At 52.9% G+C, this 112,712-nt stretch overlaps 20 protein-coding genes across 20 annotated transcripts; 6 read left to right on the top strand and 14 right to left on the bottom strand.

Annotated features, from left to right (window-relative positions):
- Positions 1-12,166: 12,166 nt before the first annotated feature.
- Positions 12,167-12,573, bottom strand: CDEST_02097 (uncharacterized protein; the record flags this gene model as incomplete). The annotated part of the gene is made up of 2 exons (XM_062918256.1): positions 12,167-12,372; positions 12,432-12,573. The coding sequence occupies 2 exons, from the start codon at positions 12,571-12,573 to the stop codon at positions 12,167-12,169; spliced, it is 348 nt and encodes a 115-aa protein (XP_062774307.1).
- Positions 12,574-12,667: 94 nt separating this feature from the next.
- Positions 12,668-14,914, bottom strand: CDEST_02096 (Putative CID domain-containing protein; the record flags this gene model as incomplete). Its single annotated transcript, XM_062918255.1, has 4 exons — positions 12,668-14,004; positions 14,096-14,204; positions 14,460-14,705; positions 14,789-14,914. 4 exons carry the CDS (start codon positions 14,912-14,914, stop codon positions 12,668-12,670), a joined length of 1,818 nt encoding a protein of 605 aa, XP_062774306.1.
- Positions 14,915-15,661: 747 nt separating this feature from the next.
- CDEST_02095 (Putative zn(2)Cys(6) fungal-type DNA-binding domain-containing protein) lies at positions 15,662-17,675 on the bottom strand. Its single transcript, XM_062918254.1, has 4 exons — positions 17,422-17,675; positions 16,899-17,317; positions 16,448-16,877; positions 15,662-16,374 (listed from the first exon to the last, which is right to left on the bottom strand). The coding sequence occupies exons 1-4, from the start codon at positions 17,563-17,565 to the stop codon at positions 16,066-16,068; spliced, it is 1,302 nt and encodes a 433-aa protein (XP_062774305.1). The 5' UTR covers positions 17,566-17,675; the 3' UTR covers positions 15,662-16,065.
- A 1,157-nt stretch (positions 17,676-18,832) lies between these two features.
- CDEST_02094 (Putative NACHT nucleoside triphosphatase, P-loop containing nucleoside triphosphate hydrolase) lies at positions 18,833-23,537 on the bottom strand (the record flags this gene model as incomplete). Its single annotated transcript, XM_062918253.1, has 8 exons — positions 23,142-23,537; positions 22,778-23,081; positions 22,515-22,728; positions 22,356-22,469; positions 22,204-22,308; positions 21,957-22,155; positions 21,286-21,903; positions 18,833-21,236 (listed from the first exon to the last, which is right to left on the bottom strand). The coding sequence occupies exons 1-8, from the start codon at positions 23,171-23,173 to the stop codon at positions 18,833-18,835; spliced, it is 3,990 nt and encodes a 1,329-aa protein (XP_062774304.1). The 5' UTR covers positions 23,174-23,537.
- A 4,228-nt stretch (positions 23,538-27,765) lies between these two features.
- On the bottom strand, positions 27,766-31,674 carry CDEST_02093 (Putative NACHT nucleoside triphosphatase, WD40/YVTN repeat-like-containing domain superfamily). The gene is made up of 2 exons (XM_062918252.1): positions 29,828-31,674; positions 27,766-29,775 (listed from the first exon to the last, which is right to left on the bottom strand). Exons 1-2 carry the CDS (start codon positions 31,418-31,420, stop codon positions 27,787-27,789), a joined length of 3,582 nt encoding a protein of 1,193 aa, XP_062774303.1. The 5' UTR covers positions 31,421-31,674; the 3' UTR covers positions 27,766-27,786.
- A 231-nt stretch (positions 31,675-31,905) lies between these two features.
- On the bottom strand, positions 31,906-32,847 carry CDEST_02092 (Putative het-s prion-forming domain, prion-inhibition and propagation, HeLo). Its single transcript, XM_062918251.1, has one exon. It carries the CDS (start codon positions 32,808-32,810, stop codon positions 31,956-31,958), a length of 855 nt encoding a protein of 284 aa, XP_062774302.1. The 5' UTR covers positions 32,811-32,847; the 3' UTR covers positions 31,906-31,955.
- A 1,819-nt stretch (positions 32,848-34,666) lies between these two features.
- On the top strand, positions 34,667-38,237 carry CDEST_02091 (Putative NACHT nucleoside triphosphatase, WD40/YVTN repeat-like-containing domain superfamily). Its single transcript, XM_062918250.1, has 2 exons — positions 34,667-36,384; positions 36,442-38,237. Exons 1-2 carry the CDS (start codon positions 34,723-34,725, stop codon positions 38,044-38,046), a joined length of 3,267 nt encoding a protein of 1,088 aa, XP_062774301.1. The 5' UTR covers positions 34,667-34,722; the 3' UTR covers positions 38,047-38,237.
- Positions 38,238-44,444: 6,207 nt separating this feature from the next.
- CDEST_02090 (Putative NACHT nucleoside triphosphatase, P-loop containing nucleoside triphosphate hydrolase) lies at positions 44,445-47,412 on the bottom strand. The gene is made up of 4 exons (XM_062918249.1): positions 47,343-47,412; positions 47,225-47,296; positions 46,090-47,177; positions 44,445-46,024 (listed from the first exon to the last, which is right to left on the bottom strand). The coding sequence occupies exons 1-4, from the start codon at positions 47,401-47,403 to the stop codon at positions 44,603-44,605; spliced, it is 2,643 nt and encodes an 880-aa protein (XP_062774300.1). The 5' UTR covers positions 47,404-47,412; the 3' UTR covers positions 44,445-44,602.
- A 1-nt stretch (position 47,413) lies between these two features.
- Positions 47,414-48,087, bottom strand: CDEST_02089 (Putative prion-inhibition and propagation, HeLo domain, HeLo domain superfamily). Its single transcript, XM_062918248.1, has one exon. The coding sequence runs from the start codon at positions 48,002-48,004 to the stop codon at positions 47,423-47,425; it is 582 nt and encodes a 193-aa protein (XP_062774299.1). The 5' UTR covers positions 48,005-48,087; the 3' UTR covers positions 47,414-47,422.
- Positions 48,088-48,824: 737 nt separating this feature from the next.
- On the top strand, positions 48,825-49,479 carry CDEST_02088 (uncharacterized protein; the record flags this gene model as incomplete). Its single annotated transcript, XM_062918247.1, has 3 exons — positions 48,825-49,001; positions 49,023-49,108; positions 49,155-49,479. 3 exons carry the CDS (start codon positions 48,825-48,827, stop codon positions 49,294-49,296), a joined length of 405 nt encoding a protein of 134 aa, XP_062774298.1. The 3' UTR covers positions 49,297-49,479.
- A 2,180-nt stretch (positions 49,480-51,659) lies between these two features.
- CDEST_02087 (Putative WD40/YVTN repeat-like-containing domain superfamily) lies at positions 51,660-53,002 on the bottom strand (the record flags this gene model as incomplete). Its single annotated transcript, XM_062918246.1, has 2 exons — positions 51,660-52,908; positions 52,965-53,002. 2 exons carry the CDS (start codon positions 53,000-53,002, stop codon positions 51,663-51,665), a joined length of 1,284 nt encoding a protein of 427 aa, XP_062774297.1. The 3' UTR covers positions 51,660-51,662.
- A 1,426-nt stretch (positions 53,003-54,428) lies between these two features.
- Positions 54,429-57,088, bottom strand: CDEST_02086 (Putative NACHT nucleoside triphosphatase; the record flags this gene model as incomplete). Its single annotated transcript, XM_062918245.1, has 4 exons — positions 56,742-57,088; positions 55,928-56,687; positions 54,539-55,876; positions 54,429-54,441 (listed from the first exon to the last, which is right to left on the bottom strand). Exons 1-4 carry the CDS (start codon positions 57,013-57,015, stop codon positions 54,429-54,431), a joined length of 2,385 nt encoding a protein of 794 aa, XP_062774296.1. The 5' UTR covers positions 57,016-57,088.
- A 231-nt stretch (positions 57,089-57,319) lies between these two features.
- On the top strand, positions 57,320-60,435 carry CDEST_02085 (Putative peptidase S8/S53 domain, peptidase S8, subtilisin, Ser-active; the record flags this gene model as incomplete). The annotated part of the gene is made up of 4 exons (XM_062918244.1): positions 57,320-58,287; positions 58,338-59,297; positions 59,350-59,689; positions 59,753-60,435. 4 exons carry the CDS (start codon positions 57,320-57,322, stop codon positions 60,332-60,334), a joined length of 2,850 nt encoding a protein of 949 aa, XP_062774295.1. The 3' UTR covers positions 60,335-60,435.
- Position 60,436: 1 nt separating this feature from the next.
- Positions 60,437-61,318, bottom strand: CDEST_02084 (uncharacterized protein). The gene has a single exon (XM_062918243.1). It carries the CDS (start codon positions 61,266-61,268, stop codon positions 60,438-60,440), a length of 831 nt encoding a protein of 276 aa, XP_062774294.1. The 5' UTR covers positions 61,269-61,318; the 3' UTR covers position 60,437.
- An 11,388-nt stretch (positions 61,319-72,706) lies between these two features.
- CDEST_02083 (uncharacterized protein) lies at positions 72,707-73,768 on the top strand. The gene is made up of 4 exons (XM_062918242.1): positions 72,707-73,111; positions 73,164-73,214; positions 73,285-73,344; positions 73,407-73,768. Exons 1-4 carry the CDS (start codon positions 72,882-72,884, stop codon positions 73,537-73,539), a joined length of 474 nt encoding a protein of 157 aa, XP_062774293.1. The 5' UTR covers positions 72,707-72,881; the 3' UTR covers positions 73,540-73,768.
- Positions 73,769-82,574: 8,806 nt separating this feature from the next.
- CDEST_02082 (Putative ankyrin repeat-containing domain superfamily) lies at positions 82,575-84,080 on the top strand (the record flags this gene model as incomplete). The annotated part of the gene is made up of 1 exon (XM_062918241.1): positions 82,575-84,080. The coding sequence occupies one exon, from the start codon at positions 82,575-82,577 to the stop codon at positions 84,078-84,080; it is 1,506 nt and encodes a 501-aa protein (XP_062774292.1).
- Positions 84,081-84,177: 97 nt separating this feature from the next.
- On the top strand, positions 84,178-84,782 carry CDEST_02081 (uncharacterized protein; the record flags this gene model as incomplete). Its single annotated transcript, XM_062918240.1, has 2 exons — positions 84,178-84,424; positions 84,475-84,782. 2 exons carry the CDS (start codon positions 84,178-84,180, stop codon positions 84,780-84,782), a joined length of 555 nt encoding a protein of 184 aa, XP_062774291.1.
- A 10,320-nt stretch (positions 84,783-95,102) lies between these two features.
- CDEST_02080 (Putative aminoglycoside phosphotransferase, protein kinase-like domain superfamily) lies at positions 95,103-96,518 on the bottom strand. The gene is made up of 2 exons (XM_062918239.1): positions 95,938-96,518; positions 95,103-95,818 (listed from the first exon to the last, which is right to left on the bottom strand). The coding sequence occupies exons 1-2, from the start codon at positions 96,445-96,447 to the stop codon at positions 95,135-95,137; spliced, it is 1,194 nt and encodes a 397-aa protein (XP_062774290.1). The 5' UTR covers positions 96,448-96,518; the 3' UTR covers positions 95,103-95,134.
- A 477-nt stretch (positions 96,519-96,995) lies between these two features.
- CDEST_02079 (uncharacterized protein) lies at positions 96,996-97,616 on the bottom strand. The gene is made up of 2 exons (XM_062918238.1): positions 97,463-97,616; positions 96,996-97,360 (listed from the first exon to the last, which is right to left on the bottom strand). Exons 1-2 carry the CDS (start codon positions 97,502-97,504, stop codon positions 97,157-97,159), a joined length of 246 nt encoding a protein of 81 aa, XP_062774289.1. The 5' UTR covers positions 97,505-97,616; the 3' UTR covers positions 96,996-97,156.
- Positions 97,617-102,679: 5,063 nt separating this feature from the next.
- CDEST_02078 (Putative HAT dimerization domain, ribonuclease H-like superfamily) lies at positions 102,680-105,628 on the bottom strand (the record flags this gene model as incomplete). The annotated part of the gene is made up of 4 exons (XM_062918237.1): positions 102,680-103,727; positions 103,790-104,839; positions 105,182-105,538; positions 105,594-105,628. 4 exons carry the CDS (start codon positions 105,626-105,628, stop codon positions 102,680-102,682), a joined length of 2,490 nt encoding a protein of 829 aa, XP_062774288.1.
- Positions 105,629-112,712: the final 7,084 nt, after the last annotated feature.

Raw genomic sequence — 112,712 nt, 5'->3', positions numbered from 1 at the left:
GGATGGATCGATTGCCTATAGAGAGGCAGAGTTGTTGCTTCCGTTGAAGCTGAAGATCCTGGCCTGTGTGGCTGCAGGATTGGCGCTGGCCAAAGGAGACTGAATAGTCTCAAGAGTTGCAATGCACTTGATCGATTGATGCTGTCTGAGTGACAGGTCCTTGCCTCTTGGCTGAAGGAATCAATCAAGACGACAGTTGCTAGAGTCGACTGGGCTCATAACTGACGGTTAGTCAGGGTGGCCAGCGGAATATGCATATATGAGTGAGCAGAAAAGAGTGTCTTATTCGTACTAAAGAGTGGATGGGATCACCACAGGCTTGTGGGCCTAATGCTATCCTAATAACTGTTCCAGAGCTAGGGCCAGGTGGAAATGACAGGCTGGCCTGTTTAAGTACAGTCAGACCATCCTGGATGGGTTATGTCCATGACTCGCATAGAAGCATGCATGGATTCTGTCACTGTACTTCACAGCGGCCCCATTTGCAGGCCACAGATATTGTCTTAGCTTTCTTGAAGCGGCCAAAGTGCAGGAAATGGATGAGGACCAAGTTGGTGGATTATCCACAGCACGAAGCATTAGTTAAATAAGGTTGCGCAATCGACGCATACGTGTATTCATTAGGTTCATCGTCTTTCTCAGATGCTCCTTATTTTAGGGGTGCACATTCTAAATTTCAAACAAAACCAGCAATCTTCCCAGTAATAACTTCCCCAACAGAGACCAAGATCCTCGTCTCATCCCATGGTAAGTGTGCCACTATGAATGTTTCCGGTCCGTCTGATTGCTAATTCGACGCAGAGATTGCAGAGAGTGACCGTCTGAAGAGTCTGTACCCAACGGTCATCCTCGCATCTGCCGTTTCTGGCAGCGCTACCATGATCATGTTGCTTGGTAGATCGGCAACGACCGCCTCGGTCTTGAACGATGTCTCAACGTGCCTCCTCGTCAGCTCAGTCATCACGGCAGTCTTTACAGCAATGATAACAATCATGCTTTCGTTCGAGTTCCAGAGCAGCCATGAGCCCACCCGGATGCGTCGAGCAACGGCATGGGTGCCGATCTTCTTTTTCGATTTTATGTTATTCGAGTTGGTCCTTGGTCTAGTTTTTTGGTTTACAGCTGGACATGCCTGGCAGTTTGCTGCTCTTCTCGGCCTAGTATCCGGGTCACTTTTCATGGTAACGGCAGCTGTAGCTGTGTGGATGACAGTAAAGGCCAGCCCGTTGGGTTGCCTGGGGAAACGATTGTAGACAGAGTCTGAAGTTTGACTCTGTCAATTTTTCGATCAGGGACCTCAACTACCTATGGAACCACCTGATAAAGAACAGCATGCAGCATTGGCCAGAATTGTATTATGCAGTACTACAGACCCCACTAAGAAGCAGATAAGACCTTCTCGTTGAAACTTTTCCGCCAATGCATTTCGATGCCTAACGGCAGTGGATATAGTAGACCGAAGACGCGAAGTTTGTCGTCGTTGGTGGGCGGCCATGCTGAGGCATCAGCGCGCCCTGTGAACTCATCAGAAACTTATAGCACCTGCTCTTTCCACTTGCTTACTACTCCTTCTCTGCAAGCCCTGCTTTGGTCTGGTTCCTCACAGCATTTTGATTATAGACAATGTCAACAAAGTATTCTCCCCGAGACAGTGTCGGTGGCATGGCGGCCAATGGCTTGCAACTTATCAACTGCCGTATCGGTGGCGAGGAAAACTACGAAGATCTTCCATCGCAAGATCAAGCAATGCAGTTTTCACGACTTTAGCCTATATGCGGCTTTTCAAACCTCTCAGCAGGACGCTTTCAGAATTGAAAGTCCTCACCGAGTTGGCGCACCTGAAGAGAAGGAAGCTTTAAGCCAGACGAAGGCCAATTCTTTAAACGCCGATACTAGGGCTATAGTGGAACAAGCGGGAGCGGGTGAAGACATTCAGCACATAAGCAGTAGATATTCTTTTATTAAGATTATGTCAGAGAACAAGAATACTCTTTGCAGCTAATTGCAGAAAATAAATTAAGGTTGGAAGCAACTATCAATATATGAATTAGGATACACGTATCGTCATAGGAGACTTGTGGCAAACGTCCTGTTTTCAAGCGTGCCTTTGCAGAAAGATTCCTGTGCAATAGCAAGTCGCCGCTCCAGATCGCGTAATGTTGCCATGGTCTGAGCTTTCCACTCCTTCAATTCCTCCTCTTTGTCATCCAATATCTTCTGGATATGCCTATTCCGTGCCTCTCTTCGTTTCTCTATCAGTCTCCGATTATGATAACGTCGTGCACCCACTTTTGGGCCACCCCCACATATGGGCCACCCAAAAATGCCTCATCACCAACCTCCTCCTCCATATTCTTCCAACTTCAAACTATCGCAGCTTTTTCCAGCCTCCTCCAAATGGGCTCATTTTTTCAGGATACCTTATTCTGGGCATTATGAGCCAGTATACTGAAATTGAAGTCAACCAAGCACTTGAGGCTATTGCAAACGGTCTAAGTGTAAGGAAGGCAGCCCTGGAGTATGGTGTCCCAAGGTCTACCCTTCAGCATCGACTTCAAGGCACACAGACAAGGTCAACAGCATTTTCTGACCTCCAGAGGCTCTCAGCAGGCCAGGAGGCTAAGCTGGCTGAATGGGTGCGAATCCAGCATGCCCTTGGGCTCCCTCCAACCCATCAGCAAGTGAAGCAATTCGCAGAGCGAATCCTCCATGCCATGGGTGACACCCAACCTATAGGAAGGGGCTGGATCCAGGCCTTTATAAGGAGAAATCCATCAGTCAAGGTCCAGAGAAGTCGCCCTATTGATTCTAGACGTGTTAATGGGGCATCTACTGAGGTCATCAGGGACTGGTTCAAGCATCTCGCTATACCAGAGATCATCAGCATCAAACCAACCAACAGATACAACATGGATGAGACTGGTATCCTTGAGGGCCAAGGATCTAATGGGCTGGTGCTGGGGATGTCTGAGACCAAGTCTGTCCGCAAGAAACAGCCTGGATCAAGGGCATGGGTGTCTATCATCGAGTGTATCTCAGCCTTGGGCCACAGACTTCATCCCCTTATTATATATAAGGGTAAAGCAGTCCAGCAGCAGTGGTTTCCTCTGGATCTTGGCCCTTATGAAGGCTGGCAGTTCACAGCAACAGAAAATGGATGGACTACAGATGCTACTGCAGTTGAATGGCTGCAGAAGGTCTTCATCCCCCAGACTATGCCCCAGGGCAAGGAGGACAAGAAGGAGGCCAGACTATTGATCCTGGATGGGCATGGGAGTCATACAACGACTGAATTTATGTGGTTATGTTATATAAACAACATCCATCTATTATTCTTACCGCCACACACCTCCCATGTCCTCCAGCCACTTGATCAGTCAGTCTTTGGCCCTTTGAAGGCAGCCTATAGGAAAGAGCTTGGATACCTTAGTCATTGGAATGACTCTACTATTGTATGTTGTTGTTGTTGTTGTTGTTGTTGTATTTAACGCCATGGCGGCAAGGTTGGAACCCTTGTCGCAGACCTCCCGAAGGGTATGTGGCGTGGAGAGCCGTGGGCTAGGACTATGTACTTCATACATCGCCCTTCCTTTCGTCCTCCAAATCCTGCCTGATGGCTACTATGCCTTCTATCTGTCCCTGGTTCCCGCTGGTTCCCCAGTTTCATTGCTTCCCGTCTATTTCCCTTTAGGGGTTGAGTTGGCTGTCTAGATCCCGTGCCGAAGCCCGTTCCCTAGTAGCGTGGACAGATCTTCCGGAAGAAGTTTGTCACGTGCAGGAAGGCCTCAAAGCCTTTTGGGTCAGTCATTAGTCCCTTGAAGTATCGTTCAAGAGACCCCATAGGTCCTATGGGGTCGAGCGGACCAGTTGGGTAGAGGGTGGGCCACTGCTGCCTCCTCGCCAGGGTCGCTGGGCAGTAGACCAGATGATCTACTTCCTTTGCCTCCCCGCAGGAGCAGGTTAGCAAAGCTTCGGTGTGGTTAAAGCGTCGGTGATAGTGTTCAAAGTCCCCGTGGCCCGACCGGGCCGCTAAGAGGTGGTGAAGGGTGCTCCGTGGTAGGGCGAGTTCGGGAGGGCAGGAGAAGTGTAAGCTCAGTCCAAGCTGGGTGTAGCGTTCTGTCGCCTCTTTACCCCACCACTGTCTGTACTGGTTTCGCAATCGTTCTCTACCAAGCCTCTTGATCCCGGAGAGTGTAGCTAGTTGGCCTAGCGGGACTGGCAGCGCTGTGCCCTCCTTGGCTAGCCGGTCCGCCTCTTCGTTGCCCTTAATCCCCTCGTGCCCTGGCGCCCAGTGGGTGTGGATGTTGTATATCCTAGCAGCAGCTTGGATCTCGAGAACCGCTGCTTGCGAGGTGTCTGGGGCCTCGCCCCGTATTCCTTGGATGACACTGGTGTTGTCGATGCAGATGTGTATGGGTTGGCCTTGGGAGGTTAAGAGGGCCCGCCGGAGTCCTATCCTCGCCCCTTCAGCCTCAGCGTCGAACACCTCTGCTAGACCGAGTCGGCCGCAGCCCTGGGCCACGCGCCTGTTGCTGCGGTAGATGACAAACCCATATCCTGTGGCTCCGTTCGTCGCTTTGGAGCCATCGGAAAAGACAACCATGTGGCTGTCTGGTACGGTCTTTAGCCAGGCCTGGAAAGCTTTGGCTGCTTCTTTCTTAGTCTGCAGGACTATGAGGTCTTGTGAGCCTGGGAGGTGCTGCGGTTGGATGAGTGCTGGTCTCGGGCATTTTGGTGCAAGGTCTGCAGTCCGTTGGAGCTTCGTCTGCTGCCGCCCTCGTTGGGAGAGCCTCGGGACAAGAGGGTGTTGTAGATCGACCTTCTTTAGACGTGCTGCAAAGCGTAGGCGGACTCCTTCTAGAGCCACCTTGCTTGGTGGTAGTCCAGCATCCCTAAGGAGGCTGCGCGTTGGGGTTGTTTTCCAGGCCGGCAGGATAGCCCTTGCTGCCGTCGTGATGACCCTTTCGAGCTTGATTGCAAGACCCTTCTGGCCTGTAGTGACTTCATCTATCGGGAGAGAAACATTGCGGCCGCTATCGATGGCTCTGCCAGGGGCTGGCTTGGTCATGCCTCCATACCAGGTCTCAGCCCCGTAGAGGGCGATTGGCAGGACGCAGGAGATCACAGCCTTGCGTACAGCAGCGGCTGGGAGCCCGCCTTTTGTGTTTGTCAGGTGTCTAAGATGTTGGGCCGCCTTCGTCGCCGCAGCCAGCTTTGTTTCAACATGGTGTCGGAAAGAAAGCCTCTTGTCGAACCAGACCCCTAGCCAACGTATGGGCTTCGTTGATGCTACGATTCTAAGGTGTCTCGCCTTGATCTCTGGCAGATCTCTTTGCTGATTATGTTTCCTTGTGAAGTGGATAGCCTCGGACTTCTTTGGGTCAAAAGCGACCTTGTTCTCCGTTCCCCAGTCGAGGATACGTGTGATCTCTTGGCCGAGGCTCGCAGCATTACTCTCAAGGGAAGGGCCCATAGCCAGAAGGCCGATGTCGTCTGCGTACCCGAACCGAAGCTTCGGGTCTTCTGCTAAGATGTCTGCGATGTAAAGCAGGAAGAGAATAGGAGACAGCGGGGAGCCCTGGGGCAGCCCGCAAGCCAGGGGGAAGTCCTCTGTTGTTGCGTCCTCCAGCCTGACTCTGGCTGTTCGGTTTGAAGCAAAGTGGAATATCAGTTTGGCCAGGCTGTGAGGCCAGCCTTGTTGGCGTAGCCGGACAATCAGCCGGTTCCGAAGGACAGAGTCAAAAGCCCCTTGGACGTCCATCGTCACCAATGTAGCTGTGAGCCCTTTGTCAAGGGCCATTTCGATGTCGTGGGCGAGGCAGGTGGTTAGGTCAACCGCTGACCTGCCAAGTAGAGCCCCTATTTGTTGTGGGCTGGTCACCCCTTCTAGGATGGTAAGGTAGGACATTCTTCTGGCTATCAGCCTCTCGAGACCTTTCCCAAGACAAGATAGCAGGGCTATTGGCCGCCAAGATCCGGCTTTTGAGAAGTCTGCTTTCCCTACTTTCTGGATCATAGCGACCTCTGCTCTGCGGAAAGGCTGGGGGAAGTAACCCGTCTGTATGCAGGCCTGGAACAGTTGTCTGACAGGCTCGGATACAAGGTTCCAGCAAGCCTGAAGCAGCCGTGTTGTGATCCCGTCGATGCCAGGGGTCGTGGTCTTTGTCAGGGTAGCCTCCCTCAGCTCTTCTTTACTGATGGCATCATGCCAGGGTATCCGTCGTCGAGAGACCGTAGGGACGTCGAACGGGTCTCCGGGCAGGTCATCCTGTGCACTGAACCTCTGTAGGAGGGCTCTTCGGAGTGCCTGGGCCTTAGCCTGAGTGTCGTTGATCGTCTGGCCCTCCACTACCAGAGGGGGGGCTTTGAGCCCTAGGCTAGCCTTTCGCCAGCCCATAATCTTGTAGAGTTCTTGGTCCGAGGTAACTCCTTCGATCTTAGCAGCCCAGTAGGCCCGCTTAGCTTTCCTGACTGTACTCAAGAAGACCTTCTGCTCTTCGAGGGTAGCGAGACGTGGGGTCTGCTCTAGTTCTTGGGCTTGTCGGCAGCAGGCCTCGCGGTACGTTCGGTGGGCTTCTGCGCACTCTTGTGTCCACCAAGGGGCCCCCTTCCCATGCTTTCCTCGATTCTTTCCTACAGCCTGGACAGCCGTGGAGAGAAGGTCGACTAGTCGTTCCGCTTGGGTGTCCAACTCGGCAGGGGTAGGTGCGTTCTGGAGGGTAGGTAAGACTAAGACTCCTGCTCTGATCAGGTCTCTAAACCGGGGTAGGGCCGAGTCTGGGACTGATAGTGACCGTGGTTGATCTGTCTGTTGTTGTCGGTGCCTATGAAGCGGGATTGTTGAGACAATTGCTTGATGATCGGCCCCTGGGTGAAGGTGTGGGCTGACCACTGCGTGTGCGAGCGGAATGTTCGAGAAGGTAAGGTCAAGTACATGGCCTTGGGCATGGGTCGCAGTCCCTGTCTCGCCGATGAAAGACAGGCCGTGGCCATCTGCCCAGTCTGCTATGTCGTCCCCCCTATTCCTGTTCCTCGATCCGGGCTCCCAGGAGTAGTGATGAGCGTTCACGTCCCCTGCCACAAGGACTCTTTCTGGCGGCCTGTATCCTAGGAGGGTTGTGGTCGTGTGACTGTGGGGATCTCCTGGTTGCCTGTATACGTTAACCACAGTAATTTCGTTGTTAACTGTGATCCATAAGATGTCCCTTGTCTGTGCGGGCCTCTGCTGCTGGGCCTTCCACTTCCTCCCTTTCCGTATGTAGGTCATTACCCTAGGTCTGGTCTCCCTGTCCTTCCAGGAATCCACTGGGACGTAGGAATCGAACCCTGGGTGTGTGTTGATTTGCATTTTGTCAACATAGCCTATCCAGGGTTCCTGGACCAGTATAATGTCGATCAGCTCAGCCCAGCAGAGCTCCAGGAAAGCTGTATGTGCTGGCGACTGCTTCCCTACGTTGCACTGAGCTATGCGTAGCACCTGTGGAGAGGCCTGCTTCGGCCTACGTCTCCGAGTCGAGTTCCAGGTGGGTGTAGGCATTAGCAACGTTGTAATCCGGTTTCTGGGCTACCCTCTGACTCCTGCTCAAGAGAGGTAGGATAGCGCGGTTAGTCTGGTTAGTCTGGGGAGGACCCTCGGCATCCTCGGGCTCATCCTCACTCATGCTGCTACTATCGGTGTCCCTGTCCCCGAGGCACACAATTGAGCTCTCGGAAGGTGTCCTTTTGCGTGGCCGCTTGGAGCCGGGCGGTTGATCCTGGTCGGTGGGAGGGAGATCCCCAGGCTGTTGGGTGCTGTTCCGAGAGGCGCTTAGGCCGGCCTCATAGAGGGCGTCATAGGCCTTCTGTCCAACCTTGCGGATCCGAGCCCGCTCCTTCCGGTCTGGGAGGGCAGGGATGCCGTTCATCGTCATAGGCCTAGCTGGGCAATTCTTGTGGCTAGCCTGGAACGGGCCGCAACAGTTCGCACACTTCGGTTTAGCTGTACAGGGCCCAGTCTCGTGCGAGTCTGAAGGTCTGCTGCAGTTGTTGCAGAGCGGCTGTCGGTTGCAGTAGCTGTTTGAGTGGTAGCCCTGGCAGCCGGGGTCGTGTCTGATGAGCGTCTTCCTCTTCTGAATGAGTTGGGACCTGCTGCTTTGGTTGAACAGTCTGAAGGGCTGTACCTCTGTTAGGAATGAGATGACCCAAGAGACTTCGTTCGTAATGGGGTTCGGCCCAAGGCGGGATTGCCGGGCCCGGGTGGGCTTCAGTCTTGTCTGGGCAAAGACCTCGTCTTCGATCAAGGTGGCTGGGTCCAGGGCGTCCCCATCAACGCTCCACAGTTTGGCTGGGCAGCGCGGGACGACGTAGGTAAACCACTTTATCGGGGTCTCTATCTTGTAAGCCCCTAAGCAGCCCGCTAGTTTTTGCTTGTCCGCGAGGAGGCCTTGCTGGATCTGCTTGTTTGACGGCCTCAGTGAGTATCCGGTCGCAATGTGGTAGATATGAGGGATATCTGCCAGTTGGAGGTCGAAGGTTCGGCAAACTGTCTGGCGGAGGGCAAAGGGAGCGTTCTTTCGGGCAGCCGACAGGCCCTCCTCCGGGATGCGGGCGAAGACCCGGAGGTCCTCTTTCGGTTGAGGTTGGGGCTGGGGTGGGGCCTGGGATCTTGTCTGGGGTCTGGCCTGCGGGCGGGTCGGAGCCCGGTGGGGGTCTGGAGCTGTACCTGGTGCCGAGGCCGTGACGGCGGCCCAGCTCCGGCTCAGTGGCGGAGCATGTTCCTTGTTGATGAGCTTCTTTAGGGCTTGGATCACATAGGCCGTAGCCTCTTTCGCGATCTGCTTCCTGGGGCCCTCAAAGCTGGAGACGACATTATCAACAGACTGCGCGATGGTTAAGAAGACGTCCTTGCGGGCCTCATAGTGCCTGGCCTCCTCGTCCAGGGCGGACAAGACAGAGCCAGTGGCGGTCCTACCAGTGGCTGGAGTTGAGATCGGAGTCCCCTTTGCCGTTGGGGGGGCTGGATTGAAGGTGTTAGGCTGGCTTCCCGCGAGACTGGGCCGGAGTGGCTGAGTCTCGGTATTGCGGCGGCGTTTAGCCCTTGGTGGAGAGGTTGGCTCTGGAGGTGGCCCAGAGCCCCGATCGGGGCCGGCCGGTGAGGCCGGCAGCGGTCCGATGCCCGCCGGAGGCTGTGAGGCCATCGCGGAAGGGCTCCGGAGCAGAGAAGTGAAGAGTTTTCGGCTGTTAAGGATTCTAGTGGTTCATCACCTGATTCACTAACAGCGGATGCCAAGAAAAATTAGGCGAGAGAGAAGTTGACTCTACTATTGTAGGCAAGAGGAACTTCTTAGGTTGTTATTATAAGGCTGCCCTGGCAGGGATGACGATCCATAACATCAGAAGTGGCTGGAAAAACACTGGATTATGGCCTGTCTCTATGGCTAAGCCCCTTATGAGCCCTTTGCTGCTCCCATCAACACCAATACCATCAGCATCATCTCATCAGGTCAGCAAAGGGCAGTCTAGAGGCAAGGAAGCTGAGGGATGGGCTTCTGCGTCGTCTGCAGTAGTATGGTCGACGCCAAGGAAGGCAAATGATCTGGCTGGCCAGCTGAAGCTATTCACAGAGCTGGATAAGGATGCCAGTACTCAACGCCTCCTGTTTATGAAGGTGAAAAAAGGCTTCAGCGAGCAGGCCTATGAGCTGGCAACTACTCAGCAGAAGCTGGAGCTTCTGCAGGCCCAAGTTACCAATACTGCAGTGAGAAAAAGGAAGGCAGTTCAGCTGGATCCAAACACTAAGTTCGCCAACATCAAGGACATCCAGGAGGCGCAAATGAAGGCTGGTGAAAAAGAGGATAATGCAGCTGAATCCAGCGACTCTGATTTACCTAGTGAAGCTGGCAGCTGTATTGTAGTGGCATCTAGATAGGGGCAGTAATCAATTGAACACACTGGTGTTGGTGGGAATACCCTCATTTTTGGGTGGCCCATATGTGGGGGTGGCCCAAAAGTGGGTGCACGACGTTACTCGCTTGTTAAGAACGTTCTTCTTTTTATACTACCGTTATGATTCTCCAACCGACTGGTAGGAGCCACAAGGCAACTTTTTCCTTTACCACATCTGTAAGGACACATCTTTGCGAGTTCTGGCCCAAGGGGTTGAAGACATTCGGTGTGAAATACGTGACCTTGGAATCAAATAAGCCTGCAGAACCTTGGTATCAAGTTACGGGATTAGACTTACCGCACGAAATGGCTTGTAGAGGCTTGTGTAGGCTATCTTCTTGGCAGATGGCGCAGGCCAACTGGTAGATCTTTCGAACCTGCTGACCTCCATGGCGCGAGTGGTTTTGTTTAGAACAGTACACTTCGACGGTCCCGTTGTATTCTCGGTAGTTGTTGCAGCATGTCGGACAAATGACCTGAGCATGTGTTTAGTCAAGCCTTGAGTCCGGGCGTGGGGAACAAACGCATGAACAACCAGAAAGCAAGATATTCTCTTGGAGGGTTGCATAACACCAAGAGCAAAAGTACGAAAGCTTCTCGCCCTCGACCTCGACCTCGACCTCGGCCCCGGCCTCGTCCTCGCTGTCGTTGGTAAGGTCAATGATAGTCATCTTCAAGTTCGGTTTAATGCTGTCAATGATAGAGAAAGAAGAGAAACGCATGAAGTTGTGTGGCGGGGTTTGGCTTTCTTATAGATCGGAGCTTCGCCGCCGCTTTGCTTATCATTTATGCCCTTTCATCCCTACCGCTTACCTCGGCGATTACGTCTATTGGGGACCAACACGTCTTGGCATGTATCCTATTAGTCTTGAGAGGCGATCGGACGCATGCTCCCGGCCCTATCGCCATTGGTGCACCATGATGAGCAAGCAGGGGAGCGTGTTGCTGGACATCGTATCAAGCGCCACTCCAAGGCTCTGCCCTGATACAAGGTCTTTCATAGGCTGATAGATGCAAGCATGGTTGCTTACGGTAACATGGTACTGCGTGGACAATTAGTAGCCGTGCTGGGTTGTCATGAAGGCGGCCTCCCCTCAGATGGGCGCTTATGTTGAGACACTGCTAGAATGACACTGGTGAAAGCTGGTTCTGGATGATAACGGAATGACTGCATTACCAACTTGGCACTCATCTACACCAACATCATGAGCCACGCAGCACGTTTGCGATACATTATCGGCACCGAATCATTCTCCAATCCATCGGGCTCTGCTACGATGGCTTCGATACAGATGACTCCCTATATGACAGTAGAAACCACCATATTCAGAATCGTGTCCCCGGTCGTTCCGGTGCCTCATCCTTCGCAGCCACTCCGTATCCCCTAATTAGAAGAACAGGCCTGAGATGATTGGCCCGCTGTGTGGATTTCCTCTTGCTTGCAGCTTTATCATTTTGAAACCCCCAGTCCTTGTCAGACTGATGTTTTGCTGGAGCATCTCCGTTAGAAAACGAACGAATGCCCGTGGCAACTCTCGAAGAAACAAGGAAGCAGTAGAATCACTGCTTTTGAGCGACGCGTGGAAGCAGTGAGCATGCAAAGCTTGGAATACGGTTAGAAGCTTAGGCTCTCATGTCAGCACAGTGACCAACCCTCGATAATCGGTGGCCTCGGCCAGGCGTAGTGTCGTGGCTACGACTCTCCACGAAACTGTCACTTCCAGCTGTGCACCGTGTCGTAACAACACTGACGCCATGCGAGGATCTCCGTTTATCAGCAAGAGGATCCACAAACATCCGCAGATCTTGAACCCTCAAGTAAAACTCCGAAAACAATCTCGAAGCCGTCTGTACATAAGGGCTCACAAATCGGCATATCGACACCCGTGATTCTGACACCAGACCCCCTCCAAGCGTAGGCTTGCTTGCCATGACGCAGTAACTAGGGAAAGAAGGGGGAGAGTGCAACAAACAAGCATGGGTACTGAGAGTGTTTGCGAGAGTGTTGGCCCACCGTTATGGGACATGATCACGGACTGCTTGTCAATGAGCGCTACTTAAGGCTATGGATATTTGGGTCTCTAGCAATGGGAACGGACGCCCCTGTACGTCCCAGTGTCAGCCTGGGTGCACCATAGCAATTCTCCTCCTCTGTTCTCGATATTTCGAACGTTGGACGAGCCTGCCTGGTCAGAAAGAGTCTGGCAGCCACAACCGACTTGGCTATGTGCTATCTTGAGCATCAGGCCGGCAAGCTACTGTACCACATTACCGTCTCCGTTGCAATTCTGGAGGACGAATTTTCAGTACGAATAGGTCGACTTGGCTCATACGAGATAGTCGACGAGGAATGGTCCGTTTGGGTAATGGACCACGAATACTGCCCACAACCAATGTCCCAAGTCCCGTTTTTAGCCATCGCGTTGCTCTCACCGACCGCATGACCACCTGTTGATAAATTTCAATCATAGTATGAGGGGAAAAGATCATATCTTCCGTGGGCTTACAGTGACTCTGAGCTATTTCCTGGTACGCCCTCGAGCAGCTCTTGGGACATGAACCAGAGACAAAACCCTTGTGTGGCGTCCATTTGAGGTCCACTTCGTGGTTTGGTATTATGCATGCTTGTCTGTGACGCACGCTTGTCATTGACATTAAGCTTTAAGGCATAATAAGGAGATGACACCCTCACTCGTCTTGAACACTAGCTCATCATAAACTATATCTATCTCATATACAATGTTTAAGGAAGTGAGAGAATCGAACGACTAATAGTTGCCCTTGGTGGCCGGGAACGTGAAGCCCAAGTATGGGTAGTCATGTCGTTGTGCAGGGTGCCGATACCTAAGGGAAATGGCTGCGGGGGTGGCTGACCGTTGGTGACAGAGTCCTTTTCACCGTCGGGAGGATTACCACGGCGGTTCCCACGGTTGCGGCTCCGGCGGCCAGGGTCATCATGACATGCATCAAGTCCGCCAGGGACAGAGCGAGGACCATCGTTACCGCTCTTGCCCCTCTGCATGCGGCGGCTGATGGCCTTTGGGGACACACTGACGCCATGTTCGATGTCGGGCGCCTCGACGACCAATCCAGGCACAATGGGTCTAGAGTTATTGCCGTTGTCGCTAGCATCACGCGGACCAAAGCCTACACTCCATCTAGTCTGCATGCTTCTGCTCAGAAGGCTTCGGCTGAGACTCTTGATGTGGCCGGCGGAAAGAGATCGGTCGAGTTCGACCCGCTTGTCGTTTGAACCGTGGCGAGAGCCGTTGTTGCGGCTACCATCGCGGCTCAGCGGCAGATTACGCTGACGATGCTTGCTGCCTCGACGCTTGACTCTACTATCACGGCGGCTGGGCCATCCGAATCGAGCGCGGTTGTCGTACCGATGCTGGTCGAGGTTATCGTTGGGCTGAGCAGAGCCGCCATGTCCCTGTCCCGAGATGTAGTGATTCTGCACAGCGGTGATGGCTGGAGCAGGCGGGGTCGAAAGGCTGGAGGCCGCTGGGGCAGTAGATACCACGGGAGCAACACCGTTATGGCTGCCGCTGACGGACGTGAACACGACAGCAAACCTGTCGGTAGCAGTGCCTTGACTGGGGGTCATCCGAAACATCGCCATCTGCTGAGCGGTGTTGGGGTAGACACCGGCGACCTGGCGAGGCAGCTTGGGTATCCGAGGCTGGTCTGAAAACTGTATCCTAGTAGGCGGGCCCTGGGACTGAGCCGATGGCAGAAGAAACCGGGCTGGATTTGGCGCGGTGAGATTGCTGTTCGTAAAGGGAGGCATTGAGTATGGGAACTGTTGGGAGTTCATGGGAGGCGCAGTCGGCTGCGGCTGCTGCTGCTGCAGTTGCTGTTGCTGTTGCTCCTGAGGCATGATACTATGGGGTCTGGGGAGCAGGTTCGGCAGGTAGATTGGCACCTGCGTGATACTCTGTGCCTGGGCGGGGATCTGGGGTTGGCTATAGGTCTGGTTGCCATTCTGCTGTTGGCCGTTGTTGTGATCAGGACCGCCATGCTGAGATTGTTTGTGGATCTGGCTCTGGCCGCTGCATTGAGGCTCTCCCTGGTTCTGTCCTTGGAAATCTAAATCAGTTAGAGTGAGACGGGATATGAAGTTGGCGAGCAAAGAGATGGAAACCAACACTCGACTAAAGAAACAACATACTTGGAACGGGGACAGGCGTAGCCTCCAGCTTGCTCTGGAATGACTCTATCATTTCATCGGGGAACGTCGAGGCCTTGCGCCAAATTCCAATCAACTTATGCAACTTGTCCTACGGAAGGCAGAGCAGCATCAGTGAGTGTTTCACTGGGTTTAGTTGTACGTCAAGAACAGACAAGCGCCGACGTGTGGGAGTGTGCCACAATATCTTACTCCCATTGTTGCTTTCCAAGTATGAGAGAATGGTGAGAGGGGTGAAAGGCTGCCAGGTAGCATGCAATCGATCCAACGTCAATACTGCTGTAAACAGCGCGGGGTAGGAAATGGCGATGGGGGACACCCTCATATTGTAGAACTTGAAACACACCTTGTGGCCGTCGGGCAAAGCTCGAAGCAGGTCATCGATGAGGTTAGGCATCAGCACCGTCAGTCGATGCGCGCCAGCACCGCAAGTGCCATCTGCGGCATTCTCATCGTAGACTTGCTGACGGCTTCTAGCCTGCGCAAGCCACTTACGGATCACTGAGTCTATAACATATAGAACGCCGAGCTTGTAAGGAGGAGTTGCTATCGTGAAGTAGGTGAACAGCTTCTGGACGAGGGCCGACTCATACTGCAGAATGGGGAAAAAACACAGGTTAGTCAAATTTACCAGGCGATTCAAGATGGGACGGCGTGTCGAATATCGTATCGTACCTGAACGTTGTCAACACAAATGCTGGTCATGGCAGCAATGCGAGTGGCATTAATGCCAGGAGCCTTGTGGTCTGGGATGGCTTTGAGGGCGACTTCTAGGGCCAAGACAGGGGGAGCGGAAGCCATCCTGCCGGTTGAGGCGCAGGAATAGCGATGGCGATCGTGGTGTGGTTTTCTTCAGAGGTTGTCTCGTTGCGAAGGGAGGAGAAGGTAAGGCGGGGTGCAGGTGAGCAGCAGCCAGAACAGAAGCAGTACTTCGAGCGTTGCGAACTGCTGGGGGCGGGAGTGTGATTAACCGGTGGCATAGGAAGAAGGTACGTGAAGTCCAGAAGGTGGTAGGGGATAATATAGGGAAGTTGCCGCGCTCTTTCTCAAAGGGGAAAAAGGGCAGCTATGGGCCCGGTCGCTCCTCCCCTCGATGAACAGCTTTTGCGATGGAGGTTTTTCTTTCTTTGGTTCTACGGACTGCAGGCACAAATCCCAATTCTCGCAAAACGGCACCCTAGGGGTACGTATAGAGGTCTAGACTGGGTCTGTGGGCTTGAATGTCACCCTACTTGTTCTGACCGGGTGCGTGGCGCCTTTTAACGAGTCGTCCAGGGTCACAAATGCGATTGCAAATGGCAGGGCCTGTCGTTGGGATTACTCTTGTGGCCTCACCCGCGGTGGGACTTGTGCGTTCCTTCTAGGAGAAACGGGATCCTCTTCAACGCACGATGGCAGTCTCGCTGGGAGTCATTTATCCTACATTCGAGGCGGGTGGTGACGCATGCTCGTGCAGGACGTTTGTCAGACTGACAACCACTAGCTGTTCCAAAACACCTGCCCAGTTCGAATCTTCTGGGGTGGATTGGTACACGACTAACAGTGACTGCCCTTTAGGGTCTGGCCAGCCGTTCGTACCGGCTCTCTGACTGAGAAACAACATCAGTGGCTCTGCCACTCTAGCAGTATTCCACTTCTGCTTAGGGAAATAGTTGTGACACCGTTTCGATTGATAATGGACGCTGCACCCAACATCGTAACATCCAGTCCATTGGACCGCTCCACATCCATTGCCGTCTCGCCCCAGCTCATCCAGTCCTCTCAGGTTCACCGCCCCGCGGGTTTGAAGACAACCAAGTTCGACGATCTCCTCCTTTCCGACTAACCTGTAGGCCTCCATAGCCTCCATCGTCACACAGTTACGGCTTGTGTTCCTCTGTGTTCAGCCTGCCACAAAGCAGTTCCGTTGAACATACGCATATGTCCAGAAACACTAGCCTCTCTGGTCGTGGTCACTCCTCTTGTAGCCTGCCTGGACTGCTCGTCACTGTTTCTCGAGACATGCGTTCAAGGTTTTTCTTAGCTTGGGGTGCCTCTACGCCGAACAGGGACAAGCGTGTGCCCATTCGAAGAGCGACAGCGAGGTATTCGAGTACGTGATGATCTTTGCCGTGGCCCAGATAAGACAAACTTAACAGTTGCGCACTTGCAGCGTTAAGGATGCTGGTGTTATCCTTCTCAAGGAGCCAAAGCCTCTCCGTTTCTTTGCAGAATGGCTCGATATAATGGACTGTCTTTTCCTCGATGGCAGTATACATTTGCTATATCGTCAGTCACCGCTGTCAAATAACCATTTCTAGCATGCCCGAAGGAGCTAGGGTACTTCGAACTTACACAGCCCCAGTACATTAAGGCGTTAACGAGGAGTCGAGAACAATACTTTTGCCGTTGGCCGACAAGATCGGTAATGAAGAGATGTGGATCGAATATGCCTAGAAGCGGATGATCGGTCGTCAGATAGAGCGATATAACCCTCGCGGCGAAGTCGTCGGTGACCGGAACGTCGGTCCAAAAATCGATCTTGAGCTTTCTGAGGCGCTCGTCGCACAGGACGGGGATTGATTTCCTACTCCTCTCGGGAGTTTCACTAGGAGGAGCTTCCAAGTGAAATGTGTTGTCGTTGTCACAAGGAGGCGCGCTATTAGTCGGCTTCGTCGTAGTGCCATCCTCGAATGGATAGTTCAGATGTTGACCATAATTTTCGGCCGATCGCAGTCCGCTTCGGAGGTCAGCATGATCAAAGGGTGACAGACGGGAGCAGTAGCTTAGCACAGGCTACACATACTAATGCCCGAGAGATTTCGATCGACGGAGCCTGCTTGGTTCGAGAAGCATGCGACATTCTGACGCCCTTAGAGGGGCATGACGCGGAGCGGGATACGCGACAGGGTTTTTGACCATCAGTTCAAATTCTAAAGGTAACTGGGTCGGGAGAGTTGCACGGCCTATACCATGATCGAACGGCCACGTCATTCCATCCATGCCACCGTTGATGGTATTCAGAACGGAGTTTGAGTCGTCATTTGCTCGTAGCATCCGCAGCATCCCGAAGGCCTGAGGCTCTGACGCAGATCTCAAAAGCTCGAGTACTTCTTGAGAAACCTCAAGTGGTTGTTCAAGCCTCGGCGATTCCTTCTTCTCGACGTATATGCACTCGGTTGATCGTTTGCGGCAAGCTGCACAAGCCGGGCATGTTCCGTCACACTACATTGAGGGCAAATTCGGGACAATCAGCAAACACAGCAGCTTGGCGAGGAAAACAACACAATTCAAGGGGTATTGGCATTGTTCGGGATTGATGGACTCACGCGTGTTTTTCTGCGCCGACATGCATTGCAAGCAGTATCTGTGCTGACTCGTTTTCTTTTCGAGTGTTCTTCGCGGGAAGAGTCAACAGAAGACCGACCACCGCCGTTTCCTGCCGGTAGTAGCAGAGCCAACCTCTTCGACATCGTCGTGATATGCACCGTTTCTAAGTAATGAAGAGGAAAAAGGAGTGAAATCACCACCCACTGGCTAGAAATTTCAAGCTGGCGGATCAACTGACTTGGCGAGAGAGGAGTCTTCCATCGAGTGAGAATGACGTCAGGGGAAGCAGCCGCTCCACTCCGAGAACATGCCAAGATCTTTGAGCTAACCAAAAGGCAACAACAGCATTGAAGTTCGGAGAAAATGTAGGGTAATATTCTAACAAAATAACTATGTTAGAAATACTACTGTTATGGCCATGGCCAAATGCACCGAAATAGACCTTCAAGGGCACTTGACAATATTCCCGGTGGTACTGCTATACGGAAGGCCTCCCGCGCATGGTACATACCAGAGTCCACCCTTCGGGCCAGAATGCAAGGGGGCCGCACTCGATGAGAAGGCCAGGGTACCTCTCAGAAGCTCACACTAGAGCAGGAGTCTCACATTGCCAGCTGAGCACTCGTCTGAGGGGCCCTCGGCATCGCCCCGAACCATCAGCAGTTGAAGGATCTGGTCCAACGCGTGCTTGCAGCCGCTAGTGACTTCCAACTGCCTCGGAATAACTGGATTGACGGTTGCATCAAACGGAATCCTTCTCTAAAGTTTGGCGGGCCGTGGAGCCCGATTAATGGGTCTTCCCTGTTCGATTCGTGTGAGTTTGGCTTGTTGACGCTAGTCCCCACGCATAAGAAAATCACCGTCTCATTTTCTCCGTTAGCCTGCACGCATGTCATAGCGGGACACCGGCCAATCAGAAATCGTCACCCCGCGCTGACACAGAAGCTGGTGCACAAGTGGCCTGCAATCAACGCTTCTCGTGTCGTGCTTTCAGGGCCCTTCTTCACGGGTGGTGGTACTGGTACTCGACTAGCCATAGAAGCATTCACTCCGCGCGACGCGTCTAGGGGCTGTTTGCAAGTGACCGCGTCGTGCGCGTTGTGCTCTGGTGCGTCACGACATCCAACTGAGACACGCACGGATGCACGCAAGTTAGCTTGCTGGGCGCAACAGACTGTACTTAGTGGTCAACCGTGCTTTCAGCTACTTTGCCTGTGTTGACAAGCAGCGTGACTGCCCCATGCCCTGCCGAGCAGCCCATGGAAGTAGCCTCAAGATTCATTGGTAGTGACGCAGTTGCGGCCGGCTGTGGCTCCTTATTGGAATACATCTCTGTCATCATGCGAGTAAGTAGAAATGGGCAGAATCGCAATCGCACTTGCTGCTTTTCTATGATCAGTGATGATAGCTCTAGAGTATTGCACATCCAACAGTACCGACAAGACACAGGAGGGCGACGATCAAAAGTCGAGAAACCCAGCTCCTCCATGCCTTCACCCAGATCCAGGCAGCCTTTGGTTGTTTTGCCGCTTCTGAGCTAAGAAGAAGGCGCACGATATTCCCATGCCCATTCTGTCTCGCCATGGACACAGCGGTTTGCCCCTCTGCATCTATGAAGTCGGTCTTCGCTCCCGCAGAGAGAAGGACGGTAACAATGCGCTCGTTGCCGCAAGCAGAAGGCCAAAAGATTGGTGATCGTCCCGAAGACGACAAGGAATCGACATCGACCTCACTTTGTTGACATAAAAGTTCAACAACCTTCGCTCGCCCATTGCCTGCGGCAATCCAAAGGGGTGTTCGGCCGAAACTGTCTCTGGTGTTCAGTGGAACTGCTGTCTCCAGCAGCTTTTCGATTTCGTCCGCGTTGCCTGTCTCAGCCGCACGATAGAGGCGGCCGATGTCGTCCCACAAAGGCTCCACCTTCTCAAGCGGGATGTACTGGCAAAGATAGTGCAAAGATACTAACTGGCCGCAAGCGGAGGCTGTGAAGCACGCCTGGGATGTTATAGAGGCTCTAGTTTCAGCGCTCCGTTGTGTAAGAAGGTAACCAACAAGCTGCTTACAAGCCGCGGTTTGGGCTGCAGCCTTGACGACGACTTCTGTGATCTGGATCTCGTCTCCGCGCTTGTCGAGAAGCAGTGCCATGATCTGCTGGCCATGATTTAAATTTGCAGCTGCAGCCTTGACGACATCTTGTGTGATCTGGACCTCGTCTCCGCGCTTGTCGAGAAGCAGCTCCATGATTTCCTTGCCACTATTCTCGTTTCCAGCGGCAGCCTTGATGACGTCTTCTGTGATCTGGACCTCGTCTCCACGCTTGTCAAGAAGTAGCGCCATAGTCTCGTAGCTACCGTACTCAGCTGCAGTCTTGACGACGTCTTCTGTGATCTGGACCTCGTCTCCGCGCTTGTCGAGAAGCAGTGCTATGATCTGCCGACCACTCCTCCAGTTTGCAGCTGCGGCCTTGACGACGACTTCTGTGATCTGGATCTCGTCTCCGCGCTTGTCGAGAAGCAGGCCGACGACTGCATGGTTAAACGTTCTCACAATAGTTGAAATCATGCCTTCTGTGATCTGGATCTCGTCCCCACGCTTGTCGAGAAGCAGCGCCATGATCTGCTGACCACTCCTCCGGTTTTCAGCTGCGGCCTTGACGACGTTTTCTGTGATGCGGACCTCGTCCCCACGCTTGTCGAGAAGCAGCGCCATGATTTCCTTGCCACTTTCATCGTTTTCAGCTGCGGCTTCAACGACGTCTTCTGTGATCCGGATCTCGTCCCCACGCTTGTCGAGAAGCAGCGCCATGATTTCCTTGCCACTTTCCTTGTTCTCAGCTGCGGCTTCGACGACGTCTTCTGTGATCCGGATCTCGTCCCCACGCTTGTCGAGAAGCAGCGCCATGATCTTGTGGCCACTACCCCTGTTCTCGGCGACAGCTGTCAGGGTGATTTCGCCCGTCTCGAAAGGGATATTCCTGTCCAAATGCCAAGCCACAATTTTCCCTTCCCCATGCTTCGCGGCGACTTCCTGATGTGTGTTGCGAAACGCGCCAGGATCTCTTGTGCTCAGGTGTGTCCATTCATCTAGACTCAAGACACCTGCTAAGTCGAATGCACATACAACCAACAAAACTGAAGGTATTGTTCTGATGGAACTCTGGAGCTTAGTTCCGATCCCCAATGACTTACGCGCAGTCGAACGCTGGATTCTTTTTTGCCAGTCTCCAACCTGTGTTGTCCCTCGTTCTTTAGAAAGAAAGAAATGCAAAGTTCGTGTCAGTGTTTCTTGTTCACCATGTAACCCTTTCTGAGCGTGTTCTGCCCAGAATCTGTCGCAATACTCTAGGAGAGGGTTTGACACGGGGTATTTGTGCATCTCGTCGACAATGTAAAGGCATGATTCCGCCACCAGCGCGTTGACAGCCACTAGCTGATAGACCGTTTGAGACTCGAGGAATTCTCGGACCGACAAATGCGAGAACTGGAACGCATCCTGTGTAGAATCGTAGAGAACCAAATTGCAACACAATTCTAGTAGTTGAGTTTTTGAAATTCTGTAGGCTGCATCGTGCTTTGTTAGACACACAGCGGCTAGAAAGCAGTCTGACTTAAGCTGCTCCTGGCCACAGAGTAGCCAACTAAGAGCGCTACGTGTCAATAGTCGGTCAGTCTCTGCTTCAAAGCCTTCGATCCTGGATAATATTTCTCGATATAGATCTTCCAGAGTCTTTGGTAGTCGTCCCAGTCTTTCGACAATTGCTTCATCGGTCCGCTGGCGGCAAAGCTCCTGCAATTGGAGGCTGGCCCAACGAAACCTAACATTGTAAGACATCTGTGTTCACTAGAGGAAGTTACAGGACTTACATGCCATGTGCGTTGTCTGTGAGCTCGTTGACGATTTTGTCGCGTAGTTCTCTCTTTCTCGTGCTTGATCGTAGCAGCTCTCCCCTGCCAATGAGATGTGTCGTTTCCGTCCGCACGAAAAGATCGATGTCTTCCGAGTTGCGGTCGGAAGAAAGGTGTAAATTCGGATAAGTATCCAACCTGTAGACAATGTCTTGATCGTCTCGACTAGAGACGAATATCTTGAGTAGACAAGGAGATGTCATTAGAAGGTCCTCCAGCAATTCCAAGAGACGACCTCGACTTGCTTCGGCGCATTCGTCGAGGGCGTCAATCACAATGGTCATCGTCGCATACTTGTATTGATCAAGCAGTTTGATGATAAGGTCCTTGCTTTCTTCCAGGTGAAGCGGTCCAGACGCGAAGGCGTCCTCTTCTCGTTTTTGGTAAACCCTAACGGCGTCTTCGAGAAGCGGCCCTCGTGCCACGGGGGTTGAGAGCTGCCTTGCAAAGCTTGCCACTATCCTGGAAGGGTCGGAGCGTCCAGGCTCGGCTGGGTTGCGAGAACAATAGAAATAAACCGGGGCTGGAGTTTGGTTGTTCGAGAATGCATCCTGTGCGTCCTTGACAACGATTGAACTTTTTACCTGTCAGTTGGCTGTACCATGTTTGGTCAGGGCTTCAGGGCATACGTAAGCTTGCTCTTGCCGGAGCCTGGGATACCATGAAGCCACAGGATCGACGATGCGCTTTCGTTCTTCCACTGGAGAAAGGTCGGGTCTTGAAGGAGCCATTTACCTGTTCCTTCCATGACCTCACCGTATGTCTGTTGGTGGTGCTGTTGGTGTGGTTCGTCGGAGAGCCAACGGAGAATCTCTACTCTCCGTTTCACTTAAGGAAGTTAACAACCAAGAAACAAAACCTAGGAGCAGAACTAACAGTCAAGTTGATCCGTCAGGGCGCTGAGTGCCTCGTTCCAGCGTTTGACGGGGTCGTTGAACCCCTTCAGCATCTGCTTAAGCTCCCCATGCATCTCAAATTGAGCTTCGCTGCGTGAGCGCACTGATCTGTAATGAGGGGCGGGGACCAACCTTCCAAGCCGAAGACGGCAGAACACTGAGTTACGTCCTGTTGGGCTTCGGTGATGGCGGTAAACGCAGAATCCAAGTCGGCCGAGGCGAGAACCCCGTGCTTAATGACACGTGCTGGCTGGATCAGCTACCGATGGCGAAAAACGCGAGCCAACTCACCGGCGGTGTTTTTGCGGTAGTACGACCTCGCCTTGGCGAGATAAGTCAAGATGGTGGCATATAGCTTGACCAGGGCGCGACGCAGTTCCTCCGCGGCGGCAGTTGAAACACTCTTCAGCAGACTCTCAATGAGGGCGTTGCGGCAGATGAGCTCGGCAATGTCGACGGTTCTCTCGAGTATGCTGCTGTAGGTATCCAGATCCCCCACCGCGACCTGCTTGGATGTCAACAAGAGTCACCGGCGACCTTCAACCAGTACCGACATTCAGTAGGAAGCGGACGCCCGCCCACGGCAGAGCAGCGTGACCCGGGTCGTATTGCACGGCGATATCGCCCACCTCCTTGAAGTGATGGACCCATTTGGCCACCTTGGTCAAGAGGTCGCGCACAATGACCTTCTTGCCATTGCGCGTGAAGGACCATGACTTCGCGTCCAAGCCATCCCTCGCTTCCTTAGTTGCGGCCAGAAGCTCGTCGATCGGAGTCTGCTTCGACCCTCCGGTGAAATCAATCTCGGACGTCAAATCGTCCCCAAGCGTGCTGATAGCGGCGGCCCAGAAGTCGTCGCTGCGTGGTGGACCCCTCAGTACGAGAGGCGGTCATGGTGTTCCAGTCAAGTTCACTTACCCACTCGGTCTGAGAGCCTGGGCAACAGCCATTGTGAGGGCACTCGCACGCTGAGGTGGCCTTTTCTGCCGCACACCAAAGGAGCCGGACGTCGAGCGTTCTCGCAGAGCAGCGATAGATGTTGACAGAGGGTGGACGTGATGGGCGCAAGCGGGGTAAGTCGGATGGAGTGCCTAGGCGGGTGAGGGATGGTTTCTGTGCAACGCGAGTGCGCCTCACTGCACATCAGGCGCACCACCCTTGGGTCAGGCTCTGTGACTGCTTCACACGGCGTCGCTTCCGCACCCCACTACCATGTGGACGAGAAGCCGAGGCGACGTTTTGTTTGCACCAGTGATGGCAAGGCATTTGAGTGGCCAAGAGCGGTATGCCGAGGTGAGGTGGCACACTATGAAGCAGGATATATGCAAAGTAAGCACTACCTTTTTTTCTCTCCCCAGAAAAGCTGGGTCCGGGACCAACCACCTTTGGCGAGCGCTGACAGGTGTGTGGCTTGGAAGCACACTGTGCAGTCCAGTCGTCTGATCTGAACTCACCTTCCAGTGCGTCTCCTTAAGCCCTCTAAGCAAACCATCTTCTACGTCGTATCTCTCAGTGGACCATTATTGCCAGGTGCATCAAGTCCTCATTGCCTTCGCAGAAGGCATCAGCCACCATCACAGCCCAAGGCCTCTGGAGCCGAGGTCCTGAGTGCCTGTGCCCGAAAAGTAGGGCCGGCAGGCTGCCCGTTGGTGGTTGGCGCCGCGTCCAGGGTCGAAGCGGAAACCTTCCGGATCAAACCATGTCAGCAGCTCTTCAGTGTACGCGGCAGCGTCCTGTTTCTTGTCTTTAAACACTTAAACACTGTCGCTCGAGGCAATACGTCCGTAGCGGATTTTGAAGCCTATCCGGAGTCACCACCCGCCTCCTGGGGTTGGAAGGGACATGTCAGTGTTCATGCTTGGGAGCTTAAAGACGGGCTGTTGATGAACAGTCTATTGGCCGCTGTGGGGACCGCACCTGGCGATAAAGAGGTCTGTGGGTGAGCACACAGAGACCACGTACTCAGGTCCAATCGATGCCTGCTTTCGACGACTTTCTGCGTACGGTACTCTCTCTTCAGTACCGACAGAGTCTTGTCATCAGGCTTGGAGATGCATTTGCATCATGACAACGCCTGGACTACAAAACAGGCTAGTATCGGTTGCAGCTCGTTCAGTCCGGCGCAACCCATCGTTCCAATTTCCAATGTCGCGATGGCATTACATCCAAACCAAGTGAGCTCTGTCCCGCTTTCATATGGGAATCCGCGCACACTGACCAAGCGTCTTCCTCTTCTGAATGAGTTGAGACCTGCTACTTGGTTAAATAGTCTGAAGGGCTGTACCTCTACCCAAGAGACTGCGTTTGTGATGGGTTCCAGCCCAAGGCGGGATTGCCGGGCCCGGGTGGGCTTCTGTCTTGTCTGGGCAAAGACCTCATCTCCAATCAAGATGGCTGGGTCCAGGGCGTCCCCATCAACGCTCCACAGTTTGGCTGGGCAGCGCGGGACGACGTAGGTAAACCACTTTACAGGGGTCTCTATCTTGTAAGCCCCTGAGCAGTCCGCTAGTTTTCGCTTGTCTGTCAGGAGGCCTTGCTAGACTTGCTTGTTTGATGGCCTTAGTGAGTATCCCGTCGCAATGTAGTAGATGTGAGGGATATCTGCTATTCAGAGGTCAAAGGCCGCCAGACTGTCTGGCGTAGGGCAAAAGGCGCGTTCTTCCAGGCGACCGACAGGCCCTCCTCAGGGCGGAGGTCCTCTTTTGGCTGGGGTTGGGCCTGGGCTTTCGTCTGGGGTATGATCTGCGGGCGGGACGGAGCCCGATGGGGGTCCGGGGTTGTGGTTGGTGCTGAGGCCGTGACGGTGGCCCAGCTCCAGGTCAGTGTCGGATCGTATTCTTCGATATTACTTGCCATGAGTTCGGGGTTCCAAGCTGTATACACTGAAGCTCCTTGAGCAAGACTAAGTAAGGTTAGTGGGATAAGAAGAGAGAAACCAGTGTATAGAAATGGTGTCCAAGAACGACGGTGTTGCTCGGAAGACAACGCCGAATCAGCAGAGGTGTCTGTGCAACCGGGGATCAGCGCCGTGCAACCACGTGCGCCGCTCTTGCCGCGGCGCCTCGCCCATGTGTGCATACTGACATGTAGGGCGGACAACAGGGTGGGCATCACGGTAAAGTGTTACGAGGGTCAGTACTCTGTCGCCGTGTGCTGTGACGGCAGCAAGGAAGAGCGCCGAAGATGTGGCTGAGCACGATAGCAAACCGCGGAGTGGGATATCGTTGCATTCGTGGCGCAGTTGCGCAAAATAGCTTTGCTCTTTGTGGGTGGTTGGCGAGCACGAGCTGATGCCCCATGGGTTTTGTGTGGTTCGCCAAAACATGCCATATGCACGCGGACACCGACGATCTCCCACAGCCAAGCAAAGGCCGTTGAGTGTGGCCGATAAGCTCGATCTGTCTGGAGGCACTCATCTATTCCAACCATATCCAATGGCTCATCCGCAGGAAGCAGATTGATCCTGGCTCGCACCGAGACTAGCCTCATTGAGGTGAGACATTCACTGGTCGCCTCACAGTCTAGAAGCCTTGCAGTAGCGGACGGGGCTCAGAGGGCATGACATTCCGGTCTTCTCAAAAGCAAGGGGAGCCTGCTAGTACGAATGACCTGCGAACTGTACCAGTACATGCTTCCTTAGGGGGCCTACGTATCTCGTCTCGACGTAGGAGTGAAGAAGGAGCAGCAGGCAGACCACGTACTGACATGAGCAGCTGCAGGCTATGGACTTTACTGGCCGGGTGACGGCCGTTTTCATTTGCAAGCCTTCTCTCAGGGGACCTACGAGTGAGTGGCGGCTCTTGACACGATTGTGCCAATGCGTAAGCCCGGCAGCGTTATCCGTAGGTGTGATAAGCGAATGTGATTCGAGGCTGACGAGCTCCAGCTATTAGCTGAACGTCGCATGGGCGCCAGTCAATGTAACGCCAACTGAGACGAATACGAGCACACAGAACGCCGCTCAAATGTGCCAAGCAAGCCAAGATGGGCTTGCAGCGCAGTTGGGCAACCACGTGTTCATTGGAATGAACGAATGCAGTGCTCACAACCACCAGTGAAGATGGTTGACTCCAGTCTTGTTGTCTCAGTTGTGGGACAAACCCCGACTGTTCGAGCCAGGCCCGTGTTCGATCTGACCCAGCGAAACCCCAAGATTCGGCGAATCCTCTTGAGGGTGAGGATCCCTGAGAGCCCAATGTGACAGAACCAGTGCGATAGAACCAGTGTGACGGAACCAGTGTGGCAGAACCAGCCAGTCAGTCCTTTTTGCCCGTCTGACGGCAGCCTATTTGAGCTGAACATGTTCCAGGGTTTAATGATTTGTGTCGACGGGCTTCGAAAGCGGCGTCCTTCCCGCGTCCCAGAATGTGTTCCAGCAATTGGACACAAGTCACCTGCGTCGGTGGCTGTGCGGTAGTTAACGGGACCGGGAAGAAAGAATAGCCATCCACAAAACATAGCCCTCGGCGAGCCGTAGCAAGGCTGTGATGAACTGGTTGCCACGCACGAAGGGCGTCAGCGCTAGCAAAACGAGGACGGCGGAGGCCCCGTCTGCCCTTCCAGTTGCATAGCCTGGGGCGTCGTCGTAGCATCGTAGCCTGTCAGATTTTGTTCTTCAATCTTGTCTTGCCGCGTCCATCAGTCGCACGTCTGTTACTGTAAAATGTGCATCTCGGTGGGCCTGTTTCCAAGGATTTGTATGAGCAATATCAAGACAGTCCGGCCGCAGTTGTTCCCTCGGACCCTTGGCCTTATGAAAGCTGGCGATTAACAGCAACAGAGAATGCCTGGACTACAGTTGACACCGCAGTCGGCTGCAGAAGGTCTTTATTCCTCAGACTGTCCCTCGGACTGCATCCCAGGTCCAGGAGGGCATGAATGAGGCCAGACTATTGATTGTCGATGGCCATGGAAATCACACAACGACAGAGTTTATGTGGCTCTGCTATAAACAACATCCATCTGTTATCATTATCGCCACACACCTCCAATGTCCTCCAGCCACTTGACCTGTCAGTCTTCAGCCCTCTTAAGGTGGTCTGGATGCCTCAGTCAATGGAATGACTCTACTATTGTAGGCAGGTAAGAGGAACTCATTGGGCTTTCATTCTAAGGCTGCCCTGGCAGGCGTAACGATCCAGAACATAAGAAATGGCTGGAAATACACTGAATTGTGGCCTGTCTCTATGGCCAAGCCCCTTATGAACTCTCTGCTGTTTCCATCAACACCAAAGCCAACAGATCAGGACAGCAAAGGGCAGGCTGGAAGCAAGGAAGCTGAAGGCTGGGCATCTGCGTCATCTATAGGGGCTCTTTACTACATTTGCCTATTTTGTCAGCTGAGAACTTGTTCGAGCCTTCTAGAGACTACGCTGGTGCGATGTCGGCGCAAAAGTGGTCCCACAACTGCTAGCAGTGCAATCGTAGCTTTCTGTGCCCATTAGTCAGTTATAAATTGGAAGTTTCTCCCCCACCCTTCCTGTGTCACGCATTAGCCATACGATATATAGACAACGCTGAGAGTACCATTAATGGCTTGGCAAAGGACGGATAGCTTTGTAAATTACAGCTGTTGACTTTCTAACGCAAACTGCACCAGCAATACGCGGCCTGATTGACAACCAAGAGCTATTCTCGATCCTTTCACCGCGTCACACTCCGCTCGGTACTCCGGAGGTACCCAAAGGATATTATGAGAGTTATTTGTAATCCATACGCCGTGCTGTGAGAGCACATGATGCCGATCATCAGGACCTTGGCTTGGTTTCTGGATCGTCACCTCGAACACGTTTTCCAAGCTGCTGTGGCCCTCCAGCGTCTGCTGGCACTGGCCTGTGGCCGCGTCCCAGAGCTTGACGGTCTTGTCGTCAGAGGCCGATGCAAGCTGCCGCCCATCCAGCGAGAAGGCCACCGACCTGACCCAGTCGCCGTGGCCCTCCAGCGTCCGCTGGCACTGGCCCGTGGCCGCGTCCCAGAGCTTGACGGTCTTGTCGTCAGAGGCCGATGCAAGCTGGCGCCCATCCAGCGAGAAGGCCACCGACCTGACCCAGTCGCCGTGGCCCTCCAGCGTCCGCTGGCACTGGCCCGTGGCCGCGTCCCAGAGCTTGACGGTCTTGTCGCCGGAGCCCGATGCAAGCTGGCGCCCATCCGGCGAGAAGGCCACCGAGCTGACCCAGCCGCTATGGCCCTCCAGCGTCTGCTGGCACTGGCCTGTGGCCGCGTCCCAGAGCTTGACGGTCTTGTCGTCAGAGGCCGATGCAAGCTGCCGCCCATCCGGCGAGAAGGCCACCGAGCTGACCGAGCCGCTGTGGCCCTCCAGCGTCCGCTGGCACTGGCCTGTGGCCGCGTCCCAGAGCTTGACGGTCTTGTCGTAGGAGGCCGAGGCCAGCTGGCGCCCATCCGGCGAGAAGGCCACCAAGGTGACCCAGTTGCTGTGGCCCTCCAGCGTCTGCTGGCACTGGCCCGTGGCCGCGTCCCAGAGCTTGACGGTCTTGTCGTCAGAGGCCGATGCAAGCTGCCGCCCATCCAGCGAGAAGGCCACCGACATGACCGAGCCGCTATGGCCCTCCAGCGTCTGCTGGCACTGGCCTGTGGCCGCGTCCCAGAGCTTGACGGTCTTGTCGCCGGAGCCCGATGCAAGCTGGCGCCCATCCGGCGAGAAGGCCACCGAGCTGACCCAGCCGCTATGGCCCTCCAGCGTCTGCTGGCACTGGCCTGTGGCCGCGTCCCAGAGCTTGACGGTCTTGTCGTCAGAGGCCGATGCAAGCTGCCGCCCATCCGGCGAGAAGGCCACCGAGCTGACCGAGCCGCTGTGGCCCTCCAGCGTCCGCTGGCACTGGCCTGTGGCCGCGTCCCAGAGCTTGACGGTCTTGTCGTCAGAGGCCGATGCAAGCTGCCGCCCATCCGGCGAGAAGGCCACCGACCTGACCCAGTTGCTGTGGCCCTCCAGCGTCTGCTGGCACTGGCCCGTGGCCGCGTCCCAGAGCTTGACGGTCTTGTCGTCAGAGGCCGATGCAAGCTGCCGCCCATCCAGCGAGAAGGCCACCGACCTGACCCAGCCGCTGTGGCCCTCCAGCGTCCGCTGGCACTGGCCTGTGGCCGCGTCCCAGAGCTTGACGGTCTTGTCGTAGGAGGCCGAGGCCAGCTGGCGCCCATCCGGCGAGAAGGCCACCGAGCTGACCGTGCCGCTGTGGCCCTCCAGCGTCTGCTGGCACTGGCCCGTGGCCGCGTCCCAGAGCTTGACGGTGCTGTCGCGGGACGCCGAGGCCAGCTGGCGCCCATCCGGCGAGAAGGCCACCGACCTGACCCAGTCGCTGTGGCCCTCCAGCGTCTGCAGACATGCGTTCCAGTCTGTGTCTATCTCTGAAAGTACAGCAATCCAGGCTGGTGCTTCTGCTTGGAAAAGTCGTCTCACTACGCTGCGGGTAGGGCTAAACAGAAGAGCAGCTGTGTAAAGTTGCAGCGGAAAGCTTTCGACACACTGTTTGTAAGACAAGACAAACCGAAGGGCATCTCGGACGATTTCTGTAAGTTGTGGTCCTCCTGTGCCTGCCTGTAGAAATGTCAGATGGTTTCCTAATACAAAGAAGGTTTGCTAGACTTACAACTAACGTTTCCAGTTTTTGCATTGCTACCACTGCTTGTGGCATGCCTTGTAAAAGACTCTGAGCCTCTAGCCAGTGGAGATAGTGCCTTTTGAGGAAAGAGTGGACCCTGGCGTTGTCTTGCACATCACCGTGCGCTGGGCTTTCTACCGGATTTGAGTGCTCAAGGTGGTCAACCCAGTGTGTACAGGAGTACTTCAGAGGGGATAAAGGATTAGGGTCAGGTGGTAATGCATCCTCTAGAGGGACTCCAGGGGAGCACAGCTCATAGATGTCGCGTCTGAGCGTGCTGGATAACACGTCTAGAGACCTTGAGAAGATGACATGGTGCTGGTGCGCGATGCCAGAAGGCAAGATCTGGTCGAACGCCGTGTATTCCTTGTTCAGCAGGAAATCCTTGGCTGACTGGTGCACAAAGTAGACTGTGTCCTCGCGAATGGTGAGAAAGGAGCCGCAGAGGCTGATAATCTCCTGAAGGGACTCGTGATCGTCCGCCAGATCACGACACTCTTCGATAAGTGTGGTGCACTCGGCGAGCGAAGGTGGGCGATAGGTCGTCGCCACGAGAGCAAGGATCTGCCTACAAAATTCGGCGTCCTCTTCTCCACGAATTCGTTGCATCATCCGCTCATAAAAAGCATCAAGTCCAGGTGGGAAGGACTTTATCTTCTGCACGGCCTTCCAGCGCTGTGTCTTCTCGAGTTCTTGGCAAACTAATGCGACCCAGAGAAATGTGCCGTCCGCATTAGATGCCAGATACTGACGTACTTCGCTGGCGGTGTCGTCTCGGTAGCCCTTCAGTTGGCCAAGTTGTAATATCTTGAATGTGATATAGCTGTCCACAGCTGTTGAGACCGACTTCGCATTGACCTCTAGTGATAGCCTCTGCGCTACAGTGCGTAGCCGTTCTTCGATTTGCAACCAGTTGCGGCTTGAGACGAGCCATTTCGCACTGGTCGATTGCGATGTTTCTGCAATCAGGACGAGTAGCTTTTCAAGGTCCGTTGAGCACTCGTCTAACGCATCGACAAGGAGCCAGACGCCTTGCAGCTTCGAGTCGTGGAGCATGTTCGTGAAGATCTCCGACATCGCCTGCCATGCATTTACGTCCTCGAAAAGCGCCTTCCCGGCTACATCGTACTTCTTCTTCATATGCGAAACAAGAGACGGGTCTTGGTCGAGAAGCATGAAGATTAAGCCGCGCAGTACAGCCGTCGCAGTGTTAAGTCGCTCGTCGGTGGCTTGGCAGAAGAAGTAGGACAAGAGCCTCCCCTGAGCGCGTGTTGCCTCCAGCTCGTCAATGATGCCGCAGAGGAGCATGGTCTTTCCCTTGCCCGGGTCGCCCTTGACCCAAAGCAGTCGCTGGTGCTGGTCGTCGCGCCATTGGCAGAAGTCGGGGTTGTCGAGCACCCAGACGTAGGAGTCCTTGAGCAAGCCGCCCTTGGTGTCCTGGATGCGCTTCTTGTCGTGGCGCGGGTTGGTAACACGTAGGTCGGCCAGGACGGGGTTTTCGGTCGATTGGAGATAGGTCCTGTTTCCGACATGGACTTCCGCGTTGCCGCTGGCGTTTATGGTTTGGGCTGCATTTGACATTACAAGTGCAGCGCATGGACTCTGGTGCTGTTAGTTTACTTATCGATCTAGTGTTAGTATCTCCTAGTAGCTGACACGAACCTTGGTTACTACTCGTAGCGACGGACGACCAGAGAAAGTTCATCGGAGATGAAACTAGAGACGGTGAAACTGCTGTGGGAGAGTGCTACTACCTGACGCTGCCCGGGAGGAGGAAGACGGATCGAAGAAGGCGGGGAGACCCCTCGAACGCGGCCTGATGGGTCAGCTGCAGACTGACGTGCCGTGTTAAGACATAACATACAGGCATGTACAGCGGCAAACGCGCCAATAGGACCGAGATATACTATTTTTGGACTTCCGCTGGAAACCGCCTGTTTGGAGGCAGTTGTGACAAGGGCTGATCGGTCATGGATATTGAGTCGACGAGATCCTCAATAATATTCGAGCACAGCTGACCCCGTCCTACGGTTGCGTAATTGCTCACATTCTAGTTGAACCTTCGCGGCAAAATCGTCTCAATTGAACGTCCCTTAGGTCTGGGCAAGGTGATTTGCTAGAACCGCACACCGAACCGACCTCCAATCTGTACTTTGGATGTGTCTTTCGCGTCCACTACTTCTGCTGAATTTGAGGTCCGCTCCGCAATGGCAACACCACGAAACATCTCCTCGCTGTATTGGTTACCAACCTGGACGTCCGCATTGCCGGCTCCCCTGACTTCCTTGGCGAAATTTCGACTGGAGATCGTCTGTACCTTCTGCGCAGTAGCATCGAACAATGCCTTGTCGGTATCCTGAGCCGCTTCCTTCAACACTGCCAAAGTTGGCTCGTCCTCGACATCTTCAATTTCGATCCCTGCCAGCCGGCGGCAGGTGGCTTCCACAGGAAACAGCTTCTCCAAATCATCGACAAAGCCTGTAATTCGGTCGATGGTCCTTTCGAATTCTCGTCCGTCATACAGCGCCCAAGCCGTCTTCTTGGCCAGGCCTATGTCGTTCTGCCTCCGATGCGCAACACCCTTTAGCCGATCGTGGAGCCTGCCGAAGACCAGCGTCAGGTCCTTCTCCGTATAGAGGTCCAGCTCCTCTGGCTTTGCGGTCTTCTCGTATCGACGGGACGTTTTGTTTGCTGCCTGGAAGAGGTCCATGATCTCTTCTAGGATCGACTGTGCGAGCTGGACTGGCTGCTCGACGGGCGTATTCGTGCTAAAAGTGGCATCCTTGCTGACATCGACCGCTTCGCCCCATCTGCTGAGGCGCGTCCGGGCCACGTCCAGCTTGAGTTGGCATCTCTGGTAGTCACGCCCGAAACGGCGGCCCAGCTGGATGTATTCGAAACAATCCACGCAGTTGTTGAAAAGAGCAGCAACGCTCAAGGCACCAGTGACAACACCGAAAACTTCAGCCATGATAAACGTCGATTGTGCAACAGCACCCGGAGTTCCACATGCTTCGGCCAGTAGTAGGGAGAACCTGTGCGCTCTTTAAAGGCCTCAAAACCGTGCCGGCAGACGTAGAAACTGCGCACAGCCCTGCCAGCCCGCATAATCGGGCGACGGCTGCGCCCGGAGGGCTTACAACCAACTGGGTCGCAGTCAAGCTGGCGTTCTTGAGCGCTCCAGCCCGCTTGGTGTCCTCTAAGGGAATTCCAGACGACATCTCGCGCTACAAAGATTGGGGCTGCAGTCATGCAGGTCATCAGCGCATGTGCCTTGGTTAGTGCAACGGCGCCGTTCATTACAGGTATCTAGCAACACTGACACTCCACACATGTACCACGTCACGTAAGGCTTGGTAAGCTACTTGCATGCACCCAGGCGTGTCCAGAATAAGAGACGTGTCAAAGGCCGAGCAAGCAATTCCATCTGGGATTGATGCCTGTGCTATCCACTACGCCAGTCGTAATCACCCTTATGGGGATTCAGCCCCGATTGAGAGGTGCTTCCGAACAAGCGTGTAGTACATCAAGCAATACATCAGCAAGCTCAGTTAGCTTGCCACTCACGCTGGCTGCAGCGCTCTTGCGGTTATCGCCAGCCTCTTTGGTGTTCGGACTGTACATCTTGCGTTGGTTAACTATGGGCGATCGTAGCTTCAGTTTGGGTTAAGGCGGGTAAATAAGCAGCGGACAGGAACAATTAAGGTTGGCTCCGCTGGGCTTGAGATTCTAGCAGAGCCCTCATAGGGGTGCTGGGTCAGTCTGACGGTACGCCGTTAATCACCGCTGACTGTGTGCAATCGGGTCCGACCCCTCAGTATTTCTGATTTGACCGATCATGTGTTGATGCCTAATGTACATTTTTCAAGACCAAATACGCGGAGAGTACTGATCGTTAATCGATTCTGCCTTGTGCGAGCTGAGAATCCATGAAGCCACCAGAATCTGCCTGGGCGTCAACACTGAGGCTTGTCACGAAGGCTGGTGACACAGCATCAATAGTCCTGCCACCTCCACCCCTTGTGGATACTTTGGATAAGCTGCTCCCTGCAGAGCAGGGGCCTGCCACAGGCTAGTCGATTTGGCTATCGAGGAAGAGCGTGTCGATTCTACGAGACGCAGCCCAGGTAGCCGATGGTCTTTTCTTGGACGCACTTGAACGGAAAAGTGTTATCACAGGGCGGAACTATGCAGCGGCCATGAGTGCAGAGGAGCAAGCAAAGATCCATTTGGGGAACGAATAGAGCGAAACTGCGTGAAAAGCACAGGCACTGCGGACCACACCGAGAGTAGGGCTGACTCTGGCGGCAAAAGGCACGTACGCAGTCCGCATTGGGAATCAGTACGGCGGGCGGGGTATTTTCGACTGATGCATCTTTTCACGTTGCACTAGCCAGGTGGCATTTCGACGTCAGTGAGATGGCTGTCCTCGTCTATTTTGAATGATGCCATCTCAAGTTTGCCTGCCCTCCTGTGATAGGTATGTGATGGAGACGTGTGTAGGCAAAGTCCCGCCGTCCCATGCGATAACTAGCCGCTGTACCATTGCTTTACCGAACTGCTAGATTGAGAATCTGGGTATCTGTGACCTGTGGGTACTTGTTGGCTCAGAGAAGAAGCAACCTGGAGGCTGTGTGCCTCTCCTTCGCCTTCCAATTACAGAACATTATTGACCTCGTGATCGGCCTTTTGCAGCAAAACCTCAGCGATTGGCTACAATACGATGCTTACCAATTCGCAGTCACTGCCCCTTTGAGACGAGTGTGCATATGCAAGCGCGCTAATCATACGTGCCCCTCTTCTAACAACCCGATCAGACTCGGTCATCAGTTAACAGTGCTCCTTTCTTTACGTGCAAGCAAGGAACAAAATCATCATCAACCATGAGCGAAAGCTATGGAACAGAAGTAACAAACACCGTCGGGAGCGTGACAGCCTCTGGCTACGCCCGAGTTCACGTGGGCAACTATACCGGCGACACCGTTATCCACAACTACAACGAACCTCAGCGCAACCGATGCCTCGCCGATCTGCGATTGACCGACCCTCGCGATGAAAAAACACGAATCGAAGATACTAAAGGCGGCCTCCTCAAGGGAGCATACCAATGGATCCTGGACCACGAGGACTTCCGACGATGGCGAGATGACAAGCAAAGCCGGCTGCTCTGGATCAAGGGGGATGCCGGCAAGGGCAAGACGATGCTGCTATGTGGCATTATCGATGACCTATCCAAGTCGCAGGGGCAGTCGAAGCCAAAGTTCAAGAACCTCTGGCGCCCTATCCGTCCACAACTACTGTCCTTTTTTTTCTGCCAAGAGACCAGTTTGAATCTCAATAACGCTACAGCTGTCCTACGAGGGCTGATGTACCGTTTGATTGACCAGCAGCCTCCCCTAATCCAGCACATTGAGAAAGCGTACGAACATATAGGAAAACAGCTTTTCGAGGGCGACGATGCATTTTACAAACTCTCGAGGATCCTTGCCAGCATGCTCTGCGACCCGTTGGCAAAGAGATGCTACCTGGTGGTCGATGCTTTGGACGAGTGTAGGCGAGATCAGCAACAACTCCTCGACTTCATCATGAAGAGTGTGTCTCATTACCCTGCGAAATGGATTGTGTCGAGCCGAAACCGACTAGACATTGAACCGGCCATGTGGCTTGACGACTCCCGGACACGAGTTAGCCTTGAGTTGAACGAGAAACATGTCACTCAAGCACTCAACACATTTATCAACCACAGAATCTCAAAGCTCCCATTATTAAGAAGCGATACGTCAACACATAAAGATGTCCGCCGCGAAATTCTATCCAGAGCCGAGGGAAACTTCCTCTGGGTCGATATGGTTACTCGAGAACTCCAAGCAGTTGAGCCATCAAGGATGCTAGGCATCCTGAAGGAAATACCGTCGGGTTTGATGCCTTTTTACGACACGATGATGGCAAAGGTTCGCAATCAATCACGGGAGCACATTCAGCGTTGTATCCAGTTACTCTCGATGGCAACCGTTGCTTACCGACCACTTACCTTGCAAGAGCTCAGAGTTCTATCAAAAGCACATCAAAACGCATCTCGCGAAGGTGATGTTAGGTGGCTAGTTGACAGGTGCGCCGCTTTTCTCACAATTGACCAACATGGATGCGTATATCTTCTCCATCAGTCGGTCAAAGACTACTTTACATCCTCGCCTAATTCGATTCTGGAAGCCTCTCTCGCTGCCATTCATCACAAGATGGCGTTGCAGTCAATAGAGGAGATGCAATGTACCTTACGACGGAACGTCTACAACTTGGATTATCCCGGGTCACAACCCCCATTAGGTGGCCCAAACCCAGATCCCCTCGCATCAATTCGGTACTCCTGCCTCAATTGGGTCAACCACCTTGTCGACGGGACTAAGAACCCTCAGGACTTCACTGACGGTGGGGTTGTTGATCGATTCCTGAGAAGCCATTTGCTTCACTGGCTAGAGGCTTTGAGTCTATTGAGAAGCCTGCCAAACGGGATCCTTATCTTATCAAAGCTTTCGGCTCTACTTCAAGTATGTCGTAACGACGACGACCTTGATCTATTATAAGCCCGCGCTAACTATTCAAAGTTTAATCAAGAGTTCTTTCAACTAATGAAAGTTACCCGGGATGCATTACGCTTCCTAAGATCCCACATCGTCGGTATTCAAGACAGTCCCCTTCAAGTCTACAGCTCAGCCCTTGTATTCAGCCCAAGAAAGAGTGTAGTCAGAGAACTCTTCTACGAAGAGGAACCAAGGTGGCTATCCATGAAGCCAGCAGTGGAAGATGAATGGAATGCATGTGAGCAGACGCTGGAGGGCCACGGCAGCTGGGTCAGCTCGGTGGCCTTTTCGCCGGATGGGCGCCAGCTGGCCTCGGCCTCTTGGGACAAAACCGTCAAGCTCTGGGACGCGGCCACGGGCCAGTGCCAGCAGACGCTGGAGGGCCACGGCAGCTCGGTCAGCTCGGTGGCCTTTTCGCCGGATGGGCGCCAGCTGGCCTCGGCCTCCGGCGACAAGACCGTCAAGCTCTGGGACGCGGCCACGGGCCAGTGCCAGCGGACGCTGGAGGGCCACAGCAGCTGGGTCGAGTCGGTGGTCTTCTCGCCGGATGGGCGCCAGCTGGCCTCGGCCTCCGTCGACAAGACCGTCAAGCTCTGGGACGCGGCCACGGGCCAGTGCCAGCGGACGCTGGAGGGCTACCGCAGCTCGGTCAGCTCGGTGGCCTTTTCGCCGGATGGGCGCCAGCTGGCCTCGGCCTCCGGCGACGACACCGTCAAGCTCTGGGACGCGGCCACGGGCCAGTGCCAGCGGACGCTGGAGGGCCACGGCAGCTCGGTCAGCTCGGTGGCCTTTTCGCCGGATGGGCGCCAGCTGGCCTCGGCCTCCGGCGACGACACCGTCAAGCTCTGGGACGCGGCCACGGGCCAGTGCCAGCGGACGCTGGAGGGCCACAGCAGCTGGGTCGAGTCGGTGGTCTTCTCGCCGGATGGGCGCCAGCTGGCCTCGGCCTCCGTCGACAAGACCGTCAAGCTCTGGGACGCGGCCACGGGCCAGTGCCAGCGGACGCTGGAGGGCCACGGCAGCTCGGTCAGCTCGGTGGCCTTTTCGCCGGATGGGCGCCAGCTGGCCTCGGCCTCCGGCGACGACACCGTCAAGCTCTGGGACGCGGCCACGGGCCAGTGCCAGCGGACGCGGGAGGGCTACGGCAGCTCGGTCAGCTCGGTGGCCTTTTCGCCGGATGGGCGCCAGCTAGCCTCGGCCTCCGGCGACGACACCGTCAAGCTCTGGGACGCGGCCACGGGCCAGTGCCAGCGGACGCTGGAGGGCCACAGCAGCTGGGTCGAGTCGGTGGTCTTCTCGCCGGATGGGCGCCAGCTGGCCTCGGCCTCCGTCGACAAGACCGTCAAGCTCTGGGACGCGGCCACGGGCCAGTGCCAGCAGACGCTGGAGGGCCATAGCAGCTTGAGAAACGTGTTCGAGGCAAGAATCCGGCAACCAAGTCAAGGGCCTTATGATCGGCATCATGTGCTCTCACAGCACGGCGCGTGGATTAAAAATCGCTCTCACAACATACTTTGGTTACCTCCAGAATACCGAGCGGCTTGTCACGCGGTAGAAGGATCCAGAATAGCTATTGGATGTCAGTCGGGCCGTGTGTTGCTTTTGAACTTTGCGTTAGAGAGTTATTAACTGTAATCACACGGCTGTCTGTCCTTCCAGTAACTACTAAGTCATTAATGCTACTCTTAGTGTTATCTGTATATCTAATTCCTAACGCGTGACACAGGAAGGGTAGGGGAGAGAGTTGTTTCTTATAATGAGCTAGCACAGTTACAGCATGTTCTAGAATCTTCCAACTTGTCCTTTTGCTCTTAGTCAAAAGAAGCGATTATTACAGGCTACAGTTGTAATATGGCTTTGGCGATGCCCTCGCCACGCATATGATGATTCCACCATATTCTAGAATGTTAGCTGGGCTTGTAAGAGCAGTCGAACTGCGTTAAATGTTCTTTTTGTCCTCACTCTTATAGGATATCTATGGAGAAATCTTTGCCCCTTTCTGGAATCCCGTCTATTGTTCATGACACCATATCTTTGTACATAGTGGTGGACCTTAGGGTCCCTGTGGCCAACTAGGGCTTCCCACTGATTTTTGGATCAAGGTTTTCCTCACCACTAAGAAAAGTATACCAACATAAGGCTACTCATGGCCAGTTACAACCTAACCCTTCTTTAGGAGGCTAGATGGAACTTCTGCTCTATTCTAGCCTGCGGAAGGTGATATGGAGTCGCTGGCGGCTCGTTCGGTCGAATGATCGGCGACTCGGGACAAATATGCGATACTCAAGGTTATTGATTAGCGTACAACAGCTAGTTCACCCATCACGCGGCGGTAGATCGCGGGAACCAGGGAAGCACCGCGCTCAGAGTATCCGCTGGGTTCGTGATGGCAACCTTGTGAGGGTGCGGTCAACAAGGGCCAGCGGTCGGGCGCCGAGTTCGCCCGGGGCGACGACCTGTCAGATACGGCGCGGGCTATGTCAATTTGTGGACCTACCTCTCGTTCCTCGTATCTTCTGGGTCCCCTGCTTCGCGCTCGACTGGTTCAATAAAGTGGGTCCAGTCGCCCAAGAGTGGCTTAAGTGTCACTATGGCTGACATGTGGCTGATCGAGAAGGCGGGCTATGTAACTGGGCTTCCAGCACCAGGCGGGTTGTCATGGATGGATGCATGGATGGATGCATGGATGCATGCATGGATGGAAGGTTGGATGGTTGGACGGATGGAGGACTCTGTACGAAGTACGAACACTCGGTACTGATCCACCACTGCCCGTCCCCACTTTCGTCTGCCTATCCCTCTCGTTGCAGAATTTCCGTTGCTGTCTCGGAACCAAACGAGGTATGCGGTCGCATATTTTGGCTCGCCATCTTGGCTAGGGATATCCACTGAACCCAAAATATGCATGATTATGTATAGCGAAGTTTCAATGCCTGTCGTTCTGACTTTCTTTGCCAGTACTAATGCCTTGGGATGAAGTTTGTCCACTACAGCTAGTGGAAAAAAGAGACCACCCACACCATTTATCTAGTCCTCTTAGTCTTTCTCTTCTGTTTCACTGGTGGTCTGTGTCTAGATACCAGTTCTGGACTCATGTACTTCTCCGCAACCCATGAATCCTCCCGGTCCGGTCTGCCTGTCCAGTGCAGCATGTACTCCATCTTGCCGTTCCGTGTCCGAGTCTTCAAGACATCCACCCCTTCCCTGAACCCTTTATACTTGTCTTCAAAATTTTCAACAAGCTGGTCATCAAGGACATTCTCCCGCGGTTCCCAACTGTGACTTCCGTCATCCCACTTCAGGAAGAACAGAGTGCTCCCCCATCTACCCAATATACAATCAACAGTGAACGTGTCGTCCTCCTTCGGACAGGGCTCTGTGACCCTATCTATGCCGTAATGCAAAGAATTCTGATGATGGTGAGTTCGGGGCGATCTCGTCGGCATACCAGTCAGATCAATCGGTGTTCTGCTGGATAGAAACTTGGAGTCTGAGCCTGAAACTAACCCAAAGGCTTCGGATGAGAACTCCGAACCAGTCACAGGGTCATCGCACAGAGTCATATCGGAGAGACTCTCTTCATTGTTGAAATCGTCCGGAAACATTTCTCCGTAGCCTGTTGTTTCATCAGCATTGTTGCCGTTAGCTGCTTCCTTTGAGCGAAGGACGATTCTGATCTTTCGTGGCCGGGCATCTATGGACTGCGCGTCTACGTCCAGGCCGCCATCGGAAAGCCCAAATGAATGGACTGGGGCTGCTGTTCCAAAAACTGGACCGTCCTCATCGACCGTGTACTCAGAACTGAAGTTAGATGGTGGCTGAGGCGACAGAGGGAACTCAATACAGGAGCCCATGAACTCGTCCAAGGTCGGATTTACTGCTGGGTCAGACGGAAGTAAACCAATATCCGCATCGCCTGTATGACCCCAGATATCGCTCTGTTCATCTGAAAGCGTATAACATGGCGATGCCTTGTTCTTTTCTCCACGAACTTCGTATTCGTGGACAAACAAACTTGTTCCAGATTCCAGAGGCCCTTGTCGAGGATGCAAATGACCAAGGTCCGGAGCAAGATTGCCCTCATCAGCTCTCTTCCTCTTTCTCGTTTTGGAGGGGATCTTCAGGAGATGGGCATCGTGTAAGTGACAGTCGACTGCGTCTTCATCAAGAAGGATTTCGGAGCAGAGTGGACATGATGCTGGATAGGTGTTTCGTAGCTCGTCGGCCTTGATATGCCGGATAACGTCAGCGTCTCGCTTCCAGTGCCGCATCCGCTTCGCTGGATCATTGTTTTGGCCAGCGAGACACCACGGACAGTGTGCGGGATGAACAAGTGTCCGTCGTAGCTCGATAGACCCGCAGATTTTTGGCAGAGGATCAAGATGTGACTTGCAGTGGTCGCTCCATTGCTCCCCTTTCACGAACCACTCGGCGCACATGTAACAGAAATGGAGATCAGTCTGTAACACTTGTCGTTCGTTGGCTAAGTGTACCCGGCAGCATCGATGAGCGTGGGAGCTTCGAGATCTCTCGTGGCTGTATCACGATGTTAGCCTTGTGCGATAATAGGGGAAGTTGAAACATACATGCTAGACATGTCAATGCCGCAAAAGCGGCACTCTCCTGCGACGGGCTCCTCTCCAGGATAATAGAGAATGGTAAAGCCCTTCGATGCGAGAACGTAGAGATCCTGCATAGCTTGCCGCATGCTTTCCGGGCTCAAGGGACTCATCGACAACATCAGTTTCTCGACCCTCTCCAGTTCAGGCACAAAGTTGACAAGCTGATTGCCTTCGGCGGTCGATAGTTCGGGAGCGATTTTGCCCCTCGTCAATACCTTCCAGTCCCGTCGCTCCCGTACCCACTGCTGACGGTATGATTCGAGAGCTTTGGCTTTCAACTTACGTCGCAGATTGCGGAGTGCGCCGACAAGTTTGGATCTGATTATAGAATCCTCTGACAGGTCGATGCGCTGTTGCAGTTCCACAACTTCTTCCTTCTGCCACAAGGCTCTCTCTATAGCAGCGGGGAGCACTATTGGGGCACCTTGTTCGCGGAACTTTTCGAGTCCTTGGAAAAAGTTGACAGCCGTATGGTCCGATTTCTCGCCTAAGAAAGCGCCTAGGCCGTCCACGGAAGAGCAATTTGCAACATAGCTCGCTCCAAAGATGTTTCGGTCTGACTGCGTAAGATGCTGGGATCTCTCGACCTCAGTATATCGTTCTAGGAATAGGTTAACTACACATTACTGCAAGAAATAATGGGCTGTTCTACCGTCGACTTGCTTCCCAAGATAGCGTCGGATTTGATGAATCGATGGGGAAACCCCTACGTAGCCCGCTAATTTCAGTGCCTTATTGAAAGACTGGCGAAACGAGCTCTCGGTGAGCTGTTTACTTGTGACAGTTCCGTCTCGGGCAATGCCCCGCACAATTGGAAGATCGAGAACATCCTCGTTCCAGCGAAGAATAATCTCATTGTCGCCCTCTGGAATCTCTAATTCGTAGAGACTTTCCAGACTGTCAAAGCCAAACATGGCGTCGTCTGCAAAGGCCAAAGACAGCAGCAGGGCGGTCGCGCAGTACAGCAGGACATCGTGGTCTCGGGCTGAGCTCCCAAACCTGTTCATTGAATGAGTACAACAAAAACAAACAGAGAAGCCGCCTAACTTACGTATCATTCTCAGTGTTGCGATTGTTCTTTACAAATCTTTGGTCAAACCTCCAGAAAAAGCGGTAGCCGCTGCCCTCCCGTCGTGTTTGAACGATTTCGATATCCTTGTTCTGTCAGTACCGGCCAGATGATGTCAACCGAATGATAAGTACCTTGTACGTAACGTTGCCGGCGAATAGTGCGCCGATTCTTGCTCCTGTCGTCACGTACAGCATGAAAAGGAGGTGCAGTTGTACTCTGACTCGCTCGTGGGGGACCATGAGGTCACTCCAAATGGCGTGGAGAAGGCGGTCGAGCGCGATGCGATTGAGGTTATGTTTCTCCTTCTTTTTATCCTCCAAGACGCCTTCTGCCGTAAGGACTCGTCTCATCCACTGCTTAAACGTCAGTAAAAAGCAAGAAACATTAATAGGAAAGGACATACCCGATAAATTTCAGTGTGCTGTTGTGGATCAGTCTCCGTACCAGTCTCGTGCTTAAATGCACGATAGAACGCCTCTGCCCGGCTGACCATAGATTCAGCTGTTGGTCTACCGTTTTCTGTGATCCTCCCGCAACTTGAAGCGATATAAAAGCGGAAAAAGTCCTTGACTTCGGTCATACTGGGAGCAGGCGCGTTCTTTCGCAAGACGAAGGCTCGAGTAGTAGTAAAATCAGGAGGTGCCGCATTCAACTTCTCTGCAGTCCCAACAGCCCTATGCCAATGCCAGCTGAGAGCAAGTAAGCGAATGAATAGTGGTCATATTAAGGTTCAACTTACGTTGCATAGCGATTGAGAACTGTGGCATGCATGGCTGTGGTGTTGTTGACGTACTTCTCTTGGTTCGCTTGGCTGTCTCGTTCTTCGTAGGCACCGTGTTTATACCCCCCAGCCGCCGCCCGAGCAATCAGCTCTTCAGGGAGTACCCCCATGATATCGGGTCGGATTTGGCGTTATCGTGTGGAAATCGACACTTCAATCAGACTGAGAGGGACCAAGAGGGGCTAAATCTGGAGAAAGAGCAGGAAAGTCAAATGAGGGGAAACAGTGCGCTTTTGTAGAAGGTTTGGCGCTCCTTCAATCAGACGTTCAGTTTTCTGTTTCCTGATTATCGTAGACTGTCGGCGCTTACCTGCATTGACATCCAACCAACACTTGTAAGCTTGGCTGCACCCGCTCACCCGCTGCTCACCCACCACTCACCTTCGGCATCACTCAAAGGGTTAAAAGCAGCAACAACCGGGTGAGCAGTTGGGTGAAGAGATTCCGCTTGAGCAGCATAGTTCCTCGCCACCTCAACCACAGGAACCTGTGCCCAGCCTGTACGCTGAGCCTCCTGCGAGAAAGGTACTGTGATATCGAAGAAACAGATCTCATATGAATGGGTTTACAGGGGATTAGGATAAAAGCAGAAGTGGAGACAAGTAGAGGAGCCCTAAATGGCTCAACTGGGGCGTACTAAATGTGTGTGTGTGTGTAACTTAGAAGATGGTCTATCTGCACTATTCCCGGGCCTCGTCACGCTGGCTCCGTTTCCAGCCCCACGCCTAGCTATTCGGAAGAGCCATCCGCCACCGATCTTGTTCTTCCGATCGTCTTGCTATCCTCTCCCTAATGCAGCAAAGGCTCACAGAGCGGATCAGGCGCCGCAGCACTGAGAACGGACTCGAGATCCGGCTCGGGGTCCGCCCCTGGCCAGCGGTGTCAAACATGGCACGCGCGGTGGAATTCGGGGATATCTATGTCTGTATACACATATAGATCATATCTTTTCCACCACGAGTGCCGTGGAGATGCCGGATCTTTTGCCCATCAGTGTGGGTCCATGACATAATTGGCCAAACCACACGGTTCGAAAAACCACATTGTCAAGTCATATTCTGACCTAGCATTGTGGGTCTTTCACCTGTGCAAGATGATGATAGAACGTCCGTCTTTCACCCCGTGTTTCACCAAATTCCACATTGAAACTTTTAAAGAGTTAGTTTGAGTTGAATGACAAGTCCAATAGAACCAGTGACTGACTGCATTAAAGACCTGCCATGACAGACCCCAGCCCGCCTGGGCACCCTCGGTCACACCCGGCCGTTATTGGCCTCGTCTGGTACACACCATTATTGGAAATTCATGTCGTGTTAGGGAAGGAACTTGCCCTTAACATGCTCTTGGGGACTGTGGCAGCTGAGTGTCCTTCGTTGAACCGTTTCGTAACTGTTCACACCACCACTGGTGTGACCTGGATGTCGGCGCCGCGTTCCTCCAGAAACAGCTTAGCTTCATCACATGCTCTCTGCTCTCATCATTTGCTGCTTCTGCTTTCACTGCCTCTGGTGTGACTTGAACGTCGGCTCAGCGTTTCTCAGGCAGCAGCTTCATCATACTGCTGTCGCGTACTCTCAAGACTTGTATCACCACAATTCTCGGCAAATCAAACTCGAGACCCGTCTCATGTCAAATTCCGCTCTCTTCTTGGGTGGGTTATTGATAGAAGGCATTGGAAGTGGCATGTGCTTGATCAAGATATGTTAAACGTTACATGGTAATCGGCTCCTGAAACAGTCCCCTTAGACCCAAAAGGTCTTCGTCCCTGACATAGCCAATACTCGTCATAAACTCGTCAAAGTCAACCGTCAACATGAAGTTGAAGGCTTGGAAGACCAATCCGTCTTTGCAAGTGTCTTGCGGCCCACAACCAGCTTGAATGAGTAGTTTCACCACCTTGATATGGGATCTCCACGTGGCCCTCATGAGTGGTGTGAAGCCATGCTTGTCTTCAAAGTAGAGGTCCATCTTTCCATTTGCAAGCAACAACAATACTGCCTTTTCTTTGCCTTTGCTAGCTGCCCACGAAAGTGCTGTGCGACCGCTGGTATCACACGAGTTGATGTCAAGATTGTCGATTACTAGGATCGTTTTGAGAATGGTTTCATGGCCGTTGCCAGCCGCCAACGACAGCAGGGATCGACCATTCTTGTCTCGCCAGTCAATATTAATCCTCTCCGTTTGGAGGAACATCTGGAACACATCGATGTGATCATTTTGTAATGCCGCATGTATCGGCGTCCGTCCATTGTTGTCAGTGGCAGTGGCATCGGCCCCTTTCTCGACAAGCAGCTTAACCACGTCGACATGGCCACTCAGTGATGCTGCATGCATTGGCGTCCACCCGTCGTTGTTCGTGACAACGGCATCGGCCCTTTTCTTGAGAAGTAGCTTAACTACTTCGATATGGCCGTTCTGTGATGCAAAATGCATTGGCGTCCACCCATCTTCGTCAGTGACAGTGGTATCGACCCCTTTCTCGAGAAGTAGCCTGACCACGTTGATATGGCCGTTCTGCGATGCCGCATGCATTGGCGTCCGTCGATCTTCAACGGCGATGGTGGCATCGGCCCCATTGGCAATAAGTATTGCTGCAATTTTCACATCGCCGTTGAAACACGCACAAACCAAAGCCGACCTTCCCAAACTGCTGTTTTCATTCACGTTGTACCCCTTCTCTTTGACAAGGAACCTGACCTCGCTAGTCAATTGAAACCTCACAGCGTAATACAACGGCCCCGGCGGATTGATCTCAACCAGTCTGTTGTCTTGTTTTGCATCTTCCAACTCTATCATTGTCCTCCATGCTATCCATGTTGGATTTCTTTCGTCGAAAAATTCTCTGATGACCTTTGATAATTCTATGACCATAGGTAAACCTAAGTCAATATGTTGGTGCCAGGATATGGCCGCGTAGTTGCGGAGAGAGATGCCAACGGGTGATGTTGTATTGAGAGGACTGCCATCCCAAGTTCTTCTTGAGCTGATATAATGAAGACACGCCTTTGCAATAGATGTGTTCTGTAATTGTTCATGGGATGCGTGCAGGTGTTGGTTTTGCCTCAACCAGGTTGGTAGAGGAAGGTTGGGAAGAAGATATTCCCGGACAGTAAAGTGTACTAAACACACTGTCTGGTGGCTAATGGCTGAGCCCGGCGACTCGCTCCGAATCATCAAGAGGGGCTGCAAAGGCCGACGATCTCGGTTTCGGTGTAATCAGCGTCTAGGGCGTCGGGGAGATCCTCCAATGGTAAGTCTTCGGAATCATCGATGAGGGCAGCTTCGGTGATCTCGCAGACAGTAAGCGGCCGGAGTGCGAATGCTGCCCAGCGCAAGAGAGCAAAGGCACGGGCCTTGTCCGGCTCTCTGTATTGAGTGATTTTGGTCCAGGCGTGATCGTAGAGATGTTCAAGTCCGGTTGGGCTATTATTGATGGCTTGTTGCAGCTGTTTCGTGTTCATGCCTTTTCTTAGAGCGGGCTCTTGCATCGTAAGCCAGAGGAACTGGCCGTCACATCGATTGGCCAATGCTTCGGATAGGGTTGACCGCACATCGTCGCCTTTGTTAGGTAGCTTTCTGTCGATGATCTCTCTCGAAACAACGGTCGTGTCTGGCCGCACGTCGTCAGGCGATATCTTGTGCTCAATAAGGCTGTCGAGGGCGTTGTCTGTGACCGCGTATCGGATCCTCTGTTCATCGCGGCTCACAAGAAGGACTCTAGCGCTTGTTCCCGACATGGCGTCTGTAACAGATCGAAAGAAAGCCATGAGAGAGGAGTTTCCTGTGTCTGATGAAGTACATTCATCCAGTCCATCAACCACGCAGATGCAGTCAGGAACAATGTGGAGGAGCCGCTTGAAGATCGTCAGGGTAGTTGCACGCGTCACGACAGGATCGGCGTCCGCCTCCCACCTTTGACGGACGTATTCGAACGCATCTTCGTGATGATACACGATCTGAGAGACCCATGCTCGTATGATCGAGAAAGGGTCGTCACGGGTCTCGAGATCGGAAGAGAAGAAGTAGTGGGCGACGGGCGTTTGAAGTGTAGAAGACAGGTGCTCGACGATGCGGGCGCAGAGGATCGTTTTCCCGAACCCTGGCGGCCCGTTGATCCACAGCAGCTTCGCGTTCGTAATTGGCTCTGAGGAGAGCCATTGCGTGAATGCTGGTCGGTAAAGAATCCAGTCGCAGGTGCCCACCAGTCGCCGTTGAAGTGAGTCGTGGTAGCGGTCGTTCGGCAGGCGTTGGCCAAGCCACGAGTGGATTTCTCGTCGCGTCTCAGCTTGGTAGCGTTAGCCCCAGGCCTAGAAAGCACAAGCGCGGCCTTACCTCGAATCTCTCCTTCGATCCGTGCCAGGATCTGCCGCAGCTCGGCCGACAAACCGCTGTTTGAGGAAGTCCCTTGTCTCGATTAGCCAAGAGCCTCAGTCATGCTTGGAGATCCTACCTGACACATCCGTGTGCGTGTCTGCCGGCCCACTGTGTTTTTTACCGTGTTTTTCACCCATATTGTGTACCTGTGCGACCTTAAGAGGGACCGCCTTGGCTACGTACCTTAGCGTCTGCCGGCCCAATGTCTGGGTTGTGTATCCGCCGTGTACCCTGTGCGGTTCGTGGCGGCACAAGGTTATGCAATTCCTGGACTAGCCTCTCGAACAGATTGACCTGTTCTGTGCGGTCTCCCTTGCCCCAGAAAGTCCATGCCAGTTTGCGTCGCCTCGGCTCGGACGACGGGCCGTGACGGGGCCGCGACTGGTGCGGCCCCAACAAGTCGTCGCCCAACACGGCGACTTGGGTCGAGCGTCGAGAAGACGCATGGCTGTCGTCGCAGATGAACTTGATGATGACGCGTAAGAGGTTGCGCACAGATGTTGATATGCCTTTGTCGTCCAGCGCGGGGTGATGATCGTCCAGCAGTCTCCCTTGATCGATCCCAACGCTTCGTCCCCGCTGCTCGAAGCGGGCTTTGGCGGCATTGAACAAGGTGTCTTGCACGTCTGCGTCAGCCCGGGCTGAGCGATACGATTGCACCTTGTCGATGGCCTCTAGACAGGAGCTGAAGAGACCAGCGAGCCCGACGACGCCAACGGCGAAACCAGCAGGCTCCATTGTTGTGTGCTACTGTAACGAGTTGACTCGGCGAAAGGTCGCTTATCGTGTTGCCTTCGACGGGCTTCCTTCCTTTATTAGGCGGTCGGAAGCGCTGTTCGTGGGCAGCGCCGTGGCGCCTCGCAGGGCGGTTCGAGGTGGCGGGGTTTGCAGCCACATTCGCCTTGGACGTCGTTATCGAACTCCTGCATATGCATGCTGACGGTCATCACTTGCGAGGCGGTGCCAAACAGGGCTTGTGGGGCGGTGTCGAGAGACAACCAATTGCTCTGTTGCATCGTGTTGGGTCCCGCGCCAGTTCGACCGAGACAGGGAGCAATGTATTTTGGAGAACCCTGCATGTTGCGGGAGGCCGTCGCAACGTCCTTGACGGAGTGGGTAAGTGGCCATTCGTCCAGCCAAGGCGCTAGGAAATTTGGCGAGTTTCAACCCAATGAGCAGACTGTGTACTACTTTACGGCTGTCGATAGTGCTTTTGCACCGGCCAGACCCGTTTACGCCAATCACGCCCAGCCCAATATCAACCTCCGCCGGTGCGTTGTGCGACGGGAAGACTCGTTCGTTGGCCAATAGCGGACAGTTCTGCCTCCCGAGAGCTTCCCGTTGTGCAGCAAAAGGGCAATGTTTGCTTGGTCCGGGCGCTTGCTCTCGGCCGCATCGCTGAATCTCGGCACAAGCATGACGAGGGCAACTGCTGGCTCTGCTACAGTATAAACAGACGGTTGGTCTTTCGTCGTCGGTCTGTCCACTCCCCGCCTCTTCGTCCCATAACAACGTAGCTTTTCCAGCGGTTGGTTGTTTTCATCACACAGACCATATCATGGGCTCAGACGTTGCGGAAGTCGATCTCCGCTGCATTGTCCGTGAGCACCTCAATAAAGCTAAGAGTAGTCTGCCGCCAGACCAGGAACTTGGTTTCACGCTAAATGCAATCAACGTCCTTCTCTATTTACTGGACGTAGTTGTCGCTGTCGCGGACTGGTGCATGACAGATGACGTCAGATAAGCTGCAGGGAAGGGGGATGTGGAGAGACTCTGGAAAGAGAACCGCTTCTCTGATGTTTCTGACGTGCTTCGCCTAACGCAATACCAGGCGCTTCTAAGGTAAGAATACAATTTCTCTATGCTGCCTTTTCTGACGCCATGACAGAGAGATTCATGACCACCTCAAGAAATCCTCGGAAGAACTACGGACGCTAGTGCACAAGGCCGGCCTGAGGGAGGTCCGCCTTTATGGTGAAGCAGTTGCCACTGCGTGTCCTGGGGTATCTTCTGTCGCTGATAAACATTGATGGCTGATTGTGGGTAGAATCCAACTGTTAGTTCGCCGATGGTGCAAATGGCGATTCTGTTGAACACTTCCTGGGGATGGTGCAGCTACGAGTCTGGTCAACTGATGAGGGCAAGAACTAGCACCGTTGGCTCTGCGCAACGTTTGGAATCACGAGCAAGAGAAATTGACTCCTCCAATGAACCAAAACATCGGCAGAGCCTGTCCTGATTGTTGTATTTGCCAACGTTCCTGGAGCAGAATTTGGGTTCAATGACCGTTTCCAAGCGCTTCTGGTTCGAAATCAACACTACGGCATCGTCAACAAGATCGCACGACATGCAGCCGTCCTGTGCGCTGCGGGTAAGCGTGTTGGCTTCCGCGTCTGCACAACCGAGGCTTGTTCATGGCAAGAATCCTGCGCAAACAGGCTACTTTGAGTGTAAGCCCAAAAAGAACAAGAATACGGTATGGAAGCTGCATCTTCCTCGAATAACAATCTGCTCGACTCTTCTGTCTCGCCTGCAGTCCTTGGTGGTTCGCCAAATGGGCAACTTCTGGCCGGATTTAGCGTGAGACAGCTGACACTGAGTATTCCGCAGGGCAATCTATCTGCTATTGGCCGATGTAGACCGTGGCGTGGAACAGGGGTGTGAACACCAACAGCCTTAGTGGTTCGGACGGTACAACGCACGACCGGTACGAACGCCTTATCGCCGTCTTGCCAAGTGATAATCAGCACGTAACGAAGCGGTGCCGCCAAGCTTGTGGTAACTCCTCCTTTCACCTTTTCCAAGTCGCTGCTTGTCACAGTTAGCTACGCGGCTCTTTGCGCACCTCCCTGCATAGATGTCAAGAGCAAGCTTACTGAGCTGTGGGTAGACCTCCCTATAGGTCAACCACCAGCGAGGTGAATATAGGGTCTTCTCTGTAGGCTGGCTAAGATATCGGCCATTCTCATCAGTGTCCAGGACAACTGGCTGGCGTCATCTATTGTGAAGCCATTGTGTCAAGTGACTATTCTCACTGTTGGAGAGGTCAATGGGAAGAGCACTAGGCTCCTCCTCCGCTGTGAGCTGTAGCTGAGAGCTATACCACTTGTTGAAGTCGGCTTGCAGGCCCCTCCTGGCAACCCTAACTCAGTCTTGTTGATGCTTTGCTGACCACACATCTTTAAGGTATAAGATTCCAAGTGATGGGTGCAGGATGACAAAGGCAGAAAAAAGAGGAGAATCTCCTAGCTTGTCGTAACAGCCGAAGAGCTCCTGCCACGCCAGCTCAACAGAGCTTCGAAGATGAGGCTCGTACGCTTCATCAAGAGCAAAGACTTGGGGATTTCCTGGCTGACAATGGCGACATCTAGGGCAACAATGAGAAGCCTGGGAAGCTTCCTGAGATGCTGGATCGGTCACTAGACTAATCTCACTCTGATGGTAAGCCTTCCAGTTAACCTGATAGTCAAGGAGATACTCCATGCCAACCTGGGTCTCCTACAAGCGGCCATAAACATCAGCCTTCCCCATCCTTCTGTCTTTTTGGCTCTGTCGAGGAGCACCGAGCTCTGTTAGGATTCGCGCTTGGGTTTAGTGTTGCAATAATGGCTTTTGCCGGGGCTTTTATTTTCCTGCTGGTGTCTCTGCTTGTCTATAAAGTAGCCAAAGAATGGAGGTTTGCGATTCGGGACCGCAGGCGGCTTTTGAGAGAGAAAAGCAAAGGAACCTGTCTTTCTCCTTGATTGGGTTACAGATTGACAGCAGTTTCTTTACTACATCTGCTTATCATGTTAGCTGAGAACTTTTAAAAGCCTTCTTGAGACCATGCTGGTGTGATGACGGCGCAAAAGTGACTTACAACTGCTAGCAGTGCAATCAGGATTCTCAAAGGCATCGTAACGCACCTCCAGTTGGGCGATATCTCAATCGACAATCAGCTCTTTTTGAGAACCTGGTATACACTTGTTCAATTGAAATTGACCCGACACAGTCATTACTCGCCAAAAAGCACAGTCAAGCCAGGATTGCCCTACAAGGGATTGATGCCACTCGTGTACGTACATCTACTGAAGGTCCACCAGATTAGTCTAGGCAACAAAACCACATTTATTATCCCACTAGCTAAAGCTGGTGTGATAATGAGGGGGCGCAACAACAAAGCTGTTGCGGCATACGTGACTACTAGCAGCAGCTTTCTTGTTTACAGTTTTGCAGCCTCTTACAAGGACAGGAATGCTACAATAATCTAGACCATGCTGTGACTCTTCTCGTGAGCGATAAATGAAAGCTTCTCCCCGCCCTTCCTGTGTTACGCATTAGCAATAAGACACATAGATAATGCTGAGAGTAGCATTAATGACTTAGTAGCTAGTAGAAAGACAGGTAGCCATAAGATTTACAGCGAATAACTCTCTAACGCAAACTTCAAAAAGAATACACGGCCCGACTGACATCCAACAGCTATTCTCGATCCTTCCACCGCGTGACATGCCGCTCGGTATTCCGGAGGTAACCAAAGTATGTTGTGAGAGTTATTCGCAATCCATACGCCGTGCTGTGAGAGCACATGATGCCGCTCACCAGGCTCTTGACTTTGTTTCTGGATCGTCACCTCGAACACGTTTTCCAGGCTGCGGTGGCCCTGCAGCGTCTGCTGGCACTGGCCGGTGGCCGCGTCCCAGACCTTGACGGTGTTGTCGTCCGAGGCTGATGCAATCTGGTGCCCATCCGGCGAGAAGGCCACCGACGTGACCCCATCGCTGTGGCCCTCCATCGTCTGCTGGCACTGGCCGGTGGCCGCGTCCCAGACCTTGACGGTGTTGTCGATGGAGGCTGATGCAATCTGGTGCCCATCCGGCGAGAAGGCCACCGACGTGACCCCATCGCTGTGGCCCTCCATCGTCTGCTGGCACTGGCCGGCGGCCGCGTCCCAGACCTTGACGGTGTTGTCGATGGAGGCTGATGCAATCTGGCGCCCATCCGGCGAGAAGGCCACCGAGTTGACCTTGCCGCTGTGGCCCTCCGTCGTTCGCAGGCACTGGCCGGTGGCCGCGTCCCAGACCTTGACGGTGTTGTCGATGGAGGCTGATGCAATCTGGCGCCCATCCGGCGAGAAGGCCACCGAGTTGACCGGGCCGCTGTGGCCCTTCAGCGTCTGCTGGCACTGGCCTGTGGCCGTGTCCCAGAGCTTGACGGTGCTGTCGTAGGAGACCGAGGCCAGCTGACGCCCATCCGGCGAGAAGGCCACGGACCTGACCGGGCCGCTGTGGCCCTCCAGCGTCTGCTGACACTGGCCGGTGGCCGCGTCCCAGACCTTGACGGTGTTGTCGATGGAGGCTGATGCAATCTGGCGCCCATCCGGCGAGAAGGCCACCGAGTTGACCGGGCCGCTGTGGCCCTTCAGCGTCTGCTGGCACTGGCCTGTGGCCGTGTCCCAGAGCTTGACGGTGCTGTCGTAGGAGACCGAGGCCAGCTGACGCCCATCCGGCGAGAAGGCCACGGACCTGACCGGGCCGCTGTGGCCCTCCAGCGTCTGCTGACACTGGCCGGTGGCCGCGTCCCAGACCTTGACGGTGTTGTCGATGGAGGCTGATGCAATCTGGCGCCCATCCGGCGAGAAGGCCACCGAGTTGACCGGGCCGCTGTGGCCCTTCAGCGTCTGCTGGCACTGGCCTGTGGCCGTGTCCCAGAGCTTGACGGTGCTGTCGTAGGAGGCCGAGGCCAGCTGGCGCCCATCCGGCGAGAAGGCCACCGACGTGACCCTGCTGCTGTGGCCCTCCAGCGTCTGCTGACACTGGCCTGTGGCCGCGTCCCAGAGCTTGATGGTGGTGTCTTCCGAGGCCGATGCAAGCTGGCGCCCATCCGGCGAGAAGGCCACCGACTCGACCGAGTTGCCATGGCCCTCCAGCGTCTGCAGACATGCGTTCCAGTTTGCGTCTATCCCTGTCATTACAGTAATCCAGGCTGGTGCTTCTGCTTGGAAAAGTCGTCTCACTACGCTGTGGGTAGGACTAAACAACAGAGCAGCTATGTAAAGTTGCAGCGGGAACCTTTCTACACATTGTTTGTGAGATAGGATAAACCGAAGGGCATCTCGGACGAGTTCTTCAAGTTGTGTTCCTCCTGTGCCTGCCTGTAAAAATGTCAGATGGTATTCTAAAACACAGAAGTGTTGTCAGACTTACAACTAACGTTTCCAGTTTCTGAATTGCTACCACTGCTTGTGGCATGCCTTGCAAAAGACTCTGAGCCTCTAACCAGTGGAGATAGTGCCTTTTAAGGAAAGTGTGAACCCTGGCGTTGTCCTGCACATCGCCGCACGCCGGGCTTTCTGCAGTATTCGAGTGCTCGAGGTGGTCGACCCAGTGTGTACAGGAATACCTCAGAGAGGCCAAAGGATCGGGGTCAGGTGGTGACACATCCTGTATGCGGACGCCAGGGGAGCGCAGCGTATAGATGTTGCGTCTGAGCGTGCTGAATAACGCGTCCAGAGACCTCGAGAAGATGATGCGGTGCTGGTGCGCGATGCCGGACGGGAGAATCTGACTGAATGCCGTGTATTTCTTGTTCAGCAGGAAGTCCTTGGCTGACTGGTGCACAAAGTAGACCGTGTCCTCGCGAACGGTGAGAAACGAGCCGCAGAGGCTGATAATCTCCTGGAGGGACTCGTGATCGTCCGCCAGATCACGGCACTCTTCGATGAGTGTGGCGGACTCGGCGAGTGAAGGTGGGCGATAGGCCGTCGCCACGAGAGCAAGGATCTGCCTACAGAGCTCTATGTCCTCTTCTCCATCAATTTGTTGCATCATCCGTTCATAGAAAGCATCAAGTCCTCGTGGGAAGGACTTTATCTTCTGGGAAGCCTTCCGCCGGTGTGTCTTCTCGAGTTCTTGGCAGACTAATGCAACCCAGAGAAATGTGCCGTCCGCATTGGATACTAAATACTGACGTACTTCGCTGGCGGTATCGTCTCGGTAGCCCTTCAGTTGGCTAAGCCGTGCTATCTTGAACGCGATATAGCTGTCTACGGCTGTTGAGACTGACTTCGCGTTGACCTCCAGTGATAACCTCTGCGCTACGGTGCGTAGCCGTTCTTCGATCTGCAGCCAGTTGCGGCTTGAGACGAGCCATTTCGCACCGGTTGACTGCGACGTTTCTGCAATCAGGTCGAGTAGCTGTTCAAGGCCCGTTGAGCACTCGTCTAATGCATCGACAAGGAGACAGACGCCTTGCAGCTTCGAGTCGCGGAGCATGTCCATAAAGATCTTCGACATCGCCTGCCATGCATTCACGTCTTCGAAAAGTGCCTTCCCGGCCACATCGTACTTCTTCTTCATGTGCGAAACAAGTGACGGGTCTTGGTCGAGAAGCATGAAGATCAAGCCGCGCAGTACAGCCGTCGCAGTGTTGAGTCGCTCGTCGGTAGCTTGGCAGAAGAAGTAGGACAAGAGCGTCCCCTGAGGGCCCTGAGGGCGTGTTGCTTCCAGCTCGTCGATGATGCCGCAGAGGAGCATGGTCTTGCCCTTGCCGGGGTCGCCCTTGACCCAAAGCAGCCGCTGGTGCTGGTCGTTGCGCCATTGGCAGAAGTCGGGATTGTCGAGCACCCAGACGTAGGCGTCCTTGAGTAAGCCGCCCTTAGTGTCCTGAATGCGCTTCTTGTCGTGGCGCGGGTCGGTGACGCGCAGGTGGGCGAGGCATTGATCGGCGGTTTGCTGGAAGTTAACGATATTTGCTAGGTTTTGACAGGCTAAAAAGTGTTCTAAAATTACATCAGAGGGAGCTGGTGGCTGTTGCTGATCGAGGCCTTTTTGACTTCCGAATTGCATTCTTTGTTTGAAGGTATACTGCTCATCGTCCCAGTTTGGTAATATCGAGAGGTCATCAAGCTCAATATCGAGAGACTGCAAGAAATCGTATTCGGCCTTAGACCAGTCTTTGTCAAACGTCGGGATTGAATTGCTACTTTCATGCCTAGGGAAGTTATCGGACAAGTCCGTGGACAATTGGGATAGAATTTCAAGACCGCTAGGTAGGCGCTGCTGTGATCCCGGGCTGCTTTGTTGCTTCCCGTTTGAGGTAAGTACGCTCCCTAGTGAGACATCGTCCTGTGATTCTACATCAAGATTATTTGCGCTGTCGAATGCCAGGCGCCAGAGATGATTGGCGATGTGCTTCGCTAGCTTGTCCAGTTCTTCAAAATCGCCAGGCCTTTTTGTAGCTGGAGGCATATCTGCCGGGGAAGAATTATTGAGCTGGTCAGAGTCAAGCGCAGAGACATCGTAACTGCACAGAAGACAGGTTTTCGGCGGTCTCCGTCTCTGAACTCTGCTGATTCGGAAAATGGAATTCTGTACTGCAGCACTGTAGTTGCCGTGGTAGGCTTTCAAATGCTCTTTGAATGCATTTTCGTCATCGAACTCAAAAGCCGGCATATCTTTCGGATGGTCGACGTCACACCTCCAAGACACCGGCTTGTGAACAAGTTGCGGCCACTTGTTTGAGTGTGAATCTCGCATGTGTTTGGCCCATAGATCAAATGTCTCAAATGGTGGCTCGTTGCACTTGGCGGAAAGGCAGATAAATGCCTTGATATCTTGGTTAACGTGTCGTCTGGGATTGATTTAGCTTGCGCAATGAAAAGAATCGCGCTGGTGACCTTACTTCCAGTGTCTGGTCTTTAAATCCGAGGCTTTGAGAGGTTGAAAACAGAAAGGACAGGGTCTTCGCGCCTGTCCGTCGTGTGTCTTAGGAGGCTCCGGATAGTCGTCCAAGCCCTCTGCCATGAACGTCGTGCTTTCTTTTGAAGAGGATACAATGGATCCGGTACTGGCTTTCCGGATACGAGCCATTACAGACTGAGTTGGCTTGAAGCTCGTTGCGTTTGTCTCAGACGCAGCAGGTATAGTCGCCGTCCGTAAACCGACGTTCTTTGACCAAACCTGTCTGGCAGGAGTTGAGGTAGGTGTTGCACCGGCAATTCCTTCATTGAGCCTCAAGGCCGGAGAAGACGTCTTGTTCGTGTCCGTCAAAGTCCCGGGCTCCTTTTCCTCCTTCATTGCCTGACTTTCCATCTTCATTTGGTGTCGACGGAGGTATCTTAGGCGCTGACGACGTGCTGCCATGGACGAAGCTAAATGTTCTTTCAAGGAGGGCGATATGGTTTTGTATCTGAACTGGACGATCTGTCGGGCGAATTCCGTGTAATCATTATCCCCATGCTTTTCGGTGAACGCTTGCACCCGATTTTCGATGCCCGTAGCAGACTGCCTTCGAATAGCAGAACCAAGCTTGTTAAGCCTGGTGATAGTAGCCTCCACAGCGTTAAGAGCCTCTGAAAGAGTTCCCTGCAGCTCTTGATTGTCCTTGAGAGCTGACGAAATTGATATGTTTTGCATCGAATGAGCAGCGAAACGAGAAGTAACTGCAAATGACTCGTTAATGAGACAATCTCAGGAGGTTCAGTATGCAGACATACCAAACTCGAGATTTTTTCGCATTAACTCGAGCAACTGTATCACAAGATTGTGTATGTCGTCGCAGTACTCGAGTCTTTTGTCAAGAGACGCTTTGTAGCTTGCGAAGACACCCAGGTAGGAGCTCCAGATGCGAAATCTCTCGTGTTGAATTTCTGCCGTCTCGCCTGCCACGGAGGGCAGAAAATGCGGTGTGGCATAGCATTTTAAGAAGAGGTCTTCGCACGCAAGAGCGAGGGCGTAAATCTCCCGTTTCTCACTCTTGGCAGAAGCCATAGCTGTAACAAGAATGAGCCTGTGTAATACGGAGATCTGCTCACTGCTCAATCCCAACACACTGTTCTTGAAGGGTTCGGGGTGGTGGCGACACGGCTGATGGACGGGGAATTTCTGCACCAAGTAAGATATGGTGCGGACGGCAGTGGCACGCCACTGTGTGCTTCCACGATTCAACACCGTGCCAAAAGTACCCTCTGCACAGAAAATCACTCAAGTGGCGGCAGAAATAGAGCCTGACCTGGGTCAGCACGTAACCAAATGAGCCCAATAAGAAGCGAGGCTCTCTACCTCTAGCGGCGGCATGACTCGACCATCATGTCGGATAATTTGCCCCTCTCGCAGTCTCAATGTCCTCAATTTCGCACGGCAGCAACACTCTGCACACGCCAACCTACCAGTAGAACTAGCTGGAGGCAGTATGAGTCGACTCGAATTTGACGACTTGAGGCTTCTAGCCGATATCAGACCAAGAATCGCACATTTAATCGCAAAGCAGCTGGTCGACGACAAGCAGTCCGGGAAAATCTCGAGTTTTGATGTGCACAATGCCCTCTGCCTCTTCAGGTATGGGGTCGATGCCATACCTGTATACCTACCATCAGAAAGCGACTTCACACCCGAAAGCTTCAGATACTTTGCAAAGAGGCTCAATCGTCTGCTTGGTCTATTCGAGAACTTGGTCCGCGAAGAGATTCTCGCGGAAAGACCGCTCCGTATTTCTGATGACGGGGCTGATCAAAGTCTGTCACAAGAGGTCAAGAGCGGGACGGAGGAAACACAATGTCACTCATCGGTAGGGTCAATTCCCAAGTCATCTAGATTTCCAAAACTAGAGGCTCTGTCAAGACGAATATCGCCGAAACCGGAGGACATGCCCCATCAATCAGCATTCCTCCGTCTTCCGAGCACAGCCAAAGAGGCTGAAGAGGCAAATCGAATTGTCAGCGAGTTCAACGACAGCAATGACTTGCAGACAACACGGGCTGATCCGAAACCCAACCGCGCCCCTTCAGTAACCCGCAAAAAACTGTTCAACACGGAATCACAGACGACGAGTAGCTCCCAGAATTGTTTCACGAGCCTGTGGGAGTCATTGACAAGAAACATGAACACATCGGGGTGCACATCTACGCATGTCGCAAAGATCCAAGTTCGCCATCCTGGAAGGGCTGCCTTGAAGAGCGACGAAATCGAGCACAAAGTTTTCATTTCATGTTGTCCCAACCTAGACAAGTGGCAGGAAACAACATGTGAGGTGATTTCCGAACTGTAAGCATCCCCTTTCCCGGGTGAGGCCAATTTTAACTGTTGCATCAAAGTCCCCGAAATTCGAATTTGAAGCAAGTCAGGAACATTTGCAAGGTGATCCATGGCTCTCTCCAGGATGGAATGACTCTCAAAATCGTGATACATGACGACGGGATCGTCCGAGATCCCTCTGCTGCCAGACGCATCAGATTGCCGCAAGTGCTTCCAACATTATCGCTGGACACCATACTCCGCGACGACAATCAAAATTTACACACTTATCACAAGATTACGTTGGCGCTGAACCTTTCTTGTAGCCTCTCTCGGATGTACCATGGCGGAATTCGTACTGAGTGGACTTCTCAAGACATTCTTTTTCTCTTCAACCAAGACAAGGGCGCAGTCAGCCAGGCATACAACCCCTACGTGCCTTACTCATTGTCTCAACAGACACATTACACAGACTCTGAGTCGACAGGCATCAGAAAGTTCTCACTTCTCATTGCCTTTGGGAAACTACTTATCGAGATTGCTTTAGGGAGGATTCTTGAAGAATCCGAACTCAGTGATTATCCCCGAGCAGACGTGGCACTCTGGGCAATCATAGATGATCCAAAGGAAGAGATAAGGGCAATCGTGCCGTTTGGGTATGTTGAGGCGATAGAAGAGTGTCTTCAAGCCAATCGAGATGACGATTATGACGAAGAATCGGACGACGGTGAAGGGCTTGATGAAGAACTTCAGATCCTGGGAGTCCTTACATCCGTCATAGAAAACCTTGAGAACAGCAGAACAAGGTTCCTCGGCAACGAGCGCAAGCAGAATCCCGAGTTTGACCCGAATTTCCCGAAAGAATGGAAGGTCTCTCGCAGTCTCCTGAGGCAGACTACGTTCCCGAGAAGCAGCAACTCTCAGAGGCTACTTCATGAAAATTCTGTATTGGTAACTGACATCGCCAATGATGCTTCCGCCCAGTCTCTTAGCCAGCTGTTCGACGGCGGAAACGACTGCATTAAGAGCACAGATGAAAAGTAAGCTTCATGAACTTGTGTAATTCAAAGCTGCAAGACTAACTCGGATAAGGGCTACGTCAGCCGATAAATTCATGTGCCTAGTAAAGGACTTTTACGAAGCTCATATCAAGAACCTGCCTAGGAAAAGAAGGATCCGTATTGCGATCCTAGACACCGGCGTCGACGAGTCAAACCTTTTCATCCGCGGCGTATGCAAGACTATGAAAAGACGAAATGGAGACTCTCCCTTCAGAAAGATCAAATCATTCATTGGCAGATCTGGTTTGGACGAATTCGGCCACGGCACCAACGTGGCGGCTCTGGTGTTGAGAGTAGCTCCTGAGGCGGATCTCTACATAGCACAGATCTCACAAACCAAAGAGGAGGCAAACAAAATTCAGATTGCTGAGGTATGCATTCTTGTTGCCACTGATGCCGTCGTCTTCGAGTTGTGAAACTAATCTGTTATATAGGCCATTGAGTGGGCACGAACGTCCGAGGTTGACATCATCAGTATGTCTTTTGGCATGTCTGAAGATTGCTACGAGATTGAGAAAGCAATTGGACAAGCAGAAAACGACAACATTATTATATTTGCTGCGGCATCCAACTACGGAGGAAACCAACGGAGAGCCTTCCCTGCAAGAATGGACAAAGTCCTTTGTGTACATTCGTCTGATGGAGACGGTATTGCTAGCGGCTTCAATCCTTCCCCTAAGGCCGATCGCGAGAACTTCACTACACTTGGAGAGGGGATTGAATCGGTCTGGGAGGACGGTGTGTACTTGCATGGTACATCATATGCCACACCAATAGTCGCTGGCTTCGCTGCCAACGTGTTGCAGTACATTTGGAACTGTCCACTATTGCAAGAAAGGCATCGAAAAAAGGCATCTACTCGCGTGGGTATGATGAGCCTTCTGGTAGCCATGTCGGAAAAGAGGGGAGACTTTTACTATGTCAGCCCGTGGAGAAGGATATGGACTCTAGAAGAGGGCGAAAGAGAGGATGTCATTGCCTTTAGAATTTCTGAAGCTTTGAAATACGACAGATAGCTCATCGTTGCCGAGAAATAGATTGAATGTAGTCGCAAAGAAACTTCAACATTAGGGCAGACTTGGGTTTCAAGGAGCGGATGATATTGGAAGCAACCTGACTCTAGGCAGGAATAGGAAGAATCCAACTCGCCCCTTCCTCGCCATCATCATTTTGGCCCGTCATCAGCTCCACTTCCTGTGATATTTCTTCCCCCTGAACGTTCTCACTAGTCTGAAGATTCATGTCCGGAACCGTCTCAGACTGTGCCCCACCCTGCATTATCACGTTCTTGTTGTGAGCTTTGTTCCTGATGTCCCACTTCTGATACCAAATCTTCCTGACGCGAAAGGCTACGACGAAGTCAGTAGATCCTTCCCAAGCTTCGCTCTCTGTCTCTTCTCTGACAAATCCAACGTTGCCCTCGATATTGATGGGGCTTCCGGGCGGATTGAGGCCACCAATCAGCTTCAGATTTCTGTTCTGACTGTTGCTACTCTGCAAACTGCCACCCCGACCTATCTTGAACCCGGTTATCATATACAGAGGCTCTCGAAACTGACAGCCCTTCATGTATCTGGCAACTTCAGGCAGCTCCATGCTTTCCGCGATGTATTCTGCCGTGGGATCGAATGTCATGGTTTCCAGTGTCTTGCAAGAGAGTATGTCGTTGCTGTCCTTTTTGTAGTAAATGCCAGCCCCTGCGCCGACACCAACAAGCCCAATCACCTTGGCAAACAAGCCAAGCTCGCCCGACACGAGTCTGCTGCGGGTTGATTGGAATCCTTCTTTGATGTCAACCTTGTTGAGAAGCTCTGTGGGTATGTCGACAATCCCGCGGCGATTGACAGGTACAAATTCTGTCAGATCATCCAGGAGATGGCCAAGTTTGATGGGCCCATCCGGCGGCGGGGCCGTAGTCCAGTTAGGAGCGAGTATATAAGTCTTCACCATTTTCGGCTAAAGTGAAGAAACAAAAGAAGGCAGCGAAAAGTACCATGCAATTTGGCGACAGAGAGGCATACATTGCGGGACGTACCTGGGTTGAGTATTTATCTCCGGAAAACCGTTATCAAAGCTGGAAGCTGACTGCATCTGGGACATTCTTGGCTCATGCAGAAAGGTGCCGCAGTGCAAAATACATCAAACACAGTGCGCACTAGATTGAGCATCATTGGAACAAATATGTATTGTCTCACTAGTACTGCTCAGTGACGTGGCAACACGTCCGGCCGTTCTACTCTGAGGTTGGGTCGCAGTAGTGGAACCTTACCAAACAAATGGAAGACCACCCTCACACCAGTGAGCGGACTTCACCCACTGGGGAGGGGAAGGGCGACATGGAAGGGCGAAGAAAATGTAGACAAGACCAAGACCAGGCCGGATGTCGGCTGTTGCCAAGCTGTTGGTACATGTCTATCCGTAGACAGGGAAGATTGCCAGTCAGCATCTTCCCAAAGGGTTGCCCTTGTGATTGGCTGTGGGATGGCTCCGGCGCGCTGACCACACTCCCCTCCTCCCCTTTCCCCATGAACCTGCTGTTTTTCTTTTCTTCTTCTTGCTCCGATCCTTCATTTCATCCCTCCATCTTCTAGATTATTGTCGATACAGATACGGATATAGCCTGGCTAACCTGCAGCCCCGTGAAGAGGTGCTAACAGATACGCAGTGCTAGGACTCATTGGGAATGAATGTCCTTCTCCTTGAAAGTCTGACTTCCGCCTCTCGCTCATTTTTCTTGAATCCGTTCTGCAGGGTTTAAGCAAAAGAACCAGCAACCCGAGAGGCCTACGTCCCCAACTTCTCAACAATAGCAGTCTCTCGGGAGTTTGCTATTTACACTTAGAGCCTGATTGTCTCGCCCAATTCCACAGCTCCAAGATACATCCAGCCTTCCTCTGCTTCACTTGCACATGTGGGTTTTGATTCGAGAAGCACCCAAGACATCTTGTAGGACTCTGTCTGGAAGCTCTGATTCTCTCGCAAAGGATGATGATCCTGTGAAGCAGCGCTGCCGTCAAAGCAAACGAATCAAATTCAATGGTCTTAAATTTTTTTTACATTTTTTTGATGCTCTCCGAGCGACCAATTTGCTTGTTTGACTCATCTCAGACGCTTTGTTTGGTTTGTTTGGCTCGATTCAATACTTAATTATAACCTCAAACTCTTAAAGTGCCCGGTCTTCCCGCCGCTCCCCTGCAGCCGCCAACCTAGATATTGGTCTCTAGAGGCGTTATATATCCCCTCGACTCAATCGCCATCTCCAAAGGCGGCGGTAAGGCTGATACAAGGGAAATTGCGCCCCGACGGAGCCAGTTTCTAAGACACTGGAGACGTTCAAGCGTGGCTGGCGACATTGAGAGCATCTAGGTTAAGAGCGTCAGCTTTGCAAGGCTGAAAGCTCTCTCGCAGTCTGCAGCCATTACACGTATAGCAAAGACTTCAAAAGCGAATTGACTGACTTTTGGATTGTTGCAAGAGCCACCAAGCAGCTGAATCAGTAACCTTCACTGCTTTCGCTGCAATATACCGATCGATCTCCAACTTAGTCAACGGTTCGTTCTAATAGCAGGTATTCATCCAGTCATAAAATTCGCTGCCAGCCCTGGAGCCAACTGCAGCTTGTATCTCGAGTGCCTGACTCTTTTCCAGTGATGAAGGGTCATCCTTCTGGTACCATCTCTTCCAGTATACCCGTGCAGACTCGTGAGCCTCGCGAACCCAGTGTATCAGCCCATCAGTCCAGTGCCTTTTCAACCACGAGAATTCGAAGCCTGGGTATAGGATGATTGCTGCTGTGTAGAGAGGAGTAAGAATGTCTTCTACATCTCCATATTCTCCAGGAGGTACACCTCGCCGCCCATCATCTCTCAGAGAGTACCATGCGACCCCTTCTCGGCCCAGCCTTGCGTGCGAAGCGTTTGCTGGTACAGTGGGGTAAGAATATCCTGCAGCTCAACAAGCAGACGCCAATTCTCAAACGTCAGTACATCTTCTTCCGGAATGCGTTTGCTGTAATCGGGGTCTTGCTGGTTCTTCGCGAGAAAGGTCTGTATCTGGCTCTGCTTCATGATGGCGCGCTTAATCATGAGGTACGTGGAGTTCCATCGCGTATCGTTATCAAGTTTTAGCTGCAGCTCAAAGGCTGTTGCTTCGTGGATTAGATACTCGTCACTTTCATCGACAGCCTCAGGAATTGTTCGTTTGAAGTATTCGCTGCGCTATGGAGATGCCTTCACCCACTTGACGAGATTGTGGAGCTTGCCAACAGGCCCCTTCTTAAGCCAGAGGGCCAGGTCTTTGCTCACATTGCCATTGAACTCGAACGCTTGTAACTCTTTTTCAATGCTCTCGCTGTCATATCCATACAAGAGGGCCCTGCCAGCAAGGTTGAGGATGTCACCGTAGCAGCGAATACGCCGGTGAGAGTCGTCTTCTTCGCTTGCAAGGACAGGGTTAACGTGGGCAAACAGCGCTTATCCGCAGCTTTCATTGTTGAAGGCGTTGTCCGATATCAATGCGCCGAGCCGGTCTGCAATACCCCAGTCTCGTACAACGGCAGCCAGAGTCATGACGATATTGTCGCCAGTGTGAGCCCCTTGTTGTTGACTGAGGGCAAGGCTCCTGCCACGCCAGCTCAACAGAGCTTCGAAGATGAAGCTCGTACGCTTCATCAAGAGCAAAGACTTGGGGATTTCCTGGCTGACAATGGCGACATCTAGGGCAACAATGAGAAGCCTGGGAAGCTTCCTGAGATGCTGGATCGGTCACTAGACTAATCTCACTCTGATGGTAAGCCTTCCAGTTAACCTGATAGTCAAGGAGATACTCCATGCCAACCTGGGCCTCCTACAAGCGTCCATGAACATCAGCCTTCCCCATCCTTCTGTCTTTTTGGCGCTGTCTAGGAGCACCGGGCTCTGTCGGTATTCGCGCTTGGGTTTAGTGTTGCAATAATGGCTTTTGCCGGGGCTCTTCTTTTCCTGCTGGTGTCTCTGCTTGTCTATAAAGTAGCCAAAGAATGGAGGTTTGCGATTCGGGATCGCAGGCGGCTGTTAAGAGAGAAAAGTGAAGAGACTTGTCCTTTTCCCTGATCGAGTTACGGATTGAATATAGGGGTTTATCACTGTGATTGTCTGGATACCCAGCGGTTTCAGATCCTGTCGCACTCTTATACGATTACGGTGGCTGAAGAAGAGGATGCGATCCAGGCTTTGACACTCAGAGGCAAGGACCTGATTTTGGAAGTGTTCTCCATGATTGTTCCGCTGCGCATGGAACAAGCCCTTGTGTTTGCGCCGAGAGTAGTGTTTGACCGGCAGGAGAAGACGAAGGATAGACCGGCTGTGCTCCAGAGACTGGCTTATTGAGCTCTGTGAGTCAAGATTCGGTCTCGACTGGCCAGCAACGAAGGTTAATGTCCAAATGGTGCTGATAGTCGTGGTGGAGACGCGATGACGCTCGTCCTCCATCAACTGTGTTCTTGGCCTGCTGGCTGGGGACGGGCATTTCCTTATCTAATGGACGGCAGGCAAGGACCTAGACACCATTAAGTGCCTCAAGTCAAATTTCGAGCCGCCACAGACAGAGATACCCCGTGACAGCACCACCGACTACAGCAGAATCAATCGCGTTGGGGAGGCTCGCAGGACCCTCCGCAACGAACACCTCAGTCAGGTTCCTGCGGCTGTGCTGCCGGTGGGTGGTACTTCGAGTGCTTGTGCACACTACGCATGATGTAGGAGCCAGCGCCACAGCGAAACTGGGGCTGGAGGCCTCGGGTCGAAAGCGGCCGAAGGCTCGTCTGCGGTGAGGTAGACCGCAGTCACTCGTGGGAGAGCAGGGGCGAGGCAGTAGGTGAGCCAAGGAACACAACTCGGATAGAGCCCCTGGTCTATCTCATCCTTGCCCCTCGGGTTTGGTTAGGGATCTTCTAGGGGGTTGTCTAAGGTAAATGCAAGTGTTGATGTCCGCCTCCTTCTCCAAGAGCCGCGCCACGCCTCGTGTCCATGCAGTGAAGCCCAGATCAGTGCCATCGATCCACCATCATGCAAAATCAGCAACGTTTCTTTGCCATGGCGAAACGAGGAACACAGGTGCAGGAGCTCGCATTCTTCCACCGAATCCGCTGATGACCAGTTTGAAGATTAGACTCTCTCAGCCCTGTCCTGGCCAGGAGTGCGTGCGCGCATCCCCCGCCAGTTGCCATCAGGTTTAACACTTGAAAGTACTCGGAAGAATGAGAAGCCAATGTTGTCTTGGGTTGGTCCTGATGATTTAAGGCAATGAACATTTCGTGCGCTTATAGCGGCTCTGTATCAAGTTGGCAAGGGAAACCGTCTTGCAAAACCACATCTTCGGCATCCGAATGAGGTCGGCTGGGGAGTAATTTCAATCTTGGGTACTCCGATTCACCGTCTCTTGACAGCTCAGAGCGTATTGGGACAACATCAACCGCCATCATGTCAGAGTCCAGGTGCATAGCATGTTATCCTAAGAGTCTACACTGCCAGGTCTGATACCGCTGCCACCCCCCCTAAATCCGGATTGTCATAACGCCGACTGAATGCCTAGAGAAGAAGCGGTGGAAGATTGAGAACTGTCTTCCTCGAAAGGTCCCCAAAGCTTGTAGCTAGAGATGTTCCTCAGGTCGTGCCGTCCGTTCGACACTGCGAACTGAAACAGATCTCCGCTTCCAAGAGTGGCTGTTCGGAGTCCAGATGGTTGGTTGATGGTACAAAGTTTATCAAAACTGCACATACTGAACTGTTCCTTGAAGCTTCGTCGCAGAAAGCTCTGATAAAGCGATTCCATGTGTTGGGGATAACGTCGTGCACCCACTTTTGGGCCACCCCCACATATGGGCCACCCAAAAATGAGGGTATTTCCACCAACACCAGTGTGTTCAATTGATTACTGCCCCTATCTAGATGCCACTACAATACAGCTGCCAGCTTCACTAGGTAAATCAGAGTCGCTGGATTCAGCTGCATTATCCTCTTTTTCACCAGCCTTCATTTGCGCCTCCTGGATGTCCTTGATGTTGGCGAACTTAGTGTTTGGATCCAGCTGAACTGCCTTCCTTTTTCTCACTGCAGTATTGGTAACTTGGGCCTGCAGAAGCTCCAGCTTCTGCTGAGTAGTTGCCAGCTCATAGGCCTGCTCGCTGAAGCCTTTTTTCACCTTCATAAACAGGAGGCGTTGAGTACTGGCATCCTTATCCAGCTCTGTGAATAGCTTCAGCTGGCCAGCCAGATCATTTGCCTTCCTTGGCGTCGACCATACTACTGCAGACGACGCAGAAGCCCATCCCTCAGCTTCCTTGCCTCTAGACTGCCCTTTGCTGACCTGATGAGATGATGCTGATGGTATTGGTGTTGATGGGAGCAGCAAAGGGCTCATAAGGGGCTTAGCCATAGAGACAGGCCATAATCCAGTGTTTTTCCAGCCACTTCTGATGTTATGGATCGTCATCCCTGCCAGGGCAGCCTTATAATAACAACCTAAGAAGTTCCTCTTGCCTACAATAGTAGAGTCATTCCAATGACTAAGGTATCCAAGCTCTTTCCTATAGGCTGCCTTCAAAGGGCCAAAGACTGACTGATCAAGTGGCTGGAGGACATGGGAGGTGTGTGGCGGTAAGAATAATAGATGGATGTTGTTTATATAACATAACCACATAAATTCAGTCGTTGTATGACTCCCATGCCCATCCAGGATCAATAGTCTGGCCTCCTTCTTGTCCTCCTTGCCCTGGGGCATAGTCTGGGGGATGAAGACCTTCTGCAGCCATTCAACTGCAGTAGCATCTGTAGTCCATCCATTTTCTGTTGCTGTGAACTGCCAGCCTTCATAAGGGCCAAGATCCAGAGGAAACCACTGCTGCTGGACTGCTTTACCCTTATATATAATAAGGGGATGAAGTCTGTGGCCCAAGGCTGAGATACACTCGATGATAGACACCCATGCCCTTGATCCAGGCTGTTTCTTGCGGACAGACTTGGTCTCAGACATCCCCAGCACCAGCCCATTAGATCCTTGGCCCTCAAGGATACCAGTCTCATCCATGTTGTATCTGTTGGTTGGTTTGATGCTGATGATCTCTGGTATAGCGAGATGCTTGAACCAGTCCCTGATGACCTCAGTAGATGCCCCATTAACACGTCTAGAATCAATAGGGCGACTTCTCTGGACCTTGACTGATGGATTTCTCCTTATAAAGGCCTGGATCCAGCCCCTTCCTATAGGTTGGGTGTCACCCATGGCATGGAGGATTCGCTCTGCGAATTGCTTCACTTGCTGATGGGTTGGAGGGAGCCCAAGGGCATGCTGGATTCGCACCCATTCAGCCAGCTTAGCCTCCTGGCCTGCTGAGAGCCTCTGGAGGTCAGAAAATGCTGTTGACCTTGTCTGTGTGCCTTGAAGTCGATGCTGAAGGGTAGACCTTGGGACACCATACTCCAGGGCTGCCTTCCTTACACTTAGACCGTTTGCAATAGCCTCAAGTGCTTGGTTGACTTCAATTTCAGTATACTGGCTCATAATGCCCAGAATAAGGTATCCTGAAAAAATGAGCCCATTTGGAGGAGGCTGGAAAAAGCTGCGATAGTTTGAAGTTGGAAGAATATGGAGGAGGAGGTTGGTGATGAGGCATTTTTGGGTGGCCCATATGTGGGGGTGGCCCAAAAGTGGGTGCACGACGTTACACTTCTGGATACCCCTATCACCTGCACAAATGCGAGCCCGAGCTTCCTTTGGCAACAGGCAACAGGGCAGTGTTCTCTAAATGCTGGCGCTCGAAGGCCAGTGATGATTGGCGATATTCTTCAAGATTCATAGCAACATTACCCCCCCCCCCCCCCCCCCCAGTCAACAAACCGCAGAAAAGCTGGGTAGAACCAAAGATTTCATCCTAAGGCTCAATCCGTTCCATCGACTGTCATCCGTCGATGTCCCTAGAGTATTCTGAAAGTGAGGCTATTTCCACGAACACTTGTGATGAGTTGTTATACTTAAACTACTCCAGGTGAGCACTACTCCCAGTCCCCTAAACCAAGCGATTCCCTCCTCCTCTGCATTCAGTCGCCTTCGCCAACCAAAATCTATCTCCGAACAACTTGAAGAAGAAAAAAATCACCCTGAGCCCGACATCCCTACGATCGATACGGTCTATAAGTTTAACATCAATAATAAGATATATGTATAAGAGGAGTTGCTATGGCGAAAGGGGCAAAGGGGGCGCACTTCATGGATTAACCAGCATGGTTGGTTCTTCGTTTCCTGTCATGAGGGACGGCCTGGTGCTTCTTTCTGGGCTTGCCGCCACTGCGATCTGAAGAAGAGGGCTGTTCTGTTTGATGCCAAAGCATCATCTTCAGCTTCAGACCATCTTCGTAAGATCCATCACATCGTGAAGTCAAGCGATTCAACCGACTCAGAAGCATCGTCAGATGTTTCCCTTAAGCGACCTCGCCTCGATTTCACTGGCTTGACGAAGAAGAAAGTGAAGACTATACAGGAGTCGACTGTCGGGCTTGTTGTCGATGCCAATCTGCCGTTTAGCTTCTTCCAGAACTGCTACTTTCAGTCCCTTGTTGTTGAACTCAACCCACAAGTATTCAACCTACCATGGGGTCGTACTTCGCTCAACCACAGTCTTATTGACCTTTTCAACGATAAGAAAGAAGAGGTTAAGAAAGAGCTGAGTCGAGCAGCTACTTCTATTCACCTTAGCTTCGATCTCTGGACTTCCTCCAACCGCCATGCCATAATGGCCGTCACAGCCCACTTCATACTAAAGGAGAAGGGTCCTCAGGTTCGCCTTATTGCCCTTCGAAATCAATTAGGTGCCCATGATGGCGAGAACCTCGCTTCTACGTTAGAGGAGGTCATCGCCGAGTGGGACATCAGGGGTGGGGTTGGTGTGATTGTTGCTGATAATGCCAGCTCCAATGACACTTGCCTAAGGCACTTATATAATCGCCTTGATCCCTCTATGACTGAGAGCGACAAGAAGGCTCGCCAACTGCGTTGCTTTGGCCATATCCTCAACCTTGTTTCGAAAGCTTTCCTGTATGGCAACGATGCTGACAGTTTCGAAAGACAGTCTGATGCCTACAGACTACTGCAACAAGATGAGCAAGATCTCCACCACTGGAGAAAAAAGGGGCCAGTAGGCAAGCTTCACAACATCGTGAAGTTCATCAGATCTTCACCCCAACGTACTCAACGCTTCAAGAAGATCTCACGAGAAGAGGCTAGCCACCACTCTGAAGATTTCCTATTATCCCAGGAGACACCACGGGAAGTTGAGCTTATCCTAGACAAGACAACAAGGTGGAATTCTACCTATCTCATGATCGAACGAGCAATTCGTCTTCTGGATGAAGTTGATGCTTTCTGTGGCTCTCAGAATAACCCTGATCCTATCCCTAATGACGACATACTGTCCACAGATGATTGGAGACAGTTGGTAGAGATCATGACTATTCTACGGCCTATATGGAAGATGACGCTAAGAACACAGGGCTTTGGTCAGGATGGTACCCATGGCCGTCTGTGGGAGGTAATCGCTGCAATGGAGTATCTCCTGAGCCACTTCGAAGGCTGGAAGACGTTTTATAACGATCCTAGCCAAAATGCTGACGTTGAAGCATCACAAGCATCACAAGCATCATCGATTGCCTTCTCCCAACAAGCCTCACAACCACCTACCTATGGCCGAGGTCGCCGTACCCGTCAGGTCCGCCTCCCTTCACCTCAACTATTACAAGAGAGTCGGTATACTGAGGCTGCCTTGCCTTTCCACGCTCGTCAAGAGTACATATCCACAATCTCTGGTTTTCAGAATATGGGCCCTGACTGTCGTCAGTTGATGCGAGTCGCTATCAAAAATGGCTGGAAGAAGCTTGACGAGTACTATAGTCTGACTGCGGAGTCTCCTTTATACGCCTCTGCCCTTCTTCTCCACCCTGCCTTCAACTTGAAATACCTCAAGAGGAATTGGAAATCTGATCGGCAAGTCCTTTGGGTGTCAGACACAGTGGTGGCTCTCGCAGAGTACTTCAGCCGATGGTATCCATCAGAGGAGAGGGCGATGAGGCTATTCCCAGCCCAGACTCGTGAACCACCACAGGAACCAGACAGCTTTGAAGAATGGGTACATGCTGAAGCAACCATGGTTGAGGACAGCGATAACGAGGAGTCTGATGAGCTCGAGAGATATCTACAGCTTCAGAGGCAGCCTGGTTGTGAGCCTATTGAGTGGTGGTTTGAGCATCAGAGTCAGTTTCCTCGCCTTAGTCAGATGGCTCTTGATACTCTGGCAATACCCTCACAGTCAGCAGACTGCGAGAGAGCGTTCAGCGCATCGAAGCTGACCCTCACTTCGCAGAGGCAGACTATGGATCCAGCTCTCCTCGAGAAGATTCAGTGCTTGAGACAGTGGCTAAAGGGGGGGGCAGTCAGCCTTGGTGACAGTTGCGGATAGGCTCACCAGTCAAATGAGTCAAATAAACCCAATATTTACCAATCAATCAAATGCAGGTGGCCAATGAACCAAACAAATCAAATACGAGACCATATTTGCTTTGATTGCTTTGACGGCAGCGCTGGTACCAGTAAGCCATTTCTGGCCTTTACATCTTAACTCTGGTAGCGGCTGCTCTTTCAGTACTTGGCAAACACAGCTGTAATTTGCTCCCCCACGTTGGCCATGACCCCACACCATCACTATAAAAGATGTTCAGTTTGAAATCTGGCGAAGCCCGTTACGCCTTTTACTGTACAAAGCCAGCGCTATTGTACATAACAGAGCCCTTTCGCCCTACGGCCGTCAGGCTTCGAAAACTCGGAATCATTCCCCAATCATACATCCTACATAGTAATGGATTACTCCAACGAAAACCCGTCTCATTTAGAATGGGCCACCGACCAGGAGAGAATGACTGATCGGATGACCCTGGCCTCCATCATACGAAACTATTGCACATCATTCAAGGAATTCGTTATCAAGATGAATGAACTATATTTGCACGGTGAATCGAGAGGAGACTTGGGCACATTCGCTTTAGCCCTCAATGACGCCCCAGAGAAATACCGAACAGAAGCTCTTCAGCAAATGCGGGAACGGGCCCCCGACGTATACTCAAAGGTTATTGATATAATTTCCGAGATCCACATCCACAGGAAGACTCTCGATCCTAAGCAGCTATTCCCTTGCGTCGCCACGGATAAGTTCGCAGAAAGCATATCTGAAAGTACAAAGAAGTGTATGTACTGTGGGGAAGAATTCCTCGAAGGATATAACATGATCTGGAAACCTTGTGGGGAGCATACCTTGCATCAAGCCTGCTGGTCCAAGATTCAGGAGACGGAAGCTTTTGATTTGCCGTCTATCTGCTGGTGTCGCTGTGTGCCGGCAAGGTTTAAAAGCAGATGAGGGAACTGCACTGTACTATAAGCGGTTAGAACAATGAATCCGACAAAATAGCTCTACTTCTTTGACGGGTCATCTACATTTCACCGTATGGACGTTCAGCTGTCTCCAGGTACTACGATTCCAACGTCATGTAGCTTGTCGAAATGAACATATTCAAGCACCTGTAAGTGTAGAATCCCCAGAGCGGAACCCTGGAAGCCGGCTTCGAGGCTTTTAGAGACGCTCAGCGCTTCGCTGGTGATAGGTGCAGTGAGCTAGGTATTGTGGGGACGGTCAGGAGCGTCGCATGAACGCTTTTTACCAGCCATAGAGATCCTCGTATGGCGTTGGTGTTGCTACGACGCGGTGCACGCTGGAAGGGACTGTTTTAGAGAGTGGCAGCCACGACAATACGCCTGGTCGCGCCTGGCGGAGAGAACCGACTTTTGAGGTTCGGTCACTGTACTGTCAAGAGAGCCTATGTGCTTAACTGACCATAAATCTTACACGGTACAGTAGGCCGCGTTCAAGACATGCAGTATCGGCTCTGCACATAGATCCAAATCAACACGCCGACATGCACAATAAGTCAATCCGGAGCTATTTCTGCCTCTGTGGTAGTTTCTTTTCAATCGACGGGCGATTCTGGCTCCTGGATGCTGTGACGTATCGTGACCCCCGCAGGCTTTTCATACAGCTCCACTCGTTCTTGGCTAGAATCGTTCCTAATGCTCCAACGCTGTGGAGATGCCGCTCTGGGCCATCGGTCTAGATCTCCTGGCGTTCCAGCCACTCCACTCACCACATCTGGAAGTGTCAGTACGTATCTGCGGCACAAATTGAGCCACAACAAGATGTTGGTCCAGAATGGTGGTCCAGAATGGTGGCCGAAGCACGAATCAATCCCAACTCCATTTCTGGATCAGTGTGCGTTATGCGCGTTGCGTCCAAATGAGCTCCAACTCGCAACCAACATGACTTGCGGCCACAACGACCGATTGTTCTCCCAACTGCGTTGACTACTTAGGACATCCCCAATCAACAGTTGCAAGACGTTTCCAGAATGAATCCTGCCCCATAGCCGCGCTAGTTGTCGCTTCTGCCCTGCCCCTCTCACAGTGCCCTTCTTATTATTTTCGCCTTCGACGATGTATCAGCCTCAAACAGGGAGGGCTCCGCCTAGACAGTCGCGCCAGATACCTCGCCAGTTTCCTTACCCACTGCGCAATGTGCGCGTGCCCTATAAAAGTGGCTACCAACAAGCTGCTGGTGGCGATGTGAGAGCACAGAGACAAGGTCCGGTCACGTCCGCGGCGCAAGGCAAAAACAGCCCCAACAGCAGTTCCATCAACCCCCAAATGCTGTCAGCGTCCTCCATGTCAGGAAACCCTACCCTCCCGAACCGTTCCATGCTTACCGAACACTTCCAGAACAAGCTCTCGAAAAGTCTCTGAGACGCAAGAAGACGATTCTGAATTGAGGTATCTCCATTTCGCGAGCCATGTTCATGTTCATGTTGAACCCGCTCGCCAATGTCTAAACGCGGCTTAGGACCTACATCTCCGATGGATTCGGCGCCGTCCAACACGCCCTGTTCGACCTCACCGAACAGTATGTCTACTTGCGATGCTGTTGCTGTTGGTGATGTATGGTAACGTTTGACATGTTTTTAGAATCGGCCATTTGTCTGCTAGGATGGAAGATTACCTCAAGATACTCGAGTCAGCCGGAGCATCAGTTGTGCCGGAGGGCTTGGAGACGGATGACCTGGACCTGGGAGACATGGCCAATCTCGTCAACTATTAACCAAGACACAATCGAGCCGAGCTCGGGAGGATGGGGACATCTGCCATACGACCGGCTCCAGGCACCTGTCCATGTCGATTACTACAAACGGAGACGAGGATCGACCTATCATGTGCACATGCCCCTCCGTATGCAAAGACAGGGCATTTTGGACGCTGAGCCTACTGGCGACGGGGCCTCCATGTAACCGCAGACACTCAATGGGGTGCTGATTCTCGGTGACCAAATAGCAAGGATTTCGCAGCATTGACACGATAGCAATGTGATAGATTCAATTGATATGTCTGTATTGCTCGACATGGGCCCACGAGATCTGATGCACCACATGCCCCCACGTGCTCCCAAAGACAGTATACATGTATATAAGCAGGACGTGGTCGACAACAACCAGCAGTCCCTCGACACCTCGTCATCATACCTCTTCTTCTTTTCACGCCATACCTTCCATCATTGCAAAAACAGTCATGCTGGACAGACTGCCACCTGAGCTTCTGTTCATGATATTCGAGGCTTGTGGTGACCGCCAAACGCAGATGCGGCTCTCGTCATGCCTCCGGACGTTTCGGCATGCCCTAGCACCGCTAATCTACCGGCGGAATGTTCATTCAGAGGGCTGCTCCGCTGCTCTGTGGGCAGTCCTCCGGTGTCGCAGACACGACACGGTTCTACGTATAGTCGAAGCATCGGTTCGTGCCGGAATGGACGTCTGGGCCTTACAGTTCAGCGTCACAGTGAAAGACATCTTCCCCCAGCGATACATATCGAGAATACCACGACAGCTGCACCTATCAGCTGCCAGACTTTCACTGTTTGCCACCGCTGTCCTCAGGCGGAAAGACAGGCTTGTCATGTCGCTTCTTGACGCACAAGGCCCTGCAGGGCTGCACAGGAAAAGGTTGCTTGCACCAGAAATCACGACGTATCTGGACAAACTGACGAGAGACCGATCACGCTCCGGGAGTCATCCCACTGCTCTCCACGTGGCCTCGGCCACTGGTCTTGATGAGGTTGTCAAGCGGATGCTCGAGGAGACGCCAGAAGAGGTGGCTTCGCTAGACACATATGGCCGCACGCCACTCTGCTACGCAATACGGTGTCCGCTTACGGCTAATTCAACCATCAAATTACTTCTTAACAACAACGCCGACGCAAACGAAAAAGTCATGTCGAACGGCAGCATGGTCCCACTCTTGACATACTATTGCAAGGAGGGCCTCTTTGCTTTTGCCTCAAGCCTCCTCGAACGTGGGGGTAGGGATGACCTGCAACAGCTCCTTCGACTGACTCTCCTGGCTTCACCAACGTCGCTTCAGGGACGGACGAGCTCGCAGAAGGCGGTCTTGATCGAGAAGCTCGTCGAACATGGAGCCAATCCGAACGGTATGGTGCGAGCACTGGACGCAGAAATAGGCGAAAGGCCCCTTCTCTTGGATGTGGCGTTGACGTCGGCTTCCGCAACAAAACGTCTCCTCGCCATCACAGGCGTAGATGTCAACATTCAGGATTCTTCTGGGTGGACAGCTCTGAGTTGGCTATTGTTGCAGAATCACCAGTGTCACACGACGGCTGCATTGCTCCTGAAGCGCGGGGCGAAGCTACAGCCGCGTTCATTTGACTAGATCATACAAAACACGATGTTCTGGTCGTTTCAGGGGCTCATGATGATGCTGTCACGACACGAAAATGCCTTCAACCTGTTTCGACTCATGTACCATCATTGCGTCTCGCATACGGAGAGGGACGCTGTGATGGTGTCGTTCTTGACATCGGTTGCCCCACAGTCCGCAGCACTGGCACGAATGTCTGTTGTTGTTGTTGTTGTTGTTGTTGTATTTTACGCCATGGCGGCAAGAGCGCAACCGCCCTTGCGGCAGACCTCCCGAAGGGTATGTGGCGTGGAGAGCCGTAGGCCTATAACTACTACTAGATACAGTCCAAATCGTCCTCCAAGTCGTGCCTAGAGGCAACTATGTGTTCGAGCTGTCTCTGGGTGCCGCTGGCTTGCCCGAGACAGTGCTTTGGTCGTCCCTACACCGCGATTCCGCCAGTATTTCCTCTCCTTCGACCCAGAGCCCGCAGGCTGCTGGTTTACACAACGTCCCAGTAGCCGTCCGAAGCATATCGTGATAGGTTATACCGCCACGAGGGAAACCACAAGGGCCGAAACCTCGTGAGGATAGGTTGTAGGGTTTGCTGTTAGGCTCTGTAACAAGCACAGCAGTGTATTACCGTGGCTATACACAGCAACCCTAGTGTCTGTTTGTCTTTTCGAGGGGGTCTTCGATCGTTTGAGGGGAAAAGGTGTTGAGGGAGCGAAGTCGAAAAGTCGATCGGTGGTGTTCAATTTGGGCCCGGAAGTGCCGCTTGCGCCGGGAATGAAGTTCGCCCGGCTCCTTCGGGAGGCTAGATGGAACCTCTGCTTCCTGCCCTACCAGGAAGACTTCATCTAGCCTGCGGAAGGCGATGTCAAGTTGGCGGCGGCTCGTTAGGTTGAATAATCGTCGGCTCGAATCGAGGGGAAAATGTGCGTTGTTAAGGGTTTGATTAGCGTATAGCTAATCTGCCCCAGCGCGCGGCGGCAAACCGCGGGAACTGGGGCCCCTCCTTAGCATGACACTAACAGCCCGTGCCAAGCCGGAGAGATGTTTCGTGGAGGTTGACCCTTTGCGCAAAGCATGATTAGCAATACTCCACTTGGCAGGACGGGGACGCCTTATGAGATCGCCGGGATCGTTGCGTTTCTGGCCGGGCCGGGCACAGGGTTCATCACTGGAGCGGACCTGGTCATCGATGGTGGCGCCTTGTCGACGCACCGATGGCCTGGAACCGTCGCGGAATCGAAGCACGAGGTTCTATCATCAGATGGGCACAAGTGATAGACCAAGGTTCGGATACATAGTCAGGGGCGATGTTTCCCAGGCCTCAGCACGTGTTAGATTGCTTCCTGCAGCTTGCTGTCACCGGTATAATGGATGCGTGGCTGTTTTGGTCGACGTCCTTGGTCTCTACACAGCACATAACTCAACCCCCCCACATCCGAAACACCCCCGCATCCGAAACACCCCATTTCTCCTCCTTCACCACCATCACCACCTTTTTTTAAACTATCATAACAATTACCATATATAACCAAACAACGCCGTTTTTTCAGAATACCTTCTTCAACCCATCATGAAGCAATACTCCGAAGATGAGCTCCAACGGGCCCTTCTAGAGGTAGCAGCTGGGAAGGGTATCCGGGAAACAGCTCGCGCATGGGGTATACCAGTCGCATCACTTCATCACCGATTCCATGGGCGGCAAAGCAAAAATACTGCCTATACCCATATGCAGCGATTATCCCAAGCCCAGGAGGATTATCTGGCTGGATGGGTTCAAATCCAGGATGCCTTAGGCGCTGGCCCTACCCATCAACAACTAAAGGGCCTGGCAGAGCGTATGCTGGGCGATACCCATGATGCCCATCAACCTCTGGGCAAGAGATGGGTATGCCGATTCCTGCGGCGAAACCCATCAATTAGGACCCAGCGATCCAGAGCAATAGATGCCCGGCGATGGAAGGCCCATTCTTCCGAGGTTATCCAGGGTTTTTTCCATCGTCTGACCAATATCCCTGCCATCCAGGGAACCCATCCATCCAACCGATGGAATATGGATGAAACTGGCATTATGGAGGGCAGGGGATCTAATGGGCTAGTGCTGGGCTCTGCAGCATCGCGGCATATCCAGAAAAGGCAGCCAGGATCCCGGGCATGGGTATCCATTATCGAGTGTGTGGCTGCCGATGGGAGGTCCCTATGCCCACTGGTGATATATAAGGGTAAATCAGTCCAAGTCCAATGGTTCCCATCCAACCTATCTGGATATAAAGGATGGCACTTCACATATACGGATAATGGCTGGACGACTGAAAAAACTGCCCTTGAATGGTTGAAGAAGGTGTTCATCCCAGGCACTATGCCTAGTGAACCAGAGGCAGCCAGACTGCTGGTTCTGGATGGGCATTACAGCCATATATCTACAGACTTCATGTGGGAATGCTTCCAGAACAAGATCTATCTACTATATCTACCGCCACACTCCTCTGCTATCCTTCAGCCACTAGATATATCGGTCTTCAGCCCATTGAAGCATGCCTATCGTAGGGAGGTTGGATATCTAGATGATTGGGTTAATGATTCAACCGTTGCTGGGAAGAGGGCATTTCTGGCCTGTTATATAAGGGCCAGAGATGCAGCCATAACAGCCCAGAACGTTACAAGTGGCTGGAAGTCAGCTGGACTATGGCCAATATGCATACAGCGGCCTCTATCTAACCCCATGGTAACTAAGGACCAGCAGACCATCCAGACCAGCCAGCAGACTAACCAGCCTAGCAGCCAACAGTGGGATGAAGCCCTATCTATCGTCCCATGGTCAACACCTCGTCGGTCTGCCGAGCTACGGCATCAACTACGCCAGTTAACCCATATAGGCAAGGATGGGTTAGATACCCATACTATTCGTCACCTATCTAGAAAGGTGCAAAAGGGGTATGATGACCAGGCATCTAGAGTGGCACTTCTAGAGCACCAGGTCTGCCAGCTAGAGGGCAAGTTGGAGGACCTACGGCAACGCAAGAGGAAAAAGGTCCCCCTATCGCCCAACAGCACCTTTGCCACTATATGGGATATCCGGCGGGCGCAAAGTCCGGATATCGGCAATATGGATAGTCCGGATGAATCCAGTGCATCCGAATTACCCAGTGAGGCCGGAAGTTGCATATGGGTGGGTGGTGGTGGTGGTGAAATAAGTGGTGATAGTGGTGGTGATGGTGGTGGTGATAGTGTTTCGGATGTGGGGGTGTCTCGCAAGTTGGGGGGTTGAGTTAAGCACGATTGTCTCTTAGAGTGTCTACTCCGACCCATAGCTGACTCATACGCTCTCACATATCTCAAGGCCAGCCTTCTTGATGCAGGGAAGAAGACGCACATAGAAGAGCAGAATTAAGCCCAGAGGTTGCCCACGAGCGACCCCTGTCATTCAGTCAATCAGAAATGTGACACACTGTTTGACATCATGTGAGAATACTGAGTGAAGCTTTGAGCTCATGATGCTTCTGGGCAGTTTGACCGTGACCCCATGATCATTGCGGCATGTTTGAGGGCCACTCAGTTCTGAGCATACATCGCTTCCCCTACAAACACACGCACCGAGTGTGTGAACCTGCTCCACATGGTGTCACTGTCGAAAGAAGCCACTCCGTATACCTCTGGTTGTGAAGATTGATGATGCTCCAGCTGGCGAATAGAGCCGGAAATGGGTGTTTCCAAGTACAGCGATAAGGTTTGTCTGCTCGCTAGTGCTGTCGCCAAGCGCTATGACTCTGCTCTTGGCGGAAGCGAGCGGACACCGCCACAACCGGAGGAATGGGGAGCGAAAAAGGCGACTCTCTCGCTTCATTGCTGCCCGCCATGTGCACAATCGCTGTCAAAATGGATTTTCGGGGCCCGACCTAGAGTGACGAAGGCTAGGAGTCGGAAGAGGATCCAGCGGACAGGATACACGGCGACGTCAGGTGCTTGCTGTATGGCCGGGGATAGTGACTCCTAACAAAAAAAACCGGCTCTCAAGATGGAATTGCAGCGGCGTTGAAAGGCGATTTGTGGGTCACGGGTTCCAAGGTAACAATTGGGATCTGGAGATGGATTCTGCAGACGGGGACGTAGCAGAGCAGTTAAAGTCGTTGTCGGCTGGTTGAGAACACCTTCTGTGAAAGGTCAGAACCTGCTCCTGCAGGAGCTGGATATGGGTTGTGCCGATAGAACACGTGGTGGAGCAAGAAAGCTCCTTGTTACATGGCTGGGAAGACTGCCGACCAGAAGCCAGAACCGACATCCGCTTCTTCGTTCCAGGGGCGCCAAGACTGGCCTTCAGGTCATGGCTTTCCAATACATCATTTGGAGCCGGAAATGAGGCTTGCGAGGACCATACATGGTACAGCAAGCACCTTCTTGGATGGCCCATCTCGGGATCTTGTGATCTTGAGAGCCCAAACAGGCTCCTAGCATGTTGTCAAATATAGCGACTGGAAGCCAGATATGGATCTCGCAGTCACCGTGAGTAGTAGAGAAAGAAAGCTCCTTGTTGCGTGGCTGAAAAGACCAGCCGGAACCAGTTCCTGGCCAGAGTCAGATATGGAGCGTGTAGACAGGGGTGGTAGTGGGATAAAGAGGACCCTTGTTGCGTGGCTGGGGACGTGGCTGTGGACATCCTCCACCAAAGGCCAGAACTGGCACCTGCCTCATCGTTGCGGCGACGTTGGAACTGGATCTCTAGGTCTGGGCATCCATATCTACTCACCAGGGCAAGAGCCTAGTCGCGTGGCTGGGCAGGTTGTCTCCCAAAGCTCCCAAAGCCGGAACCAAAAAGTGACAAATGGCCTTCCAAAAGAACCAGATTTGGATCTTGTGAACAGGGGACATGACTCAGCAGGCAAGATCCTTGTCGTGTGGCTGGGGATACTCTCGCTCCAAACTCAGCCGGTTGAAGGGAACTGGAAATGGATTTACGGACATTATGAATAGCGCCTAACAAGAGCCAAATCCAACTTTTCCGATATGAGAAATGGAGTGGTCGGTAAGGTCATTGGTGTGTGGCTGGGAGGACAGGCCAGAACTGGCTTTTGGTAAGAGCCAGATGCGGATGCTCAAGACAGGGGATCAGGTAAGTAAGCGAGATGCTGGCTGGGAGGGCCCTGCCCAGTCGCCAGAAGCGGCCACGAGCAACGTGGTTGCAGTGGCATTCAATGCCAACTTCTGGATCTCGACTCTCCAGCACAGTGGATGAAGCCAGAAATGGATGTTAAGAAGAAGGCACATATCGGGATGAGCAGGATCCTTCTTCTAGGCTTGAGAATCCCTACGCCGAGAGTCAAAACCGGCTCATGGAAGGAGCCTGGTACAGGTTTTGCGGACGGGTGATGTGCTGGTGCCTGCAAGCTTCCTGCGTGTAATTGCTCTGGCGTCAAAAGTTGATTTCAGGGCTCCCAGCCTTGGAAACTGCAGGATGAATCGGTAATGGATCCTGCAGACAGGGTACGTGGTGGAAAGAAAAAGTAGCTCTAAACAAGAGCAAGAGCTGGATTTTGCTGACAGGGGAAATGGGGTAGCAGGCAAGGTCCATGGCGTGTGGCAGGAGAGACGGAGTCCAGCCAGGCTTAGCTCCTGGCAAGAGCCAAAGACGATCTTGCAGGCGGGACAGGGAAAAGCGGGGAGCAAGCAAGACCCTTGTCGCGTGGCTGGGAAGGCCTTACCCCAACAGCCAGAATCGGCTGGAAGCGCGTCGTTCCAACGGCGACGAATGCCAGCTTCTGGACCTCGACTTTCCAATACATTGAATAGAGCCAGATACAGACTTTCCGGAAAGGGCTTATGTCGGGACAAGCAAGATCTTTACTGCAGGCTTGAGAATGGCGCCATGAAGAGCCAGAACCGGCTCCTGGCATTTGGCTGCAGCTGTGACGGAACGGCAGTGCCTGATTATGAGTCAGCAGGCCACAATGCTCACCGTTCGGTTTTCTAACCGAACCCCAACTCACTACATAGCTGACCCGGGACAGCAGCAGCGCCAAAATTGTGACATCAGCCTGAAAAGCCGTAGAATGGGCGGGACATGGATCCCGCGGACAGGTACACGGGCCTCGTTGCGTGGCTGAGAATATTCACCATCTAGTCAGAATCGGCTCTTTGAAGTAACGAACCCCCAATGGTATGAAGGTGTCGGGATAGGATATCACTGGATATCAGCCACCTAGCGCGGCTCGGCCGATCGGGCCAATTCGGGCCCGGGGTACCTACGGCCGACAGGGAGAGCTCACAAGTACCAGCCTCAGCTCGGCTGCCAGCCCCTAGATAGCTTCCTCCCTTCCACACGCAGAAAAGGGTAATAACAACAACAGTATTATCCCCTTCGTCACCCAAGTTGCCGTATGCGGTATATCGAGTCCGCTGCGATTCCAACAGAAGGCAATCAGGGTGGGATGCCGACCTCGCGGACAGTGCATGCACACAGCCAAGCAAGGCCCTTGTTGCTTGGCTGGAAAGGCTCCCCCAAAAGCCGAAACTGGCTCCTAGAAAGAGCTAGTTATGGGTCCGACGGACAGGCGATGTGCTGGTGCAGGCCAATTTCTTGTTGCTGGCTGGGATGTCCACTTCTAAAAGCCATAAAAGGCTTTCAGCAGCGCATAGTTGCACCAGTGCCAAAGGTCGATTTTCGGTCTCCGCTATGAGAATCGCATGATGAGCCGGTATGTGGCGGAACAATCAGGATCCTTGTTGTAAGTTCAGGATACCCACCTTTGGAGCCAGAAGCGGCTCGTAGCACGGGATTGCGGCGCAAGACGTCGGTCGACTTCCGAGCTCGACTGCGGGAACCGAAAAGTGAAAAACAGACGCGGATTTGGAGGACAGGATGTTGCGAAGAAAGCAAGATCCTTGTTGCATGGCCGAGAACACTCGATCTTTACTCTACTGCTCAGCTTGTCTGCGGGGCATTCACCAATACTTGCCATAGGTAGACTAAGATGAGCGTCCAAAACCGATCTCGGGCGGGGCCGTAAAGTGACAGGCACTTGCGCCCAAACCCGATGTCAGTTCTGAGCCGAGCCAAAACAAACGACCCGAATACACATGCACCATGGAAGCCAACATCGGCATATCTAGTCTACAGATACGCCTTGGACCTCCTGCGAATGCAGCACGCAGTGCACCGAACGCATGCATGGAATGCCTCAATGTCAGGAGGAGCACGTATCGTCTGATCAGCAAAAACGCAACTACCATCGCAGACGACAGCGTCAACCGCGGGTCTGGAGTGGATGTTTGATCCGTTTTCGACGTACTGGATGTAGAGAAGAGACTGAGTTCATACATTATGTGCAGCACGCATGAAACCAGCGAGCCCGACTCGACAAACGTCTTCGGTTCCCCCAGCGCCGTGTTTTCTCGTTACATGGACCAAGATATCTCGCTCAATAGCCACAAGACTCATTCCCCATGAAGCCGATCCCCCTAGATGTCGTGTGGCACATCTTCAACCATAGCGAACCCCACGTCCAGTCCCGATTCGCACAATGCTCGCGCGCCTGGCATTCGTTCTTCAATCCCAAGCTGTACCGGCACGATGTCAAGAACGGTCAGTGTTCTGCCGTCTTCAAGACCATTGCCCATTGCACAGAGATGCGCGTGGCCCTCGCCACACTTGAGCATACCCACCGAGCCGGCGCTGACTACAACAAACCGACGACCATGTACATGATTGAAGCCCAACAGCCCAGCCCTTTTCTCGTCACGGCCCTGTACCTGGCCGCTTCGAAAGGCTATCCTGAGATCGTGACGTTTCTCCTCGATCACGGCGCGGATATCGATGGCGTCCCGGACTGCCGGCTGCGCACTCCCGTCTTCTTATCTCTTCTCAGCCGCGATGCAGAAACGTCCATGGTCCTCCTTCGGGGTGGCGCACACCTTGAGTCTCCCGAGTTTGGAATCAATGCGCTGCACCAAGCAGCTGCTGCGGGACTGACTGAGGTCATCACCTATCTGATCGAGGAGAAAGGACTGGGAGTGGACCAGGTCGACAGCAACGGGGACACGCCGCTGATCCACTCTCTGTTGTCACCGTCGCCGGAGACGGTCATAGCTCACCTGGCACGATTCGGGGTGGACGTAAACCAGACGACGACGATCGACACGTGGCGCATGACGCCCCTGAGTATGGCGTGCGAAGACGGCATGTTCTCTGCAGCTCTGTCACTTGTAGAAGCCGGAGCGGACGCCACGGGCGAGTCGGACGGCTTGGTGGAGGGGGCCGACCCCGCGCTCCGCATCTACGACCAGAAGCCGCTCGAGCTGGCACTGCTGGCTCGGTCCAAGCAAACAAACGGGAGGACGGCGGCAGTGAAGCAACGGCTCATCAAGCGTCTCATCAAGTCAGGCGCCGACCCGAACGCAATGGTCTGCATTTCTGCGCGCTGTAACTGGACGGGGCCTCTCTTGCTGAAGCTCATCCGCGCGAGGCGTCGTTGGGAGGCTGAGATGTTGCTCTCTTCGGGCCTCTTGGACGTTGATCAACGCGACTCGCAAGGTGCGACGAGCCTTACTTGGACCCTCTCCACGTGCCATGGAGACCCCGTTATGGCGTCGATTTTGTTGCGGCGTGGTGCCAAGATGGACGAGGAAGTGTTGTGCACCGTCATCAACAAGCTGGTGCGGCTGGCGGATGCGCGAGATCATTGGGGTGTGATCAGCCTCCTGACGCGGGATCCCAAGCTGTTGAGGATATTCCATGTGTTGTATTCGCACTGCTTTTGGGCTGCATCGAGAAGCGGCGATGCGGTGGCAACGCGATTTCTGCAGGATTCGCCGAGGTCAGTCGTGCGGATGGTTACGGAGATGCTGAAGCATGGGATCAGTCTGACTAAAACGGGGGTCCTCGGCGTGTTGCGATTCAACAAGAATAGGGGGAGAATTTCAGGGCCGGTTATCGCGAGGATGTTTCCATGATGTGACCTTGAGGCAGAGAGTGGATCATACAGAAATTGGTGCGCTGCATTGGAAAGGAGCATTGCAAGCGAAGTGTTTGTAGCAGCTATAAACTGCAATGCTCTGCACTTTTCACCGAGTCGTAGGATCATGTCTTCTTCGTCAATATCTTGGGTACGACGCAGTATCCCCGGTTGATTCCAAAGACATGGCATTTCCCCTCGCTCCAAGTTCTCCCACCTTGGACGACTCGAGAACACAGCTCTTTAACTGTTCATTTCTCGACGAAGACGAGCTCTATGAGCTAGAAAGAGCGGTTCAAATCAAGCCAGAATGTCCAAGGAAAAGGGCACGTGTCGACAGCTGTAAGCAATTCTGCTACTCTTCGTTGCCAGCATTTACTAACGTAACAAAGCCAGCACCAACCTAACCGCGTCTGATGATGGATCTACGGCGCCAAACACACCCAGAATGCACAGCGACTTTGGGCCAGAAACGAATGCGGAAATTAGGGCAACCGCGCCGGTTGGCATTGTAGCCGCCCTCGTCCAGGAGGTTGTGCAGGAGGTTGTGAAGAACAGGTGGCGTGTCATCGTTTCTATGGAATTCGACGGTAGTGACGAGATGGTGTTAAGTACACGCATCTCGCCCCAGCATGAATCTGTCGTTCAGGAGGTCATGGATCTTGTCAAGAAGTCCTGCCGAATTACTGAGAGGGCATGAAAAAAGGCGGTGCGTGAGAAAACCCAACTGCTTCTGCAAGTTGTTTATTCGTACGAGGGGGGGGGGGGGGGGGGGGGGGTATTGTACAGCCGAACATAGTCAGAACTTCTGTACATATAAACATCACCAGGCTTATGTTTCTAGCGTACGCGTATTGTCAAGTATTGCGATCATGCTTTTTGACTTGTGTGGCCACAGTGCAGCATTTGTGAGATCCCGATGCAGCAGCGACTGCTCGATACTGATTTGGAGTTAAGATCCAGAACAAACGGTCTATTGACAAAAGAGCAGATCTATGCGGCAACTAAAAAGAAGTCAAGATGGAAAAATGGCTGTACTACATAAGTGTAGACGGATCTGCTTGCGCGCTTTAAATTCGGGTTGTCTGCCGAGAGTCGACGCCCCTTCTTTCCCGTCATCAGTCTACTTTCTCATCATCAGTCTTCTCTCCAAAGCTTTTCTCATACTCACGAGGAGACCTTAGCTGTACTGTTGAGAAGCCGTATTCTCACAAGTCAACATGAGAGTGCAAAAAGGCACGGCGGTCGATGCGGCATGGTCATCACGTCTCGACGTAACTGAAGTCATCTGCACCTTTGCGAGTGGCAGTCGAGTATTCTACGGCGTAGTCGCAGAGGTTCCTGATCCCCTCGTGTGGGATTGGCCAGATGATCGTCAACTTCTAAGGGTTTATGACGTCGGAAACTCCGCCAAAGTATGGCAAGAATGTGTCGCTGGAAGGCGTGGCCCGCCGATGGGTGCGGGATATTCAGGTTTATCTAGACCAACAACAGGTCGTTTCAGAACCATAAGAGTTCAACTTAACAGGACATCTTTTTCGCACATAGCTGTAGTAAAATCTTGTATCATTATCTCCTGTTCTGTACTATATAGTCACGCCAGCCAGCACCAACTGATTGGGTCGTTACAGACGCCCAGTAACTTTCGAGATTGCCGGCCATTCTCGTATCTTGGTGTAAAAATCATGATAGCGAGGGACCGTGTGTTTTACATCAACTACCTTGCCAAACCTCTTAACTGGGAAGAACCAGTACGGTCGTAAAAACAATCTTTGCAGGTTTGGACATCGCTGAAAAAGCTCTAAGGCGTTAACGCATGGTTTCTCATTGAGTATGTGATTGTCGGTCTGCCATAAAATATCGTCAATGTCTCCCTGTTGTAAAGGACCCGGCGGGCGAGGCACTTTTTGTTCGTGGGTGAGGGCAAGTCTCTCAAGCTTAGGAAGCTGCTGGATGGTAGAAACAAGATCCTATGCATGATCAGTATCAGAAAATGTCGTTTGGAGACATCAGAAGGAAGATTAATTACCGATACCCTTACCCCATCTAGTAAACCTCTTAGTAGGAGGTAACGAATATTAGGAAGACGGTCTACCACCTCTTGCACATCTCTCAACGACCAACCATTTTTAGAGACTTCCAACGTATCTAGCTTGGAGTGCGAGGCAAGTTTATGAAAGATGGTTGTGGATTCCAGCGGAATGCAAACGTTGATACTGAGTTTGCGTGCGTTGGGAAACACTGTCGAAATAGAATCGGGGGTTGTTCTACCGTAATACAAAATCGTCTTTACTGAAAGCAAGGGTCTTTTGCAGAGAACAGTGTAAAACGGATCGATTAGAAACTCTCCACCGTTCAAGACATGAAGCGAGAGTTCTTTGAGATTGCCCATACCGCAAAGGACTTCGGCAAAGAGGGCTGGTGCCGCTACGTCAGAGGGACCATCGATAGCCTCCGGAGACCTTCGGATACGGATAGCAAGGAGTCTAGAGTCTGTCTTAGTACCAACTTGAGGGGCCCCATTGGTAAGGATAGAGACTGTCAACGTTACCTGACTACTGATAGAATTTGTTTCTTCCCACTGATGGACTGTAAGAAATCATAAAACTGGCCTCTCTGCATGCAGATGCTGATCGATTTGAATATGTACGGGATACATATGAATCGAAGACGTGTACTTGAGGCGGAAAGATTCAATAGGCTACCGCGATCACACTGCTGCCAGATCGCAATGATGTCGAGTATCAGCTCCAGCGGCAGATCTAGAATGGGAAATGGCTTCGGCGTAGTTGTTGTTGTTGTTGTTGTTGTTGTATTTAACGCCATGGCGGCAAGGGTGGAACCCTTGTCGCAGACCTCCCGAAGGGTATGTGGCGTGGAGAGCCGTGGGCTAGGACTATGTACTTCATACATCGCCCTTCCTTTCGTCCTCCAAATCCTGCCTGATGGCTACTATGCGTTCTATCTGTCCCTGGTTCCCGCTGGTTCCCCAGTTTCATTGCTTCCCGTCTATTTCCCTTTAGGGGTTGAGTTGGCTGTCTAGATCCCGTGCCGGAGCCCGGCCCCTAGTAGCGTGGGCAGATCTTCCGGAAGAAGTGGGTCACGCGCAGGAAGGCCTCAAAGCCTTTTGGGTCAGTCATTAGTCCCTTGAAGTATCGTTCGAGGGATCCCACAGGTCCGATGGGGTCGAGCGGACCAGATGGGTAGAGGGTGGGCCACTGCTGCCTCCTCGCCAAGGTCGCTGGGCAGTAGACCAGATGATCTACGTCTTTTGCCTCCCCGCAGGAGCAGGTTAGCAAAGCTTCGGTGTGGTTAAAGCGTCGGTGATAGTGTTCAAAGTCCCCGTGGCCCGACCGGGCCGCTAAGAGGTGATGAAGGGTGCTCCGTGGTAGGGCGAGTTCGGGAGGGCAGGAGAAGTGTAGCCTCAGTCCAAGCTGGGTGTACCGTTCGGTCGCCTCTTTACCCCACCACTGTCTGTACTGGTTTCGCAATCGCTCTCTACCAAGCCGTTTGATCCCGGAGAGCGTAGCTAGTTGGCCTAGAGGGACCGGCAGCGCCGTGCCCTCCTTGGCTAGCCGGTCCGCCTCTTCGTTGCCCTTAATCCCCTGGTGCCCTGGCGCCCAGTGGGTGTGGATGTTGTATATCCTAGCAGCAGCTTAGATCTCGAGAACCGCTGCTTGCGAGGTGTCTGGGGCCTCGCCCCGTATTCCTCGGATGACACTGGTGTTGTCGATGCAGATGTGTATGGGTTGGCCTTGGGAGGTTAAGAGGGCCCGCCGGAGTCCTATCCTCGCCCCTTCAGCCTCAGCGTCGAACACCTCTGCTAGACCGAGTCGGCCGCAGCCCTGGGCCACGCGCCTGTTGCTGCGGTAGATAACAAACCCATATCCTGTGGCTCCGTTCGTCGCTTTGGAGCCATCTGAAAAGACAACCATATGGCTGTCTGGTACGGTCTTTAGCCAGGCCTGGAAAGCTTTGGCTGCCTCTTTCTTAGTCTGCAGGACTATCAGGTCTTGTGAGCCTGGGAGGTACTGCGGTTGGATGAGTGCTGGTCTCGGGCATTTTGGTGCAAGGTCTGCAGTCCGTTGGAGCTTCGTCTGCTGCCGCCCTCGTTGGGAGAGCCTCGGGACAAGAGGGTGTTGTGGATCAACCTTCTTTAGACGTGCTGCGAAGCGGAGGCGGACTCCTTCCAGAGCCACCTTGCTTGGTGGTAGTCCAGCATCCCTAAGGAGGCTGCGTGTTGGAGTTGTTTTCCAGGCCGGCAGGATAGCCCTTGCTGCCGTCGTGATGACCCTTTCGAGCTTGATTGCAAGACTCTTCTGGCCTGTGCTGACTGCGCCTGTCTGGCGGGAAAGATTGCGGCCGGTATCGGCGGCTCTGCCAGGGGCTGGCTTGGTCATGCCTCCATACCAGGTCTCGGCCCCGTACAGGGCGATTGGCAGGACGCAGGAGATCACAGCCTTGCGTACAGCAGCGGCCGGGAGCCCGCCTTTTGTGTTTGTCAGGTGTCTAAGATGTTGGGCCGCCTTCGTCGCCGCAGCCAGCTTTGTTTCAACATGGTGTCGGAAAGAAAGCCTCTTGTCGAAACAGACCCCTAGCCAACGGATGGGCTTCGTTGATGCTACGATTCTAAGGTGTCTCGCCTTGATCTCTGGCAGATCTCTTTGCTGATTATGTTTCCTTGTGAAGTGGATAGCCTCGGACTTCTTTGGGTCAAAAGCGACCTTGTTCTCCGTTCCCCAGTCGAGAATGCGTGTGATCTCCTGGCCGAGGGTCGCAGCATTACTCTCAAGGGAGGGGCCCATAGCCAGAAGGCCGATGTCGTCTGCGTACCCGAACCGAAGCTTCGGGTCTTCTGCTAAGATGTCTGCGATGTAAAGCAGGAAAAGAATAGGAGACAGCGGGGAGCCCTGGGGCAGCCCGCAAGCCAGCGGGAAGTCCTCTGTTGTTGCGTCCTCCAGCCTGACTCTGGCACTTCTGTTCGAAGCAAAGTGGAATATCAGTCTGATCAGGCTGTGAGGCCAGCCTTGTTGTCGTAGCCGGACAATCAGCCGGTTCCGAAGAACAGAGTCAAAAGCCCCTTGGACGTCCATCGTTACCAATGTAGCTGTGAGCCCTTTGTCAAGGGCCATTTCGATGTCGTGGGCGAGGCAGGTGGTTAGGTCAACCGCTGATCTGCCAAATAGAGCCCCTATTTGCTGTGAGCTGGTCACCCCTTCTAGGATGGTAAGGTAGGACATTCTTCTGGCTATCAGCCTCTCGAGACCTTTCCCAAAACAAGATAGTAGGGCTATTGGCCGCCAGGATCCGGCTTTAGAAAAGTCTGTTTTCCCTGCCTTCTGGATCATAGCGACCTCCGCTCTGCGGAAAGGCTGGGGGAAGTAGCCCGTCTGTATGCAAGCTTGGAACAGTTGTCTGACAGGATCAGATATAAGGTCCCAGCAAGCCCGCAGCAGCCGTGTTGTGATCCCGTCGATGCCAGGGGTCGTGGTCTTTGTCAGGGTAGCCTCCCTCAGCTCTTCTCTACTGATGACATCATGCCAGGGCATCCGTCGTCGAGAGACCGTAGGGACGTCGAACGGGTCTCCCGGAAGGTCATCCTGGGCACTGAACCTCTCTAGGAGGGCTCTTCGGAGTGCTTGGGCCTTACCCTGAGTGTCGTTGATCGTCTGACCCTCCACTACCAGAGGGGGGGCTTTTACCCCTAGGCTAGCCTTTCGCCAGCCCATAATCTTGTAGAGGTCTTGGTCCGAGGTAACTCCTTCGATCTTAGCAGCCCAGTAGGCCCGCTTAGCTTTCCTGACTGTACTCAAGAAGGCCTTCTGCTCTTCGAGGATAGCAAGGCGTGGGGTAAGAAGGCGTAGGGTCTGCTCTAGCTCTTGGGCTTGTCGGCGGCAGGCCTCGCGGTACGTTCGGTGGGCTACTGCGCACTCCTCTGTCCACCAAGGGGCCCCCTTCCCATGCTTTCCTCGTTTCTTCCCTACAGCCTGGACAGCCGTGGAGAGAAGGTCGGCTATTCTTCCAGCTTGGGTGTCCAACTCGGCAGGGGTAGGTGCGTTCTGGAGGGTAGGTAAGACTAAGACTCCTGCTCTGATCAGGTCTCTAAACCGGGGTAGGGCCGAGTTTGCGACTGATAGTGACTGTGGTTGGTCTGTCTGTTGTTGTCGGTGCTTTTGAAGCGGGATCGTTGCGATAATTGCTTGATGATCGGCCCCTGGGTGCAGGTGTGGGCTGACCACTGCGTGTGCGAGGGGAATGTTTGAGAAGGTAAGATCGAGTACATGGCCTTGGGCATGGGTCGCAGTCCCTGTCTCGCCGATGAGTGCCAGGCCGTGGCTATCTGCCCAGTCTGCAATGTCGCCCCCCCTATTCCTGTTCCTCGATCCGGGCTCCCAGGAGTAGTGATGAGCGTTGAGGTCCCCTGCTACAAGGACTCTTTCTGGCGGCCTGTATTCTAGTAGGGTTGTGGTTGTGTGAGATTGTGGGTCTCCTGGTTGTCTGTATATGTTAACCACAGTAGTTGCGTTGTCAACTGTGATCCATAGGATGTCCCTTGTCTGGACGGGCCTCTGCTGCTGGGCCTTCCACTTCATCCCTTTCCGTATGTAGGTCATGACCCTAGGCCTGGTTTCCCTGTCCTTCCAAAAGTCCACTGGGACGTAGGAATCAAAACCTGGATGTGTGTTGATTTGCATTTTGTCAACATAGCCTATCCAGGGTTCCTGGACCAGTACAATGTCGATCAGCTCAGCCCAGCAGAGCTCCAGGAAAGCTGTATGTGCTGGCGACTGCTTCCCTACGTTGCACTGAGCTATACGTAGCACCTGTGGAGAGGCCTGCTTCGGCCTACGTCTCCGAGTCGAGTTCCAGGTGGGTGTAGGCATTAGCAACGTTGTAATCCGGTTTCTGGGCTACCCTCTGACTCCTGCTCAAGAGAGGTAGGATAGCGCGGTTAGTCTGGTTAGTCTGGGGAGGACCCTCGGCATCCTCGGGCTCATCCTCACTCATGCTGCTACTATCGGTGTCCCTGTCCCCGAGGCACACAATTGAGCTCTCGGAAGGTGTCCTTTTGCGTGGCCGCTTGGAGCCGGGCGGTTGATCCTGGTCGGTGGGAGGGAGATCCCCAGGCTGTTGGGTGCTGTTCCGAGAGGCGCTTAGGCCGGCCTCATAGAGGGCGTCATAGGCCTTCTGTCCAACCTTGCGGATCCGAGCCCGCTCCTTCCGGTCTGGGAGGGCAGGGATGCCGTTCATCGTCATAGGCCTAGCTGGGCAATTCTTGTGGCTAGCCTGGAACGGGCCGCAACAGTTCGCACACTTCGGTTTAGCTGTACAGGGCCCAGTCTCGTGCGAGTCTGAAGGTCTGCTGCAGTTGTTGCAGAGCGGCTGTCGGTTGCAGTAGCTGTTTGAGTGGTAGCCCTGGCAGCCGGGGTCGTGTCTGATGAGCGTCTTCCTCTTCTGAATGAGTTGGGACCTGCTGCTTTGGTTGAACAGTCTGAAGGGCTGTACCTCTGTGAGGAATGAGATGACCCAAGAGACTTCGTTCGTAATGGGGTTCGGCCCAAGGCGGGATTGCCGGGCCCGGGTGGGCTTCAGTCTTGTCTGGGCAAAGACCTCGTCTTCGATCAAGGTGGCTGGGTCCAGGGCGTCCCCATCAACGCTCCACAGTTTGGCTGGGCAGCGCGGGACGACGTAGGTAAACCACTTTATAGGAGTCTCTATCTTGTAAGCCCCTAAGCAGCCCGCTAGTTTTTGCTTGTCTGCCAGGAGGCCTTGTTGGATCTGCTTGTTTGATGGCCTTAGTGAGTATCCGGTCGCAATGTGGTAGATGTGAGGGATATCTGCCAGTTGGAGGCCAAAGGTCCGGCAAACTGTCTGGCGGAGGGCAAAAGGGGCGTTCTTTCGGGCAGCCGACAGGCCCTCCTCCGAGATGCGGGCGAAGACCCGGAGGTCCTCTTTCGGCTGGGGTTGGGGCTGGGGTGGGGCCTGGGATTTTGTCTGGGGTCTGGCCTGCGGGCGGGTCGGAGCCCGGTGGGGGTCTGGAGCTGTACCTGGTGCCGAGGCCGTGACGGCGGCCCAGCTCCGGGTCAGTGTCGGAGCATGTTCCTTGTTAATGAGCTTCTTTAGGGCTTGGATCACATAGGCTGTAGCCTCTTTCGCGATCTGCTTCCTGGGGCCCTCAAAGCTGGAGACGACATTATCCACAGACTGCGCGATAGTCAAGAAGACATCCTTGCGGGCCTCATAGTGCCTGGCCTCCTCGTCCAGGGCGAACAAGACAGAGCCAGTGGCGGTCCTACCAGTAGCTGGAGTTGAGATCGGAGGCCCCTTTGCCGTTGGGGGAGCTGGGTTGAAGGTGTTAGGCTGGCTTCCCGCGAGGCTGGGCCGGAGTGGCTGAGTCTCGGTATTGCGGCGGCGTTTAGCCCTTGATGGAGAGGTTGGCTCTGGAGGTGGCCCAGAGCCCCGAGCGGGGCCGGCCGGTGAGGCCGGCAGCGGTCCGATGCCCGCCGGAGGCTGTGAGGCCATCGCGGAAGGGCTCCGGAGCAGAGAGGTGAAGAGTTTTCGGCTGTTAAGGATTCTAGTGGTTCATCACCTGATTCACTAACAGCGGATGCCAAGAAAAATTAGGCGAGAGGGAAGTTGTCTTCCAGACCATGGGCGAGAAGAAACTCATCAAGATCGTCCAATTCTTGCTAGAGAGCCGCGCTTTCGAATCGGACCTACGAGCAAAAGTCCTGCTTCCCGACCTGTTCCTCACTTCCCCGCAACGTGATGCCGAGCGAGAAGCATCAGAAGCTGACGCGGCGAGGTCGGTTGCGAATGTCTTGGACGAAATCACCCAATCTGAAGATGAAGAGCAATGCCCCACGGCAGTGGTTGACGCTTCACAGGGTGATGAATGCTTGGTGGAGAGTATCACCTTTCAGGAAGGTCCGCGACACACATCACGACACGCCACCAACCGGAATGTATGCTAATTTGTTTCAGGCTCCACGATAGCGCCATGCCCGCCGCATCCCAAGGTCCCGTCGCTTTACCCATCATACCTCCCATACAGCACGCAACACGCAATCCTGACAACCACTCAAAAGGTTTTGGAAGAATGTTGTTTTGACTTTGCAACTCGATGGCTTCCAGATGTCCTCCGACAACAAGGCTGGGAATGCGCTCTAGCGGTTGAGCTGACGAAATGGGAGAAGATTCTTGAGAAAAATGTATCACAGTTCCCCTCAAACGCGATCATCTTCTCTGGGTCATCTTTCAAGGAATTACTGGCTCCAACTCATCAAATAAGACACACAGCTGTTCACAGACTCCCCACTACGGCCCGTGGGGTTAGCCAAATGCTACGAGCGGCACTAAGACTGACAGAGGCCCTTCAAGACCTCACCCGCGCTGCTCAGCTGGAAGAGTTGATGTCAGATATCGACGAAAAAATCAAATCGATGGAGTTGAATAAGAATGTCTTGGAGGATCGTACTCTTTCTCAACTGGAGGTAATTCGTCGCCGGCGACAGGAGCTTGATAGACAGGAAAAGGAGCTTATTGAGGGTATGGTGACAGAAGATCGTGTTCACAAGACACTTGTAGGCCATCTTCTGGAGGCATCTGTAAAGGACATCTTTGAAGGAAGAAAGTATCAGACTGCGGATGCCGAGGAGACTGATGGCGCAGAAGATGACAAAGAGATCGGCGTGGAGAAGCCTGACGGTGCCAAGGACAATGACGACGTGGCCCTTTCGGTTGTGAACGATGTTTGCGGCGAAATTCCGGCCTCAGATTAATGCCGCATTAGTGCTTTACCTCAACAAGAAAAAATCAAGTTTGTTGGATAATCGATGTCAACTAGACGCAATACACTTGGGTTCATTGATCAATGAGTGATTGTTGTGTTTGATTGAGGGATTATTCTCCTCTTGGTCGAAGCGGGGTTCTGTCTTGTATCTACCTGCTCTCACCGGTTCTTGCATATTGCAGCTATGCAGATAAGCCAGTTTTAGCTACCATTTATCCGGACACAGGCGTCAATCTAACAAAGTTAGCCATTTACCCAGCTGGAAGCCAGAAGTGTAATAGGCGCCGCCAAGAGTGATGCGCACTGACAGCAGTGGGGCGGAAATCTTATGTTACATAGATAATCGATGTCGATTCGATGCAATACACCTGGGTTCATTGATCAAAGAGTGGTTGTGTGCTTGATTGAGGGATTCCTCCCATCCCGGTCGAAGCGGGGTTCTGTCTTGTATCTACCCGTTTTCACCGGTTCTTGCATATTACATTTATGCGAGTATTGTAGTTTTGACAGCCTTTAATCCGGACACAGGCGTCAATCTAACAAGACCATTCTGGATGGGTTATGTCCATGACTCGCATAGAAGCATGCAAGGATTCTGTCAAGGAGCATGGCCGACAACGATAATGTCTGTCGACAAGTGCCTTGACACGGGCCTTCGGAGACCTTTCGGATAAGCTGCGGGCTGCAGGGCCAAAGAAGAGCGGGAGTGCGCCTGGCAGAGGTGCTCATCGTCGTGCTTTCGGCAGGTGTCGGGAAAGACCATACTATTCATGCTACCACTCGTTCCGGGCGTAGAACTTGTACAAGCAAAGCCGGCGGTTGTACATCGCGCCCCTCCATCAGAAGGATTCTAGTCCAAGTGAGCAAAAGGCTGCCAACGATATACAAATATAACTTGACTATTTTCCTATCTGGCGACTACTGCTTGAGGTGAGAAGACCATAGTCATAATTTTCCGGCATTGGTCTTACATTTCCAAGAGTAGTTGCATGCAGGATGGTGGAACGGTGAATTATCTCTACGCGGCGGCTTGTTATCTCCGGCTGCATCGAACAAGTTGCGACATGTCCCGCTGATCAAGCCATTCTGCATGATGTACAGAAACTGTTCCTCTCGGCCTTCCATTCTCAAGGGGCTTCCGTTAGGCTGTCGAACTGCAACTACTTTTGGGTAGCTTACAGGCGACTGGGAATTTATTCACTTTGCTCCATCTCAACTCTTGTCTCCATAAAAATGCTGCACCATGTAGCGATAATACCTTAATTGGCTTCAAAATAATCCAGAACTCGTCCGTATAAGCCCATCTTACCCTGAGAGAATAGGCGAATGACGGCAGCCATGGTTCTAGAATCTTCATCGGCGAGGATCTGGGAGAGGTTATGGTCTGTGCGAGCATCGACCTCGGCCTCCCGCACCATTTCAGCATAGGCCTTTTCGTCCTCCCACTGCCCGGCCTCATCCTTGTCCAGCGGCTGGCCTTTGCCATCATATTGATCTGGCCTATTCAAGAGGCGAGGTACCGTGCTCAAGAACCAAGGAGCGTCAACCAGTTCCCATGGTACCGTGTATGCGTTTTCCCAGTCGATGACACCCAGGACGTCATAGGCCTTCGTGACGATTACGTTGCTGTGAAAGAGATCATTGTGGCGGATTGGGAAGGGTCCTTCACGCGTGAAGAGCTTGCCGTCACTAGCCAACTTAGCAAGCCGGGATGGGAATTGGCTGTTTCCCTCCAGGATTTCGTCGATGACTGAGTCAGGGAGAGCCCTCCGGAGATAGCTTTCGTCGTAGGGAAATTTGATCCTAGTAGCCCACTGTTGGATGAAGGATGCCGCTGTGTCAAATGGTCCCCCGATGCCCGGGATTGGACCCACGGTGAAGCTGCCATCTGTTTTGCGAATAACAGTACCAATCTGTGGGAGACGGGCTGACGCAATTTGAACCTTAAAAGTCCTTCTAGTTAGCTTTAGTCGCGATGCTGGTATAACCCGAGCAGATGTCGGAGACATGCCATCTGGAGCCTCCAAGGCAAAGTAAGACTTCGAAGGTGCTGGGAACTTACGTGAGCAGCCGCCATAGTGCGATAAAATGTAGGGCGATGCTGAAGTGGTATAAGGGCCCAATCGGTCTTCTCATAGTTACTAGCTTCATCTGCGGCGTTGTTGCCAGGCAGGTACTCGAGCAGAACAAAAGCAGACCCCGTTGGATTTTCGTCGTCAAGTTCGAATGCGAAGATCTGAGGAACTGGAGCCTTGGTTTTCGTCTTGAGCAGAATCGTAGTGTCTATGTCGATGAGTAATTTCTGAGAGGTCTCTGGGGTCGACTTTCGAAGTTGAACACGGGCGACCCAGCGGGTTCCGTCTTGGAACTCAAGCAAACGCACAAGAAAGCTGCCGCCAACTGTGTAGGGATAAAACAACTTGCACGGGTCATCTCTGTTAGCGCTGGAGGCAATGTTGCGTAGAGCCTCCCATTTGGTTCGCTGGAGGCAGTCATTCGCCTGGGCTTGCGATGAAATAGTAGGGTCCCAGCTCAGTTCGGGCGGTAGGCTTTTGTCGTGGCTGGGAGTCATGGCGATCTAGGCGAGTAGGGAACAATTTTGGGGCGTTGTCGTTGCCAAGAGAGTCGAGCCCTGATCGTGAGTAGACGGATGTAGGTAAAAATGCATCATGGAGGGTCGGACTTATATATATAGGTATGGGCCGGTCGCCAAGCTAGCAAAGAGACACTAACCCCACTAGATTGCATATTGATGTTTCGTCCGCACGTTGGTTCGGAACTTTTGCCAAAATGCGAACACACCATCCTCGGGCGCCTTTTGTGCAACCCGCCATTTTGCCTCCGGTACAGAGTACATTGGAATCATTAGCTTCGATCCGCTCCCTGCAATCTACACTTTTGACAATTTACGTGAGATGACACGCTGTTCGAAGGTTACTTTTTGTTATCTGTATCTACCGGGCATCTGCACCAAAGCAAGACAAGGCATTTTACAAGATCAGAGATCAGTTTCATTGAATAGGGAAGTGTTGAATCAATCCCTTTAGTAGAACAGCCGTGTAGTTGGCATAATGAGACAAAACCAACGCGTCAACAACCAACCCCCCACCCCCCACCCCCAACCTAGAGAAAGTAAGGGTTTTCTTGCTGCCATCTGTTCCAATTCTTCTTTTACACTTTGGCGGCCTGATATGATATGTGGCTAGAATTGAGTTTCCAGGAAGCGTCGTGGAGCGGAGAAGTGCGGAATCTCGGCGACGTTGAAATGCAACGACAAGTTCTCAAATCTCTCGACAACTGAACCCTGGGTAGCCCTCCGATGCAGACTCGGATTCGGCAGCATCTCCACTTGGGCGTTCCCAGCCACACACTGAACATTTCTCTCCCATCTTGATCCCCGTTCCTTTGCAGGAAAAAGCACGGCAGTTGGCAGTCATGCTTGTGGACACAGAGTCTACTGTGGCACCGACTGCCTTTGGCCAGACCTAAGAACAAAATTAGCATGGGTTCGTCACAAGTTGAGTTACTATGAAAGAAGGCTGAAGATTCGAATGCAAGCAGGGGGAGAACGAGATGCTCGGACTGACATCGGATGAAGGACAGTCGAATGATGAGATCAATGAAGCCATTGCGATGTATTTATAGCGGATACAGAATGTGTTGTTTAACAAATTTGGGTTGGGGACTAGATTGTTGCTATTGTAGATGGGTCACGCAGCAAAAACCATTTCGCATTCGAAGGTGGAAAGTCGTGGCTTTTATGAGCTGTACAATGCCAAGTTCTGGCCTGGATATCATGACCCGACAGACATGCTCCTTCCTCGGCCTGAGATATTAATGGCAAACCACAGATGACAGCTACGCGTAGGAGTAGATAATGCACCTCGCCTTATGGAGTATCATCCGGATCTTGTTGGTGCCAGGAGTGTCTCGATACATTTCTGACAAAAAGAGAAGGAAGTTTTGCAGTGACCGCAATTATCGACACCTGACAATGCTGTTTTAAGCTAGTCCATAGTGTTCCATTCTTGGCTGTCAACTTGTCGGAAATGACAGCTCTAAAGCTAGTCAAGGCAGCTGTCAGAACTTGGAACATGTACCGTTAAGCCATATGTACAAAAGAGAGGACCCCTCATTTGTATGAGGCTATTCTATGTACTTATGTAGTTCCGTCAGCAGCTCACGCTTGATGTTTTTTCTCACACCCTATCCCATCAACCGCGGCATGGCCCCAGTCTCCACTTTAAATTCCACTTTTCTCCGCACTACATCTGTACACCTAGGGCCACTAAACTATACCACTGAGGCCCCTAAAGCTTTAGGCAGCTAAAGCCCTAAGGGCCACTAAGAGACCTTAGCTGTAGTGATATCTGGATTAGAGATACCTTGGCTTGTTTTTATTGGATTTCTCCACTTTTTGGGGCCTTGCCGCGGTTGATGGGATAGGGCGGCCACCCCCATTTCAATATTTGTTCATATCCATCTCAAACGGCTGCCTGGATGTTGTCAATTCGCGTACGGGGGAGGTCTTATGCTTTCTTTTTCTCGCCACAATGCCTTGATGTCATACCACAGACAATCATCAGCGAGGTGTGGGAAGGCTGCACCCCATACCACACAAGCCTAACGTTGGTCTCCTTGTTTGATCTGAAAACATAACCTTCGAAGACTTCCCATGCTCGCTGCCTCATCAAGCTCGGCACCACGAAGGAGAAACGATTGATGATTGAAAGCATGGCACATCCCTGCAGGCGATGCGACTGCCTCACGGGAAGCGTGTAAACACATCGCAACGTCTTCACGGTGCGGGGCACCGTACCGTCGACGTACTGTGTACGATGTATGTATGGGGTGGGGCAAGTGCTTCCGCGCTGTCTACACTGGACAGTCACAGCGCTTAAAGCCACTGACTGACAGCGTGCATGTCCCGTTGACTCGCTTGTAACCCTCCTAACTCCACTATTGGCTAAACCCGCAAAAGAGTGACGGAAAGCGCCTGGCGACCGTCAAGACCTAAGTACCCAAGCATCGTCCTTGCTGGTTTAAGCTGACGGTGCGCCGGTGCATTGCTGCCACATGCTAAGTGGGGCAATGGCACTACATAGTAGTCGTAATCGGTTGGTCTTTGGGTGGCTGCAGCAACCAGGGCGCAGTCTTGACCTGCAGTCCAGCAACGTACAGCGCTTGAGTGAAGACGGTTTACAAAGCTGAAAAGGCTACTCCGTGTTTGCTCCAGCCGTGGATACCCAAAGCCGTGAGGGAGTGGGGAAACTGGGTTGCAGTGTCCTGTTGGAAAGTACCTGTACAATAACTAACTACAGGGTACGGGCTGCTAGCATTTCTGTCATGTCCAGTGAAGCAGACCTGGTTCCTGCCGAGACATAGGAATGAACTAGTGTCAGTACGGCGCGACCAAGACTCCGCTAAGGAATGGTTGTTTGTTCCAGCCTGTCGAATACTTGATTGGTTTGTTGGTATGCATACCAGGCAGAGACGACCATATCGTTACGCACCAACCCGGAACGTGGACTTGGCAAAGATTCCATCATTTTTCACGTCCATGCACGGACCACCCGTCACAACGCTAGCCGCGTCTGAAATGTGACAAACGGTTAACACGGACGACCGGAAACCATTAAAATCCATGAGTGATTTGCCTATCCTCCCTTGTTTATGCACGTATAACACACCTAAGGGTGTGGTTAGGCCCCTTAACCAGTGGATATATCAAAGGGTCAAATGCAATATTGCGACCCGCCTCAGCCATCGGTATCCAATCGGATGATCCGCAAGGCTGCACGAGCGCTCTCCGTGTGACAAAAGATAGGTAGTAGATCTTGCTTCACCTTGGGAGGTCCCTTGTCAGAAAAGGCGCCCTGGCGTTCGTTGACCAACCGGAGTCGGCGTTGAATGAGGCCGTTCCGATAACCATACTTAAGCCAAGATTCAAGAACGCCATGCAAAGAGCAGTCAGCGGCTGCAACGAACAGCTTTGTGTCATGATTTTGGGCCCGATCTTCCGCCCTAGCGTTTTGAGAAGCAGGCCACGGGCGCTTCGTAGGGAGACACTCGAGGTTCTTGGCAGGAGCTAGCTCTGCTTGATTGGACGTGGAAAAAACGCTAGCCGCCCACACCAAGCTAGTCGGTGTAGTGTATCTTCCAACGGGACACTGCAACGCCGTGTCGTAGCCTGGAGCACGGCTTGGCGGATATTACAACTGGTGCAAACAAGAAGCAGCCTCTTACGGCTCTGCGAACAGTCTCGACTCAAGCGCTGCAAGTTGCTGTGTCTGTAGTTGGTTATACTGCAGCTCAAGTCCAAGTCTTCTACAGTTAATGCCGACTTTGCATTCACACAGTATGCCATACTCAAGCTCCAGAAGTCGAGGGAAGTAGCTAGGCATTGACAGGTCGACCAATTAGCTCCCGCGTATGCTGGGGAGCTGCTCAGGTGGTTACTTTGCGAACTCAATTTGTAAGCGCTTCAACACGCGAGGTTTTTATCAAAGGAAGCCCTCTCTCACCCTGGCGATGCTACCAGCTGGCCAGCGGCGTACTTGGAGGCAGGCGAGGTAGCGGTCACTGACCTGTACAGTGCATACAGTGCGTGATGGTGTCCAGTGTTTCTTTTTCTTGTCGATATACAATAAGCCGCATGCGTCCCCTCACTCAGCCCGCCCCCGCCCCCAGTAAACATTAGGCCTGTCAACGCTAGTTTCTTCTGGCGCCAAGACGTTTTAGCGCGAGTGCCCATCGAATAGTATATTTTGCCACTCGTTCCCAGCATGGGCTTACTGTCACCCTGCCTTTGCAATTTATGTCCAATCGGATGATCCGCAAGTTTGTACAGAGCAGGAGTTGCTTCATCCGGAGGGGCTTCCTTGTTAGAGAACGCGCTCTGGCATGGTTTGGCCGACCGGAGCGCCGGTCTTCGACGGGGGTGCAGCTCGTTATTTCCTTGATCTCAAGCAGAAAGAACGTCTTGGCAGTCAATGTGTGAAATTATTTGCGGCTCCCCGGTCTTCTGGGCTCCCAATAGGTTCACGGGTCCGTACACTTACGGGTCTCTCATTAGTCAGCAACATCCACTGTATTTTTCTTTTCAGCAGGGGCTGGGGCGGTGTCGTTGGGGACAAGATTTCGCACTCCTTGTGTGGCCTTCTAAATGACATTTACTACATGTAGGTAGTCGTTTTGTTTCCTTGTCTTGCGACCTGCTTGAAAACCCGTGTTGAGGCTCAATCCGAGGGTCTCCAAGTTCGTTTTTGCGTCACTTCTTGCTGCCGGTCTTGAGGTTCGTGATTGTCCCGGGAATGGAGATCGTCTTGAGGCTTGCGGTCGTCTTTAGTGTCGTGGTTATGTTGAGAGAATCTGGCTTCCCGGTGTTTGAGAAGCCAATTCTCGCTCCATTCTTCCTTGCCTAATACCGAGAATTGGCAACCAGAACGGAATCGATTGCATGAGTGGGTGATTGTTGATCGGCCAGACCTTCCAATAGTCGACCTTCGTACAATGAACTTATAGTCTCTAATTGCTGCCCAAATAGGTAGACTGATCAACAATTCTTCCTGTGATGAGAAACACGCTTGCGGGGGAAGGAGGTCGTTTAAATGCATTGGTAGAAATATGATGGTGGTTGTGATCGATTGTTGGTCAGCGCTGGGAAGAAAAATACAGTGGATGTTGCTGACTAATGAGAGACCCGTGAGTGTACGGACCCGTGAACCTATTGGGAGCCGTCTTCTGGCAGCTCTGACTAAGCTAGCGGATGAGTGTGCTGCGTCTTCCTTCTGGCAGGTGACCAATGCGGAAAGACCCCACAGTTGCAGAATACAGTTTCCGATGGTAGAGTGGCGGCTTGGCAGACATTCTCGGTGTGTCTGCCGACACCGAGTATTCCGCACCTCACCCGCAATGCGACTGTGGGACGGATCGACCAATCAACTGGGTTGGAGTCACGGAGAGCAACCGCAACGATGAACAATCCCACTTACGTGCCCAGGAACGTGCTTTCCCAGAATTGTTTTCGTAGGCTTCTTCTCCAGCGCCTGTGAGAAGGTATTGCAGAGGAAACCTCTCCAACGGCCAGGCTGGGCAGCGCGTCGCTGGCGAATCACAATGACGTCGTGAGTACTGCCAAGGTACCCAGATAGTATGTTGAGTACCCGCACCAATGATATGCATAACTTGTGCGATGTGGAAGTTCAAGCGCCATGCAAAGCTCCGGAGTATCACCAGTGAATAGTTGCTGCACATCACTTCAATAGGTGTGTAATGTACACCATGCATTAGTTTCTACATGTGTAGGGGGGCAAACAGTCTCGGCACCCAAAGCGACACGACTAGCGGTAGTGTTCCACCAGGGTCAGAGTGAAGGACCCAACGAAGCATTTTGTCAGAACATTAGCTGTCCGGCCGCCGGCCGGATGACTCGTGTGCCCGGAAGGCTACATATCGGCCTCCAACGGCCATGGCAACAACCTCCCTTTGGCATCAGAGACAAAGGGGCAGACGCATGCGCGGCATAGAGAGGAGGGGCCTCAACGCAATTGTGTGATGTAAATTTAAGTGGGCGTGGCTTTGATTATTTCATTGGCAATCACGCTATCGGCCTGGACGATAGGTCCTTGAGATGTGACCTCACACGGACTGACTTAACGGAGTTAGTGATGCAATTTCTTGTACACGTACGTACGTACGTACTGTATTTTAGCCGTTGTACGTACGTACAACGAAGTTGTACGTACATGTACATGCCATAAAATTTCCCCTTTCCTTTTAAGGCAATACTGGTAATAGGGCTCTCAGGTCTCGGATCCCACCTCAGTGCCGACCCCCAAAATGTCACCCGTTGACTGTAATACACCCTCCCATTCAAAATCTCCACTGGTGGAGGCCATCAGACCATCCATCCAGACCTTCTTGCCCTGCGCATTCACAAACAAATCGAGATATGAATCTTCGAGTTCTAGCCAGTCCTTCTCCTCAAGGTCCGCCCAGCGCTTTTTGTGGGCGTACTTCTGATCCTTAAGGCGATCAAGTACGCGGTCGTTCATAAAAATGAAGGCCTGCATGTCCGCGTGCATGGGCGTAAGACGATTTCGAGCTTTTGTGTGTATGAAACTAATAGCAGAAAAACTTCGTTCTGAGGGCACGGAGTTCGCAAGCGTGCTCATTACCTTCACAGCCACTCTAGCCAGAATCGAGCCCTGGTTGAGGAGGCACTGCCACGCCATTGATGGCTTGAAGCCTTCGTCGTATACAGCGCTGTGCTTACTAAATAAACCGTCCGGGCCGCCCGTACGCATTCGGAAGTGTGTGAATTCGGAGAGGGCACGGTGATATTCGTCGTCGTCGTTCAGCTGCATCTGCAAATACTCTTGTACGCGCGCAAAGACGCTAGGCGGCAGTTTCGAATTCGGACCTGTTGTGTCAGGCCGGAGGGTATCGGCGATCCAATGTATATCGTACGTTTGCTTATCAAGCCGAGCTTTGAAGATAGCGTCAATGTCGTCCCACGGAATATCAGGAAACTGATCAGCCTCTCCCATCTCAGCCCATTTGCTTTTGATTTGCAGCCAACGATTTACCACGTGTGCGATTCCCGCCCCATCAGCCTCGGAAGCGTGTTGGAATTCGTTCACGGGTTTTAGCACAGCGATCGCAGCCTCCAGTTTTAGCCAAAAGCTGTTGTCTTTGATGATTCGAACGGCTTCGGGCAGGAGAACGGGGCAATCTTGAGATCGCAGTTCATCTCGTACATCTTTTCGAATAGACCAGTCTCTAGCAGGGTCTCGAGAACGGAGGAGGGAGAAGAAAGAGTTGTACTGAGAACCCCAGCGTGTAATCACACTATTCGGAACGAGCCGGTTAGTATATCGGTTTCTCGGTCACAGCTAACAATTGAACGGTACCTTCTGATCAGCGCGCGAGTTACTCCGTTCCACCTTGTGCGCTGGCACATCCTCAATCTTTGCAATTGTAATTTAGACCGTGAGAAGAACATGAGAAGGGTGCTGACGTTATTAAGGAGATCCTCAAAGAAGGGAAGAAGAAGGATGTCTTTGATTAGAAGCTGAAGGCCGTGAGAATCGCATAGAGAGAAGTTGACGTGTGAGAGCTCTGGGAATCTCCCTAGCAAGTCGTGTACAGAGCGCATTGTGTTTTCGGTATCTGTACAGATAGAATTGATTCTGGAGAGATCACCGCCGCACAGTTGTTGCATTTCTCCCCATATCAGCTTCACCCAATTCTCCGCCGTGTGCTGTTCGTCTCCCGTGTCAAGCGTTTTCCAGTAGAATGCTGGGCCGTCTGGTAGTTGTGCCGAGATGTTGACGATTCTGTGCCCCGAGACATTATCGGAAGCGTCAAATATGATGTTGAGCCATTCTGAGCTGGTAATGCGTTTGGAAACCTCGTCATGGAGTTCCTGATAGAAGTCGGGAAGAATTCTCGTGATGGCGGCGCGGCTAGGAGGCTTCCAGCCAGGCTTAATGCGAGTGAAGAAATAACGCCAACGGCGGCTCTCGAAGAGGCTGAAGGGCCGACCGCCGGCGATTACAGCAGCGGCGGCATCATAGGCGTAACTGTGACTCTCGTCCTGCGAGATATGCTGGATTCCGACCTCGGTTATCTTCTTTTGTATAGCTTCATAACAGGAGGGAAGATAGCCAGCGTTATCTTGAGCTCGACGCTCTTGTCGCTGCTTGGCTTGCCATTTCTCACACGCAGCGAGATGCTCTTTCGGCCTCCCAACAGAGGTCGCCGCAAAATCCTTCTGGCAGTGACGGCATCTGTATCGCTTGCTTTTCTTGGAATTAAGGCGGCCGATGTCGACAAATTGTCGCCAAACGAAGGCAGCGTTAGCTTGGGTGGGCGCCATCTTGTTGGCGATGCCTTCAATTGAGAGAGAATGGCAGAGTGTGTTGAGCTGCTCAGCCAACAGAGATTTTGTACAGCCCGCCCTGTATTTGTACAATAAGACCCATAAATTCCCCTTTTAGGAGTATTATGGATCCAGCTGTACGTACGCAGTACGTGTACGTACTTTTTCTTCCTGTACGTACGTACGTACAACACGGTTGTACATGCTGTACAACATCACTAAACGGAGTACTCTTATGTTTACGCACTCGAATACAAGACTCCGGTTTTGATTTTCTCCTGCTGGAATTAAACAACAGTCGCTACATTATACAGTGTTGACCCATGCGCAATCGAACGGAGCAGGGATAAGGAAGGGAACCCCTCAAGAGTCTAAGGAGGTTATCCGGCCAGAAAAGGATGGTGCAGAATCTGTGAGAGACCCATTTTGCCCCCCAATAACATTCCAACTGTCGCCGTTACCAAGCACGAAGTCCTGTTGCTGGACAGGCTGAGCGTCGAGACCGTAGGTCCACGGTTGAAACAGCTCGACCGGCGTATCATCGACAGACACAGCGCTGCTCAGGCTTGCACCAGTCAAGTAGGCCTCGGGGTACGGGCTCTCCATGAAATAGCCATTCGAAGCGCCGTTGTCCACTGGCTTGCACATCCCACTTGCATAACCAGGATGCCACCCATCATAGGAGTTGTAGGTGGGGTGGAGAAAGGCCGGCTCATAGTTGCCCAGACTGGGACTATCGAGGAGCTGCTGATCGCATAAGGATGTAAGAAGCAAGAAACTTGAGATCGTCAGTTGTGAATCTTGATTCCTGACAGGCTGCGGCTTTCACTCACTTGATGGATGAATCGCAACAACAGGGAGGTACCATCTGAAGCGAGTAGCCAGGGAGCCCTCTCACTTCGCGAAAGGTGGCATTATGACCTAAAGCCGGATCTTACTCCTGGTGGGCGTGCAGATCCGGCAGAAAGTGGCACTCTACGATATGATTCATGACTCCTTCGAGGTCACATAGGCCCACACCGGTCTCGATGGCAGACCATGGCCCAGGCCGAGCCGCCCTGGGGCCGAGAACGTGGTCCATTATTGTCTGCGTCCATATATGCCTGCGTCACTTTTGGCTCGTCCATTACTGCCTGGGTCCGTATCTGCCTGCGTCACTTTTGGCTCGTACATTATTGTCTGCGTCCATATCTGTCTGCGTCACTTTTGGCTCGTACATTATTGTCTGCGTCCATATCTGTCTGCGTCACTTTTGGCTCGTCCATTACTGCCTGGGTCCGTATCTGCCTGCGTCACTTTTGGCTCATCCATTACTTACCCATGGCCGTCTGTGGGAGGTAATCGCTGCAATGGAGTATCTCCTGAGCCACTTCGAAGGCTGGAAGATGTTTTATAACGATCCTAGCCAAAATGCTGAAGTTGAAGCATCACAAGCATCATCGATTGCCTTCTCCCAACATGGCTCACAACCACATACCTATGGCCGAGGTCGCCGTACCCTTCAGGTCCGCCTCCCTTCACCTCAACCATTACAAGAAAGTCGGTATACTGAGGCTGCCTTGCCTTTCCACGCTCGTCAAGAGTACATATCCACAATATCTGGTTTTCAGAATATGGGCCCTGACTGTCGTCAGTTGATGCGAGTCGCTATTAACAATGGCTGGAAGAAGCTTAACGAGTACTATAGTCTGACTGCGGAGTCTCCTTTATACGCCTCTGCCCTTCTTCTCCACCCTGCCTTCAACTTGAAATACCTCAAAAGGAATTGGAAATCTGATCGGCAAGTCCTTTGGGTGTCAGACACAGTGGTGGCTCTCGCAGCGTACTTCAGCCGATGGTATCCATCAGAGGAGAGGGCGATGAGGCTATTCCCAGCCCAGACTCGTGAACCACCACAGGAACCAGACATCTTTGAAGAACGGGTACATGCTGAAGCAACCATGGTTGAGGACAGCGATAACGAGGAGTCTGATGAGCTGGAGAGATGTCTACAGCTTCAGAGGCAGCCTGGTTGTGAGCCTATTGAGTGGTGGTTTGAGCATCAGTGTCAGTTTCCTCGCCTTAGTCAGATGGCTCTTGATATTCTGGCAATACCCTCACAGTCAGCAGACTGAAAGAGAGCGTTCAGCGCATCGAAGCTGACCCTCACTTCGCAGAGGCAGACTATGGATCCAGCTCTCCTCGAGAAGATTCAGTGCTTGAGACAGTGGCTAAAGGGGGGGGCAATCAGCCTTGGTGACAGTTGCGGATAGGCTCACCAGTCAAATGAGTCAAATAAACACAATGTTTACCAATCAATCAAACGCAGGTGGCCAATAAACCAAACAAATCAAATACGAGGCCATATTTGCTTTGATTGCTTTGACGGCAGCGCTGGTATTAGGCCCACAAGCCTGTGGTGATCCCATACACTCTTTAGTACGAATAAGACACTCTTTTCTGCTCACTCATATATGCGTATTTCGCTGGCCACCCTGACTAACCGTCAATTTGCCACTTTTGGTGCGACTGTTTATGTGACCATAGCATTTCTTGATTGTGAACCTGATCCTGAACAGGGCTCTTGGCTTATCTGCCCTGGCGCCTGGCCGTCCGTTCTGCCTCCATCCCGTGGCCTCTCTAGCGGCGACGTCTGCTCTTCCGTTCAGTGCATAAGGACCAACAAAATTTCTCGCTGTTGGATGGCGCATCAAAGGGCTCTGTCTTCAGGGGCTGGGAGGGGGAGGGAATTGTTGGTAGGCCGAAGAGGATGGGCATGGGCGGAAGCACAGCTCGCGACTTGATTAACCTAGTTTGTCTCAACCTGCCTTCACCACGATTAGCCTGCAGGCTGGGCATTAGATGAACTGGACGTCAAGCCTTCCGAAGCTTGCCGACAGGAGATTCTGGCTAATGCCGACCACCATCAATCACAAGATCCGAGCCTCGGTTGGTCAATAGAGCTTAGGCAATCACGGCATACCTGTTGTCCAGTTTTGGGGCAGGTTCGAAATGCCAAGATTTACAGTGTTCTGACTATCATCGTGGAAGTCCGGGAAATCGCCCTTTCCCCGTTGGAGTACGGGCGGATTGGATGTCTTCCGATTCGGTGTTTCCCCTGATCCAAGCTGTGGCTCAGCTTACGACACGCATTGTCGACCAATTGCAAATTTAAGACAAGCGCCACAAGCCTTAGCCTCCCTTAAATGGAAGAGCAGTTCTGGAGAGCCTAGGACGCAGCCCAACTCTGCTATGACACACCGAGCTACGTTTTCCCAGCAGCCTTGGTTGCCCCTACTGTCCAGTGTATCAGGTTGCTATCCCGCCACAACAGCGTTCAGCGTAACGCTTGGGAGCTGCGTCCTAAGTAAGTGGTGTAGGCTGCCAGCCTTTCTTTCCCACGTCCAATGAAGCAGACCTGATTCCTGCCGAGAAACTCAAGTGTCTCCTACTTCGTTTCTCGTGTCATCTCATTCGTCGCGGAACTCTGGAAGCGCCAGTGGCCTGCTTCTCACAACGCTAGGGCGGAAGATCAAGCCTGAAGTCTTGGCACAAAGCCGTTTATTCCAGCCGCTGAACTGCTCTTCGCATGGCGCTCTTGGCCTAGCACTTTTTGGCTCACCCCCAAGTATGCTGATGATGATGATGATGATTTATTATTACGCCCCATTAAGGGCAACTGTCGTACTTATGCATAAACCCTCCACAACCGCTTTATTACATACCTCGCTTAGCCCTTACATTAGCTCCTTGTTGAAATCAACCTCACTCTAGTCTTTGTTGTATGCTGTGATCTCGTGGGGTTAGTAGCAAGTCGTCCGTGAAGGTGTTTTCTCCAGGTGCCCAGCTTCCTATCTTCAGCCGCTGGCGCGAACCTGCTGTCGGGCACGAGTTGGATGGTTAGTAGGTGGTATAGGGTTGTCGATGGTGGCCTAGGCCCTGTCGTCAAGCCGTCTTGTTGCTAGTGCGTATTGGATCGTCGCCTGCACTGCTTCCATGCATGGTGTCCAGTCGTTTGCATCTGTACGTGACTTTCCTCCGAGGTGGAAGGGAAGGTTGCCTGTCCGTTGTCCTGTCTTCTGTTGCATTTCCCTTCGCTGCTGGTCCCATTTTGTGCACCGGAACAGAAAGTGCTCCACTGTCTCCTCTGCTTGCCTGCAAGGGCATATTCCTGACGGCACTGCCTTGATCTGGTGCAGGTACCCGTTCAGCCGCGCCATCCCTGTTCTCAACTGGGCCAGCACCTTCGCCTGTGCCGCCGTCAGCGGGTCGTACAGTTCTCGTGTGTGTTTGCCCGGCAGTGCTGCGTCGATTCTCTTGCTGTACTTTCCGACTCCTGCTGGGATCGACCAGCTATGCTTTTGTGTTCTCATTGCTATGGCGAGTGTTGTTGATGCTGCTCGGTACGGACGTTTTGTCGGTGGCGAGCTCGGGTTCGCGCTTCTCTGCGCGGCCCTCTTGGCCGCTTGCATCAGTTCTGGATCTGCATCGGGCGTGATCCATCCGATCGAGATGGTGTTGCCTGCCTTCCTAAGCTTGCTGGCTTTCTCGTAGATGCGTTGTATGTCTGCTTGTCCCGACTGCTGGTGTGGTTTGCTGGCTGCTAGTACGGCTGCTTTGTTCCTGCTCAGTATCGCGATGTTGCCGTATTTCAGACTCTCCGGAAGAGCCTCCAGCGCTCTGTGGATGGCTGCGAGCTCAGCTGTGAACAGGTTCTGTTTCTCTCGGTCGCCCAATGTTACCGCAACGGTCGCCAACGTTCCCACCAGACTAGCGCTCAGCGACGGCCTGATGACGGCGCCGATGCCGACTGTCCCATTCTTGACGGACGCACTGGTGATAACCACCGTTTGGTTCCACCATCTTCCCTTTTCCATTGTTTCTGTTGTCTTCTCGTCCTCTAACCGCTCAAGCCTTTCTTCCCATGGACTCAATGCAAACGGCCGGATCTGTTCTAGTTCGTCCATCGCTATCGCCTTATGATCCGCGGCCATCCTCTGTAGTGGCGACGCGAATCGCTTCTTCATGTTGGTGCGGACCCTGGCCAGAGGATGATTGTCCGGCAAGGTGTTCAATCTGACCCAGAAGCTCGTGGCCCGTCTCGCGAATCGTTGCTGAACCGGGAGAATGCCGGCCTCGGCTTCTGCCACTGCCAATGCTACCGTCCGAAAGGTTCCTATGATGGCTTGCGATGCTATCTTTTGCACTCGGTTAAGTTGCTGTAATAGTGCTGTCCCGCAGGAGTATCTCCAGACGTTCGACGCGTAGTCCATCACCGGTGCGACCGCTGCTGTAAAGAGTTGTCTCGCCGTCAACGGTGCTAGGCCGCGAAGACGTCTGAGGGCCATCGCTGCTTTGAGGCTTTTGGTGGCCGCATTGGCAACTTGCTGCTTGAAGCGGAGCTGCTGATCCATGACGACTCCCAGTATCTTGACCTGTGTCTGTGGCCGTACCGTCTGCCCTCCGACCGTAAACGCATCGTCGTCGTCCAGCCTCTCCTTGTTCCTTGAGAAATGGATGATGGCCGTCTTGTCAGTTTCGAACGTCGCACCGCTCCGTCGTCCCCAAGCCAGAGCCTCGTTGACAATGGACTGAATGCCCTCGCGGTTGGCCGTGGCAGTCGGCCCCGTCACCCACGCCGTGTAGTCGTCGACAAAGGCGATAGCTCCCCCGTCGGCCCCTATCCGGTGCTGCACCAGATCTGCGTTGAAGAAGAGGAACAGTACCGGGGATAGCGGGGACCCCTGTGGAAGCCCAGCCTGGGGCAAGTCTCGTTTCTCCGATCCGTACCCGTTAAACTCGATCGACGCTGTCCGCCCGGAGCAGAAAGCGTCGATCCATCGTACCAGTCGCGGCGGGATTCCCCGCGCGACCAGTCTCTGCAGCAGCCTCTCCTTACAAACGCCGTTATCCCATCGGGTGCTGCTTGACCCCATTTTCGCCAAGAGCGGGGTAGAGCCAATAAGGGGTTGTGAATCTATTAAGTTAACCAATAGGGTTAAAATACCTCTGTTGCCTATAGATTCTGAGTGTGCCAGAGGTACCAGCAATCTCTATCAATACATAATGGTACATTACAGTCTAAGCAGCCCTTCCGTGTTTTTTTCCGAGTGAGGTTATTCCCAGAGATCTCGCCTAGGGTCTGGCGGGCTCTTACTGCCCTTAGATTACTACAATAAGAGCAAGGCGAATTAACCTTCCTCGACCCCTTTCTATGTTGTTCCCATGGAATAGAGGTATTCCTTTTATCTATAGTCCGTCTAGGCCGTGACCTCTGCCGCCCTTGTGCTAATGGTCCGAACTGCTGAATAAGCTGGGCTGCAAGCAACTGCCGCCATTGGTGGTGTGATTTCACCTTCTGCCACCTAGGGCTGCCCCAGAGCTGCAGTAGGAAGCTATTCACAACTACCACTTCTAGTAGGAAATTCCAGGCAATTGACTGCCAGCCCCCTCGACGAATAGGGTGGCTGTATTGGTAATAGGACCTCATCTGGTCACTTACATCAACCCCATTCATCTTATGGTTGTATTCATCGATTGCCCTAGGGACTGGAAGGTCCTTGCGGACGTCTGGGCCAAAGACTTGTCGGGCAGCCTTCTTAGCAGCGGAATTCCCAGCTGGGCGGCGGCGGCTGCGGATAACTTCCTGGCCGTCCTGGAAGACAGTTGACAGGAAGAGCACAAGGGCATTATCCTTCCAGGTGAACTGGTTGACCTATTTGCTAGTTAGGTAAGTAGGCTGGCTAGACTAGGCAGGGTAGGACAGGGCTAGGCTGGCTGGCTGGCAGCTTACCTCTCCATCTAAAGTAGGGATACAGTGTATTTCGCCCCAGGGGATACCCCGTCCTTCAGTCTCTTTCTCAGCAACTAGGATCTCATCTATCCCACTATCCTTCCGGCAGGTACCAGAAGCTCCAACCTGTTGATTCCGTAGGGTACGAAAGAGACGTATAGAGGCAAAGAGGTTGTCAAGAAAGACGTGGTAGGTTGCAGCTGGAAGTAGGGAGATAAGGGTAGTTACTACCTGCTGCGTTGGTGTCAACAGAGCCAGCTTTCCAGCAGCTGTCCCAGTCGACCGGGCTGCCCACCCGGGCTGAGCTGGGCTAGGCTGGGCGGGCTGGGCCTGGGGGACTAATGCGTATGGGCCCTTTCCATGGACGTGCCACAGCCACCGTACACAGTAGCCAGACTGGGCAAGGATCCAGATCTTATAGCCAGTTGGGATAGGTTTCGTTGGAATCGTTGTTGTCTCAAGAGATCGACCTGTAAATCGGACCATAGCCTCGTCAACTGTAAGGTCTGAACCAGGTATATAAAGGGAATCCCCAGTTTCTTGGATGTGGGATGACCACTGGTTAACCTTCCGGTATACATCTGGCATTTGATCTTGGGTCTGACCCCGGCCCCGACCCCGGCCCTGGCTGGGCTGGGCTGGCTGGCTGGGCTGGAATTCAGCAGTGTTGAATATCCGTAGTCGCTGGAGTAGTAGTTGGAAACGGTCCCGGGATATAAACCGCGTAAATAGGTGGATAGGATCCTCCTTTTGCTGCTGGGTCGACCAGTAGGTTGATAATCTAGATTCCCTATGAATTCCTATATATAATAGGATCCCTAGGAAGAGGTAGATCTCTTCTACTGAAGTCTTCCTCCACTTATACACTCTAGACGTTCTGGCCCTAGGGCCCTCCTTAGATAACGGCGCCGCATTCGTCCACTGGGCCCACTGCTCCACGAGGCCCTGCGGAACGTATTGGACGAATAGTTCTAGCGGGCTTGCAGGTAGCTGCCGTACCTCTTGGGCCCGGGCCGGCACGTTGAAGGGCCGGAAGGAGCCCGGAAGACCATGCTCGGCAGCTGGAGGTTCGTGGGGCCGGACTGTTGCTGCGTCACAGCGCTCTGGCGTACAGTCTGTATTACAGGCAGTAGTAAGGTCTTCCGGAAGGACCTCAACTACTATACAGCTGCGTATAGAA

This window comes from Colletotrichum destructivum, chromosome 1, assembly GCF_034447905.1.
Source record: "Colletotrichum destructivum chromosome 1, complete sequence".
Classification (NCBI taxonomy): domain Eukaryota; kingdom Fungi; phylum Ascomycota; class Sordariomycetes; order Glomerellales; family Glomerellaceae; genus Colletotrichum; species Colletotrichum destructivum.
This window is presented reverse-complemented; position numbering and strand designations above follow the sequence as displayed.

Coding starts and splice junctions, on each gene's coding strand:
- CDEST_02095 (XM_062918254.1), bottom strand. CDS start 17,565: ATGTCGAAGAGGTTGGCTCTGCTACTACCGGCAGGAAACGGCGGTGGT. Junction 17,318..17,421: donor GTCGGCGCAGAAAAACACGC/GTGAGTCCATCA, acceptor CCCTCAATGTAG/TGTGACGGAACATGCCCGGC. Junction 16,375..16,447: donor CCTTAATGTACTGGGGCTGT/GTAAGTTCGAAG, acceptor CTGACGATATAG/CAAATGTATACTGCCATCGA.
- CDEST_02093 (XM_062918252.1), bottom strand. CDS start 31,420: ATGTCAAATGCAGCCCAAACCATAAACGCCAGCGGCAACGCGGAAGTC. Junction 29,776..29,827: donor AAAAACTGGAAACGTTAGTT/GTAAGTCTAGCA, acceptor ACATTTCTACAG/GCAGGCACAGGAGGACCACA.
- CDEST_02092 (XM_062918251.1), bottom strand. CDS start 32,810: ATGGCTGAAGTTTTCGGTGTTGTCACTGGTGCCTTGAGCGTTGCTGCT.
- CDEST_02091 (XM_062918250.1), top strand. CDS start 34,723: ATGAGCGAAAGCTATGGAACAGAAGTAACAAACACCGTCGGGAGCGTG. Junction 36,385..36,441: donor AGCTTTCGGCTCTACTTCAA/GTATGTCGTAAC, acceptor AACTATTCAAAG/TTTAATCAAGAGTTCTTTCA.
- CDEST_02090 (XM_062918249.1), bottom strand. CDS start 47,403: ATGGGTGAAAAACACGGTAAAAAACACAGTGGGCCGGCAGACACGCAC. Junction 47,297..47,342: donor CACGCACACGGATGTGTCAG/GTAGGATCTCCA, acceptor AATCGAGACAAG/GGACTTCCTCAAACAGCGGT. Junction 46,025..46,089: donor ATTACACCGAAACCGAGATC/GTCGGCCTTTGC, acceptor ATTAGCCACCAG/ACAGTGTGTTTAGTACACTT.
- CDEST_02089 (XM_062918248.1), bottom strand. CDS start 48,004: ATGGAGCCTGCTGGTTTCGCCGTTGGCGTCGTCGGGCTCGCTGGTCTC.
- CDEST_02084 (XM_062918243.1), bottom strand. CDS start 61,268: ATGGTGAAGACTTATATACTCGCTCCTAACTGGACTACGGCCCCGCCG.
- CDEST_02083 (XM_062918242.1), top strand. CDS start 72,882: ATGTATCAGCCTCAAACAGGGAGGGCTCCGCCTAGACAGTCGCGCCAG. Junction 73,112..73,163: donor ATGCTGTCAGCGTCCTCCAT/GTCAGGAAACCC, acceptor GAACACTTCCAG/AACAAGCTCTCGAAAAGTCT. Junction 73,345..73,406: donor CTGTTCGACCTCACCGAACA/GTATGTCTACTT, acceptor ACATGTTTTTAG/AATCGGCCATTTGTCTGCTA.
- CDEST_02080 (XM_062918239.1), bottom strand. CDS start 96,447: ATGACTCCCAGCCACGACAAAAGCCTACCGCCCGAACTGAGCTGGGAC. Junction 95,819..95,937: donor GCACTATGGCGGCTGCTCAC/GTAAGTTCCCAG, acceptor AGGACTTTTAAG/GTTCAAATTGCGTCAGCCCG.
- CDEST_02079 (XM_062918238.1), bottom strand. CDS start 97,504: ATGGCTTCATTGATCTCATCATTCGACTGTCCTTCATCCGAT. Junction 97,361..97,462: donor TCGACTGTCCTTCATCCGAT/GTCAGTCCGAGC, acceptor TTTTGTTCTTAG/GTCTGGCCAAAGGCAGTCGG.